The sequence below is a fragment of the Rhea pennata genome, chromosome 2, assembly GCF_028389875.1.
Source record: "Rhea pennata isolate bPtePen1 chromosome 2, bPtePen1.pri, whole genome shotgun sequence".
Classification (NCBI taxonomy): Eukaryota; Metazoa; Chordata; class Aves; order Rheiformes; family Rheidae; genus Rhea; species Rhea pennata.
Window position 1 is genome coordinate 505,779 of NC_084664.1, and position 124,944 is coordinate 630,722.

General features: G+C 66.4%; 7 protein-coding genes across 14 annotated transcripts in view; 2 read left to right on the forward strand and 5 right to left on the reverse strand.

Annotated features, from left to right (window-relative positions):
* SLC4A2 (solute carrier family 4 member 2) overlaps window positions 1-3,278 on the reverse strand; it is a 23,169-nt gene extending 19,891 nt beyond the window's left edge. For 2 of the 3 annotated variants that reach the window (XM_062568607.1, XM_062568603.1), the window contains exon 1: window positions 3,129-3,278. The gene's annotated coding sequence lies outside the window, so the exon portion shown is untranslated. Of the gene's footprint in view, window positions 1-354; window positions 428-3,128 lie in introns of those variants that run through there. The other variant, XM_062568604.1, reaches the window with a different exon arrangement.
* Window positions 3,279-3,989: 711 nt separating this feature from the next.
* Window positions 3,990-7,680, forward strand: CDK5 (cyclin dependent kinase 5). Of its 2 annotated transcripts, none has more exons than XM_062567621.1 (12): window positions 3,990-4,089; window positions 4,198-4,286; window positions 4,387-4,454; window positions 4,622-4,682; window positions 4,783-4,839; window positions 5,001-5,096; window positions 5,381-5,455; window positions 5,833-5,929; window positions 6,030-6,099; window positions 6,358-6,418; window positions 6,500-6,580; window positions 6,969-7,680. In XM_062567621.1, the coding sequence occupies exons 1-12, from the start codon at window positions 4,053-4,055 to the stop codon at window positions 7,053-7,055; spliced, it is 879 nt and encodes a 292-aa protein (XP_062423605.1). In that variant the 5' UTR covers window positions 3,990-4,052; the 3' UTR covers window positions 7,056-7,680. The 2 variants fall into 2 exon arrangements, with proteins under 2 accessions (XP_062423605.1, XP_062423606.1); XM_062567622.1 differs by lacking the exon at window positions 6,969-7,680 and adding an exon at window positions 6,701-6,962.
* Window positions 7,681-8,457: 777 nt separating this feature from the next.
* Window positions 8,458-16,491, reverse strand: ASIC3 (acid sensing ion channel subunit 3). The gene is made up of 11 exons (XM_062568629.1): window positions 15,937-16,491; window positions 12,592-12,742; window positions 12,387-12,514; window positions 11,540-11,690; window positions 11,394-11,450; window positions 11,110-11,263; window positions 10,282-10,373; window positions 10,132-10,211; window positions 9,799-9,870; window positions 9,394-9,446; window positions 8,458-8,536 (listed from the first exon to the last, which is right to left on the reverse strand). Exons 1-11 carry the CDS (start codon window positions 16,489-16,491, stop codon window positions 8,458-8,460), a joined length of 1,572 nt encoding a protein of 523 aa, XP_062424613.1.
* A 1,776-nt stretch (window positions 16,492-18,267) lies between these two features.
* On the reverse strand, window positions 18,268-24,595 carry ABCB8 (ATP binding cassette subfamily B member 8). Its single transcript, XM_062570831.1, has 16 exons — window positions 24,564-24,595; window positions 21,590-21,881; window positions 21,358-21,513; window positions 21,181-21,275; window positions 20,832-20,937; window positions 20,590-20,751; window positions 20,400-20,485; window positions 20,224-20,321; window positions 20,045-20,150; window positions 19,901-19,934; window positions 19,684-19,820; window positions 19,503-19,597; window positions 19,272-19,405; window positions 19,003-19,150; window positions 18,576-18,826; window positions 18,268-18,481 (listed from the first exon to the last, which is right to left on the reverse strand). Exons 1-16 carry the CDS (start codon window positions 24,593-24,595, stop codon window positions 18,401-18,403), a joined length of 2,013 nt encoding a protein of 670 aa, XP_062426815.1. The 3' UTR covers window positions 18,268-18,400.
* A 384-nt stretch (window positions 24,596-24,979) lies between these two features.
* Window positions 24,980-40,363, reverse strand: NOS3 (nitric oxide synthase 3). Of its 3 annotated transcripts, none has more exons than XM_062568619.1 (26): window positions 40,251-40,363; window positions 38,649-38,751; window positions 38,343-38,491; window positions 35,758-35,920; window positions 35,542-35,633; window positions 35,011-35,152; window positions 34,715-34,854; window positions 34,391-34,565; window positions 34,163-34,264; window positions 33,538-33,732; window positions 33,385-33,458; window positions 33,138-33,282; window positions 32,918-33,022; window positions 32,719-32,786; window positions 32,510-32,626; window positions 31,870-32,044; window positions 31,662-31,794; window positions 30,742-30,820; window positions 30,479-30,666; window positions 30,152-30,333; window positions 29,078-29,288; window positions 28,133-28,220; window positions 26,861-26,982; window positions 26,156-26,304; window positions 25,256-25,450; window positions 24,980-25,187 (listed from the first exon to the last, which is right to left on the reverse strand). In XM_062568619.1, exons 1-26 carry the CDS (start codon window positions 40,361-40,363, stop codon window positions 25,065-25,067), a joined length of 3,528 nt encoding a protein of 1,175 aa, XP_062424603.1. In that variant the 3' UTR covers window positions 24,980-25,064. The 3 variants fall into 3 exon arrangements, with proteins under 3 accessions (XP_062424603.1, XP_062424602.1, XP_062424601.1); XM_062568618.1 differs by having other exon boundaries at window positions 35,011-35,200; XM_062568617.1 differs by having other exon boundaries at window positions 26,156-26,307; window positions 35,011-35,200.
* Window positions 40,364-51,262: 10,899 nt separating this feature from the next.
* On the forward strand, window positions 51,263-82,709 carry KCNH2 (potassium voltage-gated channel subfamily H member 2). Of its 3 annotated transcripts, none has more exons than XM_062568614.1 (15): window positions 51,263-51,339; window positions 52,873-53,103; window positions 60,972-61,136; window positions 61,461-61,919; window positions 63,219-63,433; window positions 76,808-77,233; window positions 78,092-78,479; window positions 79,307-79,506; window positions 79,609-79,861; window positions 79,951-80,144; window positions 80,297-80,396; window positions 80,605-80,726; window positions 80,869-81,055; window positions 81,173-81,344; window positions 81,450-82,709. In XM_062568614.1, the coding sequence occupies exons 1-15, from the start codon at window positions 51,264-51,266 to the stop codon at window positions 81,931-81,933; spliced, it is 3,672 nt and encodes a 1,223-aa protein (XP_062424598.1). In that variant the 5' UTR covers window position 51,263; the 3' UTR covers window positions 81,934-82,709. The 3 variants fall into 3 exon arrangements, with proteins under 3 accessions (XP_062424598.1, XP_062424599.1, XP_062424600.1); XM_062568615.1 differs by having other exon boundaries at window positions 80,478-80,726; window positions 81,450-81,740; XM_062568616.1 differs by lacking the exons at window positions 51,263-51,339; window positions 52,873-53,103 and adding an exon at window positions 59,869-59,937.
* Window positions 82,710-83,121: 412 nt separating this feature from the next.
* AOC1 (amine oxidase copper containing 1) lies at window positions 83,122-92,849 on the reverse strand. Its single transcript, XM_062570832.1, has 14 exons — window positions 92,842-92,849; window positions 92,411-92,513; window positions 92,276-92,328; window positions 91,978-92,132; window positions 91,712-91,840; window positions 90,881-90,923; window positions 90,520-90,747; window positions 89,899-90,070; window positions 88,449-88,602; window positions 87,825-87,879; window positions 85,078-86,567; window positions 84,460-84,748; window positions 84,212-84,344; window positions 83,122-83,747 (listed from the first exon to the last, which is right to left on the reverse strand). The coding sequence occupies exons 1-14, from the start codon at window positions 92,847-92,849 to the stop codon at window positions 83,472-83,474; spliced, it is 3,288 nt and encodes a 1,095-aa protein (XP_062426816.1). The 3' UTR covers window positions 83,122-83,471.
* Between the last annotated feature and the right edge of the window lie 32,095 nt (window positions 92,850-124,944).

Here is a 124,944-nt window from a genome sequence, read left to right on the forward strand (position 1 = left end):
CGGCCGGGGAAGCTGCAGAGCGGGGACCATCCCCGCTGCAGCCTGCCCAGCGGTGCCTCTGCAGCCCGCGGAGGTGCCTGGGCCCTGGGGAAGCTCCCACCACTTCGCTCACCTTGGTTACAGCAGCTGTTCCCTGCCCAGGTCCCGGCCGGGGCAGGAGCAGGCAGCGCTGCCACCTCCCGCTGACTCATTGCTCCCGGAGCCGTGGGGCTGCCCCGGGACACGCATCGGCACCAGCACCTCGCTGCCCAGCCCCGCATGGCCCCGGCAGGCTGCGCAGCTGCACGCTCGCCCCTGAGGGGTGGGGGTGCTGCCTCGGACCCTGGCAGGGGGCAGCTCTGCCCCTCCACTCACCCCATAGCACGGCGATCCTGCAGCGCTGCAGCTCCAGCTGCGCAGCCCTTGCTCCCGCAGAGGCTGCCGGGTGCCTGTCCGGGCTGCGGGCACCTTCCCAGAAAGGGGAGTCGGGCCGCGGCCGGAGGCGACGCGGGGCCTGGGCCCCCCCAGCTTGCAGCGCCCCGTCCCCGCGGGCTTGGTCCGAGCAGGGCCGCAGCAGCGCTGTCAGCTCCCTGCCCGGCTGCGGCTCCAAGCTGCGAGCGCACGGCTGACGCTGGGAGCTTTTATACTGGTGTGAAAGAAAAAAAGCAGCAGCCGCGAGACTCTTTGTTTCGGCAAGTCTGTAACAGGCCACTTTATCCAAACAAATCTCAGAGTGCCAAGTCCCAGTAACTGTTACTTAGGCAGCCACACCTCTGCGCGTAGCTCACGCAGCGGCAAGGCTCCTGCTGGGCACAGGGGCCAGCGAGAGGCGAGCGCCGGCCGGCGCCACGAGCTGGCTGCCTGCACAAGGGGCCCGCGCCGCCTCTGCCAAGGGAGCGGCCGGCCGGGGACACGCAGGGGCGGCTGAGGAGGAAACCCCGGCCCGCAGCCGCGCAAAAGCACGCGAAGCGCTCAGCAACCGCGTGGGAGCAGGCAAGTGCGGGGAGGGTCCTGGGCACCGGCGACCCTGCGCAGGTCCCACGCTCACGGCTGCAGGACTGGTGAACCCCGGCGGCCGCAGTCCGGGGGGAGCCTGCTCTTCCCCCGCCGGCCGCGGTGCCCCGCGGCGGGCTCCAGCGCCGAGCAGTCGGGCAGCGCGCCTGGCTCCTGCGGCGATCTGCTCCCCTCTAATGACAGGGCTGTGTCCCAGGGCCCCACGGGGGCTGCGCTGGGGCCGCAGCCAGGCTCATTATCCCCACGGCTCGGCCTGGGAATCCTGGCTGGGACGCGGCTCCCAGGGTCCCCTCCCTTCCGCTGGCCGGCACCGGCCCTGGGGATGGCCGGACCTGGCACCCGCACCCTGACACAGGGCCATCACGCAGGGTCTGGGTCGCCAGCCCGCCCCAGACTGGCCCTGCGGATGCGACAGCCTCCCCCGTCCCTTCTCCGCACGGGATGGGACAGCGGACGTGGCCCCCTTCGCCACAGCAGCAGGCAGCAGGCGCAGGAGGCTCCGTCCCTTCTCCCTGCCCTGGCCCGGGATCCACACGCCCGGTGCAGCATCAGCGCTCGGCACCCCGGGGCAGCGAGCCACGCGCCGCACCGACGGCCAGGAGAGGAGCTGCTGCCTCCGCTCGGGGCCACGCACGGACTCCGGGACGCGGCCTTGGCCAGACGCTGCCGCCGCTCCCCGTGGGGGGCAGCCGGTCCCCGGCAGCGTCTCCACCAGCTCCCAGGGAGCTCGTCGGCCTGCGTTTCGCTGCACTCGTCCGTGCACTGCGGAGACCACATTAGCCATCCACGCAACAACCCGCACCGACACGGGGGGCTCGGAAACCCACCCCATGCCACGCTTGGAACAGCGTCCCTCGGGACGACAGCCAGGGAGCACGTGGTGGGGCGGGAGCTGTCAGTCACAGGCAGGAGGGCAACGCGCAGCGGAGAGAACAGGACGGGGCGTTTTGACGCCTCCCTGCTCAAAACGTGCCTCCAGCAGCATGCGGCTCCCCTCATGCACTGACATCCTGCCTGCCGCGGGGGGCTGGAGCGCCCCTCTGCCCGGGAGCCCCCACAGAGCCAGCCCTGACCTTGCTCTCCCTTTGCCCCCACAGCAAACAGGAGGGAGGCCCAGCTCCCGCTGGCAGGAGCGGCCGCACACCTACTGGAGCTGCCCCACGGCGCGGCAGGGAGCGGCACGGCCCCTCCGCCACCAAAGAGCCGCCCGTGGGGAGGCTACCGGCTGCCGGGAGGGTCGTTAGGGCGATGAAATCCCCACACTCGTGGCAGCCACTTGAAGTGGTGCAGCGACCCTGAAGAGCATGCGAGCGGGGCTGGGCGCCCTGCCGCCTGATGGGCACAGGGCTAATCACCCTGACAGGCGCCGGGACCCTGCCGGCCGACCTGGCGGCAAGGGGGTACCCGCCCATGCGGGAGCACGGACCCCCCACAGCCCGGGCGCCGGACAGGGCTCTCCCCACCTCCAAGTGACCGCTGCGGTCCACCTGGAGGAGTCCTGCTCTGGCACCAGAGCAGAGACCAAAACAGGGCCTGTCGGTGGGAAAGACGCGGGCAGCTGGGTCCTTCCCACGTCGCGGTGCCGCTGACAGTCCGAGGGCCATGCCAAGCAGCCTGGGAGGAGGCACCGGCGCAGCAGAGCGATCGCCACCAGGAGCCGGCTGCTTCGCACCTGGCCGCCGTGGTCGCGCAGCACTTGCTGTGGGAGCAGCGTCGGAGGCAGCGGGAACCCGAATCGGCGCGTTAACGAGAGGGCGTAATTGGGCTGGCCCCACGCCCAGCGTTGCTCAAGCCTGGCGGCATTGCGCACGGGGCAGCGCACCGGCGCGGGGCACCGCAGCCCCCCGGCACGGCTGCCGCGGCCCCCCGCAGCCGCCCCCCGCGCGGAGAGCTGCGGCGTGGGGGGCGCACAGAGTCGAGGGGGCAGAGCGGCGGGGGGAGCAGAACTGAGGCACAGCGCGGGGGGGGGGCGCAAGAGCCGGGGGGGCAGCGCAGCCGGGGGGGCACAGAGCCGGGGGGGGCACAGAGCCGGGGGTGTCGGCTCCGCCGGGGGGGGGCACAGAGCCGGGGGTGTCGGCTCCGCCGGGGGGCGCCGGCCGCGGGGGTCCCGCCGCGGCGCCGCCCCGCGCTCTCACCTGTGCGCGGCTCCCGGCGGGGCTCAGGCGCGGCGAGCGGAGCCCGTCGAGCTGCCTCGGGCCGTGTCGCGGGCCCCGAAAACCACGGGCGCGGCCAGGGCCCCGCTGCCGCCGCGGGCAGCTCTCCGCCTTTCCGCCTCCGCTCCGGAGCCCGCGCTCGCCCGCGGCCGGGGAGCCGAGCCGAGCCGAGCCGCGCGGTGCGGGGCGGCCGCGGCGGGATGCGAGGCCACTTCCCCCCGCCGCTCCGCGCAGAGCCCCGCCGGCCTGCGGGGGCGGCGCCGGGCGGGGCGGCGCGGCACCGGCGGCCGCCGCCCCTGGCCCGGCCCCGCCCGCCGCCCCCGGAGCCGGAGCCGGGCGGGACCCGCCGCACCCCGGCCCGGCCGGCCCCAGCGGCGCCACAGCCGGGCCCCGGCCGGGCGGCGCCGCCGGGGGGCAGCGGCCTCCGCCGCCCCCTGGGTGCGGGCGGCGGCAGCGGCGGGGCTCGAACCCGCGGCGCGTGGGGCGCGGGGCTGCCGGGACCCGTAGTCCGCGCGAGGGGTGCCGGGTTGCCGGGAGCAGTGTTCAGCGCGGGGGCTGCCGGGAGCTGTAGTCGGGCGGCGCGGGGGCTACCGGGAGCTGTAGTCCGCGGGAGCCGTGCCGGGTTGCCAGGGGTCGTATTCAGCGCGGGGGCCGCCGGGAGCCGCGGTCGGGCGGCGCGGGGGCTGCCGGGACCTGTAGTCCGCGCGAGGGGTGCCGGGTCGCCCGGAGCCGTATTCAGCGCGGGTGCCGCCGGGAGCTGTAGTCGGGCGGCGCGGGTGCCGCCGGGAGCTGTAGTCGGGCGGCGCGGGGGCTGCCGGGAGCCGCGGTCGGGCGGCGCGGGGGCCGCCGGGAGGCGCGGCCGGCGGGGAGGCGCAGGCCGGCGGGCCCGGTGCGGAGCGCGGCGCCATGCAGAAATACGAGAAGCTGGAGAAGATCGGGGAAGGTGCGGGGCCGGGGCCGGGGCCGGGGCCGGGGCCGGGGGCGGCCGCGGGGCCTGGGGGGCGGGCCCGGCTGCGGGGCGCCGGCGCGGCAGTGACCCGGCTGCCCGCAGGCACCTACGGGACCGTGTTCAAGGCCAAGAACCGGGAGACGCACGAGATCGTGGCGCTGAAGCGGGTGCGGCTGGACGACGACGACGAGGTGAGGGGCGGGCGGCGGCGGCGGCGGGGGCGGCGGGCCGGCCCGCGCCCTGACCGCCCGCGCCCCTCCGCGCCGCTCCGCTCTGCTCTCCCCCGCCCAGGGCGTGCCCAGCTCGGCGCTGCGCGAGATCTGCCTCCTCAAGGAGCTCAAGCACAAGAACATCGTCAGGCAAGGACCCTCCGCCGGCACCCCGCGCCCGGGGCGGGCCGCCCGCGGCCGCCGCGCTCGTGCTCCGGTCGGAAGCACCCTGCACCGCTGTGGCGCCTCCCACCCCAGCGCTGCGCGCCCCGGGCCCGGGTGGGCGCGGAGTCTCAGGGCTGCCCCTGCTCTTCCAGGCTTCACGACGTCTTGCACAGCGACAAGAAGCTGACCCTGGTGTTTGAGTTCTGCGACCAGGTGAGCCGGCCGGGAGTGGCGAGGCTGGCACCCGCCAGCGTGGCCCGGAGCGCCACATCTCCGCTGCGCTCTCACACGGACACTGCTTTCCTCTTCCCAGGACCTGAAGAAATATTTCGATAGCTGCAATGGGGACTTGGATCCAGAGATCGTCAAGGTGTGTTTGGGGTGGGGGACTCGAGGAAGTCTTTGGGAGAAAATAGTGGTTTTTCTCTGCTAGCTGATGTATCTAGGACTGTTAAGAACATGTTATGAGAGTCAGACTGTGGTGTTGCATTGGCCGATGTGTCCTGCTTACGTCTGTGCTCTCTTTTTCAGTCTTTCATGTACCAGTTGCTGAAGGGACTTGCTTTTTGCCACAGCCGCAATGTCCTGCACAGAGACCTCAAACCCCAGAACCTTCTTATTAATAGAGTGAGTGACTGGGACAGGGCCTGGGAGCAAGGGGAGCGGGTTATGGGATGGGCTGCACACTTGGGCGTGAGATGTCCTGGCTGAATCAAGCAGGATGTTGTGCTGGGGGAGCACATGCTCGTTGGGAGTTTGCAGCTCTGTTTTGTTCTCTGTTGTATTTTTGGTCAATGAAAAAGGGGGGAAGGGCCTGGAGCAGTCAGTGCAGCTGGCTCCAAGGCGTGTGGCAGGCAGCATAAATTGAGCATCCCCTGTGAAGTCCTGCCGATATTGTGTTTTTGCTGCAGAATGGGGAACTCAAACTGGCTGACTTTGGCTTGGCCCGGGCCTTTGGTATTCCTGTGCGCTGCTACTCAGCAGAGGTGAGTTGGGAAGTTTGCAGGATGTTCACTGCTTTGTGTTAGAGGAGGAGCTCATAGCTGCACAGCACTGAGCAGCTCCCTTGCTCCTTGTAGTGCAACATTAACTTGGGGGCTGCACAGGCTGAGTGGTAGATGCTGCTTTGCTGCTCCACTAGCGCAACTCGCCCCCTCCCCTGTGGTATGATGCCCCCGCCCCGCTGCCCTTGGGCCCGCCCTGCCTCTCTTCTGTAGTCCAGGCAGCAGATTTGCTTTGCTACCATGAGTTGTTGGGCCATGTTCCTGGACAGCTTGGACGTGAGGGCTGACAGGGCTGGTGCGTGAGGAAGCACCCACAGATCGGCAGGGGAGCGCAATCCTCGTCTCTGTCCTCTGCGCAGGTCGTCACTCTGTGGTATCGGCCCCCAGATGTGCTCTTCGGTGCCAAGCTCTACTCCACTTCCATAGACATGTGGTCAGCTGGCTGCATCTTTGCAGGTAGCCGGGCCAGGCGGTTCCTGCGGCAGGGAGCCCTGTCCCACAAGGGGGATAGGGCTGTAGGCCCTCTGGGGCACATCCCGTTTCTCTCTCTCCCTAGAGCTGGCTAATGCTGGGCGGCCGTTGTTCCCAGGCAATGATGTAGATGACCAGCTGAAAAGGATTTTCCGATATCCTTTTGGTACTGTGGTTGGGGTCGTAGCGGGAGACGGGAGGCATCTGTTACTCCTGGGTAAGGCTGCAGGAGATCTCTGCTAGGACTACGCATGCTTAGACGCACAGGTCTCCATGGCTGGGTCTAGGAGGGCTGTGGCAGGTGTGGGAACTGGGAGCTCTGGTCTTGTGGCTGGAGCAGAGGTTATTTCCCTGCCTGAAGAGGCTCCGGGGCACAGGCTAGAAAGGTGGCCCTTGACTGCTTTTGTCCCCACGCTGCTGGGAACCCCCACAGAGGAGCAGTGGCCAGCGATGGCCAAACTGCCAGACTACAAGGTGAGCCACAGACAGTGGCAGCAGGGGGGAGGGGACAGGACGGCAGGCTCAGCACCCAGTGTCACGCCTGTCTCTCCCCAGCCGTATCCCATGTACCCCGCCACGACGTCTCTGGTGAACGTGGTGCCTAAGCTGAACGCGACTGGCCGGGACCTGCTGCAGGTGAGCGTTATCCCGTGTCCTTCCCTGCTCTCTGTGCATGTGGCTGGGCAGTGATTGTAGAGGAGGGAGAAGGAGTCCGGACTTCTTGAAGTGGTTGATGTCTCTCCCTGTGGTCTCTAGGCTGCCTCATACCCTGCGCCCCTGCTGCGCTGTTCGCAGGGTACGAGCAGCTAGTCCTCCCTTCTCTCTGCTGACGTGGATGGGAGCGGGCAGGCTGCTCTGGGAGCCCCAGTGCCTGCAGAGGGAAAGGTTGCTGTGTCGCTCCAGCTTGCAGGCTCCTTCAGGCCCCAGGCCTGTTTCTGGGCTGTTTGTGGTGAGGTTGTGGGGGAGGGAGAGCCCGTGGCTCGTCCCCTCCTTGGCCTCACCTCCCTTCTTTTGCCGCCCTCAGAACCTGCTGAAGTGCAACCCCGTGCAGCGAATATCAGCTGAGGAGGCTCTACAGCACCCCTATTTCACGGACTTCTGCCCTCCCTAGAGACTGCCCCGTGCTGAGCTGTGGGGCAGCACCCCTGGCTCCTGGCATGCCCCTGGGAGCACTGGGGAGGGGACGGCCCCTGTGGCAGTGGGTGGGATGGGGGACATGAGGTGAGGCGCAGGGTGCCAGCACCCCAGAACCATAGCCCCTTCCTGGTATTTATTAGGTTTTTAACCAAATGCAATTCCTGGTTCTGCCCCAGTTGCTGGGGGTTAGCTCTGCCTTCCCTGCCTCCCATGCCCTGGCAGCAGGATTGGGACTGCTCGCGGCTCTCCAGTCTGACTGTGAGGAGGAGGCTTTCCCGGGCCTGCTGCAGAGCCGCGTGAGGCTCAGAGCCTGGAGGAGGAGCTGCTGACGCCTCCCTTCCCCCGGGCCCCCGACACCTGGGATCCACAGAGCTGGCAGAGGGGCAGGACCCTCCGGTATGGGTGGGTGGCTGCTGTTCCTGTTTCCTCTCTCCCTTCTCCCTGCTTCCCTCCCAGCCGCTTTCCCCCCCTGGCAGCAGATGGGGTCCTTGGTGGCTCCCGGGATGGGGGGAAGGCGCTTCCTTTCTTTTTGTACTGTGCTCCTGTACGTGGGTGAATGTGCATATTTGTTAACTTCATAAAGAGCTTCCTTCTCCCCAGAGCCAGTGTCGTTCCTTGTTGGGGGTGAAGCTGGGACTCTGCTCTGGGCTAAACAGATGCCCAGCGGCAGCAGCATGCTGGTCCCTCCGAGGCCCTCCCCGCAGTGCAGGAGGGGCTGGTGGACCTGACGGGTGAGAGCCGTGCGCGTCCGTGCTAGCAGCACGGTGTCCTGGGGTCTGGCTGGCCAGCGGGGAGCGAGGGGGCTCCTGGCTGGGCTCGTTAGCGCTGCGAGCAGCGTCGGCTCAGCGCTGCCTGCCCGGCCCCGTGCTGTGCCCCGCACAGCCGGCCTCGGCTGCCCGCCCCGGGGAGGGCGCCGGCCCCCCTGCCCCTGCCCCAGGCAGCAGCACAGCGGGAGCCGCAGTGTCAGGACAGATCTTTAATGGTGCGCGGGCGCCCTGACCGGGTGAGCTGGAGCTGCGACGCATCTACAGTGCAGCAGGGAGGGGGCACGCGGGGCGCAAGCGGCGCATGCAGGTACACAGACGGTGGGGACGCGTGGCCCGCTGCGGCCGGGGGGAGCCCCGCTGCCCCCGGCGGGAGCCTGGGGGGCCTGGAGCAGCGGGCTGGGGCTGTGAGGACGGAGGCAGGCCCAGCCTGGCCAGGACCCTGGCGCCAGCCCCGCGGCTGCCTGGGGCACGGCCCCAGCCCCAGGCCCCATGGGGCAGAGCGCCAGTCCCTGCGGTGGGGCTGGCTCTGGGGCGCCCCGCGCTGCTCTTGCCGCCGGCCGGCCGCGGGGCGTGCGCTGGCCCCTCAGCAGGCGAATTCCTCGAAGCTGCCTAGAGCCGGGTGACGAGGTAGCACGTTCGGGGTGAAGCCGAGGCTGTCCGAGTGGCTGCGCAGGGTGTGACAGGCGCTCTGGGGACACGATGGGGTCGGGGGTGGCCGCAGGCGCTGTGTGCCTGCTCCGGGGCTGCTCTGCCCCATGCACCCTCCCCCCCCCCCCCCCGCACGCCCTCCCCAGGCTGTCGGGGTGCTCCAGGCCCCCCGTGGAGCAGAGCAAGGTGCGCCAGTGCCGACTCGGAGCAGTGCCCGTCTCCCTCCCTGCCGTGCCGGTGTGGAGCAGGGCCCCCGCGTGCATTGCAGCCCCCCTCAGCGCAGGGCTCTGCAGCGCGCTGGCCACCCTCACCCTGCCACGGGCGCAGAGCTGCATCCCCGTCCCCAGGCAGGGCACGAAGTGGCCCGCGTCCCCCGCGGGGTGGGAGCACCAGCCCCGCTGTGTCGCTGGAGGCGGGGGGGTCCCCAGGACGGGAGCAGGGCCGGGACAGGGTGCTGGGGAGTGATGCATGACGATGGGAGTGGAGCCAGCGGGGGAAGCTGGGTGGTCCCAGCACCACTGGCTCCGGGAATGATGCTGAGAAAAGCCTGATATGGAGGAAGAGGAGGGTGTGGAGCAGCGCCTGCATCGTGTGGGGCCCAGACCCATACAGGTCCACGTGTGGGGAGCGTGGCCGCATCTTTCTCCACCCTTGTTGCACCCATGTCCTGGCATGGGGGGTCCAGCCCCTGCAGCCCCCATGTCCTGACCAGGGAGAGGACCTGTCCCAGCTGCAGGGGTCTGGCCCTGCATTCCCCTGCTGTGCGAGTGCTAGCGGGTCCCCATGCCAGCTGCAGCAGGGACATGTGGGGCTGGGCCCCCATGGGCAGCTGCCCCACAGTGGTTCCCCCACCCCAGGGCCCAAGGGCCGGGGCCGGCTCTGAGATGGGATCTCTACCTGGGCCCCGGAGGGAGCGAGACAGCAGGGCTACCCGGGACGGCTGGATGCTCCTGGCAGGCCGCGGGGGAGGCAGACGGACAGACAGACAGAGAGGAGACGATGAGGCGCGCGGGGTCCAAGCGGTGATGGGTGCCGGGGCCCGGGGCAGCATGAGGCCGAGCAGCAGATGGGGTGGGATGAGGCGCGAGGCTCCCGGCGCCGGTGAGGCCGCGGTGCTGGCGGGGGCGGGAGGCGGTGGAGGCCCGGAGCCCACGGCGGGTGCAGGGGCCTGGGCTGGGGGCAGCCTCCAGGCAGGGCCAGCTGTGGCAGGGGGCCGCCAAGGGATGGGGGGCAGGTGGGGCCCGGGCCAGGGCTTGCAGGGTGCCTGGCCCTGGGGCACAGTGGGGCCGGGGGAGCAGTTACCAGGGTGCTGCTGTTGCTGCGCCGCGTCCTTTTCTTGTCCTTGTAAAGGCTGAGGAGTTTGTCCCGAAACACCTGGGGGAGAGGCACGGTCAGAGCCCCCGTGTGCAGCCCCCGGCGCTGGGCGCAGCTTGGGGATGGGGATGGGGGGTCGAGGAGGACCGGGGCAGGGCGATATCGGGAGCCACGCTTGGAGCGACAGGGCCAGCGCTGCGGGAGCGGGGCCGGGAGGTCATCATCCCCGTCGGGTCGCTGCCCCAGGGCACAGCCCTGCCGGGGCCGCTGCCCCAGGACTCGGGGAGCCGCAGGAGCCGGCTGCGCGCTGCCCGCCCTCACCTCGTACAGGTAGTCGAAGATCTCCAGGATGGTGAGGAGGCTGGCGCCGATGAAGAGCCCCATCTGCCCGCCGATGTCGCCTGGGGCACGAGGGCAGTGTCAAGCAGCGGCTCCCCCACCGGCGCCGGCCCTCGGCCCCCCAGCACTCACCCAGCAGCCCCGCCACCTCGTATGCCTTCTTCTGCTCGATCGTCTCGTAGTTCAGGGCTTCGAAGAAAATGTCCAGGACCAGCACATTCTCCCTGGCGGGGACGGGGAGATACGGGACAGACGGACACGTGAGGCGGTGTTGCCCAAGGGGGGGGGGAGGGCGCGTCCTGCGGAGAGGGGCACGTGCCGTCCCCAGGGCTGCCCTGTGGGCAGAGGGGTGGGAGAGCTGGGATGGGGGTGCTGGGGGGCACAGGCCAGCCGCTCGGTGCCGCACTGGGACGGTGTCGGAGGAATCCGCCACTTGCTGGGGAAGGTGCAGGGAGGACGCGCCGTGCCGAGCCACGCTGTGCCATGCCACTGGGTTCATGTGGTGCTGTGCGCTGGGGGGACACAAGGCTGTGCTGTGCCATGCTGCACCGTGCTGTGCCATGCTGTGCTGTGCCATGCTGTGCTGTGCTGTGCCATGCTGCACTATACCATGCTGTGCCATGTCACTGGGTTCATGTGGTGCTGTGCGCTGGGGGACACAAGGCTGTGCTGTGCCATGCTGCACCATGCTGTGCCATGCTGTGCCGTGCTGTGCTGTGCTGTGCTGTGCCATGCTGCACTATGCCATGCTGTGCCATGCCACTGGGTTCATGTGGTGCTGTGCGCTGGGGGGACACAAGGCTGTGCCATGCCATGCTGCACTGTGCCATGCCATGCTATGCTGCACCGTGCCATGCCATGCTGCACTATGCCATGCTGTGCCATGCCATGCTGTGCCATGCGATGGGAGAGGACGCTCGGCTGGTGCCGTGCCGGGTGCCGCACCGTGCCCGCACTCACGCGATGTACTGCTCCGTCTTGTTAAACTTCTTGGCCAGGTACTTGGCCGAGGCCTTGCTGGGGATCTTCACCATGGAGAGCTCTTTGCCGTAGCGCACCATGTCGCAGGGCGTGCGGCAGGCACAGTACTCGCTGTCCTTCTTCACCAGGAAGTCTGGGGACGGGGGTCACCACGGTGGGGTGGGGGGGCCCACAGGAATCCCATGTTGCCTCCACACCCTGTGCCACTGCTCGCCCCGCACCGGGGGGTCTGCGCAGGCTGGGGGCTGCCCCCAGGTACGTACCCAGCGCCGGGTCGGCACACTCCTTGTATTGCTCCGGGGTACAGACGTTGGCGTTGCCTGCGGGAGAGAGGTCCCCAAGTCACGCGGGGCACTCGGAGGTCTCAGCCCCACGGCTGCTGCCCCTCCGGCCCCGGCCCCCCGCTCACCCGGCATGTGCACCATGCGGCAGTTGCAGTTCTCGGCCAGGTAGCGGGTCTCGCAGTCGAGGCGGCAGGCGGTGATGCTGTAGTTGGTGAAGAAGTCCGACTCGATGGGGGTGGCCTTGCAGTCCCCCCAGGGTGGCGGGAGGTACACCAGCTACCGCGCCGCTGGCTAAGGAAAACACGGCAATGCCGGTGCTCCCGCGCGGCCCGCCCAGGGGTGCTCCGGGCACAGCAGGGGGGCACGGGCACGCCGCGGCAGAGACGCAGGAACCACCCCAGCAGGGTCCCTGCATGCCGGCGGGTGGGCTGGGAGCAAGGGGGGCCGCGGCAGGCTGCGTGCCCCACAGCGCCCCGGCCCCACTCTGTGCGCCGGCACACGTAGAGACGCCCACTCAAGGCGCCTAAATTTAGGTGTCCGGCTGTGCGAGCAGGATGCCGCCCCTGCCGGCGGTCTGTTCGGCGGGAGGCTCTGACGGGGGCGGCTGGCGGCGGGGAGCTGGGTGCTGAGCGGGCCCGGTGCTACGGCTGCCCCAGTGGGGTGTGGTGCAGGGGGCAGATGTGGGGTGCAATGCAGAGGGCAATGCAGTATGGGACGCATGGGGCAGAGCTGGGGAACAAGGCAGGGTGGGATGCAGGGGCTGACACAGGGTGGGGTGGAAAGTAGATGCAGGCTGGATGCAGGGCGGATGCAGGGCGGGATGGAAGGCGGATGCAGGAGTTGGTGCAGGGCAGGATGGAAGGTGGATGCAGGGGGTGGACACTGGGTGCAGCCCCCCAGGGCAGCGGCGCCCAGGCACGGCAGCCGCGTCCCACGCGGCCCCACGCTGACGGGCACGGGGCAGCTGGATACCCGCTGCTGCTGGCAGGACACGAAGGTCTGGAAGCCGGGCGCCACGCCGAAGCCCAGCTGGTCGATGAAGGGCGGCTCCTCCTGGCTGTGGATCTGCACCTTCACCCCCGCCTCGTAGGAGGTCTCGTCTGCAAGGCAGGGCCGGGTCAGCGGGCGGCGCAGGGCAGTGGGGCGGCGGGGCAGCGGGGCGCGGGCCCCCTCTCACCGGTGTCGCCCCACACGGGCAGGTATTCCTCCTGCTGGATGTTGAGCATGAGCTCCAGGCCATTCCCCGCGCCGCCCTGCAGCGTGGTCAGCAGCTCTGTGCCCGGCTCCCCCGAGTTGAAGGTGTAGCACTTGCCCAGGCGGGTGAAGATCTGTGGGGCAGCGCGGCAGCCTCAGCACCCCACACGGGGCCTGGGAGGGGGGCAGATGGCAGGGTGGGAGGCTCAGGGCAATGGGGAGCTGGCCGCAGCCCCATGTGCCCACAGAACAGTGCTGCGGGGACTGGCCCCAGGGACCCCAACGGCTCTGGAGCAGCACCTCAGCACCCCACACGGCCCCAGCACACTGCCCCACAGGGCCCCATTGCAGTATTCTGTGCATGATCCCAGTGCCCCACATTGCACCAGTGCATGATCCCGGTGCCCCTCATTGCTTCAGTGCAGGACCTCAGTGCTCCACACAGCCCCAGTGCATGATCCCAGTGCCCCACTGCAGGATCCCTGTGTCCTATACAGCCGCAGACACCATCCCAGTGCCCCACACTGCCCCAGTACAGGCACCTGGTACCCTGCACCACCCAAGTGCAAGATCCTAGTGCCCTGCACAGCCTCAGTGCATGATCCCAGGGCCCACATGGCCCCAGTGTGGGCTCCCTGCACCCCACACTGCCCTAGTGCATGATCGTAGTGCCCCACATACCCCCACTGCAGCACCCTCTGCCTCACACAGTCACAGTATGGAATCCCAGTGCACCATACGGACTTAGTGCTTGATCCCAGTGCCCCACACTGCCCCAGTGCAGGATCCTAATGCCCCACACAGATCCAGTGCAGGCTCCCTGCACCCCATACAGCTCCAGTGCACAATTCCAGTGCCCACATGGCCCCAGTGTGGGCTCCCTGCACCCCATGTGGCCCCTGTGCACGATCCCAGTGCTCCACACTGCCTCATTATGGGCTCCAGGTGCCCCTGTGCATGATCCCAGTGCCCCATACAGCCCTAGTGCATGATCCCAATGCCCCATACAGCTTTCCAATGCCCCATATGGCCCCAGTGTGGGCTCCCTGCATCCCACATCGTGCATGTGCAGGGAAGGGCTAGCACATTCTGCCCTCTCCCCCTTTAGGACTGTCCTAGGGATATTTTTGGGGCCAGGGGGCTGCAGTCTGTGAGTGCCCAAGCCCTGGTGCAGGGAATGCTGCAGGTGTTGCTGGCAGCGCCGGTCCATGTGCACGGACACGCGGGATGGGGCTGCTGGTGCCCGGCACTCACGGTGAAGTTCCGGAGCCGCAGTCCCGGCCGTGGAAGTGGCAGCACAGCAGCATGATGCGGAGGGGGCGCCCGGCATGGGGGGGGAAGGCGCCCAGGCCGTAGCTCTCGCTGGGGCAGCAGTCGGCAGGGTTGGCGGGCTGCCCCGGCACCCGCTGCCATCTGGGTGCACGGCCAGAGCTCCCTGCCCAGCCGGGATAGGTCACTGCGGGAGAACTGGGGGCGGCGGAGGCTCTGCAGGCTGATGGGGCTCCAGCGCAGCCAGGGCTGCGGGCGCTGTGCTGGGGCAGTGACGGTGCCGCTGGAGCCCCGTGCAGCCCGTCCGGTGCGTGGCGCCAAGCACGCCCTCCCTCGGGGCCCAGGCCAGTGCACCCTGGGGCTGACAGCGGCAACCCGGACCCGGTGCCCTGTGCCCACGAGAGGTGGCATCTCCCCAGAGCCAAGCCCCAGCCCCATGGGTGGGGGGCAGCTTGGAGCACTCGGCCGTGCAGCGGCCCCTGCCCAGGAGGGTCCCGCCGAGCGCTGCTGTGGCAGGGGCTGCTCCCAAAGCGGAGCCATTGCCATGGCAACCCGCTGCCCGGGAAGCAAGGCGAGGGGAGAGGCTGCCATGGCAACCAGCTGCCCAGCATAGGGATGTGCTGCGCCTGGCTGGGGGGTGGGACCGCTGCCCCACGCACCGAGCCCCCCAGCCCCCCTGCACCGGCCTGCACCCCAGCACCTCCCAGCCCTGCATCCCAGGACCTCCACATGGGACAGCCATGGGGCCAGACCCAGCCCAGGCCTTGGCAACAGTGCCTTGGCAGGGCTGGCCCCTGCCCCGGGCACCGTGGGGACGGGGCTGTGGTGGCCCGCTGCACAGCCCAGGCATGGGGCACGGTGTCAGGAGCTGCCAGCTCAGCACAGGGTCCCAGGAGCACAATCCACGGCTAAGTCCACGTATTAGCTGGGTATTTTTAGCCAGCAAAGCTGCACCCTGGGCAGTGCGGCATAGGGCAGGACTGGGCGCAGAGCGCCGGCATTTGGGCACAAGTTCCTCCCTTGCTCGCTTCTGGTGGCCTCTGAGACATGAGCGGACAGCAGGGCTGACCCAGCTCACATGCACAAAACTCTCTGCATTCCCGGCATCACCACGACCAGTGAAACAGCAGTGAGCTCTTGGTACTGCAGGCACCGTGGGTGCTTGGAGGAAGGTGCCCACATGCCCCACGGGGTGCCCACCTGCCCCGCACGCTGCTGCTGCACTCACATCCCAGCGGACGCCCTCAGCCACCCCAGCCCCACTCCCTGGGGAAGCATCGGCTTCTGGGGAGCTGTCAGTGCTACCGGCACCCAACACAGCCAGGGCTGCACATGGGGCATCTGCCTCCGGGCCCCACGCCGGGATCCCAACCTCCCTCCACACAGCCAGTGCTAACAGCTCTGAAAGCTGGTGGATGCTGCTGCCTCGTCCTGCCTCCAAGGCAGTGGCAGGGAGAATATTTCCTCACCCGAAGGACGGGGATGGATTGCAGAGAACTGCTAGGCAGAGCTCCTGCTAATCTGAGCATCAGATTAAAATTAATTTCTTGCAACGAAATATATTAAGCTGATCACAGCTGCTGCTTAGATAGCACATTTGAGCTCGTGGTAGCTGCGCTAGGGATTCAAGGGCAGAAGCATTGGGGGGGGGGGAGCACAGGCTGCCCATTTCCCCGAGAACATGGTGTCTCCCCCAAAGGCCCCTCTGCAGTGCCTGCACCCTGGCTGCCCCATGGGACCACAGCGCTGGCCCCGAGCAGGGGCACCATGGGGTGACAACATCTGGGCAGTGCGTGGGCTGATGGGAGCACCCACGGAGCCGGGCTGCGGCAGTGGGGAGCAGCAGGTGTGGGAGCCCTGCACGCATGGGGCTGGAGGCAGCACCTGCCCCGGTCCCCTTGCATGGCATGGCATGGCATGGCATGGCACGGCTGCTCTGGGCTTGGTTCCCAGCCCTGGCGCCTGTCGGTGCCATGCTGCAGGGATGGGTGCGGGGCTCTGGGGACAGACAGTCCCTGATGGCTGGCGGGAGCGGCAGTGCCCGCGCACCGGCACTCACCACCGTGAAGTTGCGGGCGGTGCAGTTGGCGCCGCGGAAGGAGCATTGCAGCAGCATGTCAGCCAGGTCATGGCCCGTGCGGTTGTAAAATTCGGCCATGCTGAAGGGCTTCGCCTTGAAGTTCTTGAAGTTGGCCTTGTCGCGCAGGGCAGCCAGGACGTCGGGCTCGGCCAGCTGTGGGTTGCTGATCTCGTAGCGGTCGTTGAGCAGCGCCAGCAGCTCACCCACGTGGTACATGTCGTTGCGGGTGATCTTGGAGAATCGGAACTCGTTGAGGTTGCAGATGGTGATGGCCGGGAAGGTGAGGTTGGGCACGGCCACCTCGTCCAGCTTGGTGACGTGGGGGTAGGTGAGGAAGTAGGCGACGCGCTCGGCGCACACCAGCAGCAGCAGCCCCAGCGAGCCTAGGAAGAACAGGCTCCAGAGCACGCGGCGCAGCGACACCGAGCCGTAGGCGAAGATGTGGCTGATGCCGTGCAGTGAGGAGCTGTTGGCGAACGCCCGCAGGCTGGAGGGCGGCTCGGGCTCGGCGCTGCCCTCCGAGCCGGCCCTCATGGCGCCGCCGCCCGCGGGCGCCCCGCGGCCCTCAGCCCCCGCGGCGCGGCGACGGGGAGCCCGCGGCCCGGGGCCGCCCCCGCCCGCGGCCCATCGCCGCCCGCCCGCGGCCCCGCGCAGCGCCCGCCGCCGCCCCGCGCTGCGGAGCAGAGCAGAGCGGAGCGGCCCCGGTGCAGTGCGGTGCGGAGCGGCCCCGGCCCCGGCCCCGGCCCCGGCGCGGCGCGGCGCGGTCCCTCCCGCGGCGGTGCGCGGAGCCGCCGCCGCCCCGGGCCGTGTCGCGCCGGCAGCGGCCGCTCGCGCTCTGCGGCTCCGCGCCCGCCGCCCCCGCCCCGCGCGCCGCCCCCCGCCCCGCCCGCGCCGCCGCCGCCCCCCGAGGGGGCCGCGGCAGCCCCGGCCCGCTGCTCCCGCCCGTGCACCCTGCTGCCCCCAGCCCGCTGTTCCCTCGGTGCACCCTGCTCCTCAGCCGCCCCCAGCCCGCTGCTCCCTCTGGTCCCCTGCTCCCCTCAGCGCTCCCCACTCCCCCCGGCTCTCTGCTCTCCTGGCCACTGCTGTCCCCAGTCCCAGCCCCTGCTCCCCCGCTGCCCCTGGCCCCCTGATCCTCCAGGTGCACCTTGCTCCCCAGCTGCTCGCAGACCCCTGCTCCCCCCACTGCCCGCAGTCTGTTGCCCCCCTCGTCTCTGTGCACCCTGCTACCCCCAGCTCCCTGGTCCCCATGCCACCTCTGGCTCCTGCTCACCCAGTGCCCCCCACTTCTGCTCCCCTCGCGCTCCCCACTCCCCCCAGGCTGCTGCCCCAGTGGGGAGGTGCCTCTGCAGCCCAGGGGCAGAGTTGTGCCCCCACCACTGGTGCCCTGGGCTGTCCCTATGGTGCAAATCCGGTGGCAGTGTGGGGCTGCCCTGATCCCCCTGTGGAGCGTGAGACACGGCCCCGCCGGGCACCCCAGCTGCAGGCGCGGGCACAGAGGCTGCTGCTGATGCCCCGACCCAGGCCTGGGCTCTGCTGATGGGACCTCGTGGCAGCGCCTCCCTTGCACACAGCCCTGTGGGGGACACCGTGGGGCGGCCCCCGGCCTGCCGGTGCAGGTCTGGCGGGAGCACGTGCCAAGGCCGCAGGCTTTGCACAGCAGACTCCCCGGGATCGAGATGGAGTTGCAGTAAAGCCTGCTGCAAATGGACTGCCAGCAGGGCAGGAGCCAGGGAGTGGGCAGGAGCCGGCACAGCCCGAGGCGCTGGGCCGCAGGACCCCCGTCGTGGGGCCGCGCTGCACCCCCGCTGGGAACAACCTCCTCTTCCGGGATCCGTCCTCAGCGCGGGCGGCTGCCCCCCGCCCCGGGCAGTCGGGCTCCACCGCGGCGTGAACCCGTGGCCCGTCGGGGCCGCCCCTTCCCCGTGCCCCCGCCCCGGCCCAGCGCCGCGGCTGGCCCCGCCCCGCACGGCCGCCCCGCCCCCGGACACACCCCCTCCGCTGGCCCCTCCCCTCCCCCCGCGCTACGGGCTCCACCCCGCCTGTCTAGCCCCGCCCCCAGAGCGCACGCGGCCCCGCCCCCCGGCACAGGGCCCCGCCCCCCGGCCGCCCCGCGCGTCCTTGCGCGCCCCAAGGGCAGCAGCGAGTCACGGCCGAGGCCGGGGCGCCCGACGGGGCGGGACGGACGGGGCCCCGGCCCCGGGCACACACCCCGGCCTAAGAGGGCTGCCGGGAGCGGGAGCGCGGCCATCCCGCCCCCCTCGCGGCCTGTCCCGGGGGTCCCGTCGCGGCACGGCACAGCCCCACGCAGCCTCCCCCTGGTCCGGCCTTTATTGAGCAAACACCGCGGCGTGGGGCCAAGCTCCAGCCCGCAGCGCAGCCCCCCGCCGGGGGCGCAGGGGCCGCGGCCCCAGCCCCGGCCCCCCCTCCGGGACGGGCCCCGCGCTCAGGCCTGCTCCTTCATCTGCCGGCGGATCAGCTCGGCGTAGAGGCCGCCGCGGCGCACCAGCTCGTCGTGGGTTCCTGCCTGCAGACGCACGGAGAGAGCCCAGAGGCAGCGGCGGCGGTGCCAAGCCCGGCCCAGCCCCGGCCCCGCTGCGGCCCGCCGGCGCCCCACTCACCTCGGCCACGCGGCCCTGCGCCAGCACCACGATGAGGTCGGCGCCCTGCACGGTGCTGAGCCGGTGGGCGATGACCAGCACCGTGCGGCCCGCAACCGCCCGGTCCAGCGCCTCCTGCACCACCTTCTCCGACTCGGCATCCAGTGCGCTCGTGGCCTCGTCCAGGATCAGCACCGAGGGGTTCTTGACCAGGGCCCGGGCGATGGCGACGCGCTGCTTCTGGCCCCCCGAGAGCGCCACGCCGCGCTCGCCTGGGCGGAAGCGCAGGGGTGCCGCGCGGCCGTGCCGGCTGCACCGGGCAGCCCGAGCCCAGCACCAGCCCCCCGGCACGGCCCCCAAGCCCGGTGCTGCCTGGCACAGCCGGTGCGGCCCCCAAGCATGGTCCCTGAGCCTGGCACCGGCCCCCCAGCGCGCCGCCCCTGCTCACCCACGACGGTGTTGTAGCCCTCGGGGAAGCTGCGAATGAAGCCGTCGGCGTTGGCGAGCCGGGCGGCAGCGTACACCTCTGCGTCGGATGCTCCGGGCTTCCCGAAGCGGATGTTCTCCATGATGGTCGTCCCGAAGAGCACCGGCTCCTGGGGGAGGCCAGCGCCTGAGTGCCCGGCACGGGGCTGCCTGCCCCGCTGCGGGACACAGCCCCAGGCCCCGCAGGACGCTGGCTGACGGGGAAGGCCCCGGCGCCACGGCAGCCCCCACCTGGCTGATGAAGCCGATGACCTGCCCCCGCAGCCACGAGGGGTCCAGGGAGGAGATGTCGTGGCCGTCCAGGGTGATGGAGCCCCACGTGGGCTCATAGAAGCGCTCCAGCAGCGCCGCGATCGTCGACTTCCCTGCGGCAGCGGGGAGCCGTCAGCCCCGGGCAGCGGGGGCACCGCTGGCACCCCGGGCAGCACTGCAGCGGAGTGGGAGCATCCTGCGCCCCGGCACCTCCTCCGGAGGGTCCCACGATGGCCACAGTCTTGCAGGGCGGCAGGGTGAGGCTGAAGTTGCGCAGGACCGCGTAGCCAGGGCGCGTGGGGTAGCTGTGGGGCAGAGCAGTGGGGGGCTGAGCGGTGATGGGGGGGGCAGCGGTCCGGCCCGGTGGGCAGCGCAGGCGGCCCCGGCTCACCTGAAGGAGACGTCGCGGAAGCAGATGTGTCCGAGCAGCGAGTGTCCGGGGATGCGGGAGCCCCCCCGCAGTGCCACGCTGGGCTCCAGCGTCAGGAACTCGAAGACGCGGGCGCCGGCGCTGAGGCCACGCACCACCTGCGGCAGTGGAGCCGGAGCGCGGGGTGCCGCCGCGCTGCCGTCGCCGCCTGCCCCCCTGCAGCCCCCGCCCCGCTCACCTGCCCGAAGAGGATGGAGATGTTCGCCATGGACCTGCCGGGACACGAGGGGACAAGCCGGGCTTGGGGTGCGTTTCGGGGATGGGGCCGCCGGCCCCGAGGTGCCGGGAGGAGCTGGGCACTGTGCCACGGCCCTGCCCTCACCTCTGCACTGTCTGTGATGCCACCAGGAAGGACATGAGGTCTCCCGGTGAGAGCCCGTCCCCGGCCATCAGCGAGCCGCCCACAAAGATGGTCCCCAGCACGATGCCTACAGGCGCAGAGTGGACGTGGGACCGCAGCCCCCCCAGTGGCCCAGCCCTCGCCCCCCGGCACCCGCTCACCATTGAGCGCCACGTTGGAGAGCCCCTGGAAGGCGGCGATGCCCAGGCCCAGGCGCTCGTTGAGCCGGCTCGAGCGGTCCACCTCGGCGCAGTAGGCGCTGCGGGCAGGAGCGGTGCTCATGGCACCCGGCGCGGCCCCGGGCTGCCCGCACCTCCTGCCCGGTCCCGGTCCTTACCCCGCCTGCCTGTCCTCCATGGCGAAGGCGCGCACCGTCCGCACGTTCCCCAGCGCCTCGTCGGCCACTGCCGTGGCCTTGGCTACCTGTGCCCAGAGGGGCACGCCGGGAGAGGGGGGCTAGCGCCAGGCACCGCCACCGGCCCTGCGCCATCCCGGCACTGTCGCAAGCCAGCATCCCGGCACGTTACCTGCTCCTGCGCCCGGCGGGAGAGGCGGCGGAGGAAGGAGCCGATGAGGGCGCCGGCGCCCACCAGCGTGGGCATGGCCACGAGCAGGAGGCCGGTCAGCTTGGGCGAGAGCACGTAGAGCGAGACGAAGCAGCCCACGGTCTGGGTGACGCTGCGCAGCCCCTGGGGAGGAGCGCGGCAGGCAGCGGTGGGCACCGCAGGCAGCGCCGGGCACCGAGGGGCCGCCCTGCCGCAGCCCTCACCTGCGAGATGACAAGCTTGAAGGAGGACTTGAACTCCTGCACGTCGGTCGTCAGCCGGTTCACCAGCTGCCCCGTCCTATTGGCGTCGAAGAAGGCCACGTCCTGCCTGTGTGGAGGCGCCAGCCGGCAGCTGCAGTGCTGCACCGCCGCCCCGGTTCCCAACCCCATCCCCTCCCCACCGTCTCCACCCCCGCGCTCTCCACCTTGGTCCCTGACCCGTCCCCACCACCCTGGTCCCAGTCCCTGCCACTCCATCATGGTCCTGTCCCCATCCCTAGGTCCCTGGCCCCGTCCCCGCTGCCCCAGTCTCCATCCCGGTCCCTGTCCCCACCGCCCCGGGGTGCATTACCGGAGCAGGGAGGCGAAGAGCGCCTTCCGCATGCTGCCCGCCACCTGCTCGCCAGCACGCGACAGCAGCGCGATGTACCCGAAGGTCAGCAGCCCCTGCGGGGGACGACGGTGGGCTGCCGCGGGCCGGCCGCGCACGGGGCCGTGCGGCGGCAGCGGCGGGGGGCCCCGGGCTCACCTGGAGCGCGTAGAGCGAGAGCAGGCGCAGGGCCGGCTGCCGCGCCTCCTGCAAGTAGCCGGCGAGGTGGCCCCGGGCGCAGCGGGCCACCACGTCCACCAGCTCGCCCAGCAGTGCCGGGATGCGCACGTTGAGCAGGGCTGCGCCCAGGGCGAGCTGCAGTGGGGGGCGCGGGGCCGTCAGTGCCGCCGCCGGACACCGCCGCCGGCCCCGTGCCGCCCCCGCTGCTCACCGCCACGGCCGCCGACAGCGCCAGCAGCTGCGGGCGCAGGAAGGTCCAGAACTCGGCCCAGGCGAAGGCGGGCTCCGGCGGCGGCACAGGGACGGCGGCGGCGGCGGGGAGGACGGCGGCGGCAGGGAGGATGGCAGCGGCCTCCTGGCAGCGCACGGCGGCGCCCAGCAGGCCGAGGCCCAGGCAGGCGGCGGGGCCGGCGAGCAGCAGCCCGGGCCGGCAGCGGGGCGCCGGCGGCCCCGGGCCCCCAGGAGGGTGCGGGGGGCCGCGAAGCCGGGGGCAGCCGCCGGCGCTGGGTGCAGGGGTGAGCACAGGGGCCTGGCCCACCCGTGTGCCCCCTGCCCTGCCTGCCCCCAGGGGCGGCGGGGCTGCACCGCTGCTCTGCCCCACAGAGCCCTTTGCGACACCGGGCATCAGCACCCCCTGCCCGAGAGCGCGGTGCCCCCAGGGGCCCAGCTCCAACCCCCACTGCCCCCCCGGGGCCCGGCAGTCCCGGCTCGCCCCGCTCCGACACCCTCCCCAACCCCGGGGCCCGGCAGTCCCGGCTCGCCCCGCTCCGACACTCCCCCAACCCCGGGGCCCGGCAGTCCCGGCTCGCCCCGCTCCGACACCCCCCAACCCCGGGGCCCGGCAGTCCCGGCTCGCCCCGCTCCGACACCCCCCCCCAACCCCGGGGCCCGGCAGTCCCGGCTCCCCCCGCTCCGACACCCCCCAAGCCCGGGGCCCGGCAGTCCCGGCTCGCCCCACTCCAACACCCCCCCCAACCCCGGGGCCCGGCAGTCCCGGCTCGCCCCGCTCCGACACCCCCCAACCCCGGGGCCCGGCAGTCCCGGCTCGCCCCGCTCCGACAACCCCCAACCCCGGGGCCCGGCAGTCCCGGCTCGCCCCGCTCCAACACCCCCCCCCCAACCCCGGGGCCCGGCAGTCCCGGCTCCCCCCGCTCCGACACCCCCCCCAACCCCGGGGCCCGGCAGTCCCGGCTCGCCCCGCTCCGACACCCCCCCAACCCCGGGGCCCGGCAGTCCCGGCTCGCCCCGCTCCGACACCCCCCCCAACCCCGGGGCCCGGCAGTCCCGGCTCGCCCCGCTCCGACACCCCCCAACCCCGGGGCCCGGCAGTCCCGGCTCGCCCCGCTCCGACACCCCCCCAACCCCGGGGCCCGGCAGTCCCGGCTCGCCCCGCTCCGACACCCCCCCCCAACCCCGGGGCCCGGCAGTCCCGGCTCGCCCCGCTCCGACACCCCCCCCAACCCCGGGGCCCGGCAGTCCCGGCTCCCCCCGCTCCGACACCCCCCCCAACCCCGGGGCCCGGCAGTCCCGGCTCCCCCCGCTCCGACACCCCCCCAACCCCGGGGCCCGGCAGTCCCGGCTCCCCCCGCTCCGACACCCCCCAACCCCGGGGCCCGGCAGTCCCGGCTCGCCCCGCTCCGACACCCCCCAACCCCGGGGCCCGGCAGTCCCGGCTCGCCCCGCTCCGACACCCCCCCAACCCCGGGGCCCGGCAGTCCCGGCTCGCCCCGCTCCGACACCCCCCAACCCCGGGGCCCGGCAGTCCCGGCTCCCCCGCTCCGACACCCCCCAGCCCCGGGGCCCGGCAGTCCCGGCTCGCCCCGCTCCGACACCCCCCCCAACCCCGGGGCCCGGCAGTCCCGGCTCCCCCCGCTCCGACACCCCCCAACCCCGGGGCCCGGCAGTCCCGGCTCGCCCCGCTCCGACACCGCCCCCCAACCCCGGGGCCCGGCAGTCCCGGCTCGCCCCGCTCCGACACCCCCCAACCCCGGGGCCCGGCAGTCCCGGCTCGCCCCGCTCCGACACCCCCCCAACCCCGGGGCCCGGCAGTCCCGGCTCCCCCGCTCCGACACCCCCCAACCCCGGGGCCCGGCAGTCCCGGCTCCCCCGCTCCGACACCCCCCCAACCCCGGGGCCCGGCAGTCCCGGCTCCCCCGCTCCGACACCCCCCAACCCCGGGGCCCGGCAGTCCCGGCTCGCCCCGTTCCGACACCCCCCCAACCCCGGGGCCCGGCAGTCCCGGCTCGCCCCGCTCCTGCCCCTCAGAGAGCCCAGCCCGGTGCCGGTGCCCAGTCCAGGCCGCCGCGGTACCTGCGCGCCGGGGCCGCGCTCCCCCGCAGCGCGGCGCGCACCGCGCGCGCCCCGGCCCGCGCGCCCAGCGCCCGCAGCAGCATGGCGGCACCGGGCCGGCGCCGGGGAGGGGCGGGGCCGGCGCCGGGGAGGGGCGGGGCCGGGGGGAGAGGGGCGGGGCCGGCGGGGAAAGGGGCGTGGCAGGGCCCGGGGGGGCGGGGCCAGGAGGGAGAGGGGCGGGAAAGGACCTGGGAGGGCGGGAAGGGGCGGGTCCGGGAGGACACGGGAAGGGCGGGGCCGAGGAGGCCGGGGGCGTGGCCCGGGGGCGTGGCCCGGAGGGCCCTGGGGGCGGGGGGCGGGACCGGTGCGAGCGCCCGGCGGGAGAAGCGGCCCCGGCGCTGCCCGCAGCCGGGTGACACGGGCGGGACACGGCGGGGACCGGGAGCGGGGGGTGAGGAGCACCGGGGAGTCCCCGCGGGTGGACGTGTCCCCGCGGGTGGACGTGTCCCCGCGTGTGTCCCACGGCGGCGGCTGTGTCCTTGTGTGTCCCCACAGGACTCTAGCAGTGCTTGTGTCCCCATGGGGTTGATGTGTCCCCATGGGGTTGATGAATCCCCAAACGTCCCCATGGCACCTCCAGGTGCAGGTGTCCCCGTGGGACTGCAGCTGTCCTCATGGGGCCATTGAGGTGCTCATGTCCCCATGGGGCTGCGTGAGTCCCTGCAGGGCCATCGAGGTCCGTGTGTCCCCGTGGGGCACAGGTGTGTGGGCAGGCTGTGGGCACCACTGGCTGTTTACGCTCCCCACGCTATTTCTAGACCTGGCAACCCACAGCTGTTTGTATCGGCCTCCCGTGGGGCGGCAGCGCCTCTCCCGTGGGGGATCCCACGCCGTGCCATGCCGTCGGGCTGCAGCGGACATGCGCCATGGTGCTGGGCACCAATTCACCACTGCCTGGCCTGGCCTGGCCGCTCCGCCCTGCTCCGCTCCTTGGAGCGGGGCTGCAGGAGCTGGTGTGCCCCAGAGCTCCCGGCTGGGATGCACCGCTGGGGCCGGGGTGACGCCGGGGCCGCGCGGGGCAATGCCCGCGGCGTTGCGCGAGCGAAGCCGCCAGCGCAGCCCTGCCGCTGCAGCTGCGCAGGTTGGGCTGCCGCCCACGCTGCCACGCGTCGCTCCCCGTGTGCTCCCCTCCAAGTGATGCATCCAGCCGCCGCCGCATCCCCCCCCCCCCGCCCTCGGGGCTGAGCCCCACGGCGCGGCCCCTGGCCCACAGCAGCGGTGCTGCCCTGGCAGCGAGACGGCAGTCAGCTGCTATCAAAACTAAACCTTTACTGGGGGCGGCAGGAGCTGCCTGCAGCGGGGCCGGGGAGCAGCAGCGTGGGCCGGGGCCCCCAGCCTCAGGGCGCCGGGCCCGGCTGCCGGCGCTCCTGCATGGAGAAGGACTGGCTGCGGATGCGGAAGGCCACCTCCTGCGTCCGGAAGGTGAGGCCGAAGATGTCCTCGTGGTACCGGTTCTTGTCCTGGGCAGAGGGGCGTCAGGGCGCCGGCGGGACGGGGCGCCCGCCCCCTGGCCCCACTGCCCCCTTACCCGCAGCTCGCTGATGAAGTCCCCCGCCTGCCCCAGCGTCATGCCGGCCTGCTGCACCAGGATGTGCTGCACCGTCTGCAGCACGCCTGTGGCCATGGTGACGTCCCCACACACGTACATGTGTCCCGCGCTCTGGCACAGCACCTGGTGCACCTCCGCCGCCAGCTGCGTCCGCAGCACGTCCTGCACGTAGGTCTGGGGGAGTGGGGAGGGGTGTCACAGGGGGCCGTGCCGCCGCTCCAGCCCCATCGCCGGCCTTGCCCTGTCCTCTGCCCAGCATGTCCGTGTCCCCATCTCCATCCCATCCCCGTCCTTATCTCTACCCCGTGTCTGTGCTTGTCTGTGGCCCCATTCCCATCTCTTTCCCATCCTGTTCCTGACCCTGACCTCTCTTTGCCTCTTTCCTCGTACTGGTATCTGCCCTTGTCTGTATCTCCATCAGTCCCCAACCCCATCCCATCCTTGTCCCCATCCCTGTCTTTGCATGTCTAGCTCTGTCCCTGTCCTCATCCCTTCTGTGTCCCTATCCCCATATCCATCCTTGTGCTGCTTCTGGTCCCTGTCCCCATCTCTGTCTCACCACGGTCCCCATTGCACTCTGGTCTCCAGCCCTGCCCACATTCCATCTTGTCTCCATCCCATTCCATCTGCATCCCCATCACCATCCTGCCATGGTTCCCATCCCTTCCTGGTCACCATCCCTGTCCACATCTTATCCTGTCCCCATCCCACCCCTATCCCCATCCTCCCACCACAGCCCCCATCCCACCCCATTCCACCCCCATCCCGTCCTCATTCCTGTCCCACCACAGTCCCCGTTCTCATCCCACCCCCATCCCTGTCTCCAGGCCATCCCATCCCATCCTGTCCCCGTCCTGCCCGTGGCAATGGCGATCGCACCTTGGGGGTGTCCGGCTCACGGGAGAAGGCGGTGAGCACCTGGCTGAGGGCGCCGCGCTCCTGCGCCTCCTCCATCTCCTGCCGGTAGATGTGGTCCAGCGCGGACGAGCGGCACCCGAACACCAGCACCATGCTGCCCAGGGGCCCGCCTGCTGGCAGGGAGCACCGCCAGTGGCACCCACGTCACCCTGCTCCCGGCATCCCAAGGTCCCCATGGCCCGGGTCCTCATGCCCTGCATCCTTGTGCCCCGCGTCCCTGTGCCCCACGTCCCCGTGTCCCGTGTCTGCATCCCGCATCCCCCACAACCCCGCATCCCTGTGCCCCACATATGTGTCCCTGCATCCCCCGGGTCTCTGCATCCCATGTCCCTATGTCCCATGTCTCCATGTCCCACATCTGCATCGCACATCTCTGTGCCCCGTGTCCTCCCGTGTCCCACATCTGCATCCCTGCATCCTTCGGGACCCTGCATCCTGTGTCCCTACGCCCCACATCCCCATGTCCCATGCCTGCATCGCACATCCCTGTACCCCGTGTCCTCCTGTGTCCCACACCTGCATCCCTGCATCCTTCAGGACCCTGTCTTCAGCATCTCTGTGTCCTGCATCCCCCTGCATCCCTTGTCCCCGTGTCCCCTGTGTCCCTGCATTCCACATCCCCGTGTCCCCGTGTCCATGTCCCTGCACCCCTTGCCCCCGCCCCACCTCCGGTGTCCAGGTGGTGCAGACGCTGCTGCCAGAAGCTGCGGAAGGGCGCAATGCCGGTGCCAGGGCCCACGAGGATGCAGGGCGCCTCGGCGGCCTGCGGCAGCCGGAACGAGGGGGCCCTGCGGGGGTCCGCGCCGTCACCGCAGCGCCGAGCACCGGCAGCGCCGAGCACCGGCTGGGGGGGGCGGTGCCAGCACAGGACGGGGGGGTGGGGACAAAGGCATACTGGGAAATGTAGTCCGGGGAGGGCTGGGTGCAGGTGCCTGCTGGGAGGTGCAGTCCGGGGGGGGGGGGGGGGGGGTGTCTGGGTGCAGGTGCCTGCTGGGAGGTGCAGTCCGGGGCGGGGGGGTGTCTGGGTGCAGGTGCCTGCTGGGAAGTGCAGTCCGGGGGGGGGGGGGTGTGTCTGGGTGCAGGTGCCTGCTGGGAGGTGCAGTCCGGGGCGGGGGGGTGTCTGGGTGCAGGTGCCTGCTGGGAGGTGCAGTCCGGGGCGGGGGGGTGTCTGGGTGCAGGTGCCTGCTGGGAGGTGCAGTCCGGGGGGGGGGGGGGGGGGTGTCTGGGTGCAGGTGCCTGCTGGGAGGTGCAGTCCGGGGCGGGGGGGTGTGTCTGGGTGCAGGTGCCTGCTGGGAGGTGCAGTCCGGGGGGGGGGGGGGTGTCTGGGTGCAGGTGCCTGCTGGGAGGTGCAGTCCGGGGGGGGGGGGTGTCTGGGTGCAGGTGCCTGCTGGGAAGTGCAGTCCGGGGCGGGGGGGGGTGTCTGGGTGCAGGTGCCTGCTGGGAGGTGCAGTCCGGGGCGGGGGGGTGTCTGGGTGCAGGTGCCTGCTGGGAGGTGCAGTCCGGGGGGGGGGGGGGGGTGTCTGGGTGCAGGTGCCTGCTGGGAGGTGCAGTCCGGGGGGGGGGGGTGTCTGGGTGCAGGTGCCTGCTGGGAGGTGCAGTCCGGGGGGGGGGGGGGTGTCTGGGTGCAGGTGCCTGCTGGGAGGTGCAGTCCGGGGGGGGGGGGTGTGTCTGGGTGCAGGTGCCTGCTGGGAGGTGCAGTCCGGGGGGGGGTGTCTGGGTGCAGGTGCCTGCTGGGAGGTGCAGTCCGGGGGGGGGGGGTGTGTCTGGGTGCAGGTGCCTGCTGGGAAGTGCAGTCCGGGGGGGGGGGGTGTCTGGGTGCAGGTGCCTGCTGGGAGGTGCAGTCCGGGGCGGGGGGGCTCCCCTGTGGCGGGACATGCTGGGAAGGGCCGCGCTGCGGGGTGCTGGGGGGCAGCGCGGGCGGCGGGCGCCTCTGCTTACCCCCGGATGAAGGCCGGCACCGTGTCCCCGGGCTGCAGCCGGGCCAGCCAGGTGGAGCAGACGCCGTAGTGCAGGGGGCCCTGGCCGTCTGCGGGACGAGCGCGGGCATGGAGCGAGGGCGGCACCCGCAGCCCCGGGCGCCGTGCGGGACGGGGGCATGGGGTCCCCCGAGCTGCCCCGAGCTCTGTGCAGGACAGGGACACGGGGACCCCCGAGCTGCCCCAGGTGCCGTGCGGGATGGGGACATGGGGACTCCGAGCCGCCCTGGGTGCTGTGCAGGACAGGGACACGGGAACCCCCAAGCCGCCCCAGGTGCCGTGCAGGATGGGGACACGGGCCCCCCAAGCTGCCCTGAGCACCATGTAGGACGGGGACCCGGGGACCCCCGAGCTGCCCTGAGCACCGTGTGGGATGGGGACACGGGAACCCCCGAGCCGCCCCGGGCACCGTGTGGGATGGGGTCCCCTGCGCCACCCTGGATGTCGTGCAGGACGGGGACACAGGCCCCCCAAGCTGCCCTGAGCACCATGCAGGACGGGGACACGGAGACCCCGAGCTGCCCCGGGCACCGTGTGGGATGGAGTCCCCTGAGCCACCCTGGGTGTCGTGCAGGACGGGGATGCGGGGTCCCCCGAGCTGCCCCAAGCTCCGTGCAGGACAGGGACCCGGAGACCCTGAGCCACCCCGGGCGCCGTGTGGAATGGGGTCCCCTGAGCCGCCCTGGGTGTTGTGCAGGACGGGGACACGGGCCCCCCAAGCTGCCCTGAGCACCATGCAGGACGGGAACCCGGGGACCCCGAGCCGCCCCGGGCACCGTGTGGGATGGGGTCCCCTGAGCCACCCTGGCTGTCGTGCAGGATGGGGGCGCAGGGCAGTGGCGCTGCAGCCCCCAGCGCCCGGCTCCTCGCCTGCCCCGCCGCCCGCGCGACGCCCGCCCCGGCTCACTCTCGCTGTTGTAGGTGACCACGGCCACGGTGAGGTGGATCTCGCCGGGGCTGCGCCCGGGCGCGGAGCTGACCGAGTAGTAGCGCGGCTGGAGCAGGGGCAGCTGCGTGAGCAGCAGCGAGGCCGGCAGCCCCACCGAGGGGAACTCCTCCAGCACCTCCAGCAGCGTGGGGCACCGAAACCACTTCCAGTCCTCGTAGAGACGGGCGTCCTGCAACACGCGGGGCTGCGACGGCATCACGGTGCCCGGCGCCGCGGCCAGCGCAGACCCAGCACCCAGCATCCCAGAATGGCAGGCTCGCAGCACCCCATATCCCAGCATGGCAGTCCCCCAGCACCCTGTATCCCAGTGGGCCAGCCCCCAGCACCCTGTAACCCAGCTGGGCAGGCCACTAGCACCCAGTATCCCAGTGGGCAGGTTCCCAGCACCCTGTATCCCAGTGGACAAGCCCCCAGCATCCCGTATCCCAGCATGGCAGGCCCCCAGCACCCTGTATCCCAGCTGGGCAGGCTTCCAGCACCCCATATCCCAGCATGGCAGGCCCCCAGCACCCCATATCCCAGCATGGTGGGCCCACAGCACCCTGTATCCCAGCTGGGCAGGCTTCCAGCACCCTGTATCCCAGTGGACAAGCCTCCAGCACCTCGTATCCCAGTGAGCAGGCCCCCTGCACCCTGCATCCCAGCATGGCAGGCCCCCAGCACCCTGTATCCCAGCAGGCAGGCTCACAGCACCCTGTATCCCCATGGGCAGGCTCACAGCACACTGTATCCCAGCCAGGCAGGCTCACAGCACCCTGTATCCCCGTGAGCAGGCCCCCAGCACCCTGTATCTCAGCCAAGCACGCTCACAGCACCCTGTATCCCAGCTGGGCAGGCTCACAGCACCTCGTATCCCAGTGGGTCAGGCCCCCAGCACCCTGTACCCCAGCATGGCAGGCCCCCAGCACCCTGCATCCCAACCAGGCAGGCCCCCAGCACCCCATATCCCAGCGGGCAGGCCGCTAGCACCATGTATCCCAGCTGGGCAGGCCCCCAGCACCCAGCGTTGCTGCTCGTGCGTCCCGGCCCCACCTGGCTGAGCTGCTGCAGCCGCTCGCGGTCGGCTGCCTCCTGCGCCAGCGTGGCCAGCAGCTGCAGGAACTGGGGGCTCGGCGGTGCGGTGATGTCCAGGAAGAAGGTGAGCGCCTGGCGCAGGGTGCAGGGCGGCAGGCGGCTCTGCGGCACCCAGCTGGCCTTGGGGCCCGGGAACCTGCCTGCGGGGAGCGGGCGGCTGGGAGCGAGCGGGGACGGCGCCGCGGGCAGCCCCTGCCCGGGCACCACCCCTGGCCCGGGCACCACCCCTGGCCCGGGCCTCCCTGCGGGTAACCGCTGCCGAGGGCTCCGGCACTGGCGCCGTACCACTGGTGTCCTTCTCCAGGCTCTCCACCAGCACGGGCTCGTCGGCGGGTGGCGGGTCCTCCACGTGCTCCAGGAGCTGCTCCACCAGCTCGGGGCGGTTGGCAGGGAAGATGCCCACATGGTCGCCGGGCAGGTACTGCAGCTCGGGCTGGCCCGAGGTGGCGAGGCGCACCAGGACGGTGGAGCGGCTGTGCGGGAGGGGGTCAGCACGGGCCCTTGGGGGGCCAGGCCCATGGCGCCCACCCGCCCCGTGCCCGGCTCACCCAGACTCCGCGCTCTGCAGGTTCTGCACGGAGAGCGCCGAGCAGGGGAACACCCTGCGCTTGTGCACGTGCGCCAGACCTGGGCAAGGAGAGGCAGCCGTGGCCTGGGGTCCCTGGGGCGATGGCAGTGGGGCAGGGATGGGGGTCCCCAGGGTGGTGGCAATGGGGCAGGAATGGGGGTCCCTGGGGCAGTGGTAGAGCTGAGGGTCCCCAGGGTAGTGGCAGTCGTGGGACAGATTCCCTGGGGTGGTGGCAGTGGGGCAGGGATGGGGGTCCCTGGGGTGATGGCAATGGGTGGGATGAGGGTCCCTGGGACAGTAGTATTGGGCAGGACAGGGGTCCCTGGGGTGGTGGCAGTGGGCAGGACGGGGGTCCCCGGGGTGGTGGCAGCAGGTGGGATGGGGGACCCTGGGGCAGTGGCAGATGGATGAGGGTCCTCAGGGTGGTGGTAGTGGTGGGATAGGTTCCCTGGGACAGTAGCTGTGCTCAGGACAGGGGTCCCTGGGGTGGTGGCAGTGGGATGGGATGGGGGTCCTTGCAGCAGGATTGGATGGAGGTCCCTGGGGGGGGGTGACAGCAGGGTGGGGCAGGGGTCCGCAGGTTGGTGGCAGCAGGAGGGATGGGGGTCCCAAGGGCAGTGACAGATGGCATGGGGGTCCCCAGGGTGGTGGCAGTAGATGGGATGGAGGTTCCTGGGGGGTAGCAGGAGAGTGGGATGAGGGTCCCCAAGAGGCAGGGATGGGGGTTCCCAGGGCAGTGGCAGCGGGTGACACGGGGTCTCTGGGGCAGTGGCAGTGGCAAGGATGGGGGTCCCCGGGGTGGTGGCAGTGGAGGGAGGTGTCTCCAGAGTGGTGACAGCGGGTGACATGGAGTCCCCGGGGCCTCCTGTGCCTGGGTGCCCTGGGCGCCCGGCGCGGTACCGGCGAGGGTCTCGGTGGGCTCCTCCTGCGCCACCAGCCGGTGCTTCTGGCGCTTCCAGCCCTGCTGGGTGGCGAAGATCTCCTCTGCTGCAGCCTCCGCATCGTCGCCCACGCAGAAGGTCTCGCAGGCAGCCTGGGGGCAGAGCAGCCATTGAGGGGCTTGCCGTGGGGCGGTGGCCCACCGAGCGGTCCCCCGGGCCCCGCTCACCTGGAAGACCAGCTTGGCCCAGGTGCGGAAGGAGTCCTCCTGCGCGCAGAGCTCGTCTCCCTCGCCCATGGGCAGGATGCGCTCCCCGCCCAGCTCCTCCAGCCGTGTGTCCACGGCGTGGGCGAAGGCGCAGAAGTGGGGGTACGCGCGGGAGCCCAGCCCGAAGACGGAGAACCTGGCGGCACCCAAGAGGGGTGCTGAGCCAGCACCCCCGACCCCTCCAAGCTGGAGGGCGGAGGGTCCGGAGATGCCTGACGCTGAAACGGCAGCGGGGGAGTGCACGGGGGGCTGGGGGCACCGGGGGCACTGGGGGCTATGGGTCAGGGATACTGGGGCAACAGGTTGGGATCCCTAAGGCTGGGGACGCCGGGATGCTGTGAGGTTAGCACCCGGCTGTGGGTCGGGGCACCCAGGGTGGGTGCCAAGGCTGTGGGTCAGGGCACCAGGGTGGGTGGCCAGCTGTGGGTTGGGATGCCTGGGCAGGTGCCCGGCTGTGGGTTGGGGCCTGCAGGAGCAGCAGGTCGCCGTGGTGCTCCGGGCACAGCAGTGGCTCAGGTGCCCGTGGGCCCTCCCCGCCGTGGGGCGGGCAGTGCCGGCTCTGCCGTGGGGCCCCCCGCCCCACTCGGGTGCCCCTGCCCACCGGAGCGCCCCCAGCGTGCCCGCGCTGTCCGTGTTGCTCAGCTGCCGCCGCTTCTTCTTCCAGGAGGCCACGAGCTGGTCCGACTGCGAGACGCTGTTGAACCGCAGCTTGTAGCTCCTGGGTGGGGGGCAGGCGTGAGGGCGGCGGGCGGCCGAGGGGTCCTGCCCGGCCCCGCCGGGCCGGGGCTCCCCACGGCACCGGGCACTCACTTGGGCGGCTCGGCCTGCGCGGCACCGGCGTGGGGCGAGGACATCTCCATCAGCGCCTTGGAGAAGCTCTGTCGGGGGCAGTGCCTCAGTGCGGCTGGTGCCTCCCCGGCCCCGGGACCCCCTGCCCAGGGCCGGCAGCACCCTGCAGGCTCGGGTCCCCCTGCCCTAGATGCGCCCTCAGCCCCGCACAGCCCCTCACCTCCCCACACTCCGGTGGGTCCCCGTTGCCGAAGGTGCTGGTCACCACCAGCACAAGGGTCTCGTGCTCCAGGGAGACAACGTCGTACTCGTCCATGCAGAGCACCTGGGTGACACGGCGGCATGGGGATGCACAGGACCTGCCTGCCGTGCCGGGGCCATGCTGGACGTGCCCCACAGTGCAGCATGGGCCAGGGCAGCGGCGCCCCACGCCTGCCCACCTTGGGGTCGAAGGCACGGCGGAACAGCTGGCAGAGGCTCCAGGCGTAGGTGCGGGACTTCCCCGTCTCAGTGGCGTAGAGGATGGTGGCCTTCACACGCCGGGCCATCATGTGCCCCATCAGCTTGGCCGAGATCTTCACAGCACTGGGGGTCAAGTGCATCACCGCTGAGGCTGCCGAGCAGGCCCGAGGCTGCCCAGCCAGGAGCGGCCTTGCCGGCTCCCACCCCACCAAGGAGGGCACCTACTTTGCCACCTCCTTGAAGGTTTTCCTCCTGGTGACGGTGGTGCCCTTGGAGACGTAGACCTTCCAGGCATCGGGCTGCAAGGCAGGGGCAGGGGCAGGGGCCAGGTCAGGTGGGGCTGGGGCCATGGGGCCAGGGCTGGGGTGCGGGGCTCACCTGGTACCGGAAGGTGGGGCAGAGCTGGTAATTGACCATTTCCTGGTGGAAGACAGGGGTGAGGCTGCCCGAGATGGGGGGCACAATCCAGACCCAGTCAGCCGGGCACCCACCCCGTGTCCGCATCTCATTCTCCATGTGCTTCACGAAGGACTCTGTGGCGGCATGGTGGTCCACGATTGTCACTTTGGCAACCTGCAGGGATACCGGGGCTGGGAGCCAGGAAACGGCTGGGCTCGCACCTTGCCCTGGGGACAGGCTGGCACCCGCTGAGCACCAGTCCTGGTCACAGTGCCCGGCCAGCCAGGGCTCTCAGCCTGGCCGAGAGCACAGCCCCAAGGGGCATGCCCCGGCCAGGAGCCCCCAGGGAGTCACCCCCAGGGGGGTCACCCTCAGGCTGTCACTCCCCAAAGCATAACCCCCAGAGTGTCACCTCCAAGGCTGCACTTCCAGTGTGTCACCTCCAGGGTGTCACCCATGGCATCATCCCCAGAGTGTGACCCCTTGGATGTCACCCCAGGATGTCACCGCTAGTGTAACCCCTTGGATGTCACCTCCAGTGTCGCCCCGGTTGGCATCCCTGGCTGGGAGCGTCCCTGCACTGTCCTCGGCCATGCCAGCCCACCTGGTAGCTGTGCAGCACAGCGATGTTGATCTCCACGGCGGCCTTGTCCTTCCAGAGGGAGGAGGTCTTCCGCGTGTCCAACCCCATGCGCAGGGCCACCTCCTGCAGCAGGGCAGGCTCAGCTCAGCCTCGCCTGCGCTGCATGTCTGGGGCTCGGCCTGGTGGCAGCGGGGCCGTGCACGGGCGCAGAGCACGCCCGCGCTCGCTGCATGCCCGCGCCGTGCTCACCTGGAGCAGGTTGTAGCGCTGGCTGTCGCACAGGTTCCTCATGCCGATCTCGCTGCTCATGTACCAGCCGTTGAAGGGAGCTGCCGGGAACTCCAGCCCCCCGATCTCCAGCAGCATGTTGGAGACAGCCGGCAGCGCGTACCAGCGCAGCCCCAGCTCGCCGAACCACTCCAGCCTGCGGGGAAGGCGCGCTGCAGCCACGGCTCCGCACTCGGCCCCCCCCGGCCGGGACCCCCCGGCAGCGCTGCACCTCGGCCCTGGCACCTTGCACCGTGGGGGCCGTGTCCCCTGCAGCCCCACGCTGCTGGGCACGGCTGTACTCACGTGGGGTGCTGGAGGGGCACCTCCAGGACCAGCTCCGGCGGCAGCGGGAAGAGCTCGGGGGGCTCATCGGGGACCTGCAGCAGCAGGGGCAGCACGTCGAAGCGGCCGTTGCCCGGGGTCCAGCCATGTTGGATGCAGAGCTGGGGGTGAGACCGCATCAGGGCAGGGGCTCGGTAAGGGGCAGCACCCACTGCGGGCGTCCCGTCAGGGCCCAGGGGCGAGCGGGGGGCAGCCCCCCTGGGAGCCACCTCAGGGGGGGCCCAGAGGCGCTGGCTGGGCTCTTGGGGTGCCCCCACCTCGGTGATGTCCACGTTGGCCGGGTCCCCCAGCACGGAGCCGTCGGGCTGGCGGTACCCGGCATAGCGGATCAGCTGCGTGTTCCAGATGCGGAAGTCGCCCCGGCCCGGCACCCGCTGCGGGAAGATGGTGATGGCCGACCTGGGAGAGCAGGCGGGAGGGGATGTCGCAGCAGGCGGGTGCAGCCGCCTGGGGGGGACGCAGGGATGCTAAGGCCAGGAGGAGCCGTGGCCTGCGCCCGAGCCTGCTCCTGTGGCACATCTTGCCCGGACGCTGGGAGCCTGGCATGGCCCGGGAGGGCGCTGACGCTGGCCCCCCGTCCAGGCAACATGGGGAAGCTGCGAGCATGGGAAATGGAGGGTGGGAGATGCCCTGGGCATGGCCTGAACCTACCCCAGCTGGGGACAGGCACGAGGAGACATGGAGCGGCACAGACCCCTGCCGACCCCTTCCTGGAGCCCTGCGGCGTGGGGCCCAGCTAGCCACGGTGCTGCTGCTGAGCCTGCGGCAGCCGGGGTCCCAGCTCTCACCGTATGTTCCCGCGGTTGGTGGCGTATTGGATGTGGGTGCAGAGGAAGCTGAACATCTCCCCGACGTTGGCACAGTCCCGGGCGTCGAACACCTGCCGGAGTGGTGGTCAGTGCCCCATGGGTCCCGGCGCCACCCCATAGACTGCCCTGTCCCCAGTGTGCCCCCCAGAGTGGGCTGGCCCCATGCATGCCGTGGGGCTGGCCCCATGCCCTCACCTGCAGCTTGTTCCACTGGATGCGGCCCACGCAGCGGGCAGCATTGCGCCAGGCTTGCTTGGCCCCGAAGATCAGCTCTGGCTCCAGGAGCTGGTAGGTGCCGGTGGCCTCGATGGCAGCCTCCACATCCCGCAGCCGCTGCATGTGCGCCGGCGAGTTGTCCCTGTGGACGCCCTGCGCCTCAGCTCTGCTTGCTGGGACTGGCCCGGTGCCGGGGGGGGGCATGCCAGCTGGCACCAGCACTAGGTCTGCAGCAGCCCAGGACCAGGGCTGGTGTGTCCTGGGCAGCTGGGCAGATTTGGGGGTCCAGCACACACAGGCTCAGGTTACTCTGGCTCAGGGCAAAGGGAGATGAGGGGGAGTCCAGGGGGGCTGCAGAGCCACCCATGATCCCAGCCTGTGCTGTGCACAGTGGTGCTGTGGCCAAGTCCATCAGCGCAACAGGGCCTAGGTTCCCTGTATGTTTGCAGGGTGTCCTGGCAGGCCCCAAGGCTGTGTCCTTGCAGGGAGCTGGGGCTGGGAGAGGACACACTGCAGACCTAGCAGTGCCTGAGCGTTCCCCAGGGCTGACAAGGGGTTGCAGAGGCAACAAACCTTCGGGTCAGGGCAGAGCTGGGGCTGTGCAGTGCCTTGGGGCAGGACAGGGGGCTGCACGCTGCCTTGAGGCAGGCCTGGGGCTGCATGGTGCCCTGGGGCAGGGCAGGGGCTGCATGGTTCCTCGAGGCAGGGCAAAGCCTGTATGGTGAATCGGGGCAGGGCAGGGGCTGCATGGTGCCTCGGGGCAGGGCTGGGGCTGCATGGTGCCCTGGGGCAGGGGCTGGGGCTGCATGGTGCCTTGGGGAAGGGCAGGGGCTGCATGGTGCCTCGGGGCAGGGCAGGGGGCTGCATGGTGCCTCGGGGAAGGGCAGGGGCTGCATGGTGCCTCGGGGCAGGGCAGGGGGCTGCATGGTGCCTTGGGGAAGGGCAGGGGCTGCATGGTGCCCTGGGGCAGGGCAAGGGGCTGCATGGTGCCTCAGGGCAGGGCTGGGGCTGCGTGGTGCCTCGGGGAAGGGCAGGGGCTGCATGGTGCCTCGGGGCAGGGCAGGGGGCTGCATGGTGCCTTGGGGAAGGGCAGGGGCTGCATGGTGCCCTGGGGCAGGGCAAGGGGCTGCATGGTGCCTCAGGGCAGGGCTGGGGCTGCGTGGTGCCTCGGGGAAGGGCAGGGGCTGCATGGTGCCCTGGGGCAGGGCAGGGGGCTGCATGGTGCCTCGGGGAAGGGCTGGGGGCTGCATGGTGCCTCGGGGCAGGGCAAGGGGCTGCATGGTGCCTCGGGGAAGGGCTGGGGCTGCATGGTGCCTCGGGGCAGGGCAAGGGGGTGCATGTTGCCTCAGGGCAGGGCAGGGGCTGTGTGGTGCCTCGGGGCAGGGCAGGGGGCTGCATGGTGCCTCGGGGAAGGGCTGGGGCTGCATGGTGCCTCGGGGCAGGGGCTGGGGCTGCATCGTGCCCTGGGGCAGGGCAGGGGCTGCGTGGTGCCTCGGGGCAGGGCTGGGGCTGCATGGTGCCCTGGGGCAGGGCAAGGGGCTGCATGGTGCCTCAGGGCAGGGCTGGGGCTGTGTGGTGCCTCGGGGCAGGGCAGGGGGCTGCATGGTGCCTCGGGGAAGGGCTGGGGCTGCGTGGTGCCTTGGGGAAGGGCAGGGGCTGCATGGTGCCTCGGGAAAGGGCAGGGGCTGCGTGGTGCCCTGGGGCAGGGCAGGGGGCTGCATGGTGCCTCGGGGAAGGGCTGGGGGCTGCATGGTGCCCTGGGGCAGGGCAGGGGCTGCGTGGTGCCTCGGGGCAGGGCTGGGGGCTGCATGGTGCCCTGGGGCAGGGCTAGGGGCTGCATGGTGCCTCAGGGCAGGGCAGGGGCTGCATGGTGCCTCGGGGAAGGGCAGGGGCTGCATGGTGCCTCGGGGAAGGGCAGGGGCTGCATGGTGCCTTGGGGCAGGGCTGGGGCTGCATGGTGCCCTGGGGCAGGGCAAGGGGCTGCATGGTGCCTTGGGGCAGGGCTGGGGCTGCATGGTGCCTCAGGGCAGGGCAGGGGCTGCATGGTGCCTCAGGGCAGGGCTGGGGCTGCATGGTGCCTCGGGGAAGGGCAGGGCAGGGGCTGCATGGTGCCTTGGGGCAGGGCTGGGGCTGCATGTTGCCTCAGGGCAGGGCAGGGGCTGCATGGTGCCTCAGGGCAGGGCTGGGGCTGCATGTTGCCTCAGGGCAGGGCTGGGGCTGCATGGTGCCTCGGGGAAGGGCAGGGCAGGGGCTGCATGGTGCCTTGGGGCAGGGCTGGGGCTGCATGGTGCCTCAGGGAAGGGCAGGGGCTGCATGGTGCCCTGGGGCAGGGCAGGGGGCTGCATGGTGCCTCGGGGCATGGCAGGGGGCTACATGGTGCAGCTGGGCAGGGGCTGGGGCTGCATCGTGCCCTGGGGCAGGGACTGGGGCTGCATGGTGCCCTGGGGCAGGGCTGGGGCTGCGTGGTGCCCTGGGGCAGGGCAGGGGCTGTGTGGTGCCTAGGGGCAGGGCTGGGGCTGTGTGGTTCCCTGGGGCAGGGCTGGGTTTTGGCTGTCTGCCCTCACCTCCGGATGGACACGTAGTACTGGTTGATGAATTCCCGGGCCAGGACCAGGAGCTCCTCAGTGGGTCGGGACCCCTCAGTGGCGTGGGAAATCAGCTGCTTGGGGAACATTATGGAGGCAAGGCACCGCTTCCCCGTGCAGGGCAGTTCCTGGAGGAGATTGGCAAAGGGAATTGCACCCACCGTGCCCATTGGCGTCCCGCTGCGGGGTGCCACCAGCCCCTGCTGCCAGCCGAGACCAGCGGCTATGATCCCTCAGCACTGCCTGTCTCTGCACCACACAGTGTGCACCGTCCCTAACTCCCACCTGCACGGCCTGGGCGCAGAGCGTGTCGTAGACGATGGTCCCCATCTCCCAGTTCTTGAGCCGGGCATATCTGGTGGGCTCCGTGGGACGGATGGGTGCCGAGCTGGGCAGAAATAGGTGCTGAGCTCTTGCCCTGCCCGAGACCTTGGGACAGGGCAAGGACTCCGTGTGGCACCCACGGTGTCTCCGTGCACGGGGCTGCAGCCTGGCATCCTGGGGGATCCCTGCTCAGTTCTTGCTCCGGTGGCTCCAGCACAGGACTACATGTGCCCTCCTGCTGCTGGGGTGCTGGGACAAGCCCCAGGGAGCCAGTGGATTTACTGCATGCTGGGCAGCCAGGGGGATATGTGATGGGAAATGGAGGGGTCAGGGGGGCTATGCTGTGGGCAATGCTGGGGTCAGAGGGGTTGTGGTATGGGCAATACGGGTCGGAGGGGCTGAGCTATGGGCAGTGGGTATCGGGGGGCTGTGCTATGGGTAATGGGGGGGTCAAAGGGGCTGTGGTATGTACAGTGGGGTCAGAGGGGCAGTGGTATGGGCAGTGAGCTTAGAGTGGCTGCGCTATGGGCAATGGGGGAGTCAGAGGGGCTGTGCTACGGGCAGTGGGGTCAGAGGGGCTGTGCTATGGGGAATGGGGGGCTGTGCTATGGGCAGTGGAGTGTCCGAGGACCTCTCACATCCCCCTTCACCCTCGCGTTTGCCTGGTCATGCCCGGCCCCCGGTGCTCTGCTTGGGGCAAGTGGGTATGGGGTGAGCGGGGCTGGGGCTGGTGCTGCGCCGAGTCGGGGTGTTTCCCGGCTGCCTGTGGGCGTGGGTGCCTGTTTGTGTGTGAGTGTGAGTGTGAGCGAGCATGTGAACAATAGCCGTGAGTCAGAGGCTGCTCCCCGGCCGGAGGAGTTACACTCCGGCCCCGCCGAGCCTGCGTGTCCCCGCACCTCCCGCGTCCGCCGGGCGCTGCCAGCCCGGCCCGGCCGCGTGGGTCCCTTGCGTCCCGCGGCCGGGGCTGCGTGGGGAGCAGCGGGGCCGCGCCGTGGGGCAGGGCACGCCGTCGTGGCGCCCCGGGGAGCTCGGGGGCCGCCGCCACCCCCGGCGGGGACGCGCCCCCTCCCCCTGCGTGGTCTGGGGGGCAGCAGGCGCGGTCCGAGGGAGCCCGGGTCGGGGGGGGGGGAGCAGAGGGTGCGGGGTGGGGATATGGGGCAGAGGGAGCGGGGGCAGGAGTCCCAGGGCGGCGGCACGGTCCAGGGGGTCCCGGGGCGGGGGTCCTGGGGCAGGGGACAGGCGGCATGGTCCAGGAGGTCCTAGGACGCGGGGCAGGGGGCGCACGGGGGGGGGGGGGGCGGGGATAGGAGTGAGGATCCCAGGGTGGGGGCAGGGGGCGTGATGCGGGGGAGGGTGTGATCCAGGGGGGCAGGGGTCAGCGGGCACGATTCTGGAGGTCGCTGTGCAGGGGGTCCCGGAGCAGGGCTTCTAGGGTGGGGGAGCAGGGGGGCGCTGTGCAGGAGCGGGGTCCCGAGGCGGGGGTGTCCCGGGGCAGGGGGCGGCGGGCACGGTCCGGGGGTCGCCGTGCGGGGGGTCGGGCGCGGCGCCCCCCGCAGCTCCTACCTGCCCTTGTCGGCGGCGGCGGCGTCGTCGGGCGCGGCGCTGCGCTGCCGCGAGCAGAGCCCGAGGCCGCAGGTGCGGGAGGCGCCGGGCAGCGCGGCCGGCAGGTTCCCCATCGCGCCGCGTCTGAGCGCGGCCGGGAGCCGCCGCTTCCTCCGGCGGAGCCGCGCACGCAAGGGAAGCGGTGACCTCGGGGCCGCTCACCCGCCCCGCGCCTCGCACACAATATCCGCGAGCCCCCGCTCGCCGGCCGCCCGCCAGGACGCCTGGGCCCCGCCGCGCCCTGGCTACGGCCCGGCACGTGGCGAGGGGCCGCGGCAAGGCCTGCCCGGCAGGAGCCCCCTCGCCGCCCGCGCCGGGGGTCTGCCCGCCCCACGGCGCCGGGCGCGGGCGGGCGGCCGTGGGTGGGGTCTGCCGCCGACAGCCCCCAGCCCAGGCCCGGTGCCCCGGGTGGGGGCAGTGGCTCCCTTGTCCCTCTACGCCGTGGCCCGTCCGGCGGCGCTGGCCCTTGGTGGTGCCCAGGGCCCCCCTACACCCGGGCGAGGGAGCTAAGGGGGGTCCCACTTTTCCACCGGGGCAGCAGAAAGGAGGTGGTGGGCGGACGGATGCTGTACCCCCGCTCCAGCCCTTCCTGTCCCCAGCACCCCCGGGTCCCTCCCGGCCGTGGGGTGTGGGGCGGACATCCGGAGCTGAGACCCCGGCTTCCCCGCATCCCCCCGCCTCCCCCTCCCCCAGCGCTGGCCCTGTCACCCTCCTGCAGCTCGGCCCCCACCCATTTCCTGCCGTTGAGGTTTCCTGGCTGGTCCCTGCCCCCCCCCCCCGGCCCCGGCAGTGCACTGGGTGTCCTGGGAGGGCTGGGCTGCTTCCCTGGGGCTGGGACGAGCCACCCCTGCCCCGTGCACCAGGGGCCAGGCTGGCCCCATATGGGGCTCAGCACTGGAGTGGGGGCTGTGTCCCACGGTGCCAGCAGGGCTGGGTACAGTGGGGTGCAGAGTGGGTAGGGGTGCAGGCGGGCTGAGTGTCACAGGTGGTATCAGCTGGGAGTTGGCCACTGTCAGAGGGGGTTGAGGGGAGGGTCCGGGGGGCAGGTGGGCACCTTGATGCAGGAGGAGAAGGTGCAAGCAGTGACAAGGATCCTGGGGGAATGGGGGGTGGAGGTCTGTTTGGGGGCAGGCAGGTAGGGTGATGGGATGGGCTGTGTCAATCCTCCCCAGTACCCTGGTCAGGATAGGGTCTGGCCGCGGGTCCTCCTCTGGGTCCAGGGCAGCTCTGCCCTGCTCCCGGGCCGGTCAGCCCAGTGGTGTTGTTCCCCTATGCACTGGAGACGGGAAGCCGCGCCTGGCTCAGTCCCAGATGTTTCCTTCCTGTGCCTTGGAGGAAAGCAGGATCGGGGGGGGGGGGTGACTGGCACCCAGTGGAGGCCAGGAAGGGGGTGCCTTGGGCAATGTGGGAGCCCTGCAAGGTCATGGGGCTGGCATGGGGTATGGGGGGGGCAGAGCCATGGGGAGAAGACCGAGAAGACCCCCCCCCCCCAACACACACACACACACCAACATCCTGACTCAAGGCTCCAAAAACAAGGGAGAGCCTGGAAATGAGGAATTTTTTTCCAGTGTGCTGGCTCTTTCCAGCACATGGGAAGGGCTCTAGATAGCCCTGTCCCTTGGGACATGGGGTACCAGATTGGCCTATCCCTTGGGTGTGGGGTCCATGGGTTGCCCTGTCCCGTGACATGTGGGGTCCCAGGATCACCCTACCCCTCAGTGTGGAGGTCCCAGGACTGCCCACCCCTCTGGGCCTGGGTTCTCCTAATCCCCCTGTCCCACAAAGTGTGGGGTCCTGGGATTGCTCCATCTCTTCAAGTGTGAGTCCCTTAGATCACTCTGTCCCTCCAGTTGTCAGGTCCCAGTATCACCCCAATCCCTTGGGATGTGGGGTCCCAGGATCACCCCATCCTTCATGGTGTGGAGTCCCAGGACTGCCCACCCCTTCAGGCCTGGGTCCCCCAGATCCCCCAGGATCCTTCCAGGTGTGGGGTCCTGAGATTGCTCTATTCCTTCAAGTGTGGGGCCCTGGATCACCATGTGCCTTGGGACATAGGGTCTCCTGGATCACCCTGCCTCTCCAGTTGTGGGGCCCCAGTATCACCCCCAGCCCTTGCAATGTGGGGTCCCAGGATTGTTCCATCCCTTGGGGCAGGGGGACTCGAGATTGCCCTGTCTCTCAGGGGATGGGGCCCCTCTGTTGTCCTGTCCCTTGGTGCACATGGTCCTAGTACCTCTCTATCCCTCAGGGTGTGAGGACCACCCCACATCACTCTGTCCCTTGCAGTGTGGGGTCCCTCTGGGTCTTCAGGTCCCACCAAGGACCTCCCTTGGGGCATGGGGTCCCAGGATCACCCTGCTCCTCAGGGTGTAGGGTCTCAAGATCGCCCCATTCCTTGGGGCATAGATCTTGGGATCTCCCCCTCTCTCAGGGTGTGAGCTCCCCTGGCCACTCCTCACCGCTTTGTCCCACCCTGGTCCCACTGGAGAGGGTGCACAGAGCTGATGGCGAGAGGCAGCGTGGGCCCCGCCAGGACTCCTGAGTCCCCTCCAGCCCCCTCCCCTGGCTGCTCTGAGCCCTTGGCCAGTCCCAGGCCCTGGCATGGCTGAGAGAGGGAGTGTGGGGATGGATGTGGGGCAGATGTCCCTGTGGTGAGGTCACGGGGGGGGGGAGTGGCAGTCCTGAAGCCTGTGGACCTGGGGGGGCTGCCTGCAGGGGGACATGTCACCAGCCTTAATGCCTGGGGGAAGAGCTGAGTTGCTGGCACCCCCTTGCTGGGGCATGGTGTGGGGCAGGGTGCAGTGGGGGTCAGCTCTGGCCCTGGATAAGTCCTTGGGGAGCACCCCACAAACCATCTCGTTTGGCACCGCAGCATGAAATACCATGGGGCCAGCACCAGGGGCATTAGGGTCTAGTGCTGGGGGCTTGGGGCTGGAGCTGAGGGCTGGGGGCACTGGGAGGAGCTGGGGGGCTGAGGAGTCAGGATGGGGGGCCCAGGGCTGGGTTTGGGGGGTTGGGTGTCTGAGGGGGCTCCCCAGCACACCTGGACCCTGTGGGGCAAGTATGATCACTGCCTCCCATGGGGTCCCTCTGGCACCCGCCATCCCCTACCTCCGGCACCCTTGTGCCCCCAAACCTGCCCACAGCCTGGGACAGGTCTGGGAGAGAGGTGAGGGATGTATGTTGTAAAGGGGGCACAGCCCCATGGCTTGAGGAGCTGGGGGCCCCCTGCCCCTAGACCTATGGGGAATGTGGGATGCAGCAGAGGGGCTGCAATGCAAGGCAGGGCCCCAAAACTGCCCTCAGCCCCTCTGTCCCAAAGCTGGGCTGCTGCGAGGGGGAGCAGGGCATGCTGTGGGGCACTGGGCTCTGCTGGGCTGCCTTCTACCCCCCCACCTATGCAGGCTCCCCTCCAGGCAGTCTGCCCCATGCAGATGGGCCTGGGAGCCCCTGGGCCCCTGTGGGGCACATCATCCCCTCTGAAATTAGAGGCTTCTTAACTCCCTGCAGAGCCCCACCAGATGGGTAGGGAATGGAAGGCGTTCACCCTGCCCCACAGCCTGCCCCATGGCACAGGACTTGCCCCACACTGTGCCCCATGGCATGGCCTACCCCATTCCCCTGCTCTCAGGTCACTTCTCACAGCCCACCTCACCCCAAACTGTGCCCCACAGCATAGTATGTGCTTCCCCACCCAGCCCCACATCTGTACCACAGTATGCTCAATGCTTCTCATCCCAGCCTGCCCCACAGCATAGCCTGGGTCCCAGCCCTATGCAATAGGCTAGTGCCTCTGCTCTCAGGTTGTTCCTCCCTGCCCCATGGCGTGTCCCATAGCCTTCTCCATGCCCCAGGGCTGCCCCCTCATGCTCTCCAGGGCTGGGGCAGGCCTGTCCATTGCTGCAGAGTGCTCAGCCAAGTGGCTGCCTTCCCCGGGGGTGTGGGGCAGGTTTGGGGGGGCAGAGTGCAGGGGGATAGAAGCAGATGAGCAGCTAGACCCTGGAGTCAGTGTGGGGATGATGGGCTGGATTATGGCTTTTGGGGCAGGTGGAGTGGGGCTGGTGGAGCCTCAGCCTGTGTCCTGCCCCACAGCCTGCTGTTCCCACCCTGCCCCATGGCCTGCCTGTCCTCACTCTGCCCCATAGCCTCTCCCTGCCCCACAGGTCATCTCCCTATCCTGTGGTCTGCAGTTCCCACAGCCTGCAGTTCCTACACTGCCCCACAGTTTGCCCTGTCCCCAGCCCATCCTATAGCCTTTCCCTCCCCCGCCCCATGGTCTGCCTATCCCCACAGCCAGTATGTGCCATGCCTCAGATTACCTGCTCCCCACATGTGTGTGCCCCATGGGGCCATTACAGCCTCGCTCCTGGCTACTCCTGCAGCTGCTTTCCACTGGTGTGTGGAGCTCTGGGGAGCGATCTGTGCCAGTATGGCCTAGCTTGCTCTGGCATGACCTTGCTCAGCTTGGCCTAGCCCACCTGGCTCTTCATGGCCTAGCTTGGTTTGGCCCAGCCTGACATGGCCTGGCTTGGCCAGGCTCAGCCTGGCTGGCTTGGCTGAGCTCAACTCATCTCAGCTTGATTCAGCTTGGCCTGTCTTGTCTCAGCTTGGTCAGGCCCGGCTTAGCTCAGCTCAGTTCATCTCAGCTCAGCTCATCTCAGCTCGGCCAGGCTTGGCTCAACTCAGCCAGGCTTGGCTTGGGCCAACTTGACTTGACTAGGCTCAGCCCAGCTCAGCTTGGTTTAGCTCAGTTAGGCCAGGCTCAGCCTGGCTTGACTCAGCATGACCTGGCCCAGCATGATCTGACATGGCATGGCCCAGTCCAGTATGACTCAGCTTGGTTCAGCCAGGCTTGCCTCAGCTTGGCCCAATTCAGCCTAGCTCATCTCATGTTGGTGCGGCACGGTCCAGTAGGCTCAGCTTGGCTCAGCCCACGCCATCTCAGCCTGGCCAAGTCCAACCTGTTTTGGTTTGGCTTGATTTGGTCCTCCCCAGCTTGGCTCAGCTCAACTGGGCCTGGCTCAGCTCAGCTCAGCCCAGTTCGGCTCTGCTCATCTTATCTTGGCCCTGTTGGCTCAGTTTGGCTCAGCTTGCCCTGGCCTGACCTATGTCAGCCTGGCCCAGTCCACCCTGTTTTGACATGGCTTGGCTCGGCTCAGACAGCCCTGGCCCCACCCAGCCTGGATGGCTCGGCCCAGTCAGCTTGGCTTGGCTTGGTTTAGCCTGCCCCAGCCCATCTCAGCCTGGCTCAGGCTGGCCTGTTTTGGCTTTGCTTGCCTTGGCCCAGCCTGGTCCAGCCAACTTGGCTTGACTCAGCCCAGCTTGGCCTGGCCCAGCTGACTTGGCTCAGCACAGCACATCATGGCATGGTCCAGCACAGCACAGCTTGGCTCAGCTCAGCATGGTTGGCTCAGCTCAGCTCAGCCCAGTTCAGCCTGGCCCTATCAACTCAGCTCAGCATGGCCCAGCTTGGCTCATCCAGGCTCAGCTCATCCAGGCTAGGCTCAGCCAGGCTCAGCTCAGCTTGACTGGGACTGGCTTGGCTTGGCCCAACTCGGCCCAGCCTGGCTTAGTCAGGCTCGGTCCAGTTCATCTTGTCTTGGCTCAATCTGGCCAGGCTCAGCCCAGCTTATCTTGGCTCAACTTGGCTTGGGTTGGCCTAGTTAGGCCAGGCACAGCTTGGCTTGGTTCAGCTTGGCTCACCATGTCCTGGGTTGCCCTGGCTTGGCTTGGCCCAGCTCAGCTTGGCCTGGTTTGACTTGGCCTTGCTTGGCTCAGCCAGGCTTGGCTTGGCCCAGCTTGGCTTAGCTCAGCTCAGCCAGGCTTGGCTCAGCCTGGCTCGGACTGGCTTGGCTTGGCCCAGCTCGGTTTGGCCAGGCTCAGCACAGCTTGACCAGGCACAGCTCAGACCAGCTCAGCTCAGCCAAGTCCAGCTCAGCTTGACCTGGTTTGGCTCGGCTCAGCCTGACTCAGCTTAGCCCAGCTTGGATCCACCTGATTTGGCTCAGCCCAGCTTGGGCTTAGCCCAGCCTGGCCTGGTTCAGCTGAGCCAGCCTGAGCTCATCCTTAGCTCAGCTTGGTTTGGATCAGCTTGACCAGGTTTGGCCAGGCTCAGCTTGGCTTGGCCAGGCTCCGCTCAGCCAGACTTGGCCAGGCTCAGCCAGGCTCGGTCAGGCTCGGCTCAGCTTGGCTCAGTTTGGCTTGGCCAGGCTTGGTCAGGCTCAGCTCGGCTGGGCTCAGCCTGGCTCGGCTCAGCACGGCCGTGAGTACCGCTGCAGAGATTGAAGTCGGGCCGGGCCGGGCCGGGCCGAGCCCCGCCGCCGCTTTCAGCACCTCGGACAGAGCCGGTCGGCGCAGCCGCCTGCGGCAGCCAGCACCGTGCCGGACCAAGACCAGCACCGGGACCGGGACCAGCACGGAGCCGGGACCAGCACCAGGACCTAGACAAGCACAAGGTCTGGGACCAGCACCGGTCTGTACCAGTACCAGGACTGAGACCAGCACTAGGAGCAGGACCAACACTGGATGGGACTGGGATCAGCCCAGGGCCAGATAGGAACCAGCACTGGAATCAGACTGGGGCTAGGATCAGGACCAGGACCCAACACAGGGACTGGACCAGGACCCAGCGCTGGGACCAGGCCATGATGCAGCACCAAGACCAGGACCTAGTGCCAGGACCGAGTGGTGACCCAGCACTGAGACAAGGCTGGGACCCAGCACTGGGCTGGATGGGGCCCAGAGAGTGGGGGACTCTGTGGGACCAGGCCATGCCCCCACCCCCGTCCATCCACACTCCTCCCTGCCTCGGCCCGTTCAGATCTGGGGACAGTCCTGGAGGAGGGCAGGGTCTGTAGGACTGGGTCCACCCTGGTGTGGGGCAGCAGTGTGCCACACTGTGGGGCTAGCATGGAGGCCAGCTGGGAGCACACAGCCCAGGACAGACGCAGCTCCAGTCCCCGCAGACCCCAGCCCACAGTCAGACACTGCCAGGCCCCAGGCTGACCCAAGGCCCCCAGAACAGACATGCCCAACCCTGTGTGGTCCCACAGCAAAGCCAGGGGGAGACACAGACCCCAGCCAGTTCCAGCTACCCCAGTGCAGCTCCTATGGGAGATGCTGGGATCCCAACCCCAGGACCCTCCTCGCATGCCCTAAGGGTAGTCATGCCACCACCCCACAGATCTGGGGACACGTCTGTCTTCTCCCAGGGTCCCACAGCCAGGGACCACAGGGCACTCCAGCCAGCCCCATCTCCACTGAAACCAGCTGCAGAGGGTTAATTCCGGGTGTGGGTCTGAGGCACAGCTAGCTGCGGGGAGCAGGCTCTGCGGGGTGGCCTGGGGCAGAGCTGGCGCAAAGCCCGTTCCCCAGCAGGTCCCTCTGCACAACCGCCACGCTGCTGCTGGCCAGATTTACGCCTTGGCGGGTGGGTAGGAGCCAGGCTGTGCTGGAGAGCCCTGTCGCCAAGACGCAGCTGCTGTTTATGTTTCGAAGGCTTTGCTCGCTCTCAGCGCGCTGGCACTATCTCCAGTCTGTCCTAGAGACATCCCGCATGTTTGGGTTTGTGGCCTTGCTGCGGGGAAGGCCTGCCAGGCTGGGGGAAGGGAGCTGAGTACATGCTGTGTGTGCGGAGAGCCCCCGCGGGCCCCACGGCGGTGGCGGCAGGGGGCCGGGATGGGAGAGTAGGGGCTGGGGGTATCGAGGGGAATCGAGGCACGGGGATGTCAGTACAAAGGCTACAAGGTCTGGGGTGCTGAGCATGGGGTGGTGTGGGTGCAGGATTTGGGGTGCTGAGCACACAGTGCACAGGGGTGGTGTGGGTGCAGGATTTGGGGTGCTGAGCACACAGTGCACGGGGGTGGTGTGGGTGCAGGATTTGGGGTGTTGAGCACACAGTTCACAGGGGTGGTGTGGGTGCAGGATTTGAGGTGCTGAGCACACACAGTGCACAGGGGTGGTGTGGGTGCAGGATTTGAGGTGCTGAGCACACAGTGCACGGGGTGGTGCGGGTGCAGGATCTGGGGTGCTGAGCACACACGCAGTGCACGGGGGTGGTAGATTTGAGGTGCTGAGCACACACAGTGCATGGGGTGGTGTGGGTGCAGGATCTGGGGTGCTGAGCAGACAGTGCATGGGGAGTGGGGCTGAGGAGGATGCATGCCAGGAGGGGGAAGGCAGGCAGTGGGGATGGTGGGGGGCTGCGGGGGAAGGCGGGGGCCCAGTGGGCTGAAGGGAAGCCCTGTGCGCAGGGTGCAGCTGGGCCCAGGGGCTGACGCTGGGACAAGGGCCTCGGGGCGCCGAGGTGGCCCTGGCCGCCCTGGGGACATGCCAGGCATTGGCCTCGTGGAGCCCTTCGCCCGCGTGCTCGGGCGGCAGTGGCGAGCACCCTGCCTGCGGCAGCCAGGGCTGCTGCACGCCGCGGCACGGCGCAGCGCGCGGCTGGAGCTGCGGGCGTTGCCGGCAGGAGCCCTGGTACCAGCCAAGCAGTGCCCCTGGGGAGCTGCAGCTCGGGCTGCACGCCGGCCTGCTTTCCCCGGGATGCTGCAGGCTGGCGGCAGCCCGGCTGCTGCCGGCTGGGCGCCGAGGGCTGAGGAATGCCCCAGCCCTGCCTTGCTGACACCCCTGGTCAGGAGAGGGGCGTGGGGGAAAGGGCAGCTCTGCCCCAGACCCTGGGGCAGGAGGTGCTGGTGGGACATGGAGATGGGTCCAGAGGGGTCCCGGGGTGAGGTGCATCCAGCCGCAGGGAGGGCAGGGGTCCAGGTAGGAGAAATGGGGGGGCTGGCAGAACTCCCTGGAGGAGGGGGGTTGGTGGTCATTACCCGGGGAGCAGTGGGTAGGGAAGCTTGCGGGGAGATGAAGGGGATGATGGTGGGAGCTTTACCTAGGAATGATGGAGAAGACTTGAGGAAGAGGTGTTACTTGGGGGATATGTGGTTGACTGGAGAGGGTTTCCTTGGGGGGGATGGAGAGGGTCCATCCCGTTACTGGGTAGAGATTGGGGAGAGAATGGTGGGGGCTCAAGGGGGAGGCAACTTAGGGAGAGGTGGGGGGTTGGGAAGCTGCATACCTGGGGGAAGGGAGGGGTCATGGAGAGAGGTTCCTGGTGGTGGGGGAGAGGAGGCCAAGTTGGTCTCCTGGGGAGAGGGGAAGAGCTTGGAGAGGTGATCACCTGTGTGGGTTGGAAGGGGGCTGGGGGGTGGTTACCTGTGTGGGATGGAGAAGGATTCTGGGGGTGGTTACCTGGGGTCTGGGAGGTGGTCACCTGTGTGGGATGGAGGAGTTTTGGGGGGGGGGTGGTTACCTGTGTGGGATGGAAGGGGGTCTGGGAGGTGGTTACCTGTGTGGGAAGAAGGGGTTCTGGGGAGTGGTCACCTGTGTGGGATGGAAGAGGGTTGGGGGGTGGTTACCTGTGTGGGATGGAAGAGGGTTGGGGGGTGGTTACCTGTGGGGATGGAAGAGTGTTGGGAGGTGGTTACCTGTGGGGATGGAGGGAGTCTGGGAGGTGGTTACCTGTGTGGGATGGAGAAGGATTCTGGGGGGTTGTTACCTGTGTGGGATGGAAGAGAGATGGGGGGTGGTTACCTGAGGGGATGGAAGAGTGTTGGGAGGTGGTTACCTGTGGGGATGGAGGGGGTCTGGGGAGTGGTTACCTGTGTGGGATGGAAGAGAGTTGGGAGGTGGTTACCTGGGGATGGAAGGGTTCTGGGGGTTGGTTACCTGTGTGGGATGGAGGAGGCTCAGAGAGGAGAGATACCTGGGGGAGATGAGGGGACCAAGCAGGCTGGAAGCCTGGGGGCAATGAAGGGGATCAGAGAGGTGTATACCAGGGAGGATGGGGGGCTCTGGGGGAAAGATGCCTGGGGAGTGGAGAAACTGATGGAGATGGATACAGGGGACAGAGAGGCTCCGGGGGGTGGATACCCGTGGGGTGGAGAGGCTGGTGGAGATGCGTATGGGGGGATGAAGGGGCTCTAGGGGGCGGACACCTGGGGGATGGAGGCAGCGCGGGAGGTGGATCCCTTGGGAAAGATGGGGGGGCCCAGGGGAGGTGGATCACTGGGTGGGATGAGGGGGTGGATCCCGGGGGGGATGGAGGCCGCCCGGGGGGTGGATCCCGGGCGGGGGGTGGAGGGGCCCGGGGCGGGGGCCGTGCCGCGCCCCGGGCCGGGGGGGCGGGCGGGCCGGCTCCGGGCGCTCCCCCCGGCGCGGACCATTGGCTGCGGCCGCGCTCGCCCCTCCCCAGCCGGACTCGGCTGTCAACACGCAGCGCCCGGCCCCGCCGCGTCCCGGCTCTGCTCCGCGCCGGGCCGAGCCTAGCCGAGCCGGGTCGGGCCGAGCCTAGTCGAGCTGAGCTGAGCTGAGTCGGGCCGGGCCGCGAGGCTGCCGGGGGCGCGGGCGCAGAGCGGGGCCGGGGTGGGGGGCGGGCCGGGCCGGGCCGGCGGCGGGGGCGGGCGCGGTGATAAATCTCTCCCCCCGAGCCTGCCGCCTCCTTGCCTAAATAAGGCCGATGCTGCGCCCGCCGCGGCGCGCACGGAGCCGCTAGCGCGGGGGGGGGGGGGGCGCGGGCGGCACCGGCAGCGTCACCCGCAGCGGCGCCGGCAGCGGCACCGGCACCGGCAGCGGGCGCGCCGCCGCCGCACCTGGGCGCGCGGCATGGGCTAGCGGCGGCGGCGGCGGCGGCTCGGAGCGGGGGCGCGGGGACCGGCCCCGGGCGGGGAGGGCCCAGCCTTAACCCGTGCAGCCCCGCGGCATCCCGGCGGCGGGCCGAGCCGCGCCGCGCCGCGCCGAGCGAGCCCCGGGGGCGCGGGCCCGCGGCGCCCCGGCGGAGCCGCCGCGGCGGCGCCGTCCTTGGCTCAAGGGCACCGGGACCCCCCGCGGCGCGGGGCCGCCGCAGCCTCGGCCCGGGCCCGGCGGCGCGGAGCGGGCGGCGGCGCCGGCGGCCGCTTCCCCCCCCATGGGCTGGGCACCATGCCGGTGCGCCGCGGGCACGTCGCCCCCCAGAACACCTTCCTCGACACCATCATCCGCAAGTTCGAGGGGCAGAGTAAGTGCTGGAGGGCCCGATGCACCGGGGATGGTCCTGCCCCGGGTGGGGGTGTTGATGTCCTGTGGCTGGGGGCGGCCCAGCACTTGAGGTGCTCGATGCACCAGGGATGCTCTTGTCTGGGGATGAGGGTTCACCAGGGTAGGGGTGTCCAGTCCTGCCGGGCTGGGCTTGGCTTGGCACTTGGGATGCCTGATGCACTGGAAATGGCCCTGCCACATGGCAGGGGGTGCTTGGTGTCCTAGAGCTGGGGGTGCCTGGGCTGGGGGTGGCCTGGCACTTGCGGGGCCCAATACCCCAGGGACAAGCAATGTCCTAGGGCTGGGGGTGCCCCCAGGACTGAGGATGCCCTGTGCACTGGAACTGGGGTTGTTCTGGGGCTAGGGGTGACCTGTGCAGGGGGGCTGGCTGTGCCCCACACGGGGCTGCTGCCCTTAGCTACAGGGGTGGCCCTGTGCTGCCCGCCAGGGCCTGGGCTGCCCAGAGCCCGGGGAGAGGGGTGCACTGGTGTGGGGGCCAAGCTCGCCACAGCAGGATCGGCTGCCCTTCAGAGTCAGGCCTGGGGGGTACGGGTGTGCATCTCTCCGGGGGTGGCAGGGTGGTGCAGGTGACAAGCGCGTGTGGGGCTGGTGGGGACAGGAGCAGTGTCAGAGTCGCCCATGGCTCCTGCGAGTGCCCGTCCCCACTGCCCTCGGTGGGGGAGCAGCCCAGGGGCCGAGCAGCTCCTGCAGCAGGCCTGGGCCAGGCCCCGAGGCATGGACAGAGAGGATCTAGCACGGTTGCTCCGCTCTGCTCCATGATGGAGCCTCAGCTGTTGGTTTACACGACATGGCTGTTGCTCTCGCTGGCCCGGGGATCCCAGCCAGCCCTGCGGCCTTTTGAACCCGCTGCGCTCTGGAGCGGGCAAGAGCCTTGCAGCTGGTGTCCAGGCTGCAGATTTTGGCACTGGGATGTTGTTTTCCCTGTGCTGGGTGGATTGGGGGGGGGCTCCCTGTTGCACTGTTGGGGACAGGCCCAGAGCATCCTTCTGCAGAGCTGGAAGAGCAGCAGCAGGGATATTCCTGCTTCACTGGGTCTGGGCGAGTGCTGCCCAAAGGCAGCCCAAGGAGACAGAGTGCAGGGCCAGGCTGAGATGTGGCGGCATGGCCAAACTCGGAGAGATGTTGTGTGGGCTCAGGGTGCTGAGGGGCTTCATGCTTTGGGCAGAGATGCTCTGAATGAGGCTGAGTCTTTTTCTCTGGGGTGCTGTGGGGCTCCCTGCACAGGTATGAGGCTGGCATGGGTCTCCACTGATATGGACAGTGTTGAGGTGCCAGCTGCTTTGAGCAGCGCCCTCCAGGCTGGACTGGCAGGGTCAGTGCAGGGCTCGGAAGACAAGCTGCTCTGAGGCTCCACGGGGTCCTCTGGATGCTGTTTGCATGGTCACTGGAGAGGGGGGTCTGGTGGCTAAGAGACCCCTCATGCTGGGGTGCGAAGGTTGGGGCAGGCTCTGCACAGGGCGCAGTGGCCGGGCTCACCTTTGCCTCTCCACAGGCCGCAAGTTCATCATCGCCAACGCCCGGGTGGAGAACTGCGCGGTGATTTACTGCAACGATGGCTTCTGCGAGCTCTGTGGGTACACGCGTGCCGAAGTCATGCAGAAGCCGTGCACCTGCGACTTCCTCTACGGGCCCCGCACGCAGCGCAGCGCGGCCGCCCAGATCGCCCAGGCCCTGCTGGGCTCCGAGGAGCGAAAGGTGGAGATCTGCTTCTACCGCAAGGACGGTAGGGACGCGGGTGCCTGGCCGGCGGGGAGAGGCGGGAGGGGGCGGCGCGGGCAGGGAGGCGCCGGGGGCAGCCTCCTCGGGGGGTGCAAGGGGAAGGAGGAGGCTGCCGGCGGGTGCAGCACCCCACGTGTGTCTGGGGCTGCAGCATGGGGGGTGCTGCGGGGCCGCGGCAGCTCCGGGGAGGCGGCCGCGGAGCGAGCTGTGGCGGGCAGCGCCTCCCTGCATGCTCTCGCCCGCAGCCAGTGGAGATTTACGATTATTTGCGCGGGCGCGAAGGCGGCCGTCCGTCACCGGCAGACAGACCCTTGAGCTTGCGGCGTGCCGAGGCGGCCCTGTGCGCCGCGTCCATCCATCAGCGGTGCCGTGGGTGGCGCGTGCTGCCCGGGCTCCCCGGGGCTGGCCTGGCACTGGCGGCCGGTGCCTGCCCGCTGGGGGCAGCTCTGGTGGGGGGCTCGGGGTGGTGCGGGTGGGCGGCCAGTGCTGCGGGCTGTGTTGCCCCAGGGAGGCGCGTGGTGCCGTGCACCAGGTGTCTTGGCTCTCGCTGGCAGCTGTCTCCGGCTCTCATCACCCGGCCCCGGTTCCGGCAAGCGGAGTAAACAAAGCTGGTTCCCAGCTGCCGGCCCCGGCGGCTGCCGGGGAACGCCACGTGGAGCCGGCGAGGCGCTGGCTCCGGAGTGCTTCCCGTGCTTGCCGGGCCACAGGCGGGGGTGTTGCGGGGGGTGCTGAGGCCTGGAGGGTCTGAGCTGGGGCTGGGGTCCACATGCAGTGGCTGGTGGTGATGCAGGGTGGGCAGAGGGGCTGAGCCCTGGTGGCGTGCCGGGATGCCCAGGACCCCATGGTGGGTCCATCCTGTCGCAGCCGGGTACCAGCCCAGGGCCTCTGCTCCCTCGGGCTTTGCCTGTCCCCTGGGGTGAGCAGCAGCGATGCTGGCATGGCTCTGCTGAGGAGGGCCCGGCTGCAGCCGGGCGCTGCCCACGTTGCGATGCCGGTGCAGTCCAGGCTGTAGCCAGGAGCTCCAGCATTGTTGTGCTGCACCGGCGCCCAGGGTGGCATCTGCGTCTGGCACAGCCCGGGCTGAGCACACGTCCGGCTGCTGGTGCACTTTGGCCCCGTGTGCACGGTGCCTGGGGCTGCTGGGGGCACAGGCAGCATGTGTCTGTTTCCTCCCGGAGCCTGAGCAGCCGCCTCATGGCCAATGCTTTGTGAGCCCTCGTTAGTGCTGTGCTAATTGGCTCTGCCCAGTCTTTGTTGTCTTGGCTGCACTCAGCTGGAGGGAGGAATCAGGTTCACGTTCCCTGGTGGTGCGGCTGCCGGGCTCTCCCATGCCTCCTCACTCTGGGGCTGGAGGGAGCTGCGACCTCCCAGCGTGGAGCCTGGGCTGCAAGCTGGGGCTCTGGGGGTGATGGGGCTTTTGCAGCCACTGTTTGGGGGTCTGCATGGGGCAGGGCTGGTGGCCTGGCCCGGCTCTCTGGCAGGAGGCCCTGGAAGGGCCATGATGGGTTCCTCTGCCCATGCCGGAGCTGCATGGGCACCACGGTGCAGCTTGGGCACTGCAGGGAGCAGGTCAGAGGCCGGTCCCCACCGCCTGCTGCTGCTCTGGCAGTTTGTGCATGTTCCTGGGGCCGGCTCACCTGCTCACTGCCACCCAGCATGAGCAGGGCACGGTGATGGGGCCAGGCAGCCCCGGCTGGACACGGCCCCGGCGGCATCAGGCCGTGCTGCGCGCTCTGGGAACCGCCGAGCTGAGGTGGCGGGGGAGATCTCTGGCAGCGGGACTGCCTTGCTGACAGCTGTATATGCTTCATGTCTCTGGGCCGCTGGGGCTCTGGGCAGCATCAGCACAGCCTGTCCAGGCGGGCTGAGGAATGAGATGTGGGACAGCCGTCCCCCGGCGGAGGGGCCAGAGGAAGCGGGAGGTCCTGGGGGCTGCTGGAGGGGGTGCGGGGATGTGAGCAGCATCAGAGGGGGGCTGGGCTGGAGTGGCGTGGGCTCATGTGCTTGCTGCGGGCCCCCCAGCTGGGGCATTGCCCACACCGGGGGGCAGGGCAGAGGGCTGCTGCAGCCGGGCTGCAGGGAACACGTGGGCCCCTGGAGGTGCTGGGGTCCTGGGGGAGGCAGGGGACCATGACGAGTCCCTGCATCAGCACCCTGAGGCTCTTGCATGGTGCACCCTGGGAGGGGGTCCAAACTGGGGAGTGCTGGGGGACTGAACTTCAGGGCTGGAGGTCGCCTGTTGCAGAAGTGGATGTAGCTGGGGGGGGTGTCAGGCCAGGGCTAGGTTTGGCTGAGCCAAGCATATGGCTCCTCTCTGCCCCATGCTTGCAGGACGATGCAGCAGGGCCGCGAGGCTCCTTGTGTGCACCCTCGGCTGTGGGGCAGTGCTCCAGCTGCGGGCTGCTTGCCCCCCGGGGCCGCAGCACCTGCGGGGCGGAGGTGTTGGAGTGCAATGGCTGCAGAGCGCTGCGGCATGGGGCACCGTGGGGAGGCAGGACGAGCCGCCCGCACGGGGGCCGATGCAGCAGGGGATCCCCAGGCCGGGAGCTGGCTCTGCCCTGGGCGCTTGCCCCCTCCCAGCAGGGCCAGGGACATCCCCGTGGGTGCCGGGCTTCCCCACTGCGCTGCGTGCGGCGTGGGCTGGGCCCCCCGGGCCGTGCAGTCGCTGTTGGCGGGGGAGGCTCGTGCTGCAGCAGCGTTGCATCCCTGGGGGAGTGCGGTGTTTCCGACTGGGATATTTATAGCCACGGGAGAAGTGTGGTGCCGTGCGGTGTGGGGAGCTGCTCCTTTTAACCCTTCCCTGCCTCTCTGCATGGGACCTTCCCGCCGTGGGGGCTGTAGGTCCCAGGGAGCGAGGGCCGCAGGATGCCATGGTGGCAGTGGAGCCTGGCATGCTCACATGCGCCCGTGGTGCTGGGAGCCAGTGCCCGGCCCCTCTGTGGTGCTAGGCTCCCCTCTGCACCCACCACAGCGCGTTGTGTTGTGCCTGGGGCTGTGCCACAGGCGACGTGCTCGGCGTGAGCCATGAAGCCCCATGTGCGGTTCTGCAGGAAGTTGGGAGCGGGGCAGAGCTGTGGGAGCCCCACCTGGCACTGCCCGCCCCACATCTCCTGGGTCGCCCCACGTCTCCTCGGTCCTTCGTGGCACCACGCCGGGGTCCCCTGCCCCACCACATAGCCTGGAGCAGCCCTGGCCTGCAAAACAACTCTGAGTGGGATGCCTTGAGATGTATCAGGAGGTGTCGGATGCTGGCAGGAAGCCGATGGTCCTGCCTGGCCTGAGACGCCTCGGTATGATGTGGCCAGGCCCACTGGGTTCCTGCAGCGGAGCTGCGTCCCTCCTGCCTGGCCCGTGCCCGTGTCCTCGTCCCCCGGGTGCAGCCAGGACGGGCCACGCCAGAGCCGGACGCTGTGCCCGCTGCTGGGGCCTCTCCAGGCGCAGCCCTGCGCAGCGCAGCCATCCTCGCCCAGCCCCTGCCGGTGACCTCGCGCTTCGTGCTGCAGTGTTTCACCCCATGCCTCCTGCTCCAGACAGCAAGGTCGTGCGCTGCTCTGCTTAGCCGCTGCCACCGTGCCAGAGCCCCCAACGCTCGGCGGGGAGCTGTCCTGACGCAGCTCCTGGGCCTGCTGCCGCGGGTGTTTTTGTGCCGTGTTTGGTCTCGCTAGGCTGTTGGGAACCAGATGATCCCTGCAGTGCTGATAAGTCACTGGGGAGCACAGGAGCGGTGTCTGTGCTGGGACGGTGTCTGCAGCGAGGAGGGCAGATCTGGAGGGGAGCCCCTGCCGCCAGTGCTGACCCATCAGGTTATGTGGAGTCCCAACCGGCTGCCAGTAAATCACAAGGCAGCATGTCACGGACAACAGCTGCATGCAAGGACAGCGCACTGGGAAAGAGAGTGCAAGGAGCCGGCAGCATCAGCCTTTCCTAGCCTGCCTGGCAGATGCTGGTATTTCTCTGTGAGCAGCTCCCTTCCTGCCCACTGCCAGGGCTTCCCTGGCTAGTCAAGCCCTGCCCGTGGCTGCCGTGCTGGCTCCATCCCTGCACCGTGCTGGCGGTGGGGGCTTGTGCGCAGAGCGTTGCGGACCTGTCAGCCTCCTCCGAGGTGCCCTGGTCCAGCCCTGCTGCCTTGGGTCTCCCTGGCTGCCCTGGGGGTTGTGCCAGGGAATTCCTGCCCTTGCCGCACCACTGGGGCAGGAGGATGATGGAGCAGCAGAGTGCGAAGGAGCTGGCTGCTCCATAGAGCTGCTGCCCTGGCGGGGTCCCGGCAGTGGGTGAGCACAGCGCAGCGATGCCTGGGGGCTGAGGCACCTACTGCCAGTGTCCTGCCCTTGGCAAGTGTCCTGTGGGGATGTCACCTTCAGGTGCTGCGTGGGACAGGGAACACCTATGGGTTTGTGCATGGGGGAACGTGAACTGGTGACACGTCCAGGGTTCCCACACCCTACATGTGTTAGGGTCACAGCATCAAGGTGCAGTGCAGGAGGGAGTCCCAGTGGGTTTCTGCATGGGGACACCATGGTGATGCAGTGGTAACAGTTCAGGGCATCCCGGGCATGGAGGCTGCAGCAGCAGGGCGGTGCCCAGGCTGGGCCACATTGCCTGTGTTGATGTGGCAGACCCCGGGGAGGCCGTGCCCTGGGAAGGGGCTGTGCAGCGCAGTGCTCTGGGGTGTGGTATAGGTGTGCGAGGTGCAGTGCTGTGCACTTTGTGGTGTGGTGCCGTGCAGTGCTGTGCACTTTGTGGTGCCATGCAGGGTGCTCAGTAACAGTGTGGGGCATGTTGAGGGGTGTGGGGGGCAGGACATAGGGTGCACTGTGCAGTGCACACTGCATGGTGCCCAGTGTGGGCTGTGGGGATGCACAGCATGTGGGGTGTGTGATGCAAAGTGTGGGGAGCACGGTGCAGTGTGGGGTGCAGAGCGTGGTACTGCTTGTGGGCTGCATGGCGTAGGACATACTGCGCAGAGCAGGGTGCAGAGTGGGGTGCACAGCACGGTGCTATGGAGGGTGTGCATTGGGGTGTAGGGTGCACAACGTGGTGCAGTGTGTGCAGTGCAGGGGATACGGTGAGGGGCAGTGCGCCTGGTGTGGGGTCGGGCACACCATGCGGTGTGTGCTGTGCCTGGGGCCATGAGTGGAGCCTGGGGTGAGGTGGGATGTGCAGTGCGGGAAGCATGGTGCAGGATGCATGGTGTGGTGCCGGGTGCACGTGTGGCGCGGTGGGGTGAATCGGATAGGGGCGCATGGTGTGTGGTTTGGAGTGTGGGGCAGATGCCTGGGCTGGTGTGGGGCGTATGGTGCTGGGTGCGCAGGGTGGTGCGTGGTGCTGGGGCAGTGCGGGGTGGGCAGTGCAGGGTGTGGGGTGCGCCATGTGGGGTTCACTGCACAGGGTGCGGGGTGTGCAGTGTCCAAGGCGGGGCGCAGTGCGGGGCGCAGTGCCAGGGCAGTGTGGGGTGCTGGTACACGGCGTGGGGTGGGGTGCCCGGCGGTGGTGCATGCTCCAGGGACAAGGTGCGGTGCGTCGTGCACCGCCCGGCGCTGCCCGGTGCCCGGCGCCGCTCGGCGCTGTCACCTGCTGGCCAAGGGAGGCAGCGCAGCCCCGGGGACCGAGCAGGGGTGCGGGGTTTGGAGGGTGCGGGTGTGCATGGGGGATTGGGGTGCAGGGCTGATGGGTGCGAGGTGTGTGCATGGATTTGGGGTGCAGGGCCGGAGTGTGAGGGCCTGGGTGCAGGGCTGGGGTGTATGTGTGCAGGTTTGGCATGCAGGGCTGGGGTGTGGGATGTGTGGGAGTTTGGGGTGCAGGGTGAGTGTAGGATTTGGGGTGCAGGACCCGGGATGTGTGATGTTTTGCGGTGCAGAGCTGTGGAGGCACAGGATGTGTGAGGGTCTGGAGTGCAGGGCCAGTGGTGTGAGTGTGTGGGTCTGGGTGCAGGGCAGGCAGATGCAGGGGTGGGGGTGGGGGCAGCCACGCTGGGCACCTCCATGGGCATGGGGCAGCACGGCTGAGTGCAGCCGGGGGAAGGACACTGCGTGTGGGCGCTGCGCAGGGCTGGGGAATTCTGTGTGGTGCAGGGTGATGCTGTGCAGGACTGTGCGACGGTGTACGGGACTGGGCAATGCTGTGCAGGTCTGGGTGACACTAGTGCGGGGTGATGGTGTGCAGGGCTGGGGGATGATGTGCAGGGCTTGGTGATGCTGTGCAAGACTGGGTGACGGTATATGGGACTGGGCAATGCTGTGCAGGTCTGGGTGACACTGCAGGGCTGCGGGATGGTGTGCAGGGCTGGGGGATGGTGTGCAGGGCCGGCTGATGCTGTGCAGGACTGGGCGACAGTGTACAGGACTGGGCGATGCTGTGCGGGTCTGGGTGACGCTGTGGTGCTAGGTGATGGTGCGTGGCGCTGTAGGATGTTATGCAAGGCTGGGCAATGCTGCGCAGGGCTGAGGGACGCCCTGCTGCGAGAGGGCTCCATGCGGCCCTTGCACCTCCCCCCGGCAGGCACCGAGCTGCCCACCCGGAGGTGACCGGGGGCTCCCTGCCCCCCGCTCTGCACCTCCATCGGGGCGTCTCCGATTCCGCGCCCCGACGGCCGCCCCTCTGCGGCGCCCCGCCGGGCACCCCGCGGCGCGGCCCCGCGGGCCCCGTGTCGCTCGGGCCGTCCGAGGCGCCGCTGCCCGCAGCCATATTTAGGCATAAAGCCGGCGCGCTCGGTGGCGGTGCCAAGGCCGCGGCCCCGCAGCCCGGCGGGGCGGGCAGCGCCCGGCGGGGCCGCTCCGCCGCCGCCGCCGCAGCACCCGCGGCGCGGCGCGGGGGGGAGGCGGCCGTGGCCCCTCTGCAGGTGAGGTGTGGGGGGGGGGAGGCGGCCCGGGGGCGGCGGGGCCTGCGGGGGATCAGCGGGGATTAGCGGCGCCCGCGGAGAGGGAGCCGGGGATGGAGCAAAGCTGCCGGCGGCGCGGCGCGGCCGTGCGCCGGTGCCGCTAATCCGAGGGGGCGGCCGGGGGCGGCGGCGCCCGCGCCGGGGAAGCCGGGATCCCCGCGCCGCGCTGCCAGCTGGCGCCGTGCTGCCAGGGCTCCCCCGGGCGTGCCGGGCCGCGCCGGGCCCGCCGCCAGCGAGGGCGGGGGGGACCGCTCCGCACCCCCAGGGCCGCCGGCTCTGCCTCCCCCCCCACCCCGCCCCAGCCCCACAGCCCTTGCCCTTGCCCCGGGGCCGGAGGGTGCTTGTGGGGCTGCGGAGGTCCACCCCACGGCAAGCCCGGAGGTGGGGGGCAGCTGTGTGAGCCCCCTGCCAGGGTGAGGGGTGCTGGCTTGCGTGGAGCGCTGAGGCTGGGTGTGGGGTGCTGCCCCAGCAGTGCCTGGCATTGCCCCCCCCTCCATACCCCCATGCCTGCTGGTCCAGCTGAGTTCACAGCTGCAGGAAGCAGGATTAACCCTGCAGCTGTTAAAATGCCCTGATCAGCTTAAGCCTAGTTCTAGCATACCACACTCGGGGTGGGAGTAGCGCTACCTCCCCAGGCGTGGATGTGCCCCTTGCCCATGTGCCCTAGCCCCATGAACAGCCCCTGTCTCCTAGCAGAGCCCCTGGGGCTTACGGGGATCCCCAGGCTGAGCACAGGGCACAGCAGCAGCCCATTCCCCACACACACCCCATGCTGTAGTATCTGTCGCTGCAACTGTGCCAGCCAGCCGTAGAAATGGGGCCTGCCCAACCCTCTTGTGCCTCAGCTTCCCTCCTGGTGAGACCGGTGGCTGCAGCGTGGCCAGCACTGCAGAGACCTGCCACATCCCTGCACCATGGGGCTTGGGGCAGCGGGAGGCCGCCCCATGTGGGTGGGAGTGCCATCGGCTGGGGCTGAGCTTCTGCCCTTCCTGCAGGCAGCTGCTTCTTGTGCCTGGTGGATGTGGTGCCGGTGAAGAACGAGGATGGGGCCGTCATCATGTTCATCCTGAACTTCGAGGTGGTCATGGAGAAGGAGCACCTGGGCTCGCCCGACAAGGACACCAACCACTGGGTCACCTCCACCAACTGGTTCCCAGCAGGTAGGGCCAGTGCTGGAAATGGGGTATGCGGTGAGGGCGGGGGAACCTGTGCCAGCACCTCTGCACTGGGACTCCTTTGGGTCCTGCTGAGGCCCTGTCTTGATGCCCAGCCATGCAGCCCTCCTCTACCCCCCCCCCCCCCATCCCAGTCCTGGGGTATTGGGCACTGGGTTCCTGGCTCTGGCCATGTCTGGCCATGGATGGGAGGAAAGCACAGCTGCTCCCAGGGTCAGGACTCCCTGCTTTCCCCACCAGCATGCAGCCAGCATCTTTGAGGCTGATGTGGCCAGAGACATCTCTAACCCTGCCCGTTGCTCCTGCCAGGGCGCAGCAAGTCCTTCAAGCTGAAGCTGCCAGCACTGCTGGCGCTGACAGCCAGCAAGCAGTCCCTGCCCCAGGAGCCCCCCGATGCTGTCATCGTGGACTTCTCCAAGCACAGCAGCGAGTCGGCCCCCGACGAGGCCACCTCATCCCTGGAGAACAGCTGCCTGGGCTGCTCCCAGCCCGAGGACCAGAAGGCGCTGATGGACCTGGAGGAGGGCGACGCAGAGGGGCACGTGGAACCGCCCGTCACCCACTCCTCACCGCGTGCCGACCGCCTCAACCTGCACGCCTCCTTCTCCAACTGCAGCCTGACGCGGAGCCGCTCCCGCGAGAGCTTCCACAGCGTCCGCCGGGCCTCCTCCGTCGATGACATTGAGACCATGAAGGGCGAGAGTGACAAGCGGTGCCACAACCGGCACACCAGCACGGGGGTCGGCATGCACCGGGGCTCCAGCACAGGTACCGTGGGGCTGGGCAGGCTGCAGGCAGGCAGTGGGGCAGACCTGGGCATACAGTGGGCATGAGTGTCCACATGGGGCCTTGCTGCAGCCCCTGCACCAATGCTGGCTGTGCAGATGAATGCACCCTCGTGCTGGGTGTGGGGGCTGGATGCACCCCGTTCCCAGGCTGGCTCCTCACCCCTCTCCACCCCACAGCATCAGCTCTTGCCTTGGTAGCTGCAGGAGTGCATAGTGTGGGGCCCAGATGCTGCAGCCAGGTAACGTGCAGCCCAGGGGTGCAGTCATTAGGGCTGGCAGCTCATTAGGGCGAGCCACGTCTCTTGGCGCGGAGGCAGCCCCGGCAGCTGTCAGCCCAAGCCGGTGTTGACCTGCCACGTGTGCTGGCCCCAGGAGGAGGGCTGCCCCCGGCAGTGGCTCGTTAGGGGCGGGAGGATGAAGCCAGCCTGGCCGGGTGCCAGCTGAGCTGTGCAGTCTGCCCTGCTTCCCCTGCCGCGCACTGGATGCGGATGGCACCGGGGCAGCTCTGGGCGTCCGTCACTGTCAGGCTCCTCATCGCTGTAATGCTGTGTGCCGCAGGCGCCTGCGGAGCTGGTGCTGTGCTCCCCGTGTGTGCGTGGACTGGGCATGCGGGGGCTGGCTCCGCCGCCCTCCGCGTGGCATCCGCCCCTGCGCCAGGAGGGCAAACCCCAAGGCTCCCTGCTCCCTCCAGGCCCTGGCTCCCTGGTGCACATCCCTGCCCCGCTGCGCCCGCCTGCGGCAGGACCATGCAGGCACCGGGCTGGCGCAGCCACCGGCCCCCGGGACTGTGCCCGCGCGCAGGAGCGCCTCTTCCCGCTCCTGCTGGGCAGCTGGCCACAGGCGCGTGTGCCCGCTTGGTTGGCAGCGCCCGTCACCACCTGGCCTGATCCCCGTCCCCCTAATCCTCTTACAAACAAAGAAAACAGACAGCAATTGCCTTGTTAAACCCCTGTTTCTGCTAAGCGCATTAGGGAAGGGGAAAATAATTATATTAACGGTAAATGATATTAAGCGGTAGGTTCCCCGTCCAGCAGCACCTGTGTCAGCAGATCCCTCCCCACTGCGGGGCACCACTGCCTGCTTCCCTCGCCCTGCTGTGGGTCCCTGACCCGTTCCTCACTCCAGCCCAGTGGGTGCCAGGGCCACTGGCCTGGTCACAGCAGAAATTGTTGGAAGCTGCTGCAGCCCAGCCTGGTCCCAGGAGAGGCACCAGCCCCAGCCCCACTCTGATTGCTTGGTCCCCGGCCCCCCACCGGCTGACGCTGCCTCCCCTGCACAGGTGCCATGAACAACGTCCGCAGCACCCTGCTGAACTCCACATCCGACTCAGACCTGATGCGGTACCGGGCCATCAGCAAGATCCCCCAGATCACCCTCAACTTTGTGGACTTTAAGGCAGATGCCTTTCTGGCCGCGCCATCCAGCGAGAAGGAGATCATCGCCCCCACCAAGATGAAAGATCGCACGCACAACGTGACCGAGAAGGTCACCCAGGTAGGTGATCCAGCCCATGGGGCACTCTGCGCTGCAGCCGGACGGTGCTTAGGGCATGGCAGAGCCCAAAGGACTCCTGGTGCTGCAGCTGGCTGCCAGTGATTCCCAGGGGTGCTGGGGGTTGCAGGACGGTGCCCACATGGCCAGAGCCTGCAAGGTGCTTCATGCTGCAGCAGAGGTGCTGGGGGTTGCAGGATGGTGATGCCAAGAGTTGCAGGATGGTGCTCAGGGGACGGCTGGTGTCCCAGGACACTCTGTACCATGGGGTGGCTGGGGCATGGCAGACTAAGGCTGGTGCAACATGTAGGTGTCGCTGGCTGTCCCTGGTGCTGTTGTCTCAGTCACCACTCGCCATGGGGGTCTCTGCCCCAGCTGCTGCAGCGCGTCCCACATTGGCCATACCTTGATCAGGGGTACAGGGACAGCTGCAGCCAGGGACAGCAGTGCCCGGAGGAGCGTGGCCTGGCCGCATCCCTGGTCTATGGGCAGGACAGGGACATGGCACAGGTGAGGGTGCAGCAGGGAGGCTGCTCCCCACGGCTGGGCACAGTGCCGGGCTGGTGCTAGCCCCACGCAGCACGTGGGCTCCCCCTTCCCTGAGGGTTCCCCAAAGCTCTCCCACAGGGGGAGGCACCCCCTGGGCAGCAGCATCCCCCATTCCCTGACGGAGCCCTGGCTCCATCCCCAGGTCGCTCTGGGCTGCACACTGAGTCCGGGGCGCCGGCATGGCCCCTGCCCCGGGCACTGGCGGCTAATCCTGCACACGTTGTGTAACGGCCATCTGGCCGCGGGGAGCAGGCGGCTGCTGCTGCTTAATTACACCCTGATCCCAGCTCCCGCTAATGAAGTTAAAGCTGCCTGTGTGGTGGCTGGCAGGTTCAAGGCACCAGCAGGCAGGGCATATCCGGGTGGCGTGGGGGCCATGGCCTGGGCAGGGGGGAGAGGGCGGTCGGCAGGAGCGGGAGCTGTGGGGCCCGTCTGGCTCCGCTGGGGCTCCTGGAGCAGCCCGGCTCCCCGCGGGGCCGTGCACTCAGTGCTCTGCCTGCGCTCACCCACGTGATGGGCCCAGCTTGGGAGCGAGCACCCACACAGGGAGCGCCAGGCGCTGCTGCCTGGGGACCCCCAGGCTCCGCTCCCGCAGCGCTGGCGGCAGCTGAGCCTGGCGAAGGCAGCCAGCCCCGGTCCCTGCACGGTGCCGGAATAGCCCACACAGGGCAGGCAGCTGGCACGGGGCTGCAGGACCCCCCTGCAGCCTCTGCTCCCTGCACTGAGACTGCAGACTGCTTTGCAGGGCCTGGTTGCCCCAGGTGGAGGGGAGACCCTGGCCCCACAGGCTCACGAGCCTCTTGGTGTGGGATGTGCTGAGGCCGCTGCTCCTTTCCACCTCCCTTGCAAAGTGCAGACTGGCCATCCCCATTCCTCTCCAGCATGCCAACAAGCAAAGCATCCTGATTGCCTTTGCTGCATAATTAATTTCAATGCCGCGGCGGCTGCTGCTGTGCGAGGAGACGGCCACCGGCCCTGAGCCTCGGTTAATCCCCTCCTGCCAACAGCCACTGCTGTCACCCACCTTGGATGGGGTGCCCAGCTGCCGGAGGGAGCGCTGCGCCCTGTGCCGTGTCCCATGCTGACCTGGCCCCACGGGACCCCACACCCTGGGGTGCTGCAGCTTGCATGGGACAGAGCCAGGCAGCGAGGGTGGGTGCTGGGGGGCTGGGGCCGCAGGGCCAGTGCTGCAGGGCCCATGCAGGCAGTTCCCCAGCGGTGGCTGCGAGTGTGAGCAGGCGGTGTGACACACGGGCCGGACGGTGTAATCGAGGCAGTGCGAGCAGGTCTCCGCGCAGCCGTAACTCACAGCGCAGTGGGCTGGCTGGGCGGGAAGGCGGTGCTGGGGGGGGCCGGGGCTTCCAGACAGCGGCACCGTGAATCATCCGCAGTGACGGCATCCAAACAAGCCCGCGCACTGCCCGCCTCGCGCTCCCGCAGCGCTCCTCAAGGTCACCGCGCTCCCAGACCTGCCGGCCAGTCCCGGCCAGCTGTGCTGCACCAGCCCCGTAGGGACACCCAGCGAGCCCCATGCCGGTGCCTGGCTGCAGCATGCAAAGGCCAGGGTGCAGCGAGGTGCTGTGCTGGGGTGCAGAGAGCTGTAGGTGGGAGCTGGGGGATGTGGGTGGCTCTTGGAGACCCCCAGTTTGGCCCAGCAGGGAGCCCTCACTGTGGGCAGGTCTGCTGGTGGAGCTGGATGCTGCCGGCATGCTGGCCGTGCCAGGCCCTGCTCGGCCTCGACCGGAGTGCACCTGGGAGGTGAGGCACCCGTGGCGCGATCCGCAGCACCTGCCTGGCTCCTCTGAGCAGGTCCCATCCCCGGACCCCTGCAGCACTGCAACGTGGCCACACTCGGGGCTCATGTGTCAGCCTCTCCGGGAGGGCGGGAGCAGCCAGGCAGCCTGGCGCAGGCTGGGGCTGCAGAGGGCTCGGAGGCTCCTCATGGTGCAGGGAAGAAGGAAGGGTGCTTGGGAAAGCCCCTTCCAGGCAGAGCAGGCCCAGCCGACCTGGCGGAGGCTCTTTCGTGTGCAGGCTGGGGAGAGGCACTGGGCACTGGGCAGCTCTGGGGGGATGCTGCGGGAGCAGAGGCATTGGGAATGCGGAGCGGGGTCTCCCTGTCTGGGCTGGGTGGCTGCCAGGGACACCGGGAGCTGGCAGTGCTGCCAATCAGCTGGAGAGTGCCTGCAGCAGTCAAGCAGAGCCTGCAGCCAGCCCTGCTCATGTTTGCCCCTGCCCCATGCTGGTGGGACCATGCGACCCACTCCTCGGGTGGTGCAGGTGCCTGCAGGGGGGCACAGGGCATGGGGGCATGTGCGGAGCAGGGTCCTCAGCTAGCTCTGACTCCGGGTGTGGAGGACTCTGCCGCTGGGAGTGGGGGCCGTGAGCCAGGGCTCCTGGGCCCTCGGGGCACGGGAAGGGAGGCGGGTTCCAGCGCCGCCGGGTGGGAGTGGGGAGCCCTCCCGTGCCTCAGTTTCCCGTGGCCGGGGATGCTGCTGGTCCCTCCCAGGAGCGTGACGGGCGGCCGCGGGGAGGGGAGGGGAGGGGAGGGGCGGCGCGCCGGCTGCGGGCCGCCCGGGGGGGCGGGCGGCTGCCAGGCCGGGAGCCCCTGGCGGGGGGGCGCGGCGGGGCCGGGCCTCCCGGGGGCGCGGGGCGGGCTGGCCGCGGGCTCCATCTGCCGCCTCCCGGAGCCGCGCCGAGCCGAGCCGCGCCGCGCCGCGCCGAGCCGAGCTGCGCCGCGCCGAGCCGAGCTGCTCCACGCCGTGCTGAGCCGAGCCGAGCCGAGCCGCTCCGCGCCGAGCCGCTGCTGGGGGCTGCCGCGGGCGGGGGCGGCATGGGGCGCCCCGAGGGGGCGGCCTGCACGCGCTCCCCCCGCCGGGCAGCGGGGCTCTGAGCGCTGCCATGGCCCGCGGCAGCCGGGACAGCGGCGAGCGGCCCGAGGGCGACCGCAAGAACGCCCGCGTCCGCCGGGCCGTCCGCATCTCCAGCCTGGTGGCCCAGGAGGTACGTGGGGCGCGGCGGGGGGGGGGGGGGAGGTCCATGGGGGGTCCCGCGCCTCTCCTTCGCCCCCCGTGGGCCGGGGGCGGCGGCGGCAGCCCCGAGCGCCCGTCTCGTCCCGCCCCGGCGCCGCTCTGCGCTCAGCCCCGACGGCGGCAGCTCCGCCCGAGCCGTGCCCCCTCCCCTCCAGCCGGGCTCTGCTTGCGCCAGCACCTCAGGTCGCCGCGGCTTGGCGCGTCCCGCGGAGCCCGGCGAGGGCCCCGCGGCGGGGCCGGGCGCTCCCGGCTCGTCCGGCCGCGGAAAGGCGCGGGGGAGCCCGCGGCGTCGCGGCGGCCGCGGCCGTTCTCCGCCACCGGGCAGCAGCCGGCCGGAGCGAGCTCCCGCGGCTGATTTATGAGCAGGGATGGAAGGAACAAAATCGGCAGGGAGAGGGGCAGCAGGCGCGCCGGGCTGGGAGAGGCGGCGGCTGCAGCTCCGGGCTGGGGCATCCCGGGGAGCCCAGCGCCGGGAACGGGGAGGGGGCCCTGGAGCAGAGCCCCGGGCATCCGCATCCCGGGGGGCCGGAGGCTGCCCGCCGTGGGAGTGAGATGTGTCCAGCTCGGCTTGGCTCCTGCTGACCGGCAGCCTGGCTCTCCATTCAGCTCCCACCGCCGCAGCCCAACTCAACTCTCCGGCTGCAGCAGTGGAGCTGGGCTGTGGCTGCTGAGCGCAGCGAGGTGCTGCGAGCCAGGACGGTGCAGGGCTTGGGGCATCACTGTCCCTGCAGGGGCCTGCCACCAGCCCCGTGCGGCATCGCATCGCTGCCCATGGCACGGGTGGGCTCGGGCTCGGGCGCTCCGGTGTGCCGCAGCGGCTGCTGCACGGTTGTGGTTGTGGTCATGGCAAGGGGGTATTGCCGCACTGCTGCTCCGCGGAGGTGCTGCCAGCCGGGCAGGCGTCAGGAGGTTGCGGCGGCTGTCGCGCCCCTGGAGCCCGGCTGTATTTTGGAGACGCTGCAGCCTCTTGTCCCTGTGGCTATCCCGTCTGCAGAGTCGTGCCGTGGTGTGCTGGGAGCAGTGTTGGTGAGAGTGGGTCAGTGCTGGGGTTTGCTCAGTGGCTGAGATAGCTGAGGCTGGCGCACCGCCCCGTGGGGACGTCACCTCGTCACAGGACTCGCCATCCCACCCCAACGCAGGTGCCGGGTGTCTGCCTTGCGGCATTGCTGTAGGCGGTGGGAGCACTGCGTCGCCTCAAGGCCTGGGGCATCCGTCCGTCCTCGTTGTCCGTGTGGATGGCTACACAGGGAGCTGCATCCCTGCCGCAGTTAAACGCTGTGAGTTTCGGCTGCTGCTGCCCCGGAGCTGGTGCCAGTGGGGCGGTGCCCATGATTGCTGACACCTTGAGCCTGTGCTGGCATTGGGCTGTCCCTGGGGTCAGTGTGGGGCGACTTGCTGTGGTGTCTGCCATGGTGGAGTCTGAGCACTGGGTAACACAGGCATGGGGCGTCTGTTTTGATGACAGTGCTGGGCATTTGCATCAGTGCCGGTGATGGCCACCTGGGCTAGTGTTGGCTGCTGCAGCTGTGGGGCATCTTGGTCACTGTGGGCTTTGGATGCTGGTGTCAGTTTTGGTGTTGAGTGTCCCAATCATCCCTGTCAGTGCTGGTGTTCGGATACTGTGCTTGTTGGGTAGTTCTGTGGGTGTTGGGTACTGTGTCTGTGGGTAGCTCTGCAGGAGTTGGGTAGCTCTGCGGGTGTTCTAGTACCATGTCTGTTGGGTAGCTCTGTGGGTGCTGGGTACAGCTCTGTTGGGTAGCTCTGTGGGTGTTGGGTAGCTCTGTGGGTGCTGCACACTGTGGGGTAGCTTGTGGGTGTTGAGGTACTGCAGCTGTTGGGTAGCTCTGTCAGTGTTGGGTATCTGTGTTCTGCTGTTAAGTGTCTCAGAAGGTGTTGGGTAACTCTGTTGGTGCTGGGTATCTGTCGGTGCTGGTGTGTGGGTACCTTTGTGGGTGTTGGGTTTCTACTACACCAGTGCAGATGTTGGGAGTCTGTGCAGGTGTTGAGTGCCTGTGCCAGTGCAGGCGTTGGATGTCTGTGTGTGTGTTGGCTATCTGTGTAGATGTTGAGTGTCTGTGCCCGTGCTGGTTTGTGGGAACCACAGGTGTTGGCCATCTATCAGTGCTTGTGTTGGATATCCACATCACTTTGGGTCAGGTTTCTGCATGAAGTTTGGTTCTGCATCTCTACAAGGGTTTGGGACTGCTAGCATTGGGTATCTGCTTGTTCCAGGTGTTGGGTGCTCCAGGTTACGGCTGTTTCACAATGGACGCACAGTGTCACTCCGAGTACTGGTGTGCAGTGCAGGCGTGGAGGGTGGTTGCGGTAGTGAGCTGCACAGGCAGAGTGTATCTGCCCTCTGGGGCTGCTGGGTCAGTGCAGGGCGGTCTCAGGCTGGGGATCACCCACACGTTGGGTGACAGTGGCTGCAGGTGTTGGGCAGACTCCTGGGTGTCGCTTGTCTGTGTCCCTCTTGGGACGCTTGATATGCCGGGAGGGACGGCTGCTGGGCTGGAGGTGTGCGGTGTTCACCATGTGGTGCCGAGCGGGGCTGGCCCTGCAGCTGGGTGTTGGGTTGTGCTGCTTGGGGTGTCGGTGTCACTGCCAATGTGGCCTACAGGTGTGGTGGCCTGAGTGTCAGGGCTGTGGGTGCTGCGGGTCGGGGTATTTGTGGCAAGGAGAGGCCGGAGCTTTGGACACTCGGTATCGGCTGTTGTGGGCGCGGATGTGCGGGTCGTGGCAGGGGCTGGGCTGGGTGTCTCCTGCGTGGGCTGGGTGTCAGGTGCTGGTGTCACAGGAGGTGTTGGGTGTATGTGTCACCGCGTGAGAGAGGTGTTGGTGCCTGTGTGCCTGCGAGTGCGAGGTGATGCGTGCCGGTGCCAGGGCGGATATACGTGTCACCGAGTGCCGGCACTGCCGGGTATCTGTGTCACGGTGACTGATAGGTGTTGTGTCACCGGGAGCCGTGTTACGTGCACGTCGATTCCTGCTGCATGTCTGCATCACGCTGCCGTCGCTGCATCCCGTTGGGCTGGAGCATCCCGCCTGGTGGCGCTGGGGGCTCGGTGTGCGCGGGTCCCTGCGCCACGGCCGTGGGGCGGTGCCGGCATGTGTCGAGGCCAGGGCCCTGTGCCATGCCCATCAGCTCTGGGTGTGCAGCCGTGCCGGGCACAGCCAGTGGTGCATGTGCAGCAGCGGCTGTTGGTGCCGTGTGGTGCAAGTGCTGGGCACATGCGTGTTGCAGCGGGCTGTTGTGCCGGGCACGGCTGGTGTGGGGTGTGCACTGGTGTGTCGCTGCGCTGTGTGGTCTTTTCGGACCGTGGCTGCGCTGCCGGAGCGGGTCCCCCCGGCGCATCGGGGCACTGTCAGTGCAGGGCTGTCCTGCCCGCAGACCATCAGCGCTCTGGCAGGGCCCAGCACTGGCGCGGTGTCCCATCACCATCCTCACTTGTACCCACAGTTGGCAGTGCCAAAACCCCCGCGTGGGTAGGGGCCAGGGGAAGCCCAGGTCCCGCCGGGTCTTGGCCAGGTCTCCATGTGTGACACCGGCAATCCAGCACCCTGGGGACAGTGTGCATGCCCATGGCCAGTGCGGTGTGCCACATAGTGCTGGAAGGGCTGAGGTGCGGAGGCTTTTGTGCTGGCACAGCTTGGCGACCGCCTGGGGCGTCTCGGGACAGCTGGTGGCTGGAGGAGCCCAGGCTGGCCACAGCCATGGCCCCAGTGGAGCCATGAGGCAGGACACGAGCAGTGGTGCTGCACCCCACAGCAGTGCAGTGGTGTGGGACTGCCCCCTGCTCCAGGGTCCAGCTTTGGGTGGTGCTGGAGGCTGTCTCCCCTCAAGGTCCAGTGTTGGGGGGTGCCAACCCACCAGGGGGTGGCACCCCATGTGCCCTGGAGCTACCTGTGACCAGGTGACCCCAAGGCACCCTAGACCCTGGGTGTCCCTGGGGTGTCATGACCTCTGTGTGTCCCTGCAGCAGTGTGACCCTATGTGCCACCAAGTACCCGTGACCTTGTGTGACCCCGCGGTACACATGACCCTGTATGACCCCATGGCAGCGTTATCCCATATATGCTTGAGGTGTCAGTGCCCTATGGGTCCCCAGGGTATCTGTGCACCCCCAGGGTACCCATGACCTCGTGTGACCCCATGTTATATGTGACCTCTTGTGTCCCCAAGATGCCCGTGCATATGTCCCTGTGATGCTCACATGTCCTCAAGGTGCCCGTGTCCTGTATGTCCCCACGGTGCCCGTGTGTCTCTGTGGTGCCCTTGTGCTGCTGCAGTGGTGCGTTTGGGCCCTGCAGGTGCAGGGGGCTGGGGGAGACCCCCTGAGAATGGGTCCCTTTCCGCAGGTGACCTGGCAGCGGTGCTGCCAGGGGCAACAGCGGCATGTCGCACATGCACGTCCTGCAGCGCACCTCATGGGGACAGAGCCAGAGGGAAATCCTGGAGTGGGAAGCGGGCGAGCCTGGGTGGGCCGGGAGTCGGTGCTGCCGGCCGGGCGGTGTGCACAGCCCCGACGTGGCCCCGGTTGTGTGCGGCCACGCAGCGCATGCAGCCCTGACGTGACACTGGTCATGCACGCCCATGCAGCGTGCACAGCCGCAGCACGGCCCCGGTAGTGCACGGCCCACTGTGCGTGCAGCTGCGACGTGGCAGCAGTTGTGCACAGCTGCACAGCACATGCAGCCCCAATATGGCACCTGTCGTGCACGGCCACATGGCACGTGCAGCCTCGGTGCAGTCCCAGTCGTGCACGGCCATGCAGCAGACGTGGCCTTGCTGGGCGGCCCTGGTCGTGCACAGCCATGTAGTGTGTGCAGCCCCAGTGTGGCCACAGTCATGCATTGCTGTGCAGCACATGCAGCCATGGCACGGCCCCGCTTCAAAGCCCTGGTCATGCACAGCTGCGCGGCATGTGCAGCCCTGACATGGCCCTGGCCGTGCATGGCTGTGCAGCGCATGCAGCCCTGGCATGGCCCTGCTGCGCAGCCCTGGTTGTGCACGGCTAAGCAGCATGCGCAGCCCCGACATGGCCCTGCTGTGCAGCCCTGGTTGTGGATGGCCACATGGCATCTGCAGCCCCTCTGTGCAGCCCCGGTCATGCACGGCTGCATGGTGTGTGCAGCCCCAACGTGGCCCTGGTCACATACAGCTGCACAGTGCATGCAGCCCCAGCGTGGCCATGGGGGCCAGGCACATCGTGCACCCCCTCACAGCCGGGCTGCCGTGCACATGGAGCACTGTGGCCACTGGGGACAGCAGCACGAGTGGCAGCAGGGCAGGGGGCCGTGCACTGCAGGCGATGTCCCTGGCAGGCAGCGCTACCCCTTTCCCCTGGGACACAGCGGCAGCTGGGAAGGGGGTCAGAAAGGGGGAGGCAGCCCCTGCCCATCGCAGCCCAGGAGCCCCGTGGCAGCAGTGGCGGCAACTGGGGCAGAGGTGTTTTGGCTGAACGTCAGAGGATGCGAGCGGCGTTTCCCATCTCCTGTGTGTGGATGCATGTGCCAGTGTGCACGCCAGGCTACACACATGCACGCGCAGCCACAGGCAGGTATTGTGGGCAGGTACGTGTGTGCACACCAGAGCTGTGTACCTGCACGCACACTTGCAGGCAGGAGCTGTGCACAGGTTCCTGTGTCCACATCAGGGCTGTGCATGTGCATGCACACTCGTGGGCAGGCATTGTGTGCAGGTGTCTGTGTGCACACCAGAACTATGCATGTGCATGCACACTTGTGGGCAGGCATTTTGTGCAGGTCCTCATGTGTGCACACACTCGCGGGAAGGCTTGTGCACTGTCCCCATGTGCACACAGACTCGCAGGCAGGTGTGCTCAGGTCCCCATGTGCACACACACTTGCAGGCAGGTGTTGTGCACAGGTCCCCATGTGCATACCAGGGCTGTGCACGTGGACACACACTTGCGGGCAGGCATGTAAGCAGGTCCCCATGTGCACGCACACTCATAGGCAGGCGTTGTGAGCAGGTCCCTGTGTGTACACACACTCGCAGGCAGGTGTGTGCACAGTCCCCGTGCATGTGCGGGTGCCACCCGCATCCGGCACAGCTCTTGCAGGGCCGGTGGGAGCAGCTCTGACCTGCCTGCGGGGGCTGCTCCGGCCGCCTCGCCGGGGGCCCCGCGGCCCAGCCCCGCTCACCGCCGCGGCGCCCGGGCTGCGCTGCGCCCGCGGCAGCGCCGGCCCCTCGCTCGCCCCGGCCGCGCAGGCGGAGCCGCGGCACCTGCGAGAGCTGCCGTCGGGCGCGCTGCGGTCCTGCCGCCCCGGGCCTGGCGGTGCGTCCGTGCAGCCGCGCCGAGCCGTGCCGTGCCGAGCCGTGCCGTGCCGAGCCGTGCCGAGCCGTGCCGCGCCGCGCCGTGCCGTGCCGAGCCGTGCAGCGCCGCGCCGAGCCGTGCCGTGCCCTCCCATGCCGAGCCGAGCCGCGCCGAGCCGAGCCGAGCCGAGCCGTGCCGTGCCGTGCCGAGCCGCGCCGCGCCGGGAGCCCCGCGCGTGGCGGGTTAGGGGGGCGGGGGGCGCGCGCCCGCCGCCGCTTTTGTCGCTGCAGGAGCGGAGCAGCCTGGGTAAAATTTCCGCCCCAATAATTCCCGTCCCCGCGGCCGGGGGTGCGCGTCTCCCTGCCGCCCTCCCTGCGCCCGGCTCGCCGCCGAGCGGGGCTCCCGCCGCCGCCATGGGCGCGGGCCGGGCTGCCGGGGCGCCGCGGGCGCGGGGCGCCGCGGGCCGGGCGCGGGGCCGGGGGTGAGCGGCGCCGGCGCGCCGCGGCTCGGCTCGGCTCGGCCCGGCGGCTGCGAGGATGCTGGCGTCGCTCCTGCAGCTGCTCCAGGAGTTCTCGGGCCCCCCCACGGCCACCCCCGCGGCCAGAGCAGGACCCATGCCCGGCGGCTCCCTCTGCGGCACCTGCCTCTGCCTCGACAGCGATGTCGCCGGCAGCGCCGGGCACAGCAAGGAGGAGAAGGTACCGGCCGGTTCCCGTGCGCGCCCGGCCCGCGGCGGCCGCCGGCGCCGTGCTGGGCTTCCCCCGCGCTGCCCCCACCGCGGTGGGCGCTCTCGCCGTCCGTGACGCCGGGCACGGCCCCGTGCCCGCGGGGCTGCCCTCGGCAGGGCCGGGGCTGCACGGCGCGGCGCGAGGGCAGGGTCCGCTGGGCCGCGCTGCCTCCGTCCCCGCCGCGGGCAGGGGGTCCGCGGGGCCGTGCCAACCTGCGCAGTGTCAGGGTCTGCGTGGTTACGTAAAGCTGCCTCGCACGCCCGTCTGCACCGGCAGCTCCCACAGGACCCACCGTCCCCGGGGAGCCCCAGGGCTCAGTGCACGCCCATGCACACCTGTGCACGCTGCTGCATGCCTGTGCACACCAGTGCACCGGGGGCTGGAGGGACCAGGGGTGCTGCACTGGCATCTCCCTCCACATCACCCACCCCAGCTCAGCTGTCCGAGGACATCGGCTGATAAACACTGTGCCGTGGGGGACAAGTGGGAGTGCAGGGCCGTGGGGCTGGCTGTGGGGTGGCAGGCAGGCTGGGTGATGGGAGGCTCAGGTGGGCTAGTGCAAAGGGGCTTGTTGAAGGTGCATCCCCTCAGCCCCTGTGCATGTCCTGCTGTGGGAAGGGGCCAGTCCTGGAGCTCAGGGCTCCGGCGGGGGAGCCGGGGGTGTGCGGGGACGGCGGGCGGCGCTCCTGGACATGTGCTGTCACACTCTCCTTGATCGTGGCTCTTCCCACCGTGGCTGGCAGGCTTGGAGCATCGCGCTGAGCGGGCAGGGCGAGGTCTCTCCTTGGGCTAGTCGGGTCGCCTGCCGTGCGACTGCATGCAGCGTGGCCAGGGCTGCGCTGGCGGCTGGGGCACTGGCTCTCTTGCAGCACAGTGCCAAAGGCATGAGAAGGGGCTAGCGATGGCCAGCGTCTGTCAGCCTCTGAGCTCTGATCCGGCCCTGCAGTCTGGCTGATCCGGCAACTTTGAGGCAGCACAGCTCTGCCCTGCCTGGGCTGGCACTCGCCATCCAGGGTCCCCAGGGACCCTCTCCCCCAAGGGCGCCCATCCGGCTTGGGTGCCCTATTTATAGCCCGCGGCAGCCGTGCTGTGGCTGGTACGCCTAATCCCCGTGCCAGGCGGCAGCGACGGATGGGAGCAGCTGCTGGGACGGTGCAGCGGTACCGGCTGTGCCGCCTCCGTGCAGCCGTCCCGGAGCCCCCCACCACCCCTGCGCAGTCAGCCCGGAGCCCCCCACCACCCCTGCAGCCGGCCTGGCCCGGAGCCCCCTGCGGGCAGGGGCAGGGGTGAGCAGCGGCCCTGTGGGAGGGCTGGGGGTGGGTGGCAGCGCCGGGGCAGCAGTACCTGGGGCGGCCCAAGGTTGCACCTGCGTTGGGGAGGGGAGCCGTGCCTGCCACCGCATTATGTAAAAGACATGCAAAAGGCAGGTTTGCAGGGCAGCCCTGCTTTGGATGTGGCTCTGTTTGCCTCCTGCCCGAGGCTGGAGCAGCCCTGGCACTGCCCATCCCAGGTAGCAGAAGGACAGGGGGGCTTTGAGCAGGCAGGGTCCTGCCAAAGCTGGGGGCTGCCCTGCACATCATTGCATGCATTGCTGCACCCCGCAGCACCCTGCTGCACGGCAGGGAGCAGCCCCAGCCCTCCGCCCAGCCCGTGGGGCGGCGTGGCCCTGCAGCGCCCTGCAAGGCCAGCCTGGCAGCGCGGTGGCCCGGGCGCCCGTTCCAGCCCGTGGCCGCGTCACTGGGGGCCTTCGGTGCCTGGGGCCACAGGGCCTTGTTTGGCAGCAGCTGAGCCGTGATCGTGCACTGGAACACGGCTCGGCTTGCCAAGTGCGTCGCAAGGGGAGAGCGCAGGCACGGCTCCTGCCTCCAGCCACGGCAGCGTGTGGCCCGTGCGCACATGGGTGCAGCGTGCATGGGGCGGGCGCGCAGCCCGCGCTGTCCCCACTGCCCAGCCTGTGCTGACGGGTACGGAGGAGCATCCAGGCAGTGCCAGGACTGGGCAAGGCATCCCCGCTGCTCTGTGAGGTGCCGAGGGCTGCGCCGCGGGGACCGGGGCTGGGTGCAGCACCAAGAGACTGTGCCATGCTGTGCCATGCCATGCCATGCTGTGCCATGCTGTACCCTGCCATGCAATGCTATGCCATGCTGTGCTGTGCCATTCAATGCCACGCAGTGCTGTGGTGTGCCGTGCCACACTGTGCTGTGCCATGCCATGCCATGCCATGCCATGCCATGCAATGGTGCCCTACCATGCAATGCCATGCCGTGCTGTACCATGCAATGCCGTGCTATGCTGTGCGATGTCACGCCATCCTGTGCCATGCCATGCCATGCTGTGCAATGCTGTGCCATGCCTTCCTCCCCGCAGCCATACGACCCCGGTGCCTCTCCCTGCCGTACCCCGGGGTGCCAGAGCTGTGCAGCCGGGGCTGCCACCCATGCTGTGGGGCTGGGCAGAGGGGAGCACACTGTAGCGGCGGGGGGGGGGTCTCGGCGGGTGGCAGAGCATGGGGCCGCAGGCAGTGGTGCTGCACCGCAAGCGGCCGTTGCGGGCAGGGCAGTGCATGCCTTTGCAGTGTGAACATGCACCTGGGCACATGCGTGCAGCGGAAGGGCACGTCCCGCTGTGTCCAGGGGCTGAGGGCCAGGGGAGGCTGCTGGGACCCGCCGGAGCAGCCCTTCCACCTGCACACTGCTGGCAGCAGGCAGCTCCTGCTCGGAAAGCCCGAGCGGCTGGGAGAGCCGGGGCCGGTGATGGCGCAGGAGCTGACCCCCCTTCCTGCCCACCCAGGTGCTCTCCCTCGGCGCCGACGTCCTCCCGGAGTACAAGCTGCAGGCCCCGCGCATCCACAAATGGACCATCCTGCACTACAGCCCCTTCAAGGCTGTGTGGGACTGGCTCATCCTGCTGCTGGTCATCTACACTGCCATCTTCACGCCCTACTCGGCCGCCTTCCTGCTCAACGACCAGGAGGAGGCCCAGCGCCGCAACTGCGGCTACTCCTGCAGCCCGCTCAACGTGGTCGACCTCATCGTGGACATCATGTTCATCATCGACATCCTCATCAACTTCCGCACCACCTACGTCAACTCCAACGAGGAGGTGGTGAGCCACCCCGCCAAGATCGCCATCCACTACTTCAAAGGCTGGTTCCTCATTGACATGGTCGCTGCCATCCCCTTCGACCTGCTCATCTTTGGCTCTGGCTCTGAGGAGGTACCCGCCTGCCCCGCTGGGGCGCATGGACTTGCCTCCCCTCTGGCCCTTCTGTGGGGACAGGGATGGGGACAGGCCCCTTTGCATGGGGCTACCTGCAGTGGCTCTCACTGACCCTGGTTGCTCCGTGCCCCCCTGTTGCTCTGTGTCCCCCCTGGTTGCTCCGTGCCCCCTCCCTCTGGTTGCTCATGCCCCTGGTTGCCCTGTAGCCCCCTCTAGTTGCTCCGTGCCCCCCTGGTTGCTCCATGCCCCCCTCCGATTGCTCTGTGCCTCCCAGATTGCTCCATGCCTCCCCCTCCCCAGTTGCTCTGTGCCCCCCTGGTTGCTCTGTGCCCCCCTTCAGTTGCTCCATGCCCCCTGGTTGCTCCAACCTCCCCGCCCCCAAGTTGTTCCTGCCCCCTGTGCCAGGGATGGCTGCACAAAAGCCCCATGGCGTGAGCCTGGGGGCCGATGCTGGGAGGGCGCAGCGTGCAGGCGGCCAGGTGCATGATGCTGAGCGCAGGTGTGGATAAATCTGGGTCTGGCCCTGCGGGATCCCTGAGCCCCAGCATGGATGGGAAGGAGCGCAGGTGCAGCTCACAGCGCTTCCCAGCCACATGGGTCTGTGGGTCCCTGAGCACCGGGGTCTCTGCTGTGGGGGCACGGCCCCAGGGCACGAGTGGGGTGTGCAGGGACCTGAGTGCCCTGTGCCGGGGTAACTTTGCCTGGGGAGAGGACGGAGGGGTGCCCGGACTGTGGACAGGTTGAAGGACAGACCCTGCTCTGTGGTCTATGCCCTGCTGGGGTCCTGGGGGTCCTGGGGGGGATGTCCCCTCCAGTAACCCCCACGCTCCTGACACAGCTGTCACCCCTCTGCAGACCACCACCTTGATCGGGCTGCTGAAGACGGCGCGGCTGCTGCGCCTGGTGCGGGTGGCCCGCAAGCTGGACCGCTACTCGGAGTACGGGGCGGCCGTGCTCTTCCTGCTCATGTGCACCTTCGCCCTCATCGCCCACTGGCTGGCCTGCATCTGGTACGCCATCGGCAACGTGGAGGGACAGCGCATCGGCTGGCTCCACTCGCTGGGCGACCAGATCGGCAAGCCCTTCAACGAAAGCAACTCGCTCTACGGCCCCACCATCAAGGACAAGTACGTCACGGCCCTCTACTTCACCTTCAGCAGCCTGACCAGCGTGGGCTTCGGCAACGTCTCGCCCAACACCAACTCCGAGAAGATCTTCTCCATCTGCGTCATGCTCATTGGCTGTGAGTGTGCCTGGGGCCCAGCTGCCCTTGGAGTCCTGCACGGGGGGGGGACACCCGCTCCTGCACCCCATGGGCAGGGCGAGCACATGCCTGGGTGGGGGCGTGTGTGGGAGCATGCATGTGCACATGTATGCAGCTGCACGTGTGTGTATCAGCATGCATGCGTATGAGCATGCATGTGAGTGTGTGAGAAGGTGTGTGTGAGCATGCATGCATGTGTGAGCATGCATGTATGAACATGCATGTGAGCGTGTGTGTGTGAGCATGCATACCTCTGTGAGCATGGATATGCCTACGAGCATGCACATGTGTGTGGGAGCATGCACATGTGTAGGAGTGTACATGGGTGTGTCTGAACGTGCTTGTGCGTGTATGAACATGCGTGTGAGAGTATGAGTGTATGAGCATGAGTTGTGAGCATGCATATGTGAGAGTATGCACTTGTGTGTACTTGCATGCATATGTGTGTGATACAGCAAGAGCATGTCTGTGGGCTAACTGCGCGTGTGCAAGCAGGCAGTGTGCAGCTCTGCGAGACTAGCATGTCGCTGTGCGCATGCGTGCAGGAGAGCGAGCGGCAGTGTATCTGTGGGGTGGCTGTGCATGTGCACCACAGGCCACGTCTCCGAGTGTGGGTGGCAAGGCCAGGAGCACGCAGGTAACTCGGCGTGCGCATCCGCGTGCGTGCAAAGTGGCGGCTGCGGAGATGGGGCGGTGGGTGCTCGCGTGTGCGGACGGGTGCCCGTGCTTGGCGTCGGCCCCTCCTGCTGCCACGTCCTGCGCCTTGGCCCGGGCAGGGGCCACCCCTCACCGGCGCCTCTCTACAGCCCTGATGTACGCCAGCATCTTCGGGAACGTCTCGGCCATCATCCAGCGCCTGTACTCGGGCACTGCTCGCTACCACACCCAGATGCTGCGAGTCCGCGAGTTCATCCGCTTCCACCAGATCCCCAACCCGCTGCGGCAGCGCCTGGAGGAGTACTTCCAGCATGCCTGGTCCTACACCAACGGCATCGACATGAACGCGGTGAGCGCCGCGGCGGCGGTGGGGGTGGCGGCAGCAGGGACGGCGGCAGGCGCTCGGCAGCGCTGCCCGCGCCCGCGGCTGCCCTGACGCCCCTGCTCCCAGGTGCTGAAGGGCTTCCCCGAGTGCCTGCAGGCCGACATCTGCCTGCACCTGAACCGCAGCCTGCTGCAGAACTGCAAGCCCTTCAAGGGGGCCACCAAGGGCTGCCTCCGCGCCCTGGCCATGAAGTTCAAGACCACGCACGCTCCCCCCGGCGACACGCTGGTGCACGCCGGCGACGTGCTCACCGCCCTCTACTTCATCTCCCGTGGCTCCATCGAGATCCTCCGTGGGGACGTGGTGGTGGCCATCCTGGGTGAGCCCTGGTGGGGATGCGCATGGGGCCGGGGCTGGGGCCAGCCTGTGTGGCCATGGGGCTGACCCCCGGGCACCTCCTCCCCCAAGGAAAGAACGACATCTTCGGGGAGCCACTGAACCTCTATGCGCGGCCGGGAAAGTCCAACGCGGACGTGCGGGCGCTGACCTACTGCGACTTGCACAAGATCCACCGCGAGGACCTGCTGGAGGTGCTGGACATGTACCCTGAGTTCTCCGACCACTTCTGGTCCAGCCTGGAGATCACCTTCAACCTGCGCGATGTGAGAGCCCGCGGGGGCCGGGGGGCTCGGGTTGGCGTGCTGCTGCATCCCAGGGCACAGGGAGGCTTTTGGGGTGGGGGGGGACACGATGCACCATTCAGGGCAGCCACTGTGCACCTCCCCACACCCTCAGTCCCCCCCTTGCCTTGCAGACGAACATGATTCCCGGGTCGCCGGGCAGCGACGACCTGGATGGTGGCTTCAACCGCCTGCGGAAGCGGAAGCTCTCCTTCCGCCGGCGCACGGAGAAAGGTGAGGGGCGCGTGCCGTGCTGGCGCTGGGGGCCGTGCCGGGCCGTGCTGGCGTGACCCAGGTGACCGCGTCCCCCCGCAGACGCGGAGCACGCCGGGGAGCTGCGGAGCGGGCAGAAGGCGCCGCGGGCGGGCCGGCACGGGCAGGCGCCAGGGGCGCCGCGCGGGCCGGCCGAGTGGGAGCCGTGCCGCTCCAGCTCGCCGTCCAGCGCGCCGTCCAGCGACGAGGACGAGCGGCCGGCGGCCAGCCCCGGCGCCGCCACGCTCTCGCCCTTCCGCACCGCCGACGCCGACGAGCGCGAGGGCAGCGACGTCTGCAACCCCCTCTCAGGTGGGCGCCGCGGCAGTGCAGGCGGCTCTGCGCCTGCCGTCCCTCCTCCTCCTCCACCGCCCCCGGTGGGGCTGCAGCTGTGCCCGCGCCAGCTGCCGGGGGCCCTGGGGCCACGGCGCTGACGGCTCCCTCCCCACGGCAGGAGCCTTCTCGGGGGTGTCCAACATCTTCAGCTTCTGGGGGGAGAGCCGGGGGCGGCAGTACCAGGAGCTGCCGCGCTGCACCGTGGCGGCTCACGCGGCGCTGGGCGCCCCGCCACCCTCCGCGGGCCGCCGCCAGCGCTCTGAGCTGGAGACGCGCCTCGACCTGCTCCAGAAGCAGCTCAGCAGGTAGCGGCGGAGCTGGGGGGCGCGGGGGGCTGCCCCCCACCACCCGCCCCGAGCGGCGCCCGGCGGGGCGGGGGCGGCGCGTGCCGCCGGCGGCCCCCGACGCCTCGCTCTCCGCAGGCTGGAGACGCGCATGGCGGCGGACATCGGCTCCGTCGTGCAGCTGCTGCAGCGCCAGGCCGCCCTGGTGCCGCCCGCCTACAGCACCGTGTCCTCGCCCCACCAGCCGCCCGGCCCCGCGTGCCCGCTCCAGCCCGTCCTGCCCATCACCCCCATCCAGCCGCTCTCTCAGGTGAGCTCAGCCCACGCCACGGCCCCGCCGCCGCCACCGGCCCCGCGCCGAGCCCCCGCCGCCCCCCACGGCCACGGCGACGCCGCCTCCCGCTTCACCCCGCAGGTTCCCAGTTTCCCAGTGCTGCCGGAGCTGCCGCGCGCCCCGGACCCCTGCAGCGAGCCGCCGCCACCGCCGGATGTGGTGCTGCTGGTGGAGCCGGCGGCGGTGCCGCCGCGGCGCCGCTCCCTGCCCGGACAGCTGCCCGCGGCGCCGGACGCACAGACCCTGCACAGACACTGCTCCGACCCCGGGAGTTAATCGGCAGGGCGGGGACGGGGCCCGGCCCCGCAGCCGCAGGATGCAGGCCCCCGTCCCGAGGACGCTGGTGGGGGCTGCCCGGGTCTCGGGGCTGCCGCCCCCCGGCCGGCGGCGCTGCCCGCGGGCGCCAGGAGCTGCAGCCCGGGGGCCGCCGCCGCGGCGCTCCCCGCCGTTAGCTGGCCTAACGGGGCCCCCACGCCCCGCCGGCGCTTTCCGCGGCTCGGCTGTCGGCACTGTTAGACGCGTACTGCTCTTCGCCTCCTCCTCCTCCTCCTCCTCCTCCTCGTAGTGCTGCGGCTGGGCACGGAGCCGCAGCCACGGCGCCGTGGCCCGGCAGGGCCGCGCTCGGGCAGCAGCGCGCGTGGGGCTGGCGGCACGCGGGGTGCACGGGGTGTGCGCGCGCGGGGGCATGTGCAGAGGGTCCGTCTGCCCTCTGCTTGCACTGTGCGCGTGCATGCGTGTGTGTGTGCATGTGCGTGCGTGTGCACGCCTCTCCTGCACTCCGCTGCCTGTGCTCACCGGTGCGGGTGCGCGTGCAGGTGGCTGCGCGTGCGTGTTTGCACGCTTGCACCCTGTGTCCCTTGGGGCTGCAGCGTGGTTTCGGATGCGTGTGCTCAGACACGCTGGCTGCTCGCCTCAGCGAGAGGCAGAACGTGCGTGTGCACACACACGCGGGTGCCACGGGGTGTGCGAGTGCCGGGGCGCGCTGTTCCCCGTGCGCATCCTCGTGCTGGGGTCTTGCTGGACACGTGTGGCGCCCGGGCCCCACCTGCCACCTGCCCCTCGCCCCGGCCCGGCCGGGATGCAGCCGAGCACGGCGGTGCGGGGAGGGGGCGCGGCGATGCCCGGCGGCTCCGGCGCATGCGGAGGGATGCTGCGGGCGGTGCTGGCGGTGCTGCGGGCCGGGGGCTGCCCGCCTGCCCGCCCGTCGGCTCCTCGCAGCGCGCGCCGCCGTCGTCCCATAGCCCGGGCGCGTGCGCCGGCCCGGCCTTTTTACGCAGCCCTGCATGTTGCCTTCCGCGGTAGGTCCCCCGCCCCGGCCCCCAATAAACCCGATGGACGACCCCCAGGTGTCTGTGTGCGCTGCGCCACGGAGCTGCCGGCCGCCGCGGAGGACGGGCACCCCGAGCAGCCCGGCCTGGGGGACGGGCACTGCGCCTGGGGCGAAGCGAGGGAGCCCGGGGTGGGGGGCTCTGAAGGCCGTGGGAATGGTGGGGGGGGGAGGCCTTGAACTGCAGCAAAGGTGCTGAAATTGCAGCAGCTGCCCGGGGAGGGTCCAGCACTCCCCACCCTGCGGTGCGGGTGGCGGGCACCCCGCAAAGCCGGCGCTGAGCCCCGAGAGATGCACTGCCCACAGCGCGGTGTCATGGCTTTTACTGAGTCAGAGCGGCTGCAGGCACTAAGGCCCGGCCCCATGTCGGGAGCTGCGTCGGCCCCAGCCTGCTCCTGAGCCCCTGCGGGCACAGCGGGCCGGGCACCGGGGACGCGCTGGCAGGGTGCAGTGGGTCAGGGCACTGGGGATGCAGCAGCTGGTTGCATTGGGGACATACTAGCGGGGCACAGTGGGGCCAGGCACTGCAGATGCAGCGGGTCAGGGCACTGGGGGCGCCCCAGTTGAGCACAGCAGGTCGGGGCACTGGGGACGTGCCAGCCGGGTGCAGCTGGTTGGGGCACCGGGGATGCAGAGGATCGGGGTGTTGAGGATGCACCAGCTCATCACATCAGGGCTGCGCCGGCCGGGTGCAGTGGGCTGGAGTACTGGGGACGCAGCAAGTCGGGGCACTGGGGGTGCCACAGCCGGGGTCTCCTCTCGCTGCCCAGCGCAGGTCACTCTTGCCAGTACGTGCCGTTGTAGGTGAAGGGCCCCGGGGAGACACAGGGCCCGGGGCTGTCAGGTGTCCAGCGCTGGATCTCCAGCCGGGAGGCGGCCGGGTCCAGGGGCCGGACGATGACGGGGCTGCGTGATGCCACCGAGGGGTCCTCGTCGAAGAAGTTGAAGGGGCGCAGGAAGAAGCCGACGGCGTTGCCGGGGGTGGCGGTGTTGGGGATGTCCTCGGCGTGCGGGATGTGCAGGAAGCCGACCGTCACCCAGGCCACCAGGTCCTGCCGCGGGGCACCGCAGCCGTCAGCGGGTGCTGGCCCGGCGCTGCGCTCTGCACTGCCCCCCACACTGCACCCACATGGCACCCTGCGCTGCACGTGCTCTGCAGGTGTGCTGCACCCCACACTGCACCCATGCTGCAGCCTGCACTGCCCCCCGCACTGCACCCACATGGCACCCTGCGCTGCACTGCACGCTGCACGTGCACTGCAGGTGTGCTGCACCCCACACTGCACCCACGCTGCAGCCTGCACTGCTCCCTGAGCTGCACCCACACAGCACTTGTGCTGCACCTCGTGCTGCACCCCACACTGCACACTGTGCTGGATCCTGCTCTGCACCCTGTGCCCAGCACCTTTTGCCCCAGCTGCCCACCCTCAGCCAGGGCCCTCAGCTATCCCACAGCCCCCCGCCAGCCCCATGGCACAGGCTGCCCCCCATCCCTGCCCAGTCCCTGCCACCCCACCTGCTCCTCAATGCTCTCGTTGTTGCGGATGAAGCCCTCGAAGTCGACCATGGGCTCCCAGGGGTCGTTCTGGGTGTAGAGGCTGCTGCTGGTGGCCTCGTTCTCGTGGTGCTGTGTCACAGCCAGGTGGTACCTGGGCGGGCAGGGCCGGGACCGGGGCTGGGATCAGGGCCGCGGGTCCCCGCTCGGCCATGCGAACCAGCCACATCTGTGGACCCCCCGCCTCGGTTCCACGGCCCCAGCCTCACCTGCCCCAGGCAATGCCTTTCTCCTCCTTCCAGCCGCGGGGCATCACCCGCCCGGCGTGCGAGCTGTGCTGGATGCGGTAGCTGCGGCGGTGTCCCCAGCGGTTGCGCTGGTGGGGGTTGTAGAAGAGCAGGTAGCGGGGCAGGGCCTTGCTGAAGGGGAAGGCAGCCTGGCGCTCGCTGCGGCGGGGCTGGCGGTGCAGCCGGGGCTGCACCACCCGCTCTGCCTGGCTCCAGGGGTTGGAGATGTTCTCAAAGCGCAACTCCATCGTCTCGAAGCTGTTCCTGGTGCCTGCAAGCGGAGAGGCCGTGAGCGCCGGCGGGCCTGGGGCATGCCAAGCCGAGCTGCTCCACATCTGCCGGCCGTGGTCTCCTGCAGCACCCAGCTGCAAGGGCTGCACATGCGTCCGGCAAGCGCAGCCTTGCCTGAAGGGCTGCTTCAGAGGGCTGAGGCTTTGCCCAAACAGCACCACTGGGGCACCCCGCTCCTGAGCCCTGGGGCTCCGTCTGGGTGCCCACAGGGCAGCCCCACCCCGAGCACGCATCCCAGAGGATGGCGGGGTGCAGCCGCAGCCGTGGGGCAGTGGGGGGAAAATGCGGCCGCAGGGGGAGGGACTGCACCTGCGATATCCAGGTCCACCTTGTAGTGCACGAGGTGGGTGTGCATATTGCCCAGGACGTGGGTGTGGACGCGGCTGCCGTAGCGCCGGCCCTGCGGCGTGTAGAAGGTGGTGTGGATGAAGCCCGTGGCATGCACCTTGGCCTCCAGCACGCCGTTGGGGTAGAGCAGGAAGTCCCAGACATAGTCGTAGTTGTAGACGGTGGAGATGGTGCGCAGCACCAGCGCATGCCCCTCCAGCCCCGCGTAGAACTGGTACCCGCCACGGAAGTTGCTGTTGAAGTGTCGCCGGAGCGGGACGCCCGTGGGCAGCTCAAAGATGCAGAGGGCGCGGGAGAAGCGCACCGGCCCGTCGGCGTCGTACAGGTGGTGCACGTCCAGGTACGTGGCCGTGTCGGGGCAGTCGATGCCGCGGGCCAGCTCGTAGGTGACGGAGCCCATGCCCCAGCTAGCGTCGATGTACTTGGTCTGCATGGCGGCCGGCGTGTGGCCCCCATAGAAGGCCACGGCCTCCTGCACGCTCACCTCGTAGGCCAGGCGCTCGCCGTTGAAGCGCAGGTCGAAGAGCTGCAGGCCGGAGGAGGAGCGCAGGCGGAAGGCCAGGCTCCAGCCCCCGTACTCCAGCTGGTTGCCTCGCAGCTGGTAGCGCTTGCCCTGCGGCTCGCACACCTTGGCACCGTGCACGTCGGTGGGGGTGCCGGTGGCGAAGCGCCCGCGGGGCACGTAGGTGGAGAAGAGCTCCTGGGGCGTGTGGTCAGCCAGGCGGACCTTGGAGAGCTGCCCCCGCTCGTAGCGCTCGGCCAGCTCCTGGGGGCTGGAGAAGTACTGCCCGTTGTACCAGACCCGCTGCACGGCCCAGCGCTGGGGGTCGGTGTCCCGGTGGTCGATGAGGAGCTCCAAGCCCACGGGGTGCAGGAAGTAGCCCTCCACGAAGCGCTGCAGCACGAACCAGCTGCGGCGCTCGCCAGGCGCCAGCCCGCGGGGCGCGATGTCCGAGAAGGTCAGGCAGCGGTCGGTGCAGTTGTGGTACCAGAAGCCCGTGGACTCGCGCAGCAGCAGGTACAGCGGCTCCGTGGCCTCCACCAGCTTGCGGTGCAGCAACTCATACTCCAGCAGGGTCATGGGCCGCGCGGCGAAGGGGACGGTGCGCCCGCCCTTGAACCGCAGCGGCCGGTAGGAGCTGGGCCGGGGCAGCGGCCCCACGGCGTACTCGGTGACATTGGGCTCTGCCTGCCCCCCGAAGAAGATGACGGCCCGAGCCTGGCGCTGGGGCGCGGGGCCACCCTTGTCCAGGTGCTGCAGGGCCAGGCGCTTCTTGGGGGCCAGGAGCTCCACCAGGAAGATGCTGTTCTTGGCCAGAGGCCCCCCGTGGCTCGGCGAGAGCCCCAGCTCAGGGCGGCCCATGAGGAAGGTCCGCACGGCCCGCAGCTCCTCAGGGCTCAGGTCAGCGAAGATGGAGGCCTTGGCTGGAGGCGGCACGGTGGTGTTGGTGCTGGCCACGACGCCCAGTGCTGCCAGCACACCGGCGAGAGCGTGCAGCCACATCCTTCCTTGGACACCTGGGGATCAAGAGGACCGGTCAGAGCAGCTTGTCCCCCGGCCCTGCTCCAGCCAGCAGCCTGCCGTAGCCCTGGGATGCACAGGCCTGTCCCTGCTGAGCCCAGCTGTGCCGGGGGATGGGAATTCTGCAAAACTCATCATGGGCAGCCTGCGTGCAAAGCTCGCAGGAACAGTGGGTCTGGTGCCGGGCCGCTGTCCGGCTGCGGAGCCTCCTGCAGTCCTGGCGCTGGTGAGCTGGGCTGCGGGGCGACAGGCCTCTGCCTTCCTGCAAGCCCTTCCCCTCCCAAGCGCGAGGCAGCGCAGCCTGGAGCCAACCCCCACCGTGCGGCACAGCAAGGGCTGCTGCACTGGCGCCAGCACTGGGACGCGAGTAAAGCCTGCAGCCTGCGAGGCCTCAGCCAAGGAGGTGCCCCCAGCACAGGGCTGGGGTTCCCTGGCCAAACGCGGTGCCGAGGGAGTCGCCAAGGACAATTCCCTGGGGACTGCAGTGCTGCCCCTCGGGAGCTGTGTGTGGCGTGAGCCCGCCCTTCCACGGAGGCTTTTCCTGCGCCTGGCCACCGTGTCCCTGGCTGCAGGTCGGCTGTGACTCACGCTGTCCTCCAGACACGGGGAGCAGCTGATGCCCCGCTCTCTGCAGCAGCCTCTAGCACAGGCCCTGCTGCCGCCTCCCCTCGCTCTCCAGCCCCAGCCCGTCCTCACCAGCACCGCTGCGGCCACCCTGAGCCAGCGGGCCCCAGACGGAGGGTGCACGCTAGGGGGCTGCAGGACAGAGCCCTTTAACGTGGCCAAGGCCAGGGCAGCGCCCGCACCCTTGGGAGCTGGATTTGTCTCTGCACAGCAAGGGTGCAGCAAGACGGCACCTGCATGCAGCACGTGCGGCCGGCTGCTGCAGCAAAGGCCACCTCGTCCCGCCATGAAATAGCAACACATAGCAAGGCAGCCAGCACGCAATGCCATAAGGACTTTCCTGTCCTCGAGGAGTGTGAACTCATTTCAGAGTGCTGAGCACGAGCCCAGTGGGATTGGAGACTGCTGTGCTACACCAGGAAACGGCATCTGTTTGGTGCCTACCCCGCGCTGCACCTTGGTTCCTGCACCCCAACCCATGGGAGCCTGCAGGAGCCGGCAGGGTGCTGGGAGCAGCGAGGATGCTGCAGCGCAGCATGCAGCATGGTCTCTTGCAGGGCACGGGGACCCTACTGCAGACCTGAGCCCGGGGATGCTCTGTAGGGCCCAGCCCACAGCTCGGGAGGGGGGATGTCAGAGCCGAGGGGCACACAGCGAGGCCGGCAATCTCTTCAGAAGAAACAGCCAGAGAAGAGGATGGTCATCAAGGCCAAACAAAAAGCTCGGAGGTGCCCAGGATACACGCTGGGCCCCAGGAAACATCCTCCTCCCACTGCACAGGGCCTTGCTCAGTGACGCTCAGTGACCCTGTTCCCCAGCTGGGCTAGTGAATGCAGTCCAGGGACCCTTCACTTTTTCTGGGGCTTCTCTAGCACCTAGAAATATCCTCCTGGCACTGCTGATGGGCACAGAGGCATCCATGTGATGGAGGCAGGGCTGCATGGGGCCTCTGTCCTGCTCCGTGTTAACGGAGGGACAGTCCCGCACCCCCAGCGCAGCTGCCCCCGGGCTGCTGCCAGGCCCAGACCCAGAGCCGCGCGCCCGCTCTGCAGCGGCTTGGCAGTGCGCAGATGAGAATAGAGCCCACACGTTCCTGTTCCCAAAGGAGCAGCTTCTCTTTAGAAAGCACGTAGCTACTGCAGGTATTTTAACACTCCAAAACGCCCTTGCTTTTCTCTCCACTCACCTTCCGATGCTTTGGAAACCTGCAGGCTCCCTGCATGCCGGCCTCCCCGGGCCTGCCCCGGGCTCTGGCCACGCTCCAGGGTGCTGACCCCCTCCTCCACCCCCCTGTGACCACTGCACAGGCCGGTGCCCAGCCCCTGTCCTGGGAGCCAGGCCTGGGTCAAGGCCGGGCCACCGGCTACGGCCACCGGTGGGACCAGGCAGAGAGGGGCCCGGCCGCAGGGAGGGGGCCGGCACTGGCGCAGCCTGCCCGGGCGCCGCAGAAGGAGCCCCCTCCCCTCGTTCCGCGGCACCCCGCGGGCCCCAGGCACCCCGGGGCGCCCCGGGGGCACCGGCACCGCGGCGCTCGGGCCGACGGGGGCTGCCGGCCGGGCCCACGCGGCCCGGGTGCCCGGCGGGCCCGCGCCCCCCCGGCCCCGGCGGGGCCCCCGCGCCCCCCGGCCGCACCTGCGCTCCCGCCGCCGCCGCCGCCGCTCGTCGCCGCCGCCGCCGCGCTCCGCCCGCCGCGCCCCGGCCCGCGGCCCGGCCGCTGACACGCCTCCGCGGGGGGGGCCGGGGAGGGGCCCCGGGGCGCCGCGGCGGGGCCGGGCCGGGGGCGCCCGGGCTGCCCCGGCCGCGGCGCCGGGACAGCGCTGCCGTCGGGGCCCCGGCTGCCCCCTGCGCGCCCCGCGGGGCTCCGTGGGGGCGACGCCGCGAGGAGGCTGCGGGCACGGCCGGGGCCGGGGGCGGCGCGCAGCCCACGCGTGGGGGCCCGGCCCGCCGGCAGGGCCCGGCCCCACGCCCGCCCCCGCGGGTTAATGAGCACCCGGCGCCACGCCGCCCCCCGCCCCGCGCCCGCCCGGCCGTTCCCCCTGCTCCGGCAGCTCCGCTATTCGTGACCTCGCCGCGATCAAACTCCAGGGACGAGGCGAGATAACGGCCGTGCCAGGCCCGGCCCGGTCCCGCCCGAGCCCACGGCGCGCCCGGCGGCGCGGCTCCCGCGAAGCACCGGCCCGGGCGGGGGTCGCCGGGAGCGCGGAGAGGGGCGAGCCCAGAGCGCCGCCGCCCGCGCCGTGCCCCCTCCCCGGCGCCCGGTGCCGCGGGCCCGCCCGTGCCCCCCAAGCACACGCAGAGCAGCTTCTGCCTCCACTTTATCCTCGCGGATGACGCGGGGGCGGGGGGCGGGGGTTCCCCCTGCCCGCCCACCCACCCGCGCGGCCGCGGTGGATCCGTCCCGCGTGGGATCGCCCGGCGCGGGTTGACGGGGGGAGTCAGAAGTAGTTCCTGCCGTCCCGGTCTCGATCCTCGCCGTCGAGCCGGGCGCCGGCCGGGCCCCCCCGACGCCCCAGGAAGGTCTCCATGCGGACGGACACGTCCTGTGGGTGGACACGGTGCCCCACGTCACGCCGGCCCCACGGCCCCGCGGGGCGCCAGGCAGCCCCCGTAGGGCCGCCCCCGCCACCCCGACTCACCGGGCACGCTGGCTCGGCGCGGACCCCCGGCTCGGGCTCGGCGGTCTCCAGGTCGGTGGCCCAGCACGGCTGCACCCGGGGCAGGCTCAGCCCCCGGGCCGGGAACTGCAGGGCCCCCAGCTCCGGCAGCCAGGCGGGCGGCGTGTGGGACCGCGGGGGCCGCCGGGCTCTCCTGGGGTAGGGGGGTCAGGTGGGACCCCCGCCCCATCTCGGGGGGTCCCGGCGGGCCCAGCGCCGCGGGTGGGAGCCAGGTGTGCAGGATCCCCGGGCTCTGGGGCAGGCACTGTGCGGTGGATGGGGACCCCGCGACCCCCTTTGCACCCCCGGGGGCAGCATTTGGGGGGGGAAGGGGGGCTGGGGGAGGGTGGGGGAGCAGGGATGCGCGGGGGAAACGGGGCACACTGGGAACCAGGGGGTCACTGAGAACCGGGGCACACGGGGGAGACCCGCAATTCGGGAGACTGGGGGGGGGGCACCAAAGGGCTGGGACACAAGGGGGAGAGCGGGCACCCCTGGGACCCGGGGGGTCACCAAGGGCTGGGAAGAGACTCCGAGGCCAGGGCGCTGGGGGGCTCCGAGGACAGGGGCGCACAGGGTTGGGGGCCGTGGAGGGAGCCGTACCCGCAGATGAGGAGCAGCAGCAGGAGCAGCAGGGCCCCCCCGGAGATGGACACCAGGAGCAGAGCCAGCAGGAAGGCTGCGGGGGAGAGAGGCCGGCGAGCTGGGCTGAGCTCCATCGTGGAGCCCGGTTCGCCCGGTTCGCCCGGCCCCGGCCCCGGCCCCAATGGGTCCTGGCCCCGGCGGCACTTACGCTCCTCGCACTGCCAGCCGCCGAAGCCAAAGGGGCACCTGCGGGGACACGAGGCTGAGCCGGGCCGCGCTGCCGCGCACGGGGCAGCTGCGGGGGCGGCTGCTGGGGCTGCGGGGGCGGCTGCGGGGGCGGTGGGGCCGGGGCTGGGGCCAGGGCCACAGCCGGGCTCACCTGCGGCAGGCACCGTCCTGCATCTGGAACCCGCTGCGGCAGGCTGTGGCGAGCAAGGCACCATGAGGTTGGGGCCGCCGCGGCCAGGACCCCCCCTCTGCCCAGGACTGGGACCCCCGCACTGCCCGGGACCTACACACCACCCGAGACTGGGACCCCAGCACTGCCTGGGGCTGGGATCCCCATGCCACCCAAGGCCAGGACCTCTGCACCACCTGGAACCCCCACAGTGCCTGACACTAGGACACCCACACTGCCTGGCACTGGGACCCCCACACTGCCTGGCACTGGGACCCCTGCACCACCCGGGATCCCTGCAGTGCCTGGGGCTGGGACCCCCATGCTACCTGGGATCAAGACCCTGGCACTGCCCAGGACTGGGACCCCCACACCACCCCTGACTGGGACCCCCACATTGCCCAGCACCGAGACCCCCATGCCACCTGGGACCAGGACCACTGCATGCCTGGAACTGTGAACCCCACACCTCCATAGACACCTGCACTGCCTGGGACTGGGACCCCCACACTGCCCAGGACCCCCACATCACCCAAGCCTGGCATCATCACACTGCCCCAGAACCAGGACCTCCACATCCCCTGGAGCCCCCCTACAACACCTGGAACCGGGAGCACCATGCTGCCTGAGATCCTTGCACCGCTAGGGACTAGGACTCCTGAACTGCCCGAGACCAGGACCCCTGCACCGCCCAGGACCATGAACCCCACATCCCCTGGAGCCCCCCCATACCGCATGTGACCAGAACTCCTAACCGCCCAGGACCGCAGCCTCCCGCGCTGCCTGGAACCCCCCAGCCCAGCCCACACCCACCCGTGCAGGCGCGATCCATGGGGTGTGCGGAGCGGTATCCCGGCCGGCAGGAGCAGAGCGCCAGGCCGTCCTGGAAGATGCAGGTGGTGGATACGGGGTCACAGGGCTCCAGCTCGCAGAGGCTCAGGCCTGGGGGGCAGCAGGGTCAGGAGCCGCAGGTGCCCCTGGCTCCTCCCCACATCCCTTGGGGCATGCCCCAGCTCAGGGCTGCAGCCAGCGGATGGGTCTGCCCCATAGCCCGGGCAGGCTGCGGTGCCGTCACGCACTCCGGTAGGAAACGATGTCCCGCAGGAACCGGCAGCCTGGGTCACTGGTCTGGCACTGCTCCTGAAACTGGGCCACGGCCTCCTCCACCTGCCGCGCCGAGACGGAGGACAGCACGGAGAAGCTGTGCAGGACGGTCACCCACTCGCTGCCGGGCCTGCAGGACAGCCCCCGCCTCAGCCCGGGGCTGGGCACCCCCTGCCCCAGTCCTGCCCCCGGTGTGCGCACTGATGGTGGGAGCTGGGCTGAGGGCAGGGCACAGCCCCTCTCCGGGCCGCTGCACTGGGCCCTGGCACTCACTGCGGCTCCAGGACGGATGAGGACACGTAGGAGTCCAGGGACCCCAAGACGCGCTGGAACTGGACAGAGGCTTGGCTCGGGGCTGGCTCCACTCCGCAGCCCCCCCGCCGAGCCCCGTCCCCCCGCCCCGCTCACCAGGCGCTCCAGCTCTGTCACAGTCTGGGACAGCTCCACAGCCAGAACAGGGCTCGCGGTGATGGGCACCAGGTACCGCAGCGACAGGCGCCCCGGGAATGTCCTGGCTTCACGGCAGGATGGGTCAGGCCAGCCGGGCCGGACGCTGCCAGACCCTCGCTGAGCCCATGCCCGGCTCCAGGGCTCCCCACTCCCAGGTCCCCCATACTTGGCACGCAGCGGTCCCCGGGGCAGCCCCAGCCACGTCCCCAGGTCACCGTACCTGGTCTCCAGCCCTTGCCCAGGGCCCTGCCAGAGGGGCCCCCTCGCCCAGGTACGCTGTACCTAGCACATATCCCCCCCCCCTAATCCCCCCACCTGGCTCCCCATGCCACCGTCCTGCCTACCCAGCACGCAGCCCTGCCTGGCACTGGGGGTGAAGCCGGGCTCACAGCGACATTTCGCACCCCCAGGTAGCTCCATGCAGCTGCTCCACGGGGGACAGGGACGGCCTGGTCCACAGCCCGGCGTGTCTAGGGGCATGGGACTCGCTGAGCCCAGCGTGCCTGCGGGAACGGACCCGGGTGAACCTGGCATGCCTGAGAGAACCGACCTGCCTGAGCCCGGCGTGCCCACGAGAATGGACCCACCTGAGCCCAGCGTGCCTGCAGGAACGGACCCACCTGAGCCTGACATGTCTGCAAGAACCGTCCCGCTTGAACCCGGCGTGCCTGTGGGAATGGACCCGGATGAACCTGGCATATCTGCGGGAACAGAGCCGTCTGAGCCCGGCGTGCCTGAGAGAACCGACCTGCCTGAGCCCGGCGTGCCCACGAGAATGGACCCACCTGAGCCCAGCGTGCCTGCAGGAACGGACCCACCTGAGCCTGACATGTCTGCAAGAACCGTCCCGCTTGAACCCGGCGTGCCTGTGGGAACCGACCCGCTTGACCCCGGCGTGCCTGTGGGAATGGACCCGGATGAACCTGGCATATCTGCGGGAACAGAGCCATCTGAGCCCGGCGTGCCTGTAGGAACCGACCCGCCTGAGCCCGGCGTGCCTGTGGGAATGGACCCGGATGAACCTGGCATATCTGCGGGAACAGAGCCGTCAGCCCAGCGTGTCTGCGGGAACCGACCCGCCTGAGCCCGGTGTGTCTGCAGGAACGGCCCTGCTTGAGCCTAGTGTGCCTGCAGGAATGGACCCATCTGAACCCGGTGTGTCTGAAGGTGCTCTCCCGGCTGAGCCCAGCTCACCTGCAGGCACTGGCCTTACTGAGCCCAGTGTGCCTGGCGCTGTGCTCCAGCTGGCTGGCAGATGGGCAGAGCCGGGGCCAAATCTGCTGCCCTGGCTGTGCCAGGCTCCTCTACCTGCACTGCCTGGCCTCTGCCTGCCCCACTGCCGGCCCCCTCCCCGGGCTCCCCGCTCCGACAGCTGGAGCTCCCCATGCAGCCGGGGTGGTCTTACCTGTGCCAGGGGCCCCGAGCTGGAGGCAGAGGAAGGGGAGGAGGAGGTGGCTGCCCCCGCGCATTGCGTCCCGGCCTAGGGCTCCGCTCAGCGCTACAGCCACGGCCCTGCTGCTCGTTAATGATTGCCCGGGCTGCAGGCGGGGGCTGCCCAGGCCCGGCTGCTCTCCCTGGGGTGCTCCGTCCCCTGTGCGCAGAGAGCTCCATACAGCTGACCCCAGCCTGGCAAGACCTTTGCATCCTCCCCACACCCCCGAGCCCTGTGGTCTGTGTCCCCAGGTTATTACAGCCCAGAGCAGAGGCTTTGCCGGAGCAACGCTGGGTGGGGATGGGAAGGAGAGCCAGGTGCTGGGCAGCGAGGCCGTGACAGGGGCTGGAGACTGGTTCAGGTCGCCCTTGGTCATGATAGCTTCCAGCAAAGGCGACATGGATAGAGGCAGGTGTCGTGGATACGAGTGTGGAGGTGGGATGTCCAAGGGCTCAGAGCTCACCGCATGCCAGCTGGAGAGGTCGCACAATCCCAGGCCCAGAGCCCTGGGAAACGGGGCTTGAAATTGCCTGCTGAAGCAGAGGGAGCTTCATGGCGCTGGGACTAGTCCAGCATGCTGGGATGCAGCAAGTGCTGCTCCTGCAGGGCTGAAAACAACCTGAGCTGGCAATTACAAGCCTGTTAGTTAACCTGGGAACGATTTCTGGGGGAAAGATTGGTAAATGGAAAATGGGATAATACACAACAAAGTAGATTATGTCAGACCAACCTGGTATCTTTCCTTGATGAGGTAAGTGATTTTCCAGGCAAACAAAGCACTGTAAATCACATGTATCTAGCATCTGAGAGCTGTCACACTGGGGATGTGTTAGCTAAGGTGAAGACAAGGCTCAGCAGAAAACCACTCAGGTGGCTAAAGAGCTGGCAAAAGAAAAGCTGACAAAAGGTGGAGCTGGAACAGGAGCATCGCCCACAATGAGTTATGTAGGGCTGAGACTATTTAATGCCTTTGCTGATGAAAGGCGCAAGAAAAAGCAGGGGCTTGTGAAAGCGCTGGTGAGAAGCCAGGAAGCATCGGGGCAGAGAGGGAGATGCCTGGAAATAACAGCCATGGCCTGAAGCGTAGTCCGAGGCGCAGCAGCATCCGCGTCGAGACCAGGAGCTCTGAGTTTTGATGTACGGGAGGTGACAGCAAAGATGGACTAGAGTTGATCAGAGCGTGACAGTGAATTGCCAGTGCAAGGCAGACATGGGGAAGTCAAATTCCCTCTTGGGTGTATTAGGAGAGGGGGTTTTGCTGGAGTCACTGTGCCGGTGCTGGATGAGCAGGCCAGCACAGCTCCGTCCCATCTCTCCCCGCCGCCTGCAGGGCAGCAGAAGAGGAGAGCTGCAAAATCCTTTGGCGAACCGGAGGAAGCGCTTTGCAACCCCCCTGCTCAGCAGGCTACAAAGGATGTTAGATCACGCTGTTTAAGCACCTGTACTTGAGGTTTGCTGTTGCTTTTTCAGGCCTGAGCACGTGTGTGTGTTCCTGGAAGCTCACCTGTTTTTTCCCTTCTGTAGAAGTCGATCTAATAAAAGACATTATCTTCTATTGCTCTCACTGTAGGCAGGGGTCAGGAGTACCTGACATCTGCTGCAGAGGAACATTTTAAATAAATAAATTTTGAACTAGAACTAAGGGAAAAAAGGAAAAAAAGGAGTGTGGCAGCAAAGTGAGAGAAACCAACTTCCATGGGCAGCTGTGGCTTCTCCATGTCAAGGCGTTTCCCTCTCCAGGTTCATTTCCCTTCCTGGAAAAGACACTTCAGCCAGCCTGGAGTGCACCCAGGCAGCCAGAGGCGCCCAGACTCCCCGAACATACCTGGGTCGCGTCCTCTGCTCGGGGGCAGACACGGGTTAGTGGTTAGAGACAAACACACCTGGGCTTTGGGAATTCCTAAAAAATCGGATCACGAAGCATGGGGAAAGCAGTGCCCCTGACTCCACCACCGCCAGCGCTGCCTCCTCGGGCCGGCGCCGGGTGCCAGGGAGCGTGGCAGGTCGAGCGGAGCTCTAACGCTGGGTCCTGCCAGGGCTGCCCGGGCCTTTGGCTGCTCCCCGGGGAGCCTGCCCCGAACCCGCCAGGCACGGGCTCCCTGCACCTTCCGCCTCGTGCTGTGCACTCCTATTTTAGGAAGGCAGAGCTAGAAGTGACCGGCTGGGTCCCCCCGTTTGCCCTTCCGCCGCCCCTGCAAGAAGCGCGAGAGAGGCTCCGTTTGGAAGTCCAGTGTTCAACCTCGCTGCCTGCGCCCGGAGCACTTCCCGCCTCCCGCAGCCAGCGCGGCAGCTGCTGAGAAATTGCAATGCGCTGCCGGGAGCCCTGGGCAGGCTGAGGACGTGCCCCATTTCCCAGGCCCTGCACCCACCGGGAGGTTGACAAAGCTCCTCGCGCTGCAGGTCGTGTTCTGGCGTCAATGCGCAAGCCCAGTGACGGGGGACTGGCACGCGAAGGACTCGCAATTTTCGCTGTGCCGTTTGCAGCTCTCCCCACCTGGCAGTCAGCGGGAGCCCCGCTGATGATGCAGACGGACGGACAGACCCAGCTGAGTCAAACTCTGCAGGGCACTGCCGCACCTCCTGACTAAGGAACAGAGGTAGAAAATGCTTCTTCTGGTGGAAAATGCTCATACCACATCCCATCTCCTTGACAGCCCTTCCCACAGGCAGCGTTTTGCTGTTTTTGATGGGGAAGGCCAGAAGAGCCAGGCTCCGACTCCCAGCACCGGGACCGAGTGCTTTGAGAAGAGCCAGAAGGCCCCAGAGGGCACAGGGGACTGCGGGATGGCTGCAAGTATCCCATGCAGCCTACCCCATCCTAAACAACAGGAAGGGAGTGCTGGGGAGCACACGGCAGTCCCGTCCACATCCCGCTCCCAGGCGGGGGCAGGTCCGGAGAAGCCCGGGCTGAGGAGCCCTCACACGGAGATCCTCCAAGCTTCCTCTCTGGAGCCCATCCTCAGAAGCAGCCCCAGGAGAGACCACGGAAGCAGGAATATCCCAAAGGGCATGCGGATGGCTAGGATGGGACTGTGACCTAGGAAGCCTCCAGGTCATGAGGTCCGGTGAAGCCCACATCAGCAGTGAATCACACCACAACCTGACTGTTACTGAGGAACATGTACTGTACAAGCCTTTCGGCATTAACCCCTTGTTTTTACAAGGTATTTCCTACTCCATGGCTACAATTATCAAGTGTGAAAAACTGTTCACCAGCCAATATTCAGTTATTACAAGCAATATGAACAGTTACCTACTGTAATGACTAATATGGATCATACAGATCATTCCTCTAAACTTTCAGCACCCTCCCATCATTTTCTGAAGAAAGTTTTTTCTGAAGGAGTGCTTTAGCAATATACACGGCAATCTTCAGAGGACATGTGATTTTAGTTAGGCTGCGTGAAAAGGATTCCTTTTATAGACTCGATGGGTAAGCCAGCGGGCAAAGAGCTGACACTGCTTTGAGTAAGCAAAAATATTCTCTCAGAATCTGCTCTGTGTGAAGGAACAGCAAAGAGAAACTGTGCTGTCTTCAAGAAAGCTACCACCATTTCTGGAGCCGCTAAAGCACCTCACCCATTTTTGGTATGTGAGCTGAGAACTTAAATCTGTTGTTTTTTGTGATCTCCTAAAATTTCTTACAGATGACAGAGCTGATTAAAATGCTTACTGCCATCAATTGCAGCTCCCTTTTCTGACAAGTTCTTGATGGAAATTTCCATCGCATCCCATGTGGGTGTATCAATCAATCCCAACCATAAAAAACAGGAAAGCTCCTTGAAGTGGGACACCCATATGTCAGGATGCTCCATGCACACTTCAGCATGCTCCTGCACGTCAGCACGGGATGTGTTACACGCTCTGTCCCTCCCCTTCGCACACCTCCGAGCCCTTTCACTTTCAGCAGCAGGAAGCTGTGCTTCTTCCATTCCGGAAAGGCTTGGCGAGCTGATTGCAAGACCTCCCAGATCTCTGCAAGGGAATTATCCCCTCTGTGTTTGTAACATGCAGGTCAAACCGATCAATTTGTTAGACTGCATGCTGCAAATCTTGCAAACTCAGAAAATTCTTGATCCGAGTAAAGGACTTACACTGTAGCAAAAAGAAAGATTTTTAAAGCTGGGAACACTTTTAACTATCTTGCTATAGCTGGAAACAATGATATTCATTTCTGTGAAATAATAGCTGGTATTCAATTTCAGCAAAATCGAAAAGTCTTTTAACACTGCATTTGTACATGCATATTGAGAAGTGGTTACAAACCTTCCTGGTCATGGGCTCAGCCCTGACAATCAGATAACCCCGTATAGCTGTATAAAATACATGCCCTCACTCCAAAACATCCTTTCTGGTGCTTCCTTCAAACTCTTCTTGCCATCACTGCCACTGCTGGTGGGATCCAACAATTGCCATACAAGTGTCGCCTGTGAACACCACATATTTTGCAAATAGGTTGTGTTTCTCCATAGTTTTTTGGATTAACACTACACCTTCACTGAGCCAGCTCAGTATCTCTTGCAACTTCATCTATATGTCCCCGCTCTTCCAGTCACAATACTGAATTCATATGGGATAAATCTTTTCTTTGCCTTGACTACACCCATCTGTAGCAACTCCACAACACAGAGCACCATCAAGTGTTTGAAAATGATGCCCAAATGTGGGAACAATGATAGAACCAGCCTGGGTCTCACAGGCAATCAGGAAGTATCTCCTCCACCAAGCCATAGGCACTGCCATGGATGTCTTAAGCTCCCTGTGATGCGGAAGGACAGAATATATTTTGCTGCAGTTGCTGAATCCACAGATTTGGAGTGCAGCTGCAGAGCACAGTCAGTCTTCTATGCTGATGAATTCTTATCCTGAATGCTTTCCCTGCGCTTTGTAGACTTCCCGTCATCTTCAAAGTCAGCTGCAATTACTTGCCACAAACATACATGCACCTGCACACAAATTGCTTCCCTGCTGCCCCGTTTCTGCTGTCTGTGAGAGAAATGGGGGTACTTGGCTGTTAGGTCTTCAGGAACTTGCACTTTCCTTTTGACAAATGGCAGGGAACTGGGACTGACATACAAACAAAAGTTGAAAAATTATCAGTTTTTGCATGAGTAAAGATAATCTGTAGAAGTGAGAGTTACAGAATCAGGCCCTACAACTAAACAATGTATAAGGGTGAGCTATTCTTGCAAAATACAAAGCCATGTCAAAGGACAAACTCAGTGAGACCATGGTTTGAACCACATAACCTTTGCCTAAAGGAGGCAATAGAGCTCTGCTTTCACTTGTGTCACTGTGACACCGTGCCAAACCTTGGCTGCTTGGAAATAAGGAGACATGCACTGTGCTAACCAGAACTGGTCAGGCTTTGAGGAGAAACCCCTCTCATTGACGGGGTGCTGAAGGAAAAGAAACACCTCCTCTTTCTCTCCCCTCCTCCCAAGGAAGCGGGGTATAAACCTGGTGGGTGCCAAACATGATTCAACGCTATATCACTCTGTGCGTTCATGCAGTGCACTCGTCCTTGTGTTATCTTAGTCTAGCAGGTGACAGTCCCTGAGGTTCCTGGAAAGACATTCCAGAAGACTAAGAAGCAGCCACGTTTCTTTCCAGGGAGTGTTTCCTGCTGGCACTTTGATCACTTTTCTGCAACACTTTGTTTTTCAGAGGAATTCATAACAGACCAAACCCTGAGTGGGGAAGACTAACGGAGAATTTAGCCTAATATATCTTCAGACATTGCCTTGAGAGAACACACAGTGAGTGCGTTGGAGAAAGCAGCCTTTCACTGCACTAGTTTCTGCAGGATTTTACTTTGCAAGGCAAAACCAACCTACTGTGCTAGGATTACCGCTCTGAAAGATCAGCAGCTGCAAAGGAAAAGCCTTCAAGTCAAGATAATCTGTCATCAAGAAAGGGCCTGTCAGCTGGCTCTGCGGTAGCTCTGCAAATTGGTGGCCTGGGGCTGCTAGACAGCTTGACTTCGAGAAATAGCAACTGCACATGCTCTGGCCATGTGCAGCTCATCCTGCCCTGCTGCACTGAGTCATCTTGGATTTCGCCATGGTGTGCTTGTCCAGGGATGATGGGCGCTGCCGGCAGGATCAGGAACAGCTCAGAGAGCCAGAAAAATGCACACATCTCAGAGACTGCCTCGGGTTTATAAGCCCTCCCCACAGTCAGTGCCAGGGCCACTGGATGTGCGGGAGCAGCGGCACCAGCAGCACCCCACATCAGCTGCATGCTGTTGCACGCAGGAGCATGGTGGCTGAGCTCATCCTTGTGAGGCAGCGGGTGCTTGTGGCAGCCGAGGCAGGAGCATATCCACTTGCCAGCACAGCTGCCACAGGCCTGGCTGCAGGCACTACCCTGGAGCTGCCGTTCACTCGCCTGAGGGCTGGTCCATCACTAGAGCGCTGGGGTGGGGGAAGTCCCTGCTGCAAAGCCTGGAGTGCTGGGGATGCCTGGAAGTATATGCCTACTGGAAGTGTGTGTGTGCTGGAGGACTGTGCATGCTGGAGGCATGTGCGTGCTGGAGACGTGTGCGTGCTGGAGACGTGTGTGTGCTGGAGACGTGTGTCCTGGAGGACTGTGCATGCTGGAGGCGTGTGCGTGCTTTTTCCCTATCAGTTCCTTGTCAGTGCTCTGCCCTTTGGCTGCCCTGGAGAAAGGGCAGAGAGGAGCATGGTGGAACAGGAATCACAGAATCACGGAATGGTTGAGGTTGGTAGGGACCTCTGGAGATCACCTAGTCTCATCTCCTGCACCTGAAGCAAGGAAGGCATTCAGTAACTACCTTCTCTGTATCCTCTGTCACCAGGGTCCCCATTCCATTTAGCAGGAGGGCCACATGCTTCCTGGTCTTCCTTTTGTCACTGATGTATTTAAAGAAGCTCTTCTTGCTGTCCTTGACATCTCTTGCCAGATTTAACTCCAAATGGGCCTTGGCCTTCCTAGTCCCATCCCTACACACTCAGATGATCCCCTATATTCCTCCCAAGTGGTCTGTCCCTGCTTCCACCTTCTGTGTGCTTCCTTCTTCTGTTTGAGTTTTGCCAGGAGCTCCTTGTTCGTCCATGCAGGTCTGCTGCCCCCTTTGCTCAACTTCTTGCTCATTGGGATGTACCATTCTTGAGCTTGGAGGAGGTGAACCTTAAATATCAGTCAGCTCTCTTGGACCCCTATTCCTTCTAAGGCTCTATCCCATAGGATTCTTCCAAGCAGGTCCCTGAAGAGGCCAAAGTTTGTTCTCCTGAAGTCCAGGGGCCATTGCTGTCCTTGACCTCCACATGTTCTCCCCAACCTTCCTGTGTCATCCCTGACCTTTCCATCCCATCCCTGATCTCCCCATCCCCCCAACATCCCTGTTCTGTCCCTGACCTCCCCATGATGTCCCTGACCTCCAAATCCCATCCCTGACCTCTTCATGCTGTCCCTGACCAACTCGTGATTCTGACCTCCCTGTGCCATCTCTGATGTTCCCATGGTGTCTCTGACCTCCCTGTGGTGTCTCTGACCTCCTTGTGGTGTCCCTCACCTCCCCATCCCATCCTTGAGCTCCCTGTGCCATCCCTGACCTCCCCATGCTTGCCTTGACCTTCTCATTCTGTTTCTGACCTTCTTGTGATGCCTCTGACCTCCCTACGCTATCCCTGTCCTCCCTGTGGTGTCCTTGAACTCCCCATGGTGTCTCTGATCTTCCTGTCTCTCCTTGACCTTCCTGTTCTGTTTCTGACCTCCCCGTGATGTCCCTGACCTCTTCATGGTGTGTCTGACCTCCTCATGGTGTGTCTGACCTTCTCGTGGTATCTCTGACCTCCCTGTCCTGTCTCCAGACCTCCTGGTGGTGTCCCTGGCCTCCTCGTGGTATTCCCCACACAGCAATGCCTCGTCCTCTACCTTTCCTGACTCCACGACTCCATGGCAACAGCTCCCCTATCCCTGCCCGCATCACGGCAACACCCCATCCCCATGGCAACGGCTCCTCTTCCTTCCCTGTGGCAACACCCTGTCTTCGCGACAACAGCTCCCCGACCCCTCCCGTCTCCATGGCGACACCCATCCCCATGGCAACGTGTCCCCTGGCCCTTACACCTGCCCCCCCCCCGTCCTGCGCGCTGTTTCCATGGCAACGCCTCCCTTAGGCCCACCCCACGCCTTTTGCCACGCCCCCTGCGGCGACACCTCCTCCGTCGTCATAGCAACCCCCCGCCTCGGGGCCGCGGCTCGCCGGGCGGTGGCACGTGGCGGGCAGCGCGCATGCGCAGTCGGCCCTGCAGGGGTCGCGAGGCGGCCGCTCTATGGTCGGCGCCGCTCTTTGAGTCTCGCAAGGCCGCTGCCGCCATCGAGGCGCGGCGGTGGCTAGAGCGGCAGCCATCGCTATGGCAACGCGGCCTGCGGGAGGCCGCGCTCTGCGGCCGGCGGGGCGGCCCCAGGCCCCGGGCCGCCGCCCGTGCGCGAAGCAGCGCCGCGAAGGCTTCAGCACGGTGCCACGGAGGCACGAGGTGATGCGGCCGCGTGGCAGGGCGTCTCCCGTGGCGCGGAAGGGCTCGAGGCCGTTTCGGTGTGGGGTGCAGCCTGAGGCTGCAGCCTAGCAGCCCCCGCGCCCTCTCAGCGTGCCTCCTCCCTGCCTCCCATAGCTGGGCTGTGAACCCAGGACCTGAAAACTCTTCTAGCTTTAAAAGAAATGAAACTATAACAGTTTCTATAAAAGGAGACGGCAGGAGGATGTCCAGAATCAAAGGAGTCTTGGAAAAAAAGCTTCTGAGCAGGTGTTTATGGATGTAATTTTCATAGTGGTTTTAATTATCAGCCACAGGGAACCTGATAAATGAGCATGGGAGAGGGAAGGCCGGTGCCTCCTTTTGCCCTGAGAAGTGACAAAAGGGGGCAGCAATCAGGGCAGAACTGCAGTGTGGGAGAAGCTGCATCTGCCAGAGGAAGGGCGAGAAGAAAGCGGCGACCGAGGAACGGCTGGCTAAACCCAGCGGCCAGGTGGAGCTGCTCGGGTCTGCGGGGATTAGAGAGCCAGCTGAGAAGGGGGAGTCTTGTGTGGAGGAGGTTTTTATTCCACTCGATGCAGAAACACTGCTGCTGGGTTTTTTTTTTTTTGTTTGGATTGGGGTTTTTTTTGCACAGAGCAGCAAATTGTATTTTATGATGCAGATGGTTAACTATTTGCAGCCTCCAAATACAGGGAATATGAACAGATATATGATAGAGTAGTCTGTGTCTCCAGGACTTCTGGATCAGTGGTGTGGTGGGTAGGTAAGGTATCTGGAGTACCACTCACTGTGCTCCTGTGCTCTCCATCCTGATCTAGCTCCTAGCCTTCGGGGTGCAATGTGCATGGACTTCCTTTCTCTGCAGATACATGCCAGTGTCACAGAACACTAATGTGTAGAAACCTTTCTGTACCATGTTTCAGTCTGTCCCTCTCGGGAAAAGGTGAAGGAATTTGTCACTGTTAATACATGACAAGCCAGTTCTGTTAAGGAACATGGTGATACCGTTATCATTACAGTAAGGTAGCCCAGACATCATCTCTCGTACTGATCACATAAAGTGCCTGTCAATCTCAAAAACTTCATGTTTCAAGGGAGATGTGGTTTGCTGGTGGCAAGAATTGCAGAGATCCTCCTTTCGCTAGAAATCTTACCCAGCCTGAGATAAATGTTGCCTTTGGGATGCCATGGTTCCCTTGTTACTCTGGAGGAGGAGGCAGTACGGTCCACAGCCTCTGACTGAAAGATCATCATTTTATAAAGGAGGAGATTAATAAATGCTCTGCAAAAGCAGCTGCTGAAAATACTGGCAAAAATGCACAGGGCACATCTCTCAAGTAGTTTTGAGTAAGGAAAGCCTTACTCAAAAATAATCATTTTCTGTGTCTTTATTAGCCTGCAATGAGTTTCTCTTCTGTGAGTACATTGAGTCTCTTCTTGACCTTGAGTTTTGAAACTGGGTCCTACTTTCTTTGTCTGGTGGTCCCAGTTCCTGTACTGGAGAGACAGTGAACAGGCAGGCAATCCTTCTCCACCCTTTCCAGCCGCCTGTGACTTTGAAGACCTTCAACATCTTCCTGATAGTTTCTTTTCCCAATCTGAAAAGTCACAGCATATTATTCAGCATGCAGGAGCTGTTTTATACCTTTGGTCATCTTTGCTGCTGTTCTCTGAGCCTTTCCCAGCTCCAGTCTATCATTTTGAGAGCAGGGGGCTAGAAGTCCATGCGCTTTTCAAGAGCTGGGCGAATATGGAGGTAAACAGTAGTGCAATGACATTCTCTCTTGCTTTTTCTTCTGTTTCCATTTGCTTTTATTTTTGACCTCTACTCGTCCCGTATGCATTTAATCTTTCTCCTGGGCATATCCTGACTACCGCTCACTGATTAAGATGGGGCAGAGAGCAGTAGTATGTTTAGTAAGGACTTTGCCAGCTGACTTTAACATGGTTGTGCATAGAGGCTTTGGCAGTGTGATAAACCAGAGAAATGTGCTGTTTGGCTTCCTGTGAATTAAGTATTTCACCCTTCTCTCTTATGCCTTATTTGGAGATACCCCTGTGCAGAAAACATTCTTAGATGTCTCTAGAGACTGGTTTCTTATGAGTCAGCTGCATCAGAGGCCTGTCACCTCAGAGTCAGCAGGGTGAACACTGGCTGGCGATGTGTCTGACTGCTCCTGCAAACCTCACAGATTTTGATTTGAATGGCTACTTCCCAAAGCAGAAGGTTTTATAAAGAACATTTTGAATGTGATATTTCATGTTAGACATCTGCAAGATCCTTGTTCCGTGGCCTTTAGCCATCATTCTTTCCCTTCACTATCACATCAAGGATTATCTTTTGAAGAGATTGAAGAAAAAAAAAAAAGAAATATTTTGAAGAATTAGTGCAAAGGGTTTGGATGGTGATGCAATTTATAAAACACAAATATAATGATTGTACATGTCTGGAAAGTTTCAAACATGTTTCAGCAACTCTGAACTCATGTTTCTTACAAGACCTTTATCGTGTTTCTTAGCAGAAGTCCTGTTCCTGGTTTATAAGAAAAAAAGTGTTTGCTTTTATCCCCTTTCAAAATTAAAGAAGACTTCTGCAAACCTTCTAATTGTCGAGCAACAGAAATGGGATTATTTAAAAGTTGAAAGGATGACACAGTAAGTACTTCAGTGACTTTTGTTCTGACAGATGATGACAGTGTAGTCTGCAATGAACAATAGCAGATGTGATGGTAGCTCTCTGCCAGCAGTGATACCTGTGACAGAAGAGTTTTCAGTTTACCAGGGCTTTCTAAGTGTCCTGGTCTTGAAGTGCACTTAAAATAGAAGAGAGTTGAAGCTGAAGGGTCTATGGATTAAATCATACATTAGGAACTTGAGTAATAGACCTCTATGTGCACACTACCTTTGTGTCTCAAGCAGATGTTTACTGACCTGTTTTACTGATCGTTTGAACCTTGTTCCTAAACCATTCCTTTATACAGATAGTCTTTAGACCTAGAGACTCAGTGGCTGCACTTTGCTCCTGCACTGCACGAAACGGAGTTGATAACTCTTTGCGTTCATCATCTTTTCTTGTACATCAGATACTTTTAAAACATGAAGACGTAAAGCTGAGCTTTACCATGTCGTTTTAAATCTGTCCTTTGGAGACTATCAGACCTTTCAGGGTGCAGAAGTGGTTGCTGTGGTTCTGAGGTTTTTCTCCCCTGGAGGAAGAGTTCACCATTGCTCAGCACTGGATACATTCTTTTTCCCCTCTATGTTCCATTTACTGTGAGGGTGACTGAGCACTGGAACAGGGTGCCCAGAGAGGTTGTGGAATCTCCAGCCTTGGAGATATTCAGAAGCTGATGGACATGGTCCTGGGCAGCCTGCTCTAGGTGGCCCTGCTGGAGCAGGGGGTTGGACCAGATGGTCTGCTGATGTCCCTGCCAACTCCAACTGTTCTGCGATTTTGTGGAAAGGCTTGTAGTCAAAAGAATAGCAAAACATAACAGTGGCTCAGGAAACTCCCTCATCTATTTTACTAGCTGTTTCTTTCTTTCAAGAGCAAGTCTTCCATTCCTCAAGCCTTTTGTGAGTTTATGCTTCTTTGGGGGACCCTGGTTCAGAGTTTTTTCAGAGGGATGTTTCCTTTTAAAGCTTGGGGGGCTGTTTTTGAAAGGGCAGCTACTAAATCACTTGAGCTTAGCAGAGTCCCTGCTGTTGGAGGAAAATGGGATAAACAGTTTTAAAAGGCCCACATTCCTTTCCACAGAACTGCAAGTTTTTCCCTTTAGCTGCCCCACACTAATATTTTGTGTCTGGCAGCTGCTTTTTACAGTATAGACTGTTGTCCCCGCTGGAGGACAGGCCCGTTCTTAACGCTTAGGTGTTAAATCTATCCCTTCTCTCTGTTCCCTTTAGATGCAAAAAGGATTTGCACAGCCTTCTGGTTGCATCTCAACAGCATTTAGAAATAACTTGTGTACTCTAGGATGCCTCTGACTCACTGCAGTGGCAAACTGCAACTTTTCCCAGGGTTTTTCCTCACAGTTATGTACACTGTATTTAGATTAATGCTACAGCTCTTCCCGTTTGACAGAATATACCCTGGACTGTGTTGGTGTGACCTAGCAATGTTCATGCTTGTCAAGGCTGTCTCAATTTTATCAGTTTTCAATAAGAGTCCCTTGTTCCATCTGTAATAACTAGATTTTTTTAATTGTCTGAGAATAACTGATTATCACTAAGAGGAAAAGGAAGCTCACTGCAGAATTATAAAAGGACATTACCGGGCTGTGTTTCTTACAGTGGTTGCCCACAATTGTAGAGCACACAATATCTTCAAGTTTAACAGAGCATTTATTTAATCTACACAGTTTTGATAAAGTAACACAGCTGGGGGAAACTCCCTCGAGAATTTCAGAGGGAAGTTTCTCCATATGGATGAGATTTGAACTTTGATAAACTCACAGGAGCCAGAGGATTGTCTTTGCTGCTTAGGGTTTTGTCAGCATGCCTGCTGTGCTTCTGTCTTTGCAGAGTCTTCTCCATGTATGCCAGAACAGTTCAAGAGCTCCTTCTTTGCAACTGTCCATGTGAAGTTTTTCTTCACATCTTGCAGCCAGCAGAATAATCCCTTTGACTTTTGTATAGGCCTTTCTGACTGATAACATGTCCCTGCATCTTTTGGATGTGCTGACACAAGTGCTCTGATTGCCAATACGTCAGAATCTCGCTTCTGAGGCATCCTGAACCAGCCGCAGAAGACACTCCCAAATCTCTCACTCAACTTGCATGAACCACAGAGCGGATGTCATGGTACAGCAATGACCCTGCAACATCTCTAGCATGCACTGTGCTTCCAAGGAAGAGGTGGTGACACATTTGTATGAGCAGCGTGAGTACGATGCTCTGTGGCATCCTTCCAAGATGTGCTCTATGTGTCCTTACTGGTGCTTGCATAATGAAATCTTGTATTCTGCTGAAAGATAATTACATGAGGGTTAATTGGGATCTCCGGTATGGGTGTCCTGAAAGTGTGATCTTTAGACAAAAATAGCTGACAAAGGTTTTTGAGATAATTGAGCAGTTTTTCACTCGATCTAATTTTACTGGAGGTTGTGACATTGTCCTCTTGTTTTTCTTCACTGGTACCCCAAGCAGGGTGGGTATCAGCCCCTTATTCTGAGAAGAAGGGGCAGGTATGCTCACTCTATATCTCTTCCTTGCAGCTCTGTCCAGTTCCCCAGAGTGTTGTCCTCTCACCGCTGTGATCACAGCACGGCCTCCTTGCCATATGTGCACGATGGTGGGAGCACAGGGAAAAGGAGACCTTGCAAGGGCTGTGTCTTAACCTTGACAATGCCGACAAGGGAGCAATTGGTCATGAATGATTTTGGCAGGGCTCACAAGGATATTTATTTTTTAATCCACAAATCAGGAGACCTTTTGTATTGGAAGGTTATCACAGTGGATATTTTTTCCAGGATTAAGTATATTGTACAGAGAAACAATGTCAGTCTTTCCAAAAGGAGCATCCTTGGGCACCAGGTGTTGTGGTAACTGGAATTTGTTAAAGAAACCTGCAAGCTTGTTTTTAGGGGAAGCCTTCCCCTGTGCTCCAGAATGGTTCTCCTGTCAGTTCCCCTTCCTTTGACATAATAAGCCTCATCTGGGTCTGATAATAAAGCAGACTATATAATGTCCCTATCAGATATGAGGATATGAGGGGTATCACTGGGGAAAACTAAGCTCAGAGTTTGGTGTTCTATAAATGTCAACAGAGTAAATGTCTTTGTTTAAATCCCTTCAGTAATATTTGGTTAATTTGGATAGTTTTCGTGTCGGATGTGCTGCAGGTGCTACCTGGAGGGAGGTAAACACCTCTTTGGCTGTTATAGCTGTCTGCGGATGTGTAATAGCTGGGGGCTGTAAAGACATAACCCATAGTCATGCAGAGAGAAGGGTTAGGTACTGGAGAGGGTCTATACGTCGTTTATTGTTTCAAAATAATGTTCACATTTTCCTTCTGAGGAAGGCCTTTGCTGTCATCGTCCTGATCTGACCTGTGCAGGATGCAAGCCTGCCTCAGCATTTTGACATTCTGCTTGCAAGATCAGAGCAGCTCCTCCATGAACTCAGAAGTTTTATCTCTCATGTTCCATTGCCCTCCTAGAAATGTATTTCTTCGCTCTGCCAGCACCATCGTGCTGCCCTGCAGGCAAAGGTCAGATGACATTCTGATTTTTCAATGTAATAGGAAGATGGAAGAAATGTCCTTTTCAGACTTCAAACCTCATCACCTGGAAGAGTCTGCAGAGTCTTCATGGGTGACAGATTCAAGCACTCTGCAAAATGACTGTTCAGAGATTGCACTGCTGTGAACATCAGGTTATGCCCCTGGGTAATCATATCAGCCTCACCTTTTCCTTCAGTAGTTGGTTAACAGTGATGTAACCACCATAATTGTTAGCACTGTATGCTAAGAAAGTACAGATCCAAAAATTTGTGTCTTTAATGGTATTAAGAAAAGGATGATAGACATGCTTCTGTATCTTACATTTCCTTGGTTCTTCCGGACTTGGTCTCATTGCAAAAATATAATTGGGAAATGTCTCCCAGTCTCATATGTTCATTCAGAATCACACAAAAAAATAGTTTTTGGACTTTTCATGATTCTCTTTGAGTCGTAAAGCACAAATCAGTTTTCACATCAGAGACTGAACTGCAGCACTGTCCTGTGCTTCCCTTCACACTTCTGACCTCTGTGCACGTGCCCGGCACTCGGCATACAAAGTTTTAACCAAGTATGTGGCCTGGTTATCAGCTGCCAAAACCCTTCATACAGCTAAGTACGCTTTGGAATGACAATACAACCTACAACCAGGGCATCCCAAAAAAGCCACTTGAGGTCATCTGCATATGTCGCACTCAAAGATGACACAGAAACAGCAAGAGGGGCTATATCTGTATAATGACTGGTGTAAATTTTGAGAGCTTTTTGCTCCGGATAACGTTTTTACACCCAGAGCACTGTATTAATATAACTATTCAACGAGATGGAATAAGTCTTTGAGTACTCATGAATCTCTCATCCTTTCAAAACCTCCCTGGATCCATTCTGTCTGCACAGCCCAGCCTGAATACTGACCTGGAAATGCTTTTCAAAGACTGCTGCATTGTTGAGCATGATCTTTTCTTAATCCAACTGCTCCAGTTTCTTCTGCAACTTTCTCACCCTGCCTAACAATTCTGTAGCACGGGGTCAGCAGCAGATGGGGAAGACATGAGGCTGCCTGCAAAACTGAGGAGTTTTTATTCCCTTTTCATGATATAATACAAGTGTGAATGTTTGCAATGTGTCCTTTCATACCTGATGCAATGTTTCTGGCTACTGTTTTTCAAATTCCATGTGCTGTGAGCTCACTGAAGCAGCCTGGCCTGCTTGTTACAAACCAGGGAAAATAAAACTCTCCAATTCATGCTCTTGGGATATGCATATGTGAAGAAAGCTGCAGCTAAACACATATGGTGCAGGTCATAGCTTAAAGGAACAGGTTTTCTAGAAAAGAGGCTGTAGCACAGTTGTCAGCCATCAAGAAAATCATCCCCCACTGGGAAGGAAAGCTAAGCAATGGAGTAGTTAGCGTGCAACTAGGGCAGCATGTGGACCACAGAGGCACTGTGGCTTAGAAGGGAAATCGGAGGCAATTCTTTACGTTATGGTGGTGAGGAGTGCTGCGTCCCCAAGTGTAGTACCTCTACTCTTATAACTGCCCTTTCCCCGCAGTTTATCTTGCGCATGGTAGTTGATGTCAGTTCTGAATCCTAACGGGGGAGCGTGCGGTCTATGGCTGCGGACCACCAGTGGGGTAAGCTCCAGTTGCGGTGGGGCCTCGTCTCCTGGTGTCTGTGGAAGGAGGCTGCTCGCCTTACCGGGGTCTCGCTAAAAGCCTGTCTGCAGCAGAGCAGGTTTCAAACGAGGCTGCAGCTGTGTTTTCGTGCAGCCAACAGCCCTGAAGCCCCTCCAGGAGCCGGGAGAGATGAGCCCTGCCCCTGGGGGCAAGTGGACCTGTCTGCGGCCGCTCGAGGTGGGGCCAGAGGGAGCCACGAGGGCTCCTCCGAGGGCTGGCGCTGCCCCAGGCTGGGCCGGGAGTGAGCAGGGCTGGGCAGGCGATGCTGCCGCGAGCACTGCTGGGCACCGTCCCCATGCTCCCAGCCCCGAGCAGGATGTGTGCAGCGTGCTGCAGATAGTGCTTGGGGCTCTGCTGCCGAGGTGGAGCAGACCGTCAGCCTCAGCATTGACCAGGAGCCATCCCAGTCCGACCCGGACACAGTGGTGATGCCCAGGGGGCCTCTGCCATGGCCAGGGACCCCAAGCGGCAGCTACAGCCTCCACTGGGCTGTGCTGGGGCGGGTGTGGGAGGCTCCATGCGGATGGTCCGTGCTGAGGCAGGTGCGGGATGCTCCGTGCGGATGGTCCGTGCTGGAGCAGGTGCGGGAGGCTCCGTGCAGACCAGCTGGTGCAGCTAGGGGCTGATGGAGCCCTGGGGGCAGCAGGGGCAGGGCCCGGGGCAGCGGTGTTGCACATGGATGGGCTGTGCCTGGCTGCAGAGCGGGGTGGCTGCTCCGGCAGGGTTTGCCCCTGCTGCGGGGCGGCATCCTCAACCCTTGTGCTTGGTGCATCCTGGAGGAAACGCAAGGATGTTCTGTCCGTGCTCTCCCCTGCCTTCCCCAGCACCACGGGCCTGGGAGGACCCTGGGCAGGCAGATCTGGTTCTCACAACAGCTTTGCTCCATGCTTTGTTGCCTCTGGGGTCCTCTGCATCCTGAGCACGAAGCGTGGCAGCAGCTGTGGGGCGAGGGCAGGGAGCATGGAGAGGACCATGGGCCCTGAGCATCACCACTTCGCTTGCGGTGGGAGCTGGCGGCCCGGAGCGTGCTGTACAGAGCCAGGGGCAGGGCTGTTCTTCAGCTGCGGAGGAGACGTGGCTGCTGGGGAAAGAGCTGCAGGTGGTTCACCCCACGTGTCCCTCAGGTCCTGTGCCTGGCCAGCACGGCTGCAGCAGCAGGGGCTGTGGCGATGGTGGTGCCCAGCACCTTGTGTATGCATCACGGCTTCAGCTGGTGCAATACCACCCCGACACCGGACACATCGGATGAGCACTGGAGACTGTGGGGGGCAGGGAGGAGGTGCGGGAGCAGGAGGTGAGTGGAGCAGCCGGGGTCCCTATCCTGGTGAGCACGTCCCTGGAGAAGCTCCCTGTTCCCTCCTGAGTGCTTGGCAAGCCAAGATAGCTGTGGTCCATCTGCGAGGCGGTGCGGGGAGCGCACAGGATGGGACATGCGCTCAGGGCGCTGGGCTGCCGGTCGGCTGCGGCAGGGAGGCTCTGCTCTGCTTCCAGGGCCTGCGCAGCCCGCCGTGGGGTGGGGGGTATCATCCCGCGGGAGCCACGGGCCCCCTGAGCACTGCGGGAAACGAACACCACGTCTCGCGGGAAGCTGAGGAAGGGCCTTCTTGTGAGAGGAGAAACCCGAAAGGACCTGGGGATCGACGCGTTAGCCGCGCTTCAGCCTGCAAAGCTCTCTCCGGATGCACGGCTCCTGAATCACTATCGCCAGCAGCCGCGTCCCCAGCAGGCTGTTGGCGCAGGGACGCCAGGATTTTCCCTGCGTCCTGGTTGCTCAAGCGACAGCTGTGCTGGACACACTCCTGCGCATGGAGAGCGAGCGCTCCACTCACAGCTTTCATCCCTGCACGGAAAGTTTGCTCTTTTTGTGCATTTTCACGCCCGGCCTGCACACGTGGCTCTCGCACAGGCAGCCTTCCCCAGCCGCGAGCCGCCACCACAATTTGTAGGAAGTTTTGCACGTCCCCCCCGGCGTGTGGGAGGCTCGGGCACCCCCAGCACTGCAGCGTCCCAGGCCCCCACAGCCGCTTGGTGGGGATTGCTCATGTGTGAGAACAGCAACTGAAGGTGAGGTCTGAGATGCACATACCCAACACGGGTGTTTCAGCTGCTTGCAAAATTTCTATTTGCTTTTGCAGAAAAAAATGAGGAAAAGACACATAAGATGTGTCCAGGCAGCAGTTTCCAGCCCATGGACGTGGGATGTGTCCGGGCAGCAGCTTCCAGCCCATGGACGTGGGATGTGCAGAGATGTGCGGGGGCTGCAGTGTGCAGAGAGCAGCTCTTGGCTCCCCGCACCAGGAAAATCCTGCTCTCGCACCTCCCACAAGCTCCACGCCATGGGGAGGTGGTTTTCTTGGCGCTGGGGGTGTTCACGGCTTCCCCATCTGCTGGGTTCAGTCTCTGTTTTCTCCCGCTCAGGGAATTTCGCCATGGCTCCCGGCGGCGGGAGGAGCGCCGTGGGCTCGCCGCCAGCGCCGTGTCCCCCCAGCCCCGCGGCAGCGTGCCCACGCCGCTCTGCCCGCCGGCCGCCTCCGCCTGCAGCCGCAGCCCTCCCGGAGAAGCGACCTGCCCTCTCGCAGCTCCGTGGCCCCACAGCAGCCCTGGCCCCATGGGCTCTTGCTTACCTCCACGCACAGCAGCTGCTTTCCAAAAGGCTGATGCTGGCGCTGGCATTTTGGGGGCTGTTCAAGGCAGAGGGGGCAGCACGGTTCGAGGACATATCTATACATGCAAATATTTAAGATTTCGTTGGCCTTGCGGGGTTGCAGCAAGACCTGGCAATAAGGACATCAGGGAAATGAAGGGAAGGGGATTTTGCAGAGCCTCCATTGACCCTCGGCCTCGGAGAGCCCTGTGGGCCCCGGCCTGAGAGCAAGCCGCATCGGCTGTCGGGAAGAGCAAGGTGCAGCTCGCGGTCTGCACACGCACCGAAGACGCACCGTGCAGCCCGGAGCAGAGGAGAGCGCCAAGGGGACCCCGCCGCTGCGGGGCCCCGGCTGCTGCAGGGCCCGGGGCTCCCGGGGGCTGTGGCGGTGCCGGCAGGGCGCAGCTCCCCATCCCGCTGCCTCGTGGGAGCGAGACCAGGGTGCAAGGAGCAGGCGTCGCGAGCTGGCAGCCTCCCGGCAGAGGATCGCCCCACGTCTCTGCGCTCCCCACATGCCCCCGGCTCCGCAGCGGCGGCCAGTCGTGGCTCATCGCTGCTCCTGCGGCCCGGGAGCAGCTCGCCCAGCTGCAGCGGGGACACGGCGGGGGACACGGTGGTGCAGGAACACGGGCAGCTCAGGGATGCTCGGAGAAGCTCTGGGTGGGATCTTATGGCACCTGCAGCCTTCCCTAACGGGGTGTGTGTTAAACACCCTTACCCTGCAGCTGCTGAACTATATACGATAGCTGAACCCCAGCACCAGCGCTCAGCGGAAAGGCCTGTTCCCAGCACAGCCGGCCCCAGTGGGTTATTGCTGCCACGGACCTGCTGGTGCTGATCCTTGCCGGAGCCCGGCCAGTTTATTTTTCTCATTCCTAATACTGTGGTCTGCCTGGCATTTAGACTGTGCTCGGAAGCAGGGAGGAACTGGAGAGGTCGCGGAAGGGAGATGCAGAGCTGGTTGCAAGGTCCGCGAAAACGCCAGGGAGCGAGGTGCCCTGAGAGCCGCTTACGAAAGGCAGCACCAAAGGCGGAGCCGGGGCACCCAGCACGGCCCGGCGGGGCCCAAGGGGCAGCAGCGAAAAGCTAGCCCCGTTTCGAGGTGGAGGAGGTTTTGTTATGGGGGGAATTAACAGCCGGACAAACTGCCAGAGCCCCTCAGCGGCAACCCTGAGGCCGGGCAGGATGAGGCACCAGCTCCTGCAGTGCCCAGGCCTCAGGAAACCCTGCTCCCATTCCGTTATATTAGCTTTGCGATTTCAGGGCATAGTTTAATTTTGCGCTTGGAGCATCAAGACGGGATTGCACAGGGTGAGCAATCGCTAGGACTGTACGTCTGCTTGCGGTGCGGTTTTACGCCCAGTTTTTTAGCAGTCCCCGGGGTGCTGCTGCCTGTGGCTGTGCACGGGCGGCCGAGGCGCCGGCAGCTCAGCGGGAGAGCGCACAGCCTGCTCTCTCCCACTCAAACACCCCTCTTTGAAACTCAACATTTTGCAGCGTTTCTCATCAGCTTCTCTCCCAGTGCCTGGTGTTATATTTATCCAGGTTTCAACCCCTCCGCAGCTGCAATTCCTCTAGGAAGCTTGTTCCTTCCCAAACCCAAACCTGACTCTAAAGAGAGAGAAACCTTCAGGTTTTTTCTGCCTGTGCAAATTATTTCTGTGCTTCCTCTGCTGAGTGGCCATAGCCTGCCGAACGCTGGGCGATCCGTGGGGGAGGACGGCTCCCGCTGCCCCGCCTGGGAGGGACGGTCTCCATCTCTGCTGGTGGCAGGCTAAGTGCGGAGCAGCTCCCCCTCCACGGCTCCAGTCCTGCTTCGATCCTGGCTCTTGCCTCCCCAGGAAGCTCCTCGTCCCTCCGACTCTGCCGGGAGCCCCGTGCCCCTGGCCCAGCCCCTGCTCAGTCGCCGCGTGCCTTTGCTGCACTCCCGAGGAGCAGCAGCATTTGCACGTGTTTCTGCTGCCTCTTCTTTTCTGCAAGCATTGCAGGTTTTTGGTCTTCTGTGCTGACTTCTCCTGTTTCCTCGGGGACATTTGGCTCATTAATTTTCTTTTTGTTACTGCTCCATGTACCTCCTAGGCAACACTTCTAGATGTTTGACCTATATACAAGAGGCAATTTATTTTCCTGTTTGATGACACCCCAGACAGCAGCATCCTTCATCAGGGCAACCTTCGTCAGCAGCTTCCTGCTGCTGCCACCAGCTCTGGGATGGGCACGTCCCCGCTGCGCTGCCGCCCCGAGCTCTGCACCCTGGTCCGGCTGGGTCTGCCGCGGCGGCCGCAGGGCCGGGGCAGGGCCAGAGTCCTCCGCAGGGCCGTGAGGGGCCCGTCCCCGGTGAGGGCGCTGGGGGCGCCAGTTCCCCTCCCGGCCGCGCGGACGCCCGCGCTGGGAGATGCTGTGGGTGCAGTGCTCCCCTCGCAGCCAACTTCTGCCCATGGCAGAATTGCAGGCAATAGCAGAAAGGGAGCCAGCAAGCAAGTCTCACTAGCCCAGAGGGGCACACGGGTCCCCCCTGCCCACAGTCCTTCCCGGATCTCTGCCTGGATAAAACTGCCTTCTGGTCTGGACTGTATTTTTTTTAAGTGATGCTTTCCTGCCATCGATGCTGCTGATCCTGCTCCCCAGCTCTGGGAAGGAGATGTCCTGCAGGCTCGCAGCAGCTGGAGCCTTGGTCCCCCTCAAGGCATGGTGCCCAGGAGCAGGGTGCCCAGGAACGGGGTCCCTGGGAGTGGGGTCGGGTGCTGTCAGCCCGAGGCTCACCCTTCCTGCCCTTCTCCCCAAGCCCTGGGGACCATGGACAGTGGGGCCGGGCCTGGGGATGGGTGAGCAGCAGAGAGCGGCCACCCCAGGGTCCCCATGGCAGGGCAGGGCACCCTGTCTGCAGTGACAAGACAAGCCCCAGCACACCAGGCTGCAGGCACCCCAGCCCTACTGCCACCTGGACCCACCGGCACCCCCAGCAGGCCTGGGTAGCCCCTGGCACCCCATGGCCCTGGCATCCCGCACCTCCTCTATCCCGATCAGCCCGGGACCTCACACACCCCCATTCCCCTGGCACCCAACAACACCAGTGTCCCCAGTCCCTCTGGCATCCTGCATACCCCAGTGCCCCAGCTCTCCGATAACCCTGTCCTGGGAGCCCCAGCACCCCCGGCTCCTCCTGTGCCCCATGTGCCCTGATAACCCTGCGGCACCCTGAGCATCCCTGGCACCCCCGAGCATTCCCCAGCACCTTCAGCATCCCTGGCACCCCCGGCATCCCCGAGTATCCCCCGGCACCCCCGCGCCGCGGTCCGCCAGCCCGAAGGCCCCGCGCCGCTGCGGCCGCCGCCCGGGCGGTGCCTGCTGCCGCCCGCCCCCGCCTCATGCGCCGGCACCGGCACCGGCGAACCGGGGCCACGCGGGCCGGGCCGGGCCGGGCCGGGGCGCTGCCCGGGGGCGAAGATGGCTGCGGGGACCGGGCCGCGGGTAGGGCCGGGCCGCAGAGCCGGGGGCGCCGGGAAGGGGAAGGGGGCCGGGCCGGGGGCGGCTCCCGAGCGGGGCCGGCGCCCGGGGGCGGGGTCTGTGCTCCGGAGCGGAGCCGGTGCCGGGAGCGGGGCCGGTGCCGGGAGCGGGGCCGATGCCGGGAGCGGGGCCGGTGCTTCGGAGCGGGGCCGGTGCCGGGAGCGGGGTCGGTGCTCCGGAGCGGGGCCGGTGTGCTGGGAGCAGGGCCGGTGTGCCGGGAGCGGGTCCGGGAGCGGAGCAGGGAGCGGGGCCGGGGCCGGGAGCCGACCACTATCGCAGTGCACCGTCTGGGCCACCACGGCCGGCGGCAGCCCCCGAGACACGGCTCCGCTCTGCCTTTGTCCCCGCGCCGGGGCTGCTCCCGGCTCCTGCCCCGGGGGCCGGCTCGGCTCCGCCGCCACTGGGGCCCCCTGTCCCAGGCCCCGGGGACCTGGCTGCCCGGGGGCGCACCGAGCCCTGCTGCGGACGGACACACCAATGCCCCGGGGCACTGGCTGCTCCACCACTGGCTCCGGGGTCTCTGAGCCAGGGCGGGCTGAGCTGGAGCAGCCTGTTCCCCAGGGGCCAGTGACCTTGGAGGATGTTGCAGTCTACTTCTCCGTGGAGGAGTGGAGGAGGCTGGCAGAGTGGCAGAAGGAGCTTTACAGGGACATGATGGTGGAGAATTATGAACTGATCACATCCCTGGGTAAGTCTTGCTTGCGCCACCCCAGACAGGGCCCCATATCCAGCACCCCCAGATCTGGGGTGTGTTTGGGTCTGTCGTTAACAGCCCTTCTGGGAAGAATCAAGCCAGGACTGCAAGAAAGAAACAGAGGCCAGCGGGGAGGGCAAAGCGGGTGGCAGGGAGGACGAGGTGCAATAAGGAACATGGCTGAGGGACATCTCTTTGGGAGCAAGGACAGGGGCCGGGTGCTGCAGGGCTGCGTCCGCCCTGGGGGCTGACAGCCGCCCCTTCCTGTAGGGACTGGGGGGCTTAGAGCTGGCACACCAGAGCAAGCCGCGGTGGCCAGGTCTCTTCCTGCGGCCAAGCCCTCGAACGCGCGGTGCGTGCTGCTGCAAGCGGCGCTCGCGCAGCCCCGGGAGTGCAGCGGAGGCGCAGCTGCGGTTCTCCCTCTGGAGCAGGCTCGGTGGGGCCCAAGCCAGGGCTTGTCCTGAAACTGGAGCGATGGGAAGAACTGCATCCTGGGGATCCTTTGGACGAGCGTGCTGGGGAGAGCGTGAAGGCCCCCGTCACAGGTGGGTGACACATGGGCCTGCAGCCCCCAACATGCCAGCCCATTCCCAGGTCAGAGCTGGCCCCATGCCCATGTTCTTCGCTGTGGAGCAGGGGCGAGTTACCTCTGTCCAGCTCTCGCACCAGATTTTGCAGGGGTTTGCAGGTTGTCCTTGCGCTGTGTCCGGGAGCTGCAAGGGCCGGCTGCTCCGCACGGGCAGGCGAGCTGAGAGCGGAGCGCGGTGACGAGGCCGGTGCCGGCAGTGTCCCGACCAGCACGGAGCCGGGATGCAGAGCGGCACGGCCGGGCCCGGCTCTGGGCGGTCAGGGCACGCGCAGTCCAGCGGTCCCCCAGCGAGCCCATAGCGATGGGGCAGGTCCAAGGCCGGGCCTGGAAGCCCAGCTGGCGGGTCCGGGTCCGGGTCGGGCTCGCGGGGCGGGAGACGGGCGCAGGCGGAGCTGGCACGCCGCCCCGGCGCAGGCCGGCTGTAAAGCCTCGGCGCAGCAGCGGCTCCCGAGGGACCGCCGAGGCAGGCCTCCCAGCCCTCCTGGCTTTCTTCACAACAGCGCTTATCAGCCAAGGAGCTGGCCTTGGACTCCGGCACTGAGCTCTCCGCCTTCGCCAGCCAGGCTTCGGGAGGGGGGTGCGCGCTGCTGCGGGCGGCTCTGCTGCCTCCCGCCCCGCTCTCCTTTCCTGCCCTTTTGCATTTCCTGCCTTGCTGCAGGCCCAGGGCTCCTGTGCTGCCCCTGCGCCAGGGCCACGTACTGCTTCTCCCCGACCTCCCCCAGCCCAGCAGCACCTCCCACCTCCTGCAGCCTCATCCTGCCCCCCCCCCCCCCCATTGCACACATGTCGCAGCACAGGAGGCCAAATCCTGTCCAGTGAGAGCTGCCACATGAGCAGGGAGAGCAGCGCCTTGCTGGAGGTAGCAGGGACACTGGCGCTCCAGGGTTTCCTCGTGGTGGAAGAGGCTGGAGGTTTGGGGTTGCAGCGCAGGCAGCTGAGTCCGACTCTCTGTTTTTCTCCCAGCTCTGTGGCTGAGCAGCACTGTGACTCAGTTTCCCATTTGCAAAGGGGTCTGTGTTATTCGCCACCTCCCAGGGGAGGCACTGTGGGCCAGAGCTGGGGGGAAGAGGGGGCGAGGGCTGCCAGCACAGAGCCCCCCAGGGCTGAGGACCAGCCTTGGGCAAGGCTCTGTGCATGGCCCCGGAGCCTAACAAATAAACCTCTCTTGCAGCGGACGCCTCCCAGTGCCAGCTCTCCTGCTGCACAGCCACCGTGGTTTCCAAGAGGAAGGAGCTCTCCCTGGCTGACAGGGTCAGGCTGCATCAGCCTCCCTCTCCAGTGTGGCCAAGCTCTTCGGCATCTCCAAGAGCCAGGCGGTCCGGATCGGCCGGAGCCAGGAGCAGATTCTGGCCAACTGGCGCACCAATGCCAACCCGCTGCGCAAGCGCAAGCGGGAGGGCAAAGGCGGCCAGGTGGAAGACGCGCTCTTCGCCTGGTTCCAGCAGGCGCTGGCCAAGGGCGAGCACCTTCAGGGCCCGTCCTGAAGGCCAAAGCGCAGCAGCTGGCCTTGAACTCCGGCCGGGAGTTCGAGGCCACCGATGGCTGGCTTTGCAGGTGGAAAACCCGCCACAACATTGTCTTCAAGCGGCACCACAGCGAGAAGCAGGATGCGGACATCAGTGGTGCCCAGAGCTGGGTGAGCGAGGTGCTGCCCTCCCTGCTAGCCAGCTACAGTGCCAAGAACATCTTCAGCGCGGACGAGACGGGGCTGCTGTACCACAGCTACCCGGACCGGGCGCACGCGCCCCGCGACCTCCAGCTGCTGGGCGGCAGGAAGGCCAAGGACCACATCTCCATCCTGTGCTGCACCAACCACACCGGCTCTGAGAAGCGGCGCTTGCTGGTGGTGGGCAAGAGCCAGCAGCTGCGGTGCCTGCCCAAGGACCTGCGTGCGCTGCCGGTGGCCTACGCCCACTCGGCCAATGCTTGGGTGACGGCGCGCATCTTCCAGGAGTGGGTTCTGCAGTGGGACCGGGAGCTGTGCCGCGACTGCCGCCAGATCGTGCTCTTCGTGTGCCACAGCAGCGTGCATCCCTGTGAGCTGAAGGCCAAGCTGCGCAACATCAGGCTCGTTTACTTCCCTCCCAACACCACCAGCATCACCCAGCCCATGGAAATGGGCGTGATCTGCGACCTGAAAGGCCACTACTGGGCGCTAGTGCTGGCCAAGGTGCTCCAGACCCCGGAGCCAGACCAGGCAGGGCGGGTGGCCGAGATCACCGGGCAGCTGACGCTGCTGGACGCCATCTACATCCTGCACCAGGTCTGGAGCTTGGTCCAGCCAGCAACGGTGCAGAGCTGCTTCCAGAAAGCCGGTTTCCACCTGGTGCCCTTTGAGCGGGGGGAGGCCAACGTGCCGCCGCTGGCCGACGTGCCCCGGCCGCCCTTCATGAGCGAGCAGCACTTCCTGGAGATCATCGGCATGGACGCGGAGGAGCCGGCCGTGGGCGAGATGACCAGCGAGGAGAGCTGGCTGGCACAGTGGAGCCGGCGGGCTGCAGCAGCCGAGGAGGAGGAGGAGGACAGTGAGCCAGACCCTGGGAGCAGCGTGACGGCATCTGAGGCCCTGGTGGGGCTGTCCACTGCCATGCGGTGTTGCCAGCTCCACAGCCTGGTCTCCCACTGGGAGAGGCTGCTGGAGACGGAGAGCGCGGTGCGGACGGCCGCCGTGGCAGAGGCCGTCCGGGGCACGTTCCCGGGCAGCGCCGGCTATGAGCCCAGCACAGTGCCGTAGACGGGCGCCGGCCCTGGGCGGCCTTGCGTGGAGCGGGAGGGACGGAGGGCTGCGGGGACCCGTCCCGTGGCACCCTCCTCGGATCCCGCCGGCGCTGCCTGGCAGAGGGGCAGGCGGGACAGGACGGGAGCGGGGGCCGCCGGGGCCCTGGGGAATCCGCAGGGGTCGGGTGTTGTGGATATGCTGTAGGTTGGGCTGTAGGGCTGGCTATGAGCGACCCCGAGAAAGGGAGGGAGTGGAGACACAGGGAAGCTGTAGGGCTGCAAGCAGCAGGAGGAGAGAAACCTCGGAGGGGCCTGTGCTGTGCCGCAGCGGGGGCCCGTCCCGGGCTGCGCCGTGGGCCCTTCCTGGGCGCAGACCCTTTGCAAAGGATGCTCTCCCTGGAGAGGTGTCCAGTGGGACTGTGGTTCGCGGGCCCGTGCTGTCAGCCCAGAGAGCCACAGCTCCCGGGACTGGGTTTGTAGCCCCGGCAGCAAAGTCTGCAGCTGGATTCGGCCTGCTTACGGGGAAGCAGACCTGAGGCTGCCATCGGAGAAGCTTGGGAGCTGCTGTTGCTGGAGATCTGTGGGACAGAGCAGAGTTAACTGCTCTCCCTTGGGGGGCTCCCAGCTGCAGGGAGACCAGCAGCTGCTCCAGGTTTTAAGTCACCAAGGTGGCCCCAAGGTCTGGGTGGGACAGCAGCAAGTCATGTCCCATGCTCTGCCTTCTTGGGCTTGCTTTCACCTGCACTTTGCAGGCAGCTCTGAGTGGCACAGCCAGCGGGTCTGTGCCCGGCTGCCTGCCTTGCCGCGGTGCAAATGAGCTCCTCGGGCTGGAGCTCCCAGCAGTGGCCCTGAAGAGATTCCCCAAAGCCCCAGGGCCCCGCAGGATAGGTGTGGAGCAGGCAGGCAAGCGGGTCTGATCCCCGTTGTCTCCATCCCCAGCTGGGATGAAGTGAAGAGACCGGTGCTGCCTAGGACACCCTCATGCAGGCCAGCTTTGGGTGCCTGTCTGCTCTTGGCCCAGCTCCCTGCATTTCCTGCCAAGCATCTGGCGGCCGCGTCTGCGCGGTGGCTGCGCGTCTCCATGTGCCTCGCCGGCAGGAGGTCCCAGGACACGTGGCTGCGGGGACACACCGTGCGAGGCCCCTCGCCCCAGCCGGCAGAGCAGGGGAGACCACTGCTCTTGGTCCTTCCGAAACTCAGGCCAGGAGTCTGTACCTTGCACCTTGGGATACCGGTGGGGATCCGGGAGCTCACGGGCTTTCCTGTAAAACAGAGTCGGTTGTGTTTGTGCTGCTGCTGTGGTTATTTTCTCCATTTATGCACGTTCAGTCCCGACCCCCTCCAGCAGTAAGTGTGGTGGTGCGTGCCGCAGAACAGCTCCTCGCCACAGGTCCTGCTGGATCCCCCGCGGTTTCCTGCTTTCCTGGTTTTGCAGCGTGATCTCGGGGGAGAGGCACGTTTGCCTGAGCTGGTGTGTGCGTGCGGTGCAGAAACACAGACCTGCAACACAACGGAATAAAGCAAACCTGCACTGGTCGGCCCCGCTGCAAGTGCTGCCGGCCCCAGCATGGCCGGCAAATCGCTGCAGCTGGGTTTGCTCCGCCACCCCCCTGGGCCGGCCCGGCTCCCCACGCCCAGCGCCCCATGCTCAGTGTCCTCGGGGCTGGCAGCTGGGCTAAGGCTCCCGATGGCTCAGCTGAGCACCAGCCCACAGCTCCCAAAGTTCCCATCCCACAGCGTGGGGCCGTGCATAGCATGCACACTGCAGCCTGAGCCTTTTGGGAGATTGCAGGAATTCCCATAAAGACCCAAATTTCTGTTGGGATTTGGGTGCACAGGTCCCTGCAGGGGCGAGACCCTGCTGGCAGCGTGAGCAACCAGCTCTGGTGGGCACCAGACCTGTCTCTGCTGCACATGGTGCTGCCCCCTGCACTGGTGAAGGGAGGGTGTTTCCTTGGGGCTTTCCTGGGGCGTAATAGCCGGAGCGCTGGGAAGGATGTGGCCAGCAGTGATGCCCACCATGCCCCGGGGTCCAGGCCACCATCTGCTCTGCCCTTTCCTGCAGAGGCTAGTGCACGTCCTCAGTGTGCCCGTGTCTGTGCTTCACTGCCGTGCCACCCTGGAGCAGTGCCCAGTGCAACCCCCTCCGTGCCTGGCTCCGCAGGCTCCAGCAGCACCATGCCCAGTGATGTTCCCAGGCCTGGGTGGTGGGGTATCTCCTAGTTCTGGTCTGGTGGTGTGTTTGGTGGTGGTAGAGCTGTGTCCTGGGGCCTTGCTCCCTGCGCTCCAGGGAAGTGTTGATTCCTAGTAGGTTGCAACCTGGGGTCTGGAGATGTCCATGTGTGTGACCATTGCTGCCAGCTAACGCTGCCCTAAGATGCCAATATATCTTCTTTAGCCTTATGTCAGCCCAGCTGCACTTTCCGGGTAGGCTACACCGTGAGGACTTCTCCATAGTGGGGAACTGTGGGGATGAGGCACAGAGCTACTGGAAGAGGTATCACTGTAGTGCTGCCTGCAGATTTGGAGGATGGAGGTGAGTCCGAAGGGCTGGCTTGCCGCTTGGCCACAGTGGGAGCAGCTCCAGGTTGCCTGTTCGGATGAGCTAAGCCCATGAGGAAGCAGCTGGAGAGACCATAAAGGGAGTCAGACCTTGTCAGGGTCTCACACGTCTCTGCAGCATGTTCCAGGCAGGAGTCAGCTCACTCAGGCTGCACCCAGGGCTGACTGAAAGACCTGCAATGGCAATGGCATGATGCCAAGCCTGCAGTAATGCATCCATCCCCTCTGCAGATCCTTTGGCTTCGAGACATGCTTACGCAGCTCCAGCATAGCTGGAGACTGGCCAAAGCAGGCTTAGGTTGGACCACAGCATCTGGTGTGGGTAGAGAAACGAGCTCTTTGCAAAGGCGGCGTGGCATGGACGTGCCTGGCCAGAGGAGTGCTCCGGGGAGACCTGTGTGAGAAGCGGCGTGTGCTTGTCCTACGGGCGGCAGCCTCCCTGCTGCTCTCGGTGCATCGCTGCTGCCCCACCGTGTCCGCCAATACCCCCCCCCCCCGGGGTGGGAGCACCCAGCCACAGCTGGGTTTGTGCAGGGAAGGTATTGCAGAGGACCGGCAACGGGCTCCGGTGGGGAAGGCAGAGCAGTGGTCTGGGGTCTCACGTGTTTGCACCCGGTGGAATGTGGCTGCGGGTGCGTTTCCCCCCAGCTGTGGGGGAAGGTGGGGTGATCATGCCACAGCACATGGCAAGTTAACATGCCTCCCACCCCGTACGGGCACAGCAGGGTCCCATGGCTGCAGGGAGCCTCCTGCCCATGAGTGACACTCCAGGCCCCAAAGCCAAGGCTCCGGTGAGAAGAGCGAAGTGAGAGAAAGATCCACAAAACTGGGACCACCAGTACTTGAGGTCCAAAACTCAGGCATGTTCAGCCCCCTTGGGCAATGCCCAGAACCAGGCTGGCATGGCTCAGGTGAGATGAGTGACATGAGCTTGAAGCCTGGGCTGGAGGGCAGCAGTGGAAGTGGCGGGTCTCAGACAACCCTGCAGTCCCAAGCCTCCACGACGTGCAACTCTGAGCATCAGTGAACCTTAAGCCTTCCCTTCTCTTCTGGCCACTGCTTGCAAGAGCCTGCGCTGGCTGAGGCACAGAGCTGGCCTCCTTCTCCCATGTGGCCTGTGGTACCCAGGCTGCTCTTGCTGCCTTAGGAGTCTGCCCTGCTCCCCCAGGGGATTTTTCAGTTTTGTCTGGATCTGTGGCTGCTTATGTGAATTGGAAACTAGCTGGGCCCATGCTGCTGGGAGGTGGAGATGTTCCCCCGGCTGCGAGGAGGCTGGAAGGAGAAACCAGCTGCACGCTGCAGGTCCCTGGGGCTCAAGGAGCAAATGCGTTTGCTGCTTCCCTGGCTTGGGTGAGCAATGCCAGCGCTGCCTGGACGTGGGTGGGCAGTCACCAGTCCCAGGTGCAGGCTGCTAGTCCCTGTGCCCAGTGCTTGGCACAGGAAGCCTTCGTGATCAAGGGCCTGGCGGCAGCAGCCCCTCAGCCAATAAGTGGGGCTGCCTCCATGCAGCAGGGAATAGGTTGCATCATCACAGCACAGGCTTAGCCAGGGATTATGGTGATCTGCAGAGGGGCTGCCGAGGGGCTGGGCTCGTGGCCGCATCCTTGGGCTGGGCTGCTTTGAGACCTCGTTCGTGAGGATGGAAAGGAGGAGAGAGAAGAGCTGCAGCCTGGCCCAGCTCCATCCCTCTCTGCTCTGGCCACAGCCTTGTCCCCAGGAACCAGGTCCGGTGGCAGGGCACTTGTGGGGGTCGCCCAGGGCTAGGCAGGGGCAAATTCAGTGGGATTGTGGCAAAATACAGCTGGGGGCCACTCCGCTGCAACCTGGCCTGGAGGGGTGAGTGGAGCTGCATGGCCTGGGGGCGGTGGCCAGAGCCCCGCAGCGGGGCCCTGTGGGGAGCATAGGGCACAGTGGGGCAGCTCCCATGCCCGGTGCTCCCCACAC

Bases quoted from the DNA above. Each gene is read 5' to 3' on its own strand.
- CDK5 (XM_062567621.1), top strand. From the start codon at position 4,053: ATGCAGAAATACGAGAAGCTGGAGAAGATCGGGGAAG. The intron at 4,683-4,782 runs GTGAGCCGGCCG...TCCTCTTCCCAG, and splicing joins TGTTTGAGTTCTGCGACCAG to GACCTGAAGAAATATTTCGA. The intron at 5,097-5,380 runs GTGAGTGACTGG...TTTTTGCTGCAG, and splicing joins AGAACCTTCTTATTAATAGA to AATGGGGAACTCAAACTGGC.
- ASIC3 (XM_062568629.1), bottom strand. From the start codon at position 16,491: ATGAGGGCCGGCTCGGAGGGCAGCGCCGAGCCCGAGCCGCCCTCCAGC. The intron at 10,374-11,109 runs GTGAGTGCGGGC...CGTCCCCGCCAG, and splicing joins AAGACGGAGCAGTACATCGC to GGAGAATGTGCTGGTCCTGG. The intron at 10,212-10,281 runs GTGAGTGCTGGG...CTCGTGCCCCAG, and splicing joins CGAGGTGGCGGGGCTGCTGG to GCGACATCGGCGGGCAGATG.
- ABCB8 (XM_062570831.1), bottom strand. From the start codon at position 24,595: ATGGCGCATGTCCGCTGCAGCCCGACGGCATG. The intron at 21,276-21,357 runs GTGAGCCCGGGG...CGTCCCCCGCAG, and splicing joins TCTCGCTCTACGCGCTCCAG to GGGCTGCTGACCTTCGGGTA. The intron at 19,821-19,900 runs GTGAGCGGGGCG...CCACTGCCGCAG, and splicing joins TCTCCATCCTCTTCGGGCAG to GTGGTGCGTGGCCTCAGCGC.
- NOS3 (XM_062568617.1), bottom strand. From the start codon at position 40,363: ATGGGGAACCTGCCGGCCGCGCTGCCCGGCGCCTCCCGCACCTGCGGC. The intron at 32,787-32,917 runs GTGAGGGGCTGT...TGCCCCCGACAG, and splicing joins ACCCACCGGAGTGTGGGGAG to AGCTTCTCCAAGGCGCTGAT. The intron at 29,289-30,151 runs GTGGGGCCGGGA...CGCGTGTTGCAG, and splicing joins GGCTGCAGCAGCTCAGCCAG to GACGCCCGTCTCTACGAGGA.
- KCNH2 (XM_062568614.1), top strand. From the start codon at position 51,264: ATGCCGGTGCGCCGCGGGCACGTCGCCCCCCAGAACACCTTCCTCGAC. The intron at 51,340-52,872 runs GTAAGTGCTGGA...GCCTCTCCACAG, and splicing joins CCGCAAGTTCGAGGGGCAGA to GCCGCAAGTTCATCATCGCC. The intron at 61,920-63,218 runs GTACCGTGGGGC...TCCCCTGCACAG, and splicing joins GCACCGGGGCTCCAGCACAG to GTGCCATGAACAACGTCCGC.
- AOC1 (XM_062570832.1), bottom strand. The intron at 86,568-87,824 runs GTGCCCTGCAAG...CGTCGTGGCCAG, and splicing joins AGGTCTGCAGTAGGGTCCCC to CACCAACACCACCGTGCCGC. The intron at 83,748-84,211 runs GTGGGGTGGCAG...GCCCCGCGGCAG, and splicing joins ACGAGAGCATTGAGGAGCAG to GACCTGGTGGCCTGGGTGAC.